At 42.2% G+C, this 144,179-nt stretch overlaps 1 protein-coding gene across 1 annotated transcript; it reads right to left on the reverse strand.

The window, feature by feature from the left end:
• Positions 1–37,663: 37,663 nt before the first annotated feature.
• NHLRC4 (NHL repeat containing 4) lies at positions 37,664–95,558 on the reverse strand. The gene is made up of 2 exons (XM_044090543.1): positions 95,491–95,558; positions 37,664–39,752 (listed from the first exon to the last, which is right to left on the reverse strand). The coding sequence occupies exon 2, from the start codon at positions 39,729–39,731 to the stop codon at positions 38,643–38,645; it is 1,089 nt and encodes a 362-aa protein (XP_043946478.1). The 5' UTR covers positions 39,732–39,752; positions 95,491–95,558; the 3' UTR covers positions 37,664–38,642.
• Positions 95,559–144,179: the final 48,621 nt, after the last annotated feature.

Raw genomic sequence — 144,179 nt, forward strand, 5'->3', positions numbered from 1 at the left:
CCCTGTAGTGCCTGATATATTTGCATATACATGTATAGTTCCCCATAACAGATATGGGTTAGTGTTGTGTCAGTCTGACTGTAGTGTGGACATTGTTTGGTGACATGCTTAACAGCTCAGTGTAGTTTCCCTAATGTGATGTTATGTTCAGATATTTGTCTAATGTACTGTTGCCTGGCCCCCATAAGTGTTGTGTATTTCTGACACATCAATGGGATGATGTGAAGATTTAAGTCACTAACTAGTGGGAAGTAATTGCGTTCTGGACTTGTGCTATTCCAGTCAATAAATGTTAGAACAAAGAGGAGGGTGTTACTACATCAACTGTGTCAGCTTATCTACTCCAGTATTTGAGATATGTCCCCATTTTCATGGCTTTACCCCCCCCCCCTTGTCAGGCTTGGTCCAGATTAGATGCACTAAGGGGTTCAGAGCATACCTCTCGACTGGTCAGATCGTTTCAGACTGTCCAGGTTTATGGCTGATATTTCTGGTCTATTCCACAGAATCATATTATTTTCATTTCTCTGGTAAATCTCTGCAATGATGTGAGGATTTCTGTCAGTAAATGATGACATACATTTCAGTTTCAGAACTCACATCCTTCTGCACATGTATGCTGACAGAAACCCTGTTACTGTAGCAACATTCTACATTTATAACTGCAGTACTTACATTATGTTCCTAGACTTGGCCCATTGTCCCCCCATTTTGACATCCTTTGTCCAGCATTCTTGCAGTAAGAGGTGAAGAGTTATGGTGCTGAGGTATGACTGCACTACATGTTATCAGCATACATCTATATCTATATCTCTCTCGCTATATATATATATATATATATATATATATATATATATATATATATATATATATATATATACACACAATTCCTTTTTATACATATACATCTATAGTTATATAAAAATATATTTGTATATATTCTATATGCATTAATTTCATATGCGTATCTCAATATATCTGATGTATATACTTTTTCATATTTATCTATCACCATATACATCTATATGTTTATATTTATATATACTAAACATGACTGATTCCACAGTTTTCTCCCTTCTATTCACTACCTGTACTGAATGATATATTTGAAAAAGCAACAGAGATTCATACAGCTCAGATGATATAGTGGTACATTGCTCTGACTGTGGTGTGCAGATTCCTTGGGTCGAGACTTGGCAAGGCTGTTTATTTTTTTGCTGGGCAGAACAGTGGCTGATGAGAATAGGGTGATTAAGGCAGTTTTAAGTGGGTTTGCATGGTTTTGCATGAAGCTAAGCGATGCCAACTCACAGTTATAGATAAAAATGCTTAATCTGTGTAGGCATCGCTTAGCATCATGCAGACTTGCTTACTGCTGCTTACCCCTGCTTACTACCATTTACTCCCACTTACCCCGTGCTCATTTCTTTAAAAGAAAAGAAAAAAGGAGTGATAGGAAAGTGGAGAAAAAAGGGGCATGCAGAGGGAAAAACAAAATGAAAGATAGCTAGGGATGTGCAGGACGGGAGTAGGGAAGGTCCATAGCTGTCCATTTCTTCTACAGCAACAGCTGTGCACTTTTACAAAATTTGGAGGTAAATTTGGACACTCAGACCCCTGAGGGAGGGGTGAGGACAACAATAATATGTTGTCAGGCCAATTGAACCAGATTACATGTGTCCAGTGGACACGTGTGCAAAATGGACTGTTATGTATGGGGTGTAATTTTTTGGGGAGAACAGATCACCCTTTTTTTTAAGGTGAGAGTGGGATGTTGGGGAAGGATAGTAGGTATAACTGGGGAGGTAAGTTGGGTAGGAATGCAGACAAGACAGACAAGACAGGGGCGGTATATGACACATGTGGGGGGTAAATGCCTTGGAAAGGGAGGGTGGTTGGGAATCAGATGCACATGAGCCCCCAAGTGGTTACAGTGGGACTGAGGTCCCCACCCATAGACAGTCACCACTGCACCTTCAAAACCCCAAGGGTGGCTGTTCTGGGGGCTGAGCAGGAGGGGCAGGCTGACCCTCAAGATGCGCCATGCGGCCCTCAAGCTGACATAGCTGATCTCCAAACTCCTATTGGAGCTCCCTATGCACCAGACCTCAGACCTGTGTATGAGTGACAGTGTCCTGTCTGCTCCCACTCCCAGTGGGGACGAGCCCCATCCCCTGAGAAGGTGGTGAAGGTCCAGCAGATGAGGAGGTCCCAGGGTGGGTCGCAGACATGCTGGGACCCGGTGCCATGGCCAGATGAGGTGGGACATGCGGATCCACAGGGATCTGCCTTCCCAGACATGCTATGGTGTTGAGGTTTTAGTAAATATTAGAATGGTTATAATATAAAAATATAATCTGATATATAAATATTTAATATGGTTAGTCATGAACCACACATTTTGTGATTAGTTATAACAGCATGCATGCGTGTTCCAGTTGACCCCATATAACAAGTTTGGAACAGTTGCATAGCAAACAGAACACATGCATATATGGAACCACAATGGATTATAACAACATGAAGGTTGCATTGATAGCAACAGGTTACCAATGATAATATTTCAACAGGGAACATACATTTCAAACATTTAAGAATTTTTTGAACAATAGGGAACATGTCCCAAAAGTAGGTTTGGTGAAAAAATACCCATTGATTTATGTGTATAGATTATTGGTGCAGATAGGGTGGGGCAGAGAGAGAAAAATGCCAATTAACAACTAAATAGGCTTCAATTGCTCACAACTGTAATAATCATTACTCTACAGGTATGACCTCACTTTACATCTATCTATGGCCTTGGAGTTGGGCAGTGGGTGTTTTACACAGTGTATAAGTACAACCTTCTTACAACACATATATACCTTTTCTTACCTGGTTCACCTGTGGAGGAAATTCTGTTAACAGTACCTGACTGTTTCTACCCATATTCACATAGTCACAGTTACATATGTGCATTCATACTGTGCTTCTTAGTCACCCTGGGTGTTGGCAGCAATGACCACTAGGCATGACACTTGAGGGACATATCTTGGAGGGGTCTACTTGGTGTATGCACTTTTCTTGCTGTCATTTGCAGCCTTGAGGTTGGATAGTGGGTATTATACACTATGTATAAGTACAGAGTACAGCCTTGTTACAGCTAATATATACCTTTTCTTACCTGTCAGACCTGTGGAAGAAGTTTCTGTTAACAATACTTGACTGTTTATACACATATTCACATATACCTGGTTGACATTATGCATACAGCTTGCTACCACTCCCGGGATTTGAACCGTGCTTGCTTGTGCAAAGAAATACAACATGTTTGTGTTTCATCACAATGAGCTGTTGAGGAACTGCTGTCTCTTGTTTGACTGTTTTCTGCCTACTGCTGTCTTGGTTGTACAACTTGACCTTGTAATTCTGACATTCATGTATTGCTGATAGGTTTTCTACTGGGTATTCATACTTTCTGACATATGACACTCTGGGAAACAATAGTTAACATGACATTACTATTCACAGATCAAATCTTGGTGCATGGAACATTTCATATAGTTAATCTCCTTTTTTAACACTCCACAATCTTTGTCAGGTGAGACACATTTATTTAATGCTTTCAGAGCCATAGTTGCTGTGCAGAAAATATACACATTTATAGATTAATAGCACCAAATAGCAAAGTAAACACAACCGTCTGGGATTTTCAGTTTTATTGATAACTACTGACACTTTTATTGATATATACCCTGTAGATCACTTGTAATATGCTAATTTGTCATTTATTCAGTACCAACAATGCACATTTTGAAATAATGACAGGTGACATTCTACTCCTTTCTATTTATTTGCCCAGAATACTGCAATCTAGATTTGTAGTCACCAGCCTCGCGACCCAGCCTTAACAACCTGCTGGCATGCGTGTCCACATTCATGGCCCTCTCATCTGCAGCTGTACATTTGCCCATAGTCACAGTTACATATGTGCACTCATACTCTGCCTTGTTTCTATCAGTTACCCTGGGTACTGGCAGCAATGACCACTAGACGTGACAGCATGACACTTGAGGGACATATCTTGGAGTGGACTATTTGGTGTATGTATGTCTCTTGTTGTCATTTGCAGCCTTGGGTTTGGATAGTGGATGTTATACACTGTGTATAAGTACAGCCTTGTTACAGCTAATATATACCTTTTCTTACCTGTCAGACCTGTGGAGGAAGTTTCTCTTAACAATACCTGACTGTTTATACACATATTCACATATTCCTGGTTGACATTATGCATACAGCTTACTACCACTCCCCGGATATGAACAGTGCCTGTTTGTGCAAAGAAATACAACATGTTTGTGTTTCATCACAATGAGCTGTTGAGGAACTTCTGTCTCTTGTTTGACTGTTTTCTGCCTACTGATCTCTTGGTTGTACAATTTGACCTTGTAATTCTGACATTCATGTATTGGTGATAGGTCTTATACTGGGTATTCATACTGTTTGACATATGACACTCTGGGAAACAATGGTTAGCATGACATAACTATTCACAGATCAAATCTTGGTGCATGGAACATTTCATATAATTAATCTCCTTTTTTAACACTCCACAATCTTTGTCAGATGAGCCACATGCCATAGTTGCTGTGCAGAAAATATACACAGTTTTAGATTGATAGCACCAAATAGCAAAGTAAACATGACAGTCTGGGGTTTTCAGTTTTACTGAGAACTACTGACACCTTTATTGATATATACCCTGTAGATCAGTTGTAATATGCTAATTTGTCATTTATTCAGTACCAACAATGCATAATTTGAAATAAAGACAGGTGACATTCTACTCCTTTCTATTTATTTGCCCAGAATACGGCAAGCTAGATTTATACTCACCAGCCTTGCAACCCAGCCTTAACAACCTGCTGGCATGCATGTCCACATTCATGGCCCTCTCATCTGCAGCTGTACAGGAGATAAACATTTATGCATACCTATCCATCACATACACAGGCTAGACATTTCATTAAACAGTACTAGATACTGATACTTACACACAGCTGGGACATTCTGTGTCCGAGCATCTTGGATCCACTGGTCCAAGAGATCCCTCTTCCTATTCTTAAGGTCAGCAAAATAGTGCCAAACTTGCTCACCAGTCCAAGGTATGCCAGTAGCACTGGTGAGCTCACGTATGAGATGGTCCCAGGCCTTCACTTTGTATTGGGAGCCCTGGTACTGGCCCTGCAGCAGTCTCACTTCATGGTCTTTTACAAGGTGTCTGACCATGACCCTGGAATCCTGAATGCCCCAGCGCTGTGCCCGAAAGTGTGATCCTTCACCTACTCCAGCCATGGTGCCTGCAGTGATGACCTACAATGGGTTATGGGCTGAATTCCCACTTACGGGGTTTAAGTAAGGCTGATTTCCCACCCTTTGTCGTCATTGGACCATTTTGAATATGCTGAGCTAAACTAAGTGCCACTCAACCCTGCTCAGCTAAGGTTGGCAGTGCTTACACGGTCAGAGCATTGCTTACCAATGGGCAAATCCACTTAGCTGGGCTACTAATTGCTTACCTTTCATATTTAAGTAATGCTTATACCAGGTAAGCATAGCTGTGCACTGATTAGCATTGCTCACATTTATTTTGTAGACTGTCAGCTTTATGGGATTGTTCATCATTACTGACATATTATAATTTTATGCTTACCTTGTCTGACATCCCTCTATGTGCTTTTGTTACATTTATTCTTGTGCTCCTATACTGCATGGGGGCACTTGTGTTTATATGGGGGTTTCACATCTTTTCTGGACCGACACCACATTTTTGGACCTGATACACTACCCTGGGTGATAAATATTATTTACTACCTCATTTATTAAAACATATCACTTTTACAACTGTTTTCACATGTAAAAATAAACAGACTTCATTGGGGTTTGAACCATGAATGCCTGCATACAAAGTGGAAGCTCTAACCACTACACTATTTTGGCTTACTCAGTTTGCTTATATATTTCCATTTAGCTCCTTCAGATATTTCAGCTATGCTAAGCACAGCTGCACGACGCGCACACCCGGTCAGCTACACTTAAACTTTACTTGGGTTAATAAAAAAAAAGAGAATTTAAATGGAATTTAACTTTTTCTCACTTTAGGAGTATGCATGTACCTCCAACCTCTTTCATCATGAAATCTGTATAAAGCCAGATTTATGGGGGAACAAGTGCACAAATCTAAGGACAAATGTAAGAGTGTTCAATCTCGCCATTTGTTCTTATACACGGGTTCGGAGCCGATCCTTGGCACCGAGTCGGCCGAATTACAAAGCTCTGAATCTCAGAGAAGCTCGAGACCACCCCATATCCCACAATCCTCCCTGCCATTACTCAGATCTAGTTTGCCGCTGCAACAGATCGGATCAAGGAGAGCTGGAATCAGATAGAAAATTGAGATTTGCTTACTATTTACAGATAAGATACTGATTTTTTTCCTGATATTACCTTATATTTCTTAGATTGTTATAGAAGTGCTGTGTGTGTGTTTTATATATATATATATATATATATATATATATATATATATAAATATATATATACCCTTTTTTTTCTTCAGGCACCCTTTTGTGGCCTAACCCTTCTTCTTTGCTTATGGTTTTTGTGAGTGTCTTCTTTTATATAGCCCTTTCTACATATATATATTCATATAGGATTAGCAGTTTTTCTATACTCATTAGTTATTGTTGTTATATTAGTATGTCAGAAAAAGCTAAATCTGGCTTTAAAAGATGTCAGTGTGGGCAGAAAATGTCTATTGCTGACAATCATGCTTCCTGCGTCTACTGTCTTGGCCCTCTCCATCTCCAAGAGGATTGCTCTATTTGCCATTCCTTTAGTGGGAGGGTCATGACAGACAGGCGCAGGAAGCTCATAGACAGAGGATTACTGAAGCCTGCCTTTCAAGAGGCTTTGGACAAGTCGGATCAGGCTTCTAAATCCTCGAAGGGGTCGAAGATGACGGAGCCCATGTCATCGGCTCCGAGTTTATCTTCTAAGGTTCATTCGCCGGTTCCACTGATCTCGGGGCCGAGCGTCGAACATTTATCTTTTCCTGAGCCCCAGATCTTGGAACCGGTGTCGGAACTGCCACCACCGTCCATTCTTTGGTCGGTGCCATCTTCGGCTCCTTCGACCCGTTCTTCCAGACCTTTATCTGAGACAGATGTGGATCGCTTCGTGCAGAAACTCATGGAAAACACGGCCCTTTCCAAGTTAATTGCAGTTTCCTCCCAGTTTGTGTCGAAACTAGAAGGCCCCCCCATATCTCCAATGGGTCCTCCTTCGAGACTCATCCAGATCTCGGAGCCGGGAGAGGATGACCTGATGATAGTGAAGCCCTCGGTGCCGTAACCGTCCATTGCATGATCGACACCATTGACTTCAACTCCTTCGGAACCGATAGGGGAGTTGCGGAGCCAACGGTCACTCCTCGGTTCCGGGACCGAGAGTCGTACCGACCTGTCGGTACTGACTCTCCTTCTCGGGGCCTCGGCACAGACTGGCTCGGCTCCGTCCTCGGGGTCGGAGCCCACTGCACCTGGGTCTGGGATGCTTCCATGTTCTTCGGAACCGGGGGAGCCCTCGGCCAGAGGTTCAGGGGCCTTTGACCTTATGAGGAAAGTATTGTCTGCACAGACAACCACATCATCAGGGGAATCTTCTCCTTCCCTATAAGGGCCACTTTCTGTTTCTGCTCCCACGATCCATCCCAAGCATAGAGCCCAATTGCCTCAGCCACCCCCAGAGGGTTCCCCCTGTTCCTTGGAGGCCTCACCAGAAGCCCCCTCTGATGAGGTCCCGAGGAAACGGTTGTGCAAGAGGAGGCACATAGATTCCCCACAGGAATCTCTAACGTCTGACACCGACTTGGATGAGGCAGATGGGTCCCCCAAATCACCCTCGGAGGATGTGTCATTTGCAGACATCCTGGAGATCTTGAAACAGAGGGGTGATTGGCAATCCCTAGCCCCCACTGAGGACGAGTCGGTGCTGCTGAAGGCTTTTGGGGCTTAACCTTCTACCTCCTGGGTGATTCCGACCTTCGATGAATTAATGGATTTGATTGCTCGAAGGGCGTGGAAGGCACCTGACAGAGTGGAACCAGTCCCTAGGAAACCAAACAAGTTCATCACTGCCCCCCAAGATAAATCTTATCTCACCAAGGGAGTTCCTGTCAATGCTATGGTGGTGGCGGCAGCCACGAAAAAGGAGATGTCTGAGTCTTCCTCATCTGTTCATCCTCCTAATAAGGATTCTAGGACTATGGACAGATATGGGAAGCGCATTTTTAGTTCAGCGACTTTTTCCATGCATTCGCTAAACTATTTGACTCACTTCACACGTTTGCAGAGGGATCTCATCAAGGAGCTGACAGATACCCTCCAGGGTAACACAGATGCTGCCGTTTCAGAAAAAGTAACCGCACAACTTAACACCCTCACCTCCATAGTAAACTCATCCATGAGGTTCATCTCGTATGCAGCCGAGGGATCGAGTAGAGCTGCAGCTTCAGCAATTGCTCTTCGAAGACAATCATGGATGCGGCTGTGCTCCTTTGCGGAAGCCTTCAAGTCTTCCTTTGCCAATGCCCCTTTTGATGGTGCCACACTTTTCGGGCCCAAGGTTAAGGAGACTCTCACTCGGTGCGAGCAAGAGGGAAAGACCCTGTTTGCTGTCGGGGTCCGTTTTTCCGCTCCTACTAGACCATACCTCAAAGGGCAATGAGGCGGAAAAATGTGGTTCCGTAAGAATCAGGGATCTTTCCAGACCACACAGAGTGATACTCCCTCCAGAGGCAGGGGAGGGGGTAGGAATGGAAGACGACGCCCCGGCAGCAGAGGGGGTCCGCATAACCAAGGCGACAGGGATTCCATCCCTGAGAAGCCTTTCCAGCACTCCTGAAGGGAGGCCCGGCTGTCCTGCTCTGGAGGCAGTCGGGGGTCACTTGGCTTTATACCCACTGGCCTGGCTAAACATTACTTTGGATTCTTGGGTAAAAAGCATTATAACCAGAGGATACAGAATCCCCTTCACTTCAACGCCACCTCTACAAAGAAAGTTTCCAGATGTGCCACCCCATCTGCGAAAGCTAGCAGCTGTAGAAATTTCAAAGCTGCTCAAAAACAGAGTCATCCAACCAGTCCCGGCGGACCAAAGAGAATTCGGAACTTACTCAAGGTTCTTTTTAGTTCCAAAAAGGACAGGGGACTGGAGACCGATCTTAGATCTCAGCCATCTCAACAACTTCGTGAAGAAGGAAAAGTTCCGGATGGTCACGCTTCAATCGAGCCTTCCATTCTTACAGAAGGACTATTGGATGTGCTCTATAGATCTCAAAGATGCGTACTACTACATCAAAATGGCTAGACCGTCCAGAGATCACCTGCGCTTCCGGCTGGGAGCCAGTCACTTTCAGTTTCAAGCTCTGCCCTTTGGACTCACCTCAGCCCCCAAGGTATTCACCAAATGCATGGCAGTAGTTGCGTCTCACTTGAGACGACAAGGATTCCAGGTGTTTCCCTATCTGGACGACTGGCTCCTCACCGCCACCACCGAGCGTTGTCTATTGCAAGCCAGAGACTACACAATCAGCCTTTGTTCCCACTTAGGGATTTCCATAAACTTCGAAAAGTCTTGCTTATCGCCCTCACAGTGTATTTCCTTCATCGGAGCAGACCTAAATACACGATCAACACTACTGAAGCTCCCTCCAATAAGAGCTTCAACCCTCAAACAGCAGGTTCTTCTTCTTCTGGTCAGCAAGAAAGCCCCAGCCGAGCTGGTGTTAAAAGTGTTGGGACTGATGGCAGCCGCACTAATTGCAGTTCTTATGGGAAGGTTACACATGAGGATCCTACAATGGCTGCTCTTCGCACAGTGGTCATTCCAATACCTACCCCTAGCACACGAGATCAGGATAACAGACTCTTGCAGACGGGACCTCTCATGGTGGGTGCGCGATCAGAACCTCACTGTTGGTTGTCCGTTCGTTCTACCCAGTCCAACAGCCACAATAACCACGGACGCTTCCCTGATAGGGTGAGGGGCCTTTTTCAGGGAAGAACAGTCCAAGGAGAATGGTCCAGCACGGAGTACACTCTACATATAAATATTCTGGAGTTGAGGGCGGTGTTCCTGGCGTTGCAACAGTTCCAAGCCCTCTTACCTCTAGGAACAGTAGCAGTTCAGACAGACAACATGTCTGTAGTCTGGTACATAAACAAGCAAGGGGGAACCAGGTCTTACCCGTTATGCACAGAGGCCATGAGAATTTGGCAATGGGCAGAGTCCACGGGTCGCTTTCTGATAGCATCGCACATCCCGGGGTCATCCAACGTCATTGCAGACAGGTTGAGCAGAGCCATCCTGTTACCTCACGAGTGGTCCATCAATTCACAGACGGCGGAAAAGATCTTCTGCAAATGGGGCCAGCCTTGCAGCGATCTGTTTGCTTCCCCGTTGAATGCAAAATGCAGAAGCTACTTTGCCCTTCTACCCCCTCCGGGGGATGACCCCAGAGATGCACTGATACACGATTGGCCCCCAGGTCTCCTATATGCATTTCCACTGACTGCCTAGATTCCCAGATTTCTACAGAAAGCCAGGAACCTGGAAGGGACTATAATACTCATAGCCCCATTCTGGCCTCGTCAAATATGGTTCCCCTTTCTTCGAGCCCATCAAATAGAGGAACCATGGATTCTGGACCCAGTACCAGATCTACTGACACATTCGTCGGGAGTTCCTCACCCATCTCTACAGCCCCTCAAACTAGCAGCTTGGCTGCTCCGCTTCCCTGCCTAGCCAGGTCTTATCTACTCCCCCCGGCAGTTCAACACATTCTGGTTGATTTTCATAAAGCTTCCACTACTAAACTCTATACGAGTAAGTGGAAACGCTTTGTATATTGGGCATCTAGCCAAAACTTAGACCCCTTGGTAGCTCCTCTACATAAAATTTTAGAATTCTTATCCATCCTTTTTCACGAAGGAGCTTCTACTTCCACGCTAAGAGTACAGTTGGCGGCCATATCAAGCTTCCATATTGGTGAGGAAGGTTCTCCCATTATGTCTCACAGACTTTGTAAGACCTTTATGAAAGGAACCTTCCGTCTTAGACCACCTGTCAGAAAACCTTTTTTTCCATGGAGCCTGAATTTGTTGCTGTCGCAACTCATGTTGCCACCTTTTGAACCTGCTTCGTCATGTCTCTTAAAGTTCTTATCGTGGAAGGCGCTGTTTCTCGTCGCCGTGACCTCAGCTCATAGAGTATCAGAGTTGCAGGCATTATCGGTCAGACCACCTTACTTGATATTCCATCCAGACAGGGTCTCTTTGCGTACAAATCCATCTTTCCTTCCAAAAGTATGCTCAGTTACGAATATTAACCAGTCTATAGAACTCCCTACCTTTTTCAAAAACCATACTAACAAACTGGAGTATATGTTGCACAAGTTGGATGTTCACAGGCAATTAAGATTTTATTTGGATAGGACCAAATCTTACAGGAAAACGGATCAGCTCTTTGTTGCATTTGCAGACAATAAAAAGAGCATGGCAATTACTAAACGTACACTATCTAAATGGCTTGCTGACTGTATAACATTTGTATACTCTAAATCAAAGCAATCCTTACCCACCAAATCTAAGGCCCATTCTACCAGATCTGTCTCCACTTCCTTAGCTCATGCAGCTCGTTTGCGTTTGGACACTATTTGTGCAGCAGCCACGTGGTCTAAACCACATACTTTCATCACTCATTATAGAGTGGACAAAGTCTCCAAGGATAGGACATCATTTGGTTCCACTGTGCTTAGGAACGTTCTTCCATGAGTCACTCGGGGTGACGGAGCTAGGGACGCTACCCGTGTGTAAGAACAAACGGTGAGATTGAACACTCTTACATAAAGAAGTTATGTCCTTACCATAACGTTCCATGTAGAGTGTTCATCTCGCCTTTGTTCTTACATTCCCTCTCTTTCCCCACCACGTGTTTGGAAGGACTGGTAGGATTAGAGTTTGATTGATGTGTCTTGACCCCTTCCGGGGTATATGGTCCTGTGTGTCATGGGATATATGCTTAGACCATTAGTTATTGCTATGGTAAGAGAGTGTCTCTGAATGGCTGAAGAGAGTGTATACTTCTAGCACCTGAGGTGTTGGATCTTTTGGTTTGGTTTGTTTGCAAACTAGATCTGAGTAATGGCAGGGAGGATTGTGGGTTATGGGCTGGTCTCGAGCTTCTCTGAGATTCAGAGCTTTGCAATTCGGCCGACTCAGAGCCGAGGATTGGCTCCGAACCCGTGTGTAAGAACAAAGGCGAGATGAACACTCTACATGGAACGTTATGGTAAGGACATAACTTCTTTTATTAGCACGTTAAAAGTGCGTAGGATAACGGGTTTTGGAATAGCATGTATTTTTTGAGGTGTATGAAGTCTCGAAACTCAAGCATGCCACTGATAACTTTATAAATTTATTTATTTATTTTTTTATTTAGTTAACATTTGTTGACTGGGAAAGTCCGACTAGGATGGAGCCTATTTTCAGCAGAGGCCTGGGCGAAATGCTCCAGCTGCATGTCTGTGGAATGCATTTTGCGGATATCTGCACAGTTGTGCAGTATATCTGCATATAACTCTTTTTATTTACTTTTAACAGTGCCATTATGGCACTTTCTGAGTGAAAGGGCATGTTACATGTATGGGCACTGCTGTAACACGCTCCCTGCACTCGTTCACATATCGTGTCCATGTAGGTGCTACAGCAGCATGCCTTCATAAATATGCAAGGCACACTGCTGTGCTGCATGGACACGATCCATTCCGTGTAAGAATAGTTTATTCTTACATGGAACTTTATTGAATCCCGGGGTAAAAATAGACCTGTCAGTAGCTGACAATAAGGTGTGTGTGAGATTGCTCATGGTACTGTGGAAGTTATATGACATACCCTTTGGTAATTTGTTCATATTTATTTATTTTATGATGTTAAGTTGTCAATCTCGCCTTCATTCTTGCTGGATGGGTTCGGAGCCGATCCTCGGCTCTGACTCGGCCTATACTAAAGCTCAAGAGCTAATTTTACCGACTCGAGGTAACCCTATATCCCATGATGCTAGGCGCTAACTACCCAGATCTCGTGTGCTGCTTTCGCTAGCGAGGTGCTTTTTTTACCGGCTCCACAGGTCAGTGAAAAATTAATATTTTTCTTCTCTTCTCTTAGGGATTTTTTCCCCTTTATTTTGTAATCAGATAGTATAGTACTTATACCTACCCCGTTGAGTCCCTTTTTTGGTCTTATCCCTAAATCCCAAAGTTTTATCCCTCCCCTGTTAAGGTTAGGCCTTAGGCCCTTCTGTTTTTTTCCTGTTCCCTTGTATTGGGACAGTTAGGTGTGCGTGGTTTTATTAACCTTTATTTTTACTTTGTGTGTGTGTGTGTGTGTGTGTTTTAGCTTCTAAGGAAGATTTTTTCTTCTTTAACAACCTTAATGTCTAAAGACATTAAAGTCTCAGGCTTCAAGAAGTGTGACTCGTGCTGTCAGAAAGTGTCACTGACAGCCGGTCACACTTCTTACGTTTATTGCCTGGGACCCCTGCACCTGCAGGACTCTTGTTCTGTTTGTCATGCGTTCAGTCCAAGAGTGCTGCAGGAGTGCAGGAATAAGTTAATTTTGAGGGGCTTATTAAAGCCCGAGGGTTCCCTGGCTAAGTCCTTGCCGGGTAAACCTTCAAAGCCATCCAAACTGTCGGCTCCGTGTTCCAAGCCTTCGGCTGGTGGCTCACCTACTGCGTCACGATCGGCTCCGGCTGGAGCCGATATGGCTATATCGCAGTCTTCTGCATCGGCTCCGGCGAGAGCCGATGCCTCAAAGACTCTGTCTCCTAAGTCGGCTCCGGTCGGAGCTGATGTGTCTTTGGCACCATTGGCACCACTAGTCTCAGTGCCATCTTCCACCCGCAAAAGATCTATGTCTCCGTCCCTGGAGACCATTCACTTGGCTCCGAGATCGCCTTTGCTCTCGGAGCGGAGCCATTGGAGCCATTCCTCTCGGTCTTCCAGGCTTTCTGACCATGACCTTGAGAGGGTGGTTAGTAGACTCCTAAAGTCTCAGGCAATGGCCCAAATGCTTCACAGCCCGTCTCAATAGACAGTGGCTTTACCCATACCATCTTCGATTCCCCCTCTGACTCTGCCCCTGAGTTCGGAGCCGGAGCTCCTTGGAGCCGTGACCGTCGTGACATCGGAGCCGATACTTCACCCTTCGGCTCCGTCGTCTGCTCCGATCTCTTCCATGGTCCAATCCATGGAGGGATCTGGGCGCTTAGACTCCCTCGTCGGCTCTGAGGGGGCGAGTGGCATCAGACCCTTGTCCGACCCCGTTCTCCCTCTCGGGGCTTCGGCGCTGGAGAGTTCGGCCCTGACATCGGCTTTGGAGCCGTCCCTCTCGGTGCCGGCTGGGGTTCCTATTTCTTCAGAACAGGAGCCCTCTGTCCTGCCTGATAGGGGAGCCTTCGAGGTCATGAGGAGCGTTCTGGCCCCTGTGCCTGCCCCATGGTCAGCTCCATCAGCTCCTCCCACTGTAGTGCCTGCTGCGGTCTCTACCCACTCTCTCATTCCTGACCATAGAGACCCAATGCCTCAGGTTTCCCCATTGGGAATATCCTCCTCTTCCGAGGCTTCCCCTGATCCATCAGGTGAACCCCCTTGAAAGAGGACATATAAGAGGAAGCACGTGGACTCCCCTGAGTCCATCACATCTGATACCGACTTGGATGAGTCGGAAGGGTCCCCACCGTCCCCCTCTGAGGATGTCTCCTTTTCTGACATCCTTGAAATCCTTAAGCAGAGGGGGAACTGGTCTACCCTCAATCCTTCCGAGGACGAGTCGGTTTACCTGGAGGCATTTGGTTCTTGCCCTTCCACCTCCTGGGTGTCTCCGCCTTTTGACCACCTCATGGAAGTGGTGGCACGGAAGGCGTGGATGGCCCCTGATACGACGGAACCCACCCCATGCAGGCCCTCCAAATTTATCACAGCCCCGTCAGATAAACATTTCTTAACTAAGGGTGTCCCAGTTGATGCCACGGTGGTGGCTGCAGCCACTAAGAAGGAACTGGCCGATCCTTCAGTGCCTAACCATCCTCCTAATAAGGAATCTAGGACTATGGATAGGTACAGCAAATGGATGTTCTCTTCAGCGACCTTTGCCATGCGGTCGCTGAATTACTTGTGCCATTTCACCCACCTTCAAAGAGACATTCTCAAAGAAATGGGTGATACTCTACAGGATCCAACAGCTGCGGGGTCTCAGGACAAAATTAACTCCCAGCTAGGAACCCTAAATTCCATTGTCAACTCCTCCATGCGGCTTATTTCCTATGCAGCCGATGGAGCGAGTAGAGCCACAGGCAAAGGCGTGGCTTTAAGGCGTCATGCCTGGATGCGGCTTTGCAACTTTGCATACCCCTTCAAGGCCTCCTTCACTAACTCCCCCTTTGATGGTTCGGCGTTGTTTGGACCTCAAGTGAAGGATACGTTGACCAGATGCGAACAAGATGGCAAGACTCTTTCTGCTGTAGGAGTCCGTTTTTCTACCCCATCCAGACCCTATCCTAAGGGTCAAAAGGGTGGGAAAATGTGGTTCCGCAAATCTCAGGGAGTCACGCCTGACGCAAGAGGTCAGTTTCCCCCGAGAGGCAGGGGGGGGACAACAACAGACGCCGCCCTAGAGGCAGAGGAGGTCCGTAGAATCAGGGTAACAGAGAGTCTCTCTCTGATAAACCCTTCCAGCATCCCTGAGAAGCTGCCCGACTGTCCACCTTCGGAGGCAGTCGGGGGAAGGTTATCGCTGTACCCAGAAGCCTGGCTTTCTCTCACACAAGATAAATGGGTACAGTCGATTATATCCGAGGGTTACAAAATTCCCTTTATCCACACCCCAACCCAGTCAAAAGGGCCCCTCCCAGATGTTCCACCCAGTCTAAGGGAACAAGCAGTACTAGAAGTTTCAAAACTGCTAACAAAAAGAGCCATCCAGACAGTCCCAGCAGACCAACTAGGATCCGGAATCTACTCCAAGTTCTTTTTGGTATCAAAAAAGACAGGGGACTGGAGGCCAATATTGGATCTCAGCAGACTAAACAAGTCTGTAAAAAGAATGAAGTTCCGGATGGTCACGCTACAGTCCATTCTACCCTTTCTGGGTCAGGACAATTGGATGTGCTCAGTGGACCTTCAGGATGCGTACTATCACATCAAGATGCACAAGGTTTCTCCGCTTCCGGCTGGGGGCCAGTCACTACCAGTTCAGGGCCCTGCCCTTTGGTCTCACTACAGCCCCCCGAGTGTTCACCAAATGCATGGCAGTGGTCATGGCTCATCTGAGACGTCAAGGATTCCAGGTGTTTCCGTATTTAGACGACTGGCTCCTTACTGCCACCACCAGGCATCAGCTTTATCTTGCCAGAGATTACACCATTCAAACTTGCAAAGGGCTAGGTATTTCCATAAATTTCGAAAAGTCTGCCTTGTCGCCTTGTCAGTCTATTACCTTCATAGGCGCCATCTTGGACACCATACAGCTCTCAGCAAAATTAACTGAGCAAAGAGTTTTAGATATTCGAAATCGTGTTCATATCCTACTTCAGAGCAAAAGAATCCAGGCCAGGTTTGTCCTAAAAGTGTTAGGTCTCATGGTGGCAGCCATCACGCTACTTTCCCTTGCTCATTTTCACATGCGGCTCCTTCAGTGGATGCTCTTCTCCCAGTGGTCCTTCCAACAGCTTCCTTTGACACACAAAATCATAATAACACTATCTTGCAAGAAACATCTGTTTTGGTGGATGGTCTCCCTTCAAGTTCTTCAGGGCAGACCATTCGATCCTTCCCCTCCGGTCGCCACTGTCACAACGGATGCCTCCCTGATCAGGTGGGGGGGGGCATTTTCAGGGCAGGACAGTCCAGGGCACATGGCAACCTTTCGAATGCCACCTGCACATAAATGTCCTGGAGATGAGAGCAGTGCTTTTGGCGTTGCAGGCCCTCCAAGACTCTCTTCCTTTAGGGACTATTGCAATTCAGATGGACAATATGTCTGTAGTGTGGTATATCAACAAGCAGGGTGGAACCAAGTCCTATCCCCTGTGTCGAGAGGCACTCAGACTTTGGCAATGGGCGATCTCTTCTCAGCGGTTTCTGATAGCAATGCATATCCCCGGGAAGTCCAACATCATAGCGGACAGGTTGAGCAGTGCTATTCTCATGCCACACGAGTGGTCTCTCAAGCAATTAGTAACGGAGGAGATTTTTCAGAAGTGGGGTCCTCCTTGCTGCGATCTTTTTGCAACACCTCAAAACAGCAAGTGCCTCGACTTCTTCACCCTCTTTCCCCTTCCAGGCCATCCCCCCAGAGATGCTCTAGTCCACGATTGGCCTCGGGGACTTCTATACGCTTTTCCCTCTTTTCCATTAATCACTCAGTTGATTCAGAAAGCTACCGCCTTGAGAGCCAGGATGATCCTCATTGCCCCTTATTGGCCTCGACAGATATGGTTCCCGTTCCTGCATCGTTACCTTTTAGAACAGCCTTGGCATCTGGACCCAGTGCCAGATCTTTTGGCCCACCAGTCAGGGCGGTTGCACCAATCCCTCCAATCTCTCAACCTCACAGCTTGGTTGCTCCACTTCCATCCTTAGCCAGGCTTCCCCTGATTTCCAATTCTGTCCGTGATATTATTGTAGCTTCCCTTAAGTCCTCTACCAGAAGGATTTATGCTAGTAAATGGAAGCGTTTTTCCTTCTGGGCAAAGGCTAGGAATATAGATCCCTTCACTGCTCATATACAGTCAGTCCCAGATTTCCTAGCGGAAATTTTTCATTCAGGCTCTTCATCCTCTACTGTAAAGGTTCAGTTAGTGGCCATTTCAAATTTTCACATAGGCCTATTGGATTCCAGCATCATGTCCCACAAGCTTTGTAAAGCCTTCCTTAAGGGTATCTTTTTGCTCAAACCCCCAATCAAAGACCCCCCACCACAGTGGGATTTAAATTTGATTTTAACATCCTTGATTCTTCCTCCCTTTGAACCTGTGGCTTCCTGTTCTTTAAAGTTGCTCTCTTGGAAAACTCTCTTCCTAGTTGCCATAACTTCGGCTAGGAGAGTATGAGAACTCCATGCCCTTTGCATTCGTCCTTCTTATCTAGTTTTCCACAAAGACAGGGTTTCTCTCAGAACTAACCAGTTTTTTTTGCCCAAGGTGGCTTCTCAGGCAAATTTAAATCAATCTATCGATCTTCCAGTTTTCTTTCCCAATTATTCTAACAGGGCAGAGCAAAAACTGCATTATCTCGATGTTCATCGTCAGCTCCGTTATTATCTGGACAGAACTAAACAAACTAGGAAATCTGAACAGCTTTTCCTGTCCTGTACGGAAGGTAAAAAGGGCCTTCCGGTATCCAAAGTAACCTTGTCTAGATGGCTGTCCTCTGTGATTACCTATATCTATCAACTCAGAGGTAAAGAATTACTTTCTAAGCCAAGAGCCCATTCAACCAGAGCTTTAGCTACATCAACAGCCTTTCAAGCTAGATTGCCAATGGATATTATTTGCTCAGCAGCCACATGGACCTCTCCTCATACCTTTATTACACACTACAAATTAGACATGGCCTCCAGAAACAGGGCAAATTTTGGTTCCACCGTTCTCAAGAGCCTGTTCCAATGAGCCACCCGGGATGAAGGTGCTAGGGACGCGGCCCCATCCAGCAAGAATGAAGGTGAGATTGACAACTTAACATTGAGAAGTTATGTACCTACCATAACATTCCATGTTAGTTGTCTTCTTCTCGCCTTCTTTCTTGCGTCCCACCCACCATCCCCCTAGCCTGGATAGACCGAAAGGATTTCCCTTTTTTATCAGGGTCTTCAACCTTCATAATTTGAAGCCTAAACTGGTTATCCTTGGGTAACTATACCTCCAGGTAGTGGCACATGGGAGTTTTCCCCCTTTCCTTCTCTCCCTTGGGTTGGGAGGCTAAAAATGCTATGTTCTCAGCTACCAAACGAGATCTGGGTAGTTAGCTCCTGGCATCATGGAATATAGGGTTACCTCGAGCCGGTAAAATTAGCTCTCGAGCTTTAGTATAGGCCGAGTCGGAGCCGAGGATTGGCTCTGAACCCATCCAGCAAGAAAGAAGGTGAGAAGAAGACAACTAACATGGAACGTTATGGTAGGTACATAACTTCTCAATTATAAACAAGATAGGTGGGCTGAGCTTAACACCCTTTTTCAGCCATGATCAAAGCTGTATTATACAATGACTGGCCATTAGTATTCAAAAGCATGCAAGCTGATTGGCCAACCCAACCAGCGTGGCCATTGTAAATCCCACAATATACCAATGGAAAAAGGTCCGGTCACCCAGACTTCTTTCTGTTCATATATTCCAAATTTTTTTTTTCAACAAAAGTTAAAAAAAAAAAAAAAAAAAACTATAGTCTGTACTCCGGACATACTTGAGAGGCAGCATGGAGGAAATACAAAGAAAATCAGGTATGTTATTTAAAACTAAAGACACGTATTGGATTTTCTTTGTATTTCCTCCATTCTGTCTCTCTCTCCTACCCCTAAAGTAGCCCAACCTTTTTTTTTTTTTAATAATAATAAAAAAAGAAAACAAAAACGGAGCAACAGAGACTTTCTTTTCTTCGTTGCTTCCTTTTCAAAGCATTGATGTACTGGGTATGCATGGGAATACAAGTCCCATACGCATGCACAGTACATCAAAACAACTCAGCAGTATACCACCACCCACGGAAGAACAGTAACGTGCCATTATACAAAGACATTATTTAAGAAAAGTAAGTATATTTTTCTTAAGTTATGTCATTGTGTAATAGCAATAACCGACTCCGTGGTTGTGGTATATTGACATTTACCCATGGTTGGCTTACCGCACCAACCGTGGGTAAATCTTCAATATACCACACCATGTCATCGGATATGTAGAACCTGGGTATTTGTAATAATCTGCTGACAGTTGCTGAGAAAATGAAGAAGCTTTTTCTCTGTAGCAAAGAATGTTCAACTTAAAGAGTAGAACCTCTTCTGAGAACCACCTGGACTTCCTTTATGCCTGATGGTATTTCTTTTTTGAGTTGTTGTGCTTTGTTCTCTATCAGGGTGTTGTTGTTGCTTTCTGTAAAGTTATCTTTTGTGTCTTGGAAAATTCCAAAGATATAGTATAAGGGACTGAAGTTAATATATTAAGGTTGCTCTTTTTGCAAACTGGAATTTAGATGACACGCTGTAGTGTAGTACAAGTACTACAGACACACACCACACCACCACACACAGGCACACAAAGGTGTAAGCATGCATGTGCACACACACACATGCACACATACAAACATGCATACACACATATATATACAGGAACATACAAGGGCACACATGCACACCCACAAACAGACGGACAGACACATACATGTGTGTGTGTATGTGTGTGTGTGTGTGTGTGTGTGTGTGTGTGTGTGTGTGTGTGTGTGTGTGTGTGTGTGTGTGTCTGTGTGTGTGCATTTATGTGTATGACTATATTCTAGGGTAAGGGTAGTACAGCTGCTGGTCACTATGTTCTTTTCTAGGTGTGGTGGGCCTTACCTGAGGGATTACTGATATTTGAGATAAATCACTGTGCATCTGCTGCAGCAGAGGCATTTAGTCTTAGTTGGGTAATCATAATTTATTTCACTGACTATTAAAGAAAGCAGAACAGTCTACTTCATTGAAGAGTGTGGTTCCTTTTTGCTGTGTGTAGAACTGGCTACAGAGAGGCTTTTTAGCTTGATACATCTAACACTTTTTGCTGCTGTTTCAGTGTGTACCTCATTCCTGGTGTGGACCTTATCAAAGCTGAACAATTCCTGATTTCTCAATTAAACTTCAGTTGTCAATAAAGTATTTACTGGTGTTGGCCAGAGATGTAGACTTTATTTTCTTTACTGAGGAAATAGCCACCATGGTCCTGAAATATATCTGTGGTTTATTAAAATGTTTTTCTAAGTTAGTCTTTTACAATAGACTGGAAAGGAGATTTCTCCTTTAGGTGTATCAAATATGATTGAAGAACTGAGGAAAAACCTTAAACCTGGTATCTAGTCATCTTTAATGATATCTGTCTGTCTGTCTGTCTGAGCACTTAGTTATTGTCTGTATACCCCTAGACAATGCTACAGATCTATGGTGATTATCAGGGAGGAGAAAGCAAGGAGATCACAGACTGAACCACATGGTACCAGAAAGGGTTCTGAAGTTCATGAAGAGGGTCAGGAAACCAATGTGATAACAACAATGACTAAAGAAAGTAATATGTGTGTATCCATTGTACAAAAATGTTTTTTTTTAAATTATATTTCATAAAGGTGTAGGTAGTATATTTTACATTAGGTTACTATAAACACCATGGTGCACTCCCACACACCAAATAAATAAATAAATAAATACGTTCAGTCCCAGTAATGCAGCACTGAGACATGAAATATATGCTTTAAAGCAGTTGTGGTTTTCTATTGTTTTCACCAGCTTATTTAGTACCACTTCAGTGGGCTGTCCAACCATGGCTTCCTTAGATGTGGGAATCATCTATTAACTTACCTTTGAGACCATCAGCAAAAAGCTGAATATGTCTTAATAGACCTTATAGACGCAGTCCAATCCATCAGAGGCAGATTCTGTTACATGAGCAATACTTTTATATATAGTGGATCATAGATTTATTAATGTCTTCTTAGTATCTGTTTCAGAAATATCATTAAGGTAACCTGGATTGGTTATAAAACTGATGTTTGGTAAGAGCCACGTCTGTAAGGTAATTTAAGGCACTTACAGTCTAGTACAATAAAGTGTACACTCTCTTTTCATCTCTGTTTGCAGTCCTGGGTCATTTCTCTAAGGCTTTGTGGATATGCCTTCAGTCTTTTCTTATTATTCTGTGAAGTGTAATGATAAAGTAGGCTATTGTCTGACATAGATAAATAAAATGTGTCCATTCGATTGAGCTGTATAAAATCAGTCAGCTCTCATTGGTATAGTTAGCCTACAGTTGAAACTCAGCAGCTACATTTTAGAAAAAAGTTCAGAGGAATCTAATGAAGGTGTCAGTGCCTAAGGTTGTGTTTCCCCAGTTTTAAGAAGCTTGGAATTTTCTTTTCTTTTTAGAGAAAGTACTTCCTACAACTCATAGGAGGTTACTAGGCTAATGACCCTAGGGCCCTTACAAGCCTAGCCAAGTTCAACCCTTGTTCCCTTCAGGGTCTAGAGATATGGTCTATGTTATAAGCAGATCTAAATCAGCACCGACTGCCCCTATCCAAGCGGGGCACAGGTGAAACCCCTGGGGTGAATTTGCAGTTTCCCATCCAATCGTCCAAGTTATGCTTAAAAAGGGTTAATGAGGGACTCTCTTTAACCTGTATTGGAAGTTTATTCTAGAGGAATAGCAACCTCTGGGAGACATATTTGTCACTCCTGCAAGTCCTGTTGATGACACATGCTAGGTTAAGGTCCCTAGAGTGAGTGAATCGTGTACCATTTGACTTATGAATGTCTAACATTTCCATTACGGCAGAATCAGAGATTGCTCTGTATGCAAGACACAGGTCACCTCTGAGCAGTCTATATGATACAGAGTAAAGTGACAGTGATTTCAGTCTGTCCATGTAGACATGTGCTAAAGAGCCTGAATTTTCTTTGTGAGGAACCTTTGAAGTCTCTCCAGTTGCTGCAGGTGCCATACCTATCAAAGGGATCATTGTACTCTATTATTGGCCTGATGAAGGAAGAGTACAGGGGGGTTATAACCTCTTTTGTTCTGGAAGCTATGCCCTTTCTTATGAGTTGAGCAATGTAGGTGGGTTACTTTACCACTGTGGAGACATGGTGATCAAAAGTAAAGTTGCTGTCAACCTGCGTACCCAAAATCTCTCACCAATGATTTAGAGCTTAGGATGTTATTAATATGTAATCTGCAGGGACGTCACCTTTGCCAAAGGGGATGATAATGCATTTTTTTGCATTGAGTTTAAGACCATGACTTTGGCATCAATCATTGGTTTGCATAAGTCCTTCTTATAGAATGTTGACATCATTTGGGGACTCATTGACTGCTCCCAGTTTGCAGTCATCAGCAAACTTTGTCAGCCACAGACCTTTTGTTTTTGCCTGTACTTCTGAGAAGTAGATCCCAAACAACAGGGGCCCCAGCACCGATCTCTGTGGACGACCACTGATAACGTGTCTAGTGGTGGAGGTGGAATCCCTTATTTTGACTGTATGTGTTCTGTTGGTGTGCCAGTTTGCAACCCACCTGACAGTATATGGATTGAGCCCCAACTGGGTGATTTTTTTTTAATGATGCTTGAGTGGGGGATTGTGTCAAAGGCCTTGGCCAAGTCTATGTAGGCTGTATGCACAAATTTGCCTTCGTCCATGGCTTTGGTGACCGTCTCAAAGATGTCCACCATGTTCCAGAAGCAGTATCTCCTTTTAATAAGACAAACTGGGTCGGGTCAAGTGTTTGAAGGTCTCCTATATCCTTGTTGATAAGGCCCATAATGATTTTCTCTATGGCCTTGCAGATAAGGCTGGTTAGTCTAATGGGTCTCTAGTTCCCAGGGTCGGTGGATGCACTTCTCTTGTGCAAGAGGATAACGGTAGCCATTTTCCATTCATCAGGGACAAAACCAGTGCTTAGGCTGTGGTTGAAAAGAGTACCCAATGGTGTTGCTAACTCCTGATGTGAAATTGTTCTATCTCGCCATTCATTCTTTACTGATGGGTTGCTCTGACTTGGCCAACTGCAAAAGCTCAAGGTCTTCAACCAGCTCAAGGCCAACTCCCTATCCCATGATGCACCATGATCTTCCCCCAGATCTCATTTGCTGCTGCAACTTGATCGGACATTCACCAGATCTGGCAGTGAATAACTTTATTTCTCTTTATATTCTCAATTTTATAGTTGTTAAAATAGCTTAGTAGCTTATTTAGTCTTTAAATAGTAATTATTTAGAGTGTTTAGTCTTTTCTAATATTACTTAGATAATAGAGCTAGATGTTAGGGCCATTTTGTTTAGGCCGTCCTTTCTCCCTATCTCATTTAGCTAAATTGCTGATAAATCAGTGGCCGTGTTTTTAGGTTACTTTTTTCTCTTATTTTCATATCACATAGCTAGTGTGTTTATCTTAGAGTATAGCCCTTCTTTTTTACAGGACATTTAGTGTGTTTATATTAGATTATAGCCCTTTTTTTCTCAGGGCATCTAGTTGTTTGTTCTAATATTATAATTAGATGTTAGTGGCCGTTTTTAAGGCTTTTAAGTCTTTTCTATAAATATTACTTGTGTGTGGTGTGTGTTTGTTGGTAATTACAGCCCTTCCTTTTTATATAGGGCAGATAAATATTTGGATTATTAGCTAAATTTATTACAGCCTTCTTTTCTTAAGGCCTACTAGTTCTTGTGTGTGCATTTTATTGTTAGAGCCCTCTTTTTTTACAAGGCGTTGTTGCTGTGCTTGACTATATTTAGTATTTGTTTTTGGAAATATGTCACAGCAAGAGAAAGAAAAAGCCAAGTCTGGCTTCAAAAAATGCCCAAGATGTGGGCAAAAGATGTCCATAACTGATGGACATACTGAATGTGTCTACTGCTTGGGTGAGGTATACCTGCAGGAAAGCTGTGCTATATGCCACCCCTTCAGCTCAAGAGTGTTGCATGAGAGAAAGAGAAAGCTAATGGATAAGGGTCTGCTGAGGATGGAACTAATGATCGTGGCAGCTTCGGGTCCGACACCTACTCTAGGTTTTTCAGCCCCGATTGCCCTGATGTCTTCGGCGCTGACAGAGGGATCTCGGGACCGACACTCACTGGTCAGGTCCGGGGAGGATAGTAGGACCGACTTGTCGGTGCCAACTTTACCTCTCAGGGCTTCGGCTCGAGTGAGTTCGGCCCCGACCTCTAACTCGGAGCCCTCCATGCAGACGCAGATGGTTTCCATCGAATCTTCGGATCTGAGGGATTCCTCTTGTCAGGACAGAGGGGCCTTCGAGGCTATGAGGAGAGCTTTTTCCACCCCAACAACCACTCCATCAGTTTAAGCAGCTCCCTCCCTGAAAGCACCGGTGTCTGCGTCTTCATCACACACTCCACTGAAGCATACGGACCCTGAACTTCAGGAAGCTCCATTTAGTGAGCCATGTTCTTCCGAGACCTCTCCAGAAGCCCCCACTGAAGAAGTGCCTAGGAAGAGACTCTGCAAGAAGAAGCATCTGGACTCTCCACAGGGGTCAGTCACTTCGGATACTGACTTGGATGAGTCAGAAGGATCCCCACGGTCCCCCTCAGAAGATATCTCTATTGCAGATATCTTAGAGATTCTTAAATAGAGGAGTGGCTGGAAATCCCTTAATTCTTCTGATGATGTGTCAGTCCTCCTGAAGGCTTTTGGGTCTCAACCCTCCACCTCTTGGGTGTCTCCACCCTTCGATGAGTTGCTTGAATTACTCACTTGAAGGGCATGGGAGTCCCCAGACACCATGGAGCCTGGCCCAGGAGGCCTAACAAATTTATAACTAGCCCCCAAGACAGACTTTACCTTACTAAAGGAGTACACGTTGATGCTATGGTGGTGGCAGCAACCACCAAGAAGGAATTATCAGAGACTTCTTCATCTGTTCATCCTCCTAATAGAGAATATAGGATTATGGATAGATACGAGAAGTGTATGTTTAGTTCAGCGTCCTTCGTCCTTCAATCACTGAACTACCTCACACATTTTACTAGGTTACAAAAGAATCTCCTGAAGGAGCTAGGAGACACCCTGTAGGGTTCAGTAGCTGCGGGAGTTCCAGACTCGGTAACTTCCCAGCTCTCCACTCTTTAATTCGCTAGTGAACTCTTCCATGCATCTGTTGTCATATGCAGCTGGTGGTACGAGCAGAGCAGCAGGTACAGGAATTGCTGTCAGGAGACATTCCTGGATGCGCTTATGATCCTGCACGGAACCCTTTAAGTCTTCCTTCATTAACACCCCCTTTGACGGTTCATCCCTAATCAGACCTAAGGTAAAGGAAACTCTTACCAGGAGTGAAAAAGACGGAAAGACCTTGTCTGCCATCGGAGTATGTTTTTCGACCCTGAATAGACCCTACCCCAAAGGGAAGGAGGGTGGAAAGATATGATTCCATAAATCTCAAGGATCTTTCCAGAACACTTGTGGTGAAACCCCCTCTAGAGGCAGAGGAGGGGGTAGTAATGGAAGATGTCACCCACACGGCAGATGGGAGTCCGCAGAACCAGGGTGACAGAGATCAGTTCTTTGGCAAGCCCTATCAGTGCTCCTGAGAGGAGGCCCGACTGTTCATCTCTAGAGGCAGTCTGGAGATGCCTATATTTGTACCAAGACACCTGGCTAAAAATAACAAAAGACAGCTGGGTACAAAGCATAATATTCAGAGGATACTTAATTCCCTTTGCCACTCCACCCCCTCTAGTAAAGAAAATCCCAGATGTTCCACCCAGTCACGGGGACCAAGCAGCCTTACAGGTGCAAAGGTTGCTGGACAAAAGAGTCATCCAGCCAGTCCCAGCAGACCAGAGAGGATCCAGAACTTACTCAAGGTTCTTTTTAGTTCCAATGAAAACAGGGGACTGGAGACCTATTCTGGACCTAAGCAGACTAAACAAGTCAATAAAAAAGACAAAGTTCCGGATGGTCAAGCTTCAGTCAATACTTCCCTTTCTGGGGAAAGACAATTGGATGTGCTCTATAGATCTTCAGGATGCGTACTACCACATAAAAATGGACAGACCATCCAGGGATCATTTATGCTTCTGGCTGGGGAGCCAGCCATTATCAATTTTGCTCTCTGCCCTTTGGTCTCACTACAGCCCCTAAAGTGTTCACCAAATGTATGGCAGTAGTCATCGCTCACCTGAGATGGTTGGGATTCCAGGTTTTTCCATATCTAGATGACTGGCTCCTCACTGCCACCACCAAGCATCAACTTATTCATATGAGGGACACAACCTTAAATCTCAGCAATCAATTGGGGATTGCCATCAACTCAGAAAAATCTGCCTTATCACCATCACAACAGACCGTCTTTATAGGACCAGAACTAAACACAGTTTCAGTAACATTAACTCTGTCTCCAGAAAGAATTTGTCTATTACGAAAATAAATATTATACCCGCTTCCAAGAAAAAAGCCCCAGTTTCAATTGTACTCAAATTGCTAGGATCGATGGCGGCAGCAATCATTGCCATCCCCCTCACTCGAATGCACATGCGAGTTCTACAATGGCTCCTTTTCTCTCAATGGTCTTTTCAGGAACTTCCAATGTCACACCAAATTATCATAATGAATACATGCAAGAAGGACCTTCAGTGGTGGCTGATGTCTCAACATGTATCTCGAGGACGTCCATTCGTTCTACCCAATCCCATAGCCACTGTGACCATGGACACTTCCTTGATTGGGTGGGTGGGGGGGGGGCATGATCAGGGAAGAACAGCCCAAGGCACGTGGAAGAAACACGAGGCTCATCTGCATATAAATGTTCTGGAGATGAGAGCAGTACTTCTAGTGTTGCAGTCCTTTCAAGACTCTACCTCTGGGAACAATTGTAATTCAGACAGACAACATGTCAGTGGTCTGGCACATCAACAAACAAGGAGGAACCAGATTTTAACCTCTGTATCGAGAGGCCATGAAAGTATGGCAGTGGGCAATCTCCTCCCAGCACTTTCTGATAGCAATGCACATCCTGGGGAAATCCAATGTGATAGCAGACAAGCTAAGCAGGGCAATTTTACTGCCTCATGAGTGGTCCCTAAAGCAACAAGTAGCGGAACGGATATTCCAGAGGTGGGGCCAGCCTTGCTGCGATCTCTTTGCAACCCCAACAAACACGAAATGCAGCAGCTACTTTGCCCTGATTCCTCTGCTGGGGGATGCCCCAAGGGATGCACTGGTGCTTAATTGGCCCCTGGGTCTCCTTTATGCATTTCTCCCTTCCTTCTGATTCTCAAAATATTGCAGAAAGCAAAAATTCGGGGAAGGACCATGACCCTAATAGTCCCTTACTGGCCTTGGCAAATTTGGTTCCGCTTCCAACAGCCTCATCTCTTGGAAGAGCCCTGGATCCTAGACCCAGTTCCAGATCTGTTGACCCATTCATCGGGGGCTGTTCATCCTTCTCTTCATTCCCTCAAACTGACAGCTTGGCTGCTCCAATTCCCACAATAGCTAGGATTTGCAACTTCTCAGCTGAGGCCCAACATATTATAACATCTTCTCATAAATCATCCACCAGAAAGTTATATCTTAGCAAATGGAAGAGATTTTCCTCATGGGCATCTCAGAATTATGTTGATTCTTATCTATCTCTGCTCCCATCTATATTGGAATTTCTAACTAAACTTTTCAGTGAAGAAGCTGTTACAGCTACCATCAGAGTTCAGTTAGCAGGAATCTCAAACTTTCATCTTGGCTTCCAAGGCTCCAATGTCATGTTGCATCAGCTCGCTAAAGCCTTTCTTAAAGGTGCCATTCATTTGAGGCCACCAATCAGAGCTCCAGTCATGCCATGGAATCTAAATTTTGTTCTCTCCAGAATCATATTACCTCCTTTCGAACCAGCCTTGACCTGTCCTTTGAAATTCCTTTCACAAAGACTATTTTTCTGATAGCCATTACTTCTGCTCGGAGGATTTCTGAGTCGTAGGCCTTGACCATCAAACTGCCTTATCTGATTTTCCATAATGACAGAGTTTCACTCAGAACTTATCTATCTTTTTTACCAAAAGTTTGTTCAGAGACAAATCTTAACCAATCCATTGAGTTGCCAGTTTTCTTTCCTCAATAGACAAATAGGATGGAACACATGCTGCACAAACTTGATGTTCATAGATAACTCCAATTTTATCGAGATAGAACAAAACAATTCAGATCAACGGATCAGCTCTTTGTTTCCTTTTCAGAGTCAAAAAAGGGTGCCCCAGTGACAAATGTAACCTTATCAAGATGGCTATCATATTGCATTTCCTTCATTTATAGTTCAGGGAATGCTCCCTTGCAACAAAAAATAAAGGCCCACTCTACTAGAGCTGTTTCAACCTCATTAGCCTTTTCTGCAAGGTTACCATTAGATTCTATTTGTGCAGCAGCTACCTGGTCAAGACCTCATACCTTTATCACTCATTACAAAGTAGACAAGGCCTCCAGGCACAGGACCTCCTTTGGTTCCACAGTTCTGAGGAATATTCTCCCGTGAGCCATCTGAGAAAGATGGTGCTTGGGATGCTACCCATCAGTAAAGAATGAATGGTGAGATAGAACAACTTCACATAAAGAAGTTATGTACTCACCATAATGTTCCATGTGAGTTGTTCATCTCGCCTTCATTCTTACATCCCACCCCGCAACCCCCATCCAGTCTACTTGAGGTCTGTCACTTTTCTTATATGGTGCATTGTCTCTTATCCAGCTCTCTGAGTGGCATATTCATACTACTAGGTAGTCAGGCAGCAGATAAGATCTGAGAGCAGATCAGGGTGCATCATGGGATAGGGAGTTGGCCTCGAGCTGGTTGAAGACCTTGAGCTTTTGCAGTTGGCTGAGTTGGAGGCGAGGATCGGCTCGTAACCCATCAGTAAAAAATGAAGGCGAGATGAATAGCTCACACGGAACATTATGGTGATTATATAACTTCTTTTTTTAAACCATTGAGAATGCGGTTCCCTATTACGCTGTCACAGACGCAGGTTGTCGAATGAGTCTTTGTTGAAAAGTAAAGCAGGAAAAGGCAAAATAGCGAAGTGGCGTTTCAGTGAATTCTTTCCCTGGGAAAGAATTTGTTTTGTCGCTTTCACTACTTTGCCTTTTCGGCACTGTAGTGCGATCTTGGAGTTGGTATATTTAAGTAGGGGGAGTGTGGGGCACACAGCACCCCACGTTAAGTAATGTTTTACTGGTTTTTTTTTTTCGGAACAGCGATTGTTTTTCATTGGAAAATAATCGCTGTTCTGAAGTTTCGACATTGTAAGCTTTCGCTTACATGGGGTCAATTATCTGTCATTCGTGCTTCTGAGCATGCGATATGGTAATATAGACCCAAGAATATAGCATGGGATGTTATCAGGTCCCATAGAAGCTGCGTTATTGGGCTTGGAGAGAGCAGTTAAGACCTGCTCTTTAGAGATATTAGGAGGAGAATAGGTAGTAGGAATGTTTTGGGGTATATGTGGCGCTGATGGGGGGAGTAGTTTTCACTGAACCTGTCTGCTAACAGGTTAGCTTTTTTCAGTGGTTCAGTATATGCGGTACCAATCACTACCAGTTCAGCGCAAATCTGAGCTTTTTTTTATGGTTTCAGATGCAGCTAAAGAATGGCTTATGATTACCCTTAGCTAGGGATGTTAATCTTGATTTGTAGTTAGCTTTAGAAGACTTTACAAAATGTCTTATTTGATTGTTCAAGCTGAGAAGGGTGTGCCTCCAATTGTGAGACCATTCCCTCTTGCTCTTACACAGCAATTTCTTCCTCTTGTCATATAACCTGTTTATGGCGAATGTGGGTTTGGTGTAATGGTTAAGGCCTTCACCTAATAAGCACAAGATGCAGGCTTTGATTCTAACCTTTGTTTATTGGCTGGACTTAAAATGTCTTTTCAGGTTAATTAGCCCAGTAGTCACCTCTGATTTGTTGGTGTTATATGACTCTGATGATTTGATTTGTCCATCAGGCAGGCTTGTTTTTTCTTGAAGATCTTCCTTTGGTCCTATCAGGAATGGCTGAGTCAGTACAATTGCATAGATGTTTATACAATGCATTGATGTATATCGCAGTATAGCTGTCCTTGCCATCAGTTGGGACAGGAGCTATGAAGCTATCAATGCCTTCTCATAAGAGGCTGTAGTTGGCTTTGGAGAAGTTTTTTCGTCTAATTTCTCCTGACGAGAGTCTGATGCTATCATTACTTTGAAAGAGACTGATTTATTATCAGACTTCACCAGGAAGGGCCCCACACTTGTGGTGCTGCACCATTCTACCATGTTGGTGAGTGCAAAGTCTAGAATGTTTGGGCCCCTTGTGGGGGTGCCAACTATGTGCTGCAAGACATTTGAGTTAACGAAGTCCAAGAACCTTTAGGTGAGTGTGTTTGTGCATGTACAATTTACCCAGTCTATGGATGGGTAGTTAAAGTCACCCATAACCAGGGTGTTTGGTTGTATTTTAAGCAACTCAAGTAGATTGAAGTAGGCAGTGTGGATGTCATGGTTTCTTGGAGGGGGAGCTACAGCTGGTTATAACTTGGAGAGGGGTCTTTCCGATAGTTATTTGCACATGGAGTAACTTTAGGGAATCATTCTGTTTAACCAATCTGGAGGTGTATTATCTTTGATGAATATTGATACTCCTCCTCCTTACTTTTCATGTGTTAATTTTGTGGTCTGAATGTGTGGAAGTCATTATATCCCAGTATGGCTGGGGTGCTCTCTGTGGCCTTGAACTAGGTGTCTGTGACTGTACAGATGTCTGCATCTTCCAAGGTGAGGAGTGCTTCCACTGAGTGCAGTTTCAGATTTAGACTCCTAGTGTTTCGCAGCATAACCTTAAGGCTGTTTTTTTGTTGAGGATATTTTTACATCAGGAATTGTGTTTTTGTGACATTGCCTAAAAAAGGCACTATAGGGGAGGCAAGAGCTTTAGCCAGTAGCCGAAAGCCCAGAGGTGACATGTGGAGACCATATCTGGCAAAGCATCGTGGTCTATCAATCATATCATCCCAGGCTGAGAGATCCCCTTCGAATGACAGCTGAAACTAAGTCAATTGTTGAAGTCAATCATTTTTTTGTCTGTATTGAGGTATCATCCTAGGTGAGGGTAGTATGCTGCTTAAGGCTAGGGACATACCCGCCTGGGACACATAATCAGAGACCTCAGTCATGTCTCTCTTTATATAGTTTAGTGAGGTACATCTCAAGTCATTCACACTAACATGGACTATGGCAGACTCATAACTGTTCCTGTTGTTGAGAGACTTGAGCGCATGTGTGATGTGGCAGATCCTGGCACTTGACAGAAAGCTGACCGCAACCTTTTCCTTATCCAACCTGGTGAGTGGGACATCTGTGTATCTCACAATGGAGTCACCTATGAGTAAGACATTTGATTATGTGTTTTGCATTAGGGGCATGTTTGGTGAGACACTGGTCTGTGCATTTGTATGTGTACTGTGATTTGCTGAGAATGTATTAAGTGAAGTGTGTTTATGTTTGGGAGGTCTCTGATCCTTAGCTAGGCTTCTAGTGAGAACCTCTGCATATGTAGGTTTAGGTGTTGTATGCATGGATGGTTCAGGAGGTGAAGTGTGTGAGCTGATAACCTGCTTAGTATCTGATATACTGATTTGTGAGCAAGAGAGCCTTGATTCTATATTATTAATGCAGATGCTTCTCTCACATATTTAATTTGTTGAATTAGGAGAAGTGGGTTGTCAATATACATGAGGCAATTGCTACATTGCCTCAGTATGCCCATGTCGATCAAGTTGGCTAGAGAAATGGTGGGAAATTGTCTATTCATGATGCTATGTGAAGTACTATGGTCAGTAACAGGGAGTGGACTAGAAGGCCCAGGTATGGCTAAGGGGCAGGAAAAAGTTCTAAACTGTGAGGGGCTTAATTGGTAAAACTTGTGGAGGAATCTCAGAGGTTCAGATGAGTGTCTAACTGGACAGTAAAGCATAACAGTGAGAAACCTCAGATGGAGCACAAGCAGTTGACTAAGGGAAAATTATCTATCTAAGAGTTTGTGTCTATAACCACCAATGGTATTCTCCACTGCATGGTAATGCATGGTTATGCAGTTGGTGTGCACCATGCAAACCCAAACTAATGTGGGCAACAAGTAGCAATGATCTCACTAGACTTGGCCCTGTCACCACTCAGATAGGTCCTTAGCTACACTCTACTCTCACTAGGGTGTAGGGGGATGCCCTCTTTTGTGGAGGAAAGCTGGATTAGTGCTCATAAACTGTAAAAATGGACTGGGTCCAGCAAATCTGAACCACATCTAGGCTAGGCTACAGGAAACAAGAAAACTACAGTAAACAAACAGTTCAAAAATAACAGCAGACAGTAAAATACAATGCAAAAAGTAGAGACCAAGTAAAAATTATACTTATTTTTCAGTAGCAGGCAGTGGATGCTTCAAATAACACAGGAGATTGATTGCTTGTTTGTAACCTCTAAATTAACCAAAGGGAAAGCCCAAGACTAAGACTTGTTCCAGCAATGCCAAACTCAGATGGGTTCTTGGCTGCACACTTCTGCCACAAGGGTGCAGGGGGGCCTTCTTAATGTAAGATGGCTTGTATTAGTGCTCAAATGATAACAGTATAGATTCAGCAAGTCTGAATCTAGCCTGTGCTATAAAATGCAGAAGTACTAGAAATTCAAAGTGCAGAAAATCACAGTCACAACAGCAAAGAACAGTTCAAATAAATTAGCAGTTCAGTAGAATACTCCCACAAGAGTGTTGACCACAAACATTCCTAATGTAAAATAACTTTTTTGGAACCCAAGTGCTTAAACCAGAACAAAAAAACGCTTAGAACAGCCACAATGAGCCTTCACCAGCTATTCCTCAGAAGGGTGTAAGCTATCCTCTCCCTCCAAAAGAGTGTAGCGCACAAACCTTCTTAATGTAAAATAACTGCCCTGAAGCCCAAGTGCTTAAACCAAAAATAAGTCTGCCGGATTGTTAGTGATAGTACTATGTTGGTTTGAGGAAGGGCAGGAGCACAAGTGCCCACTTTCCCTTCCCTTGATCTGCATGTTCATTTTTCTTAAATGACTGACCCTTTATTAGTCTTGCACTGCATCCTTTTAAACTAATTTCATTTGGAAAGCCGTTAAACAAAAGCCTTTACAAACTGCAAGTTTATTTTCCTCTCAGAAAGAAAAAAAAAATAGGGAAATTTTAATGTGTATCAACTTGAAATACTTAACAAATCATCATCATCATCAGCCTCCTTTTCCTATTTTCTACATGGGATATGGGTGTCATGTTAACTGTTGCCATCTCTCTCGATTCAGTGTCACACTCCTGCCTTCTTTGACACTCATGCCTAATTGTCTCAGATCTTCAATCGCACAATCCATCCACCTCTTTGCTGGATGTCCTCATTTCCTCTTACCTTCTTTCTGTATGTCCCAAATCCTCTTCACCAGATTGTCTTTTGCTGTTCTGCACATGCATCCGAATCACTGTAATCTGTTCTCTTTGACCCTTTCTGTAACTGAAGCTACTTTGGCTTCTACTCTTATGTCCTCATTTCTTTGTCTGTCCACAGTGTGCATCCTACCACCCTTCTCAGGCACGTCATTTCCATAACCTCTAGTTTCCTCATCTGCTCTGCCTTTACTGCTCAGGTTTCTGTACTATACAGTAGTACTGGTCTCATCACTGTCTTGTACACCATACTTTTCAACTTCTTTGGCATTCATCTGTCATAGACTGCACCTGAGAATCTAAGTCAGTTGGCCGCAGCTCCTCTGATTCTAGCTTCTTCTCATCTATCTGTCTCACTGCAAACATCAGATAAGTTGTACTGCATCCCGGTCTGAATCTGAACGTCTCCCATCTCCCATCTTACATTCTACTACTCTATGTATCTGTTTATCAATCACCCTCTCCAGAACTTGTATGCAGTGTGACAGGAGTTTGATGTCTCTGTAACACCCACAGTTACAGATGTCCGTTTTGGTCTTGTACACTGGCACAAGTATGCTTATTCTCCAATCATCTGGGAATACACCTTTCTCTCCACACTGCTATGAGTACCTTCGGGAACCATTTCTCCCCTATCTCACCCAGCATCTTTATCATATCTGCTGTGACCTCATCTGAGCCTGCTGCTTTCCCTGACTTCATTTTCCTTAGTGCTATTCTCACTTCTTCTGGGATGGACTCCTCTTCTTCACTTATCGTAGGTTGTTTCTGGGGCAGTGCAGGAGTTTTCTATTGAGAAGCTGCTGGAAATACTCCTTCTATCTGGCTTTGATGTACTGCGGACTGGTGAGCAGGCTGTTGCTGGCATCCCTTATGAAGGGTGTCTGACTATATTTTTATATTTCTGTCTTTGCCTTGCAACCTGATATAGTTTCTTTATGACACCTACTGAGTCACTTTCCAGAAGCTAGTAAAGTGCCTCTGATGGCCTGTTCTTTGCTATTGCAACTCCTTTCTTAGCTTCTTTGTTAGCCAACCAGTATTCCTTCCTAGCCTGGTCAGTCTTTTCTATCTCCCATTTTTTCCTGTGCTCCTTATTTCTTTTGATGACTTCCTGGACTTCTGCATTCCACCACCAGCTTTCCTTATGTACCTTATTCCATATAGAGGTTGGCCACATATCAGTTCTGTAGTCCTCACACATGCTGTTTTGAGGAGCTGCCATTCTTCTTCATCTTCACCTATTTCCTCTTCATTTTGTGGTGCTAGAGCCCTAAGTAATTCTTTGAACTGTTGCATTTTCTCACCAGTCAATGTTCAGGTCTTCAGCCTGGTCTCTCTTGACCTTAGAGCCTTCTCTGGCCACTGCTTCCACCTGATTGTGGAAACTAGTGGTTTATGCTGTGGGCCAACTGTTTCACTGGGGATGACTTTGCAATTATTGATTCTACCCCAGTGCCATTTCCTTACTAGGTGGAAATCTACCTGAATTGCATGTTGGACATTCTTGTATGTGATCTTGTGACTGTCCCTCTTTCTGAACCACGTGTTGGCTACTATCAAGCCTTTTGCCAGAATGGCTTCTCCTTCTTTATTCCTTTTGCCCCATCCATGTGGACCCAGGCAGTCCTCATATCCTGTTCTGTCTGTCCCGATATGTGCATTCAAGTCACCTATTATCAACACCCATTCATAAGTAGGTCCTGCATCTGTTGTCTGAATGCACTCTTTTCCTCATTATCACAAGCCTGCTGTGGGGCACAGGCTGAGATTATGAATACTGCCCTATAATTACACTGGAGTCTGATTGCCATGAGTCTGTCACTAATTCTGATGATATCCCTCACTGCCTTCTGAAGCCTCTCTTTCACCACAATTCCTACACCATTTCTAGCCTGTCCTCCTCCTGAGTAGGAGACTCTGGATCCCAAGTCAAGTGGCTTCATTGCACTGCCCTTCCACCTTGTCTGCTGGATGCATGAGATGTCCAGCCTCCTCTGTATCATCATGTCATCCACTTCCAATTTGCATCCTGTCAGTGAACCTACATTGTGTAGCAACTCTCAGTTCATGTTTGCCAGGTTGATTGATTTTACGTCCAGCTTTCACTCAACAGAACTATCCTAGGTAACACAGGTTGGGCGGCTAGACACAGGCCGGCGAGTAGCTTATTGACTCGGGGCTGCTGGGCTTTATGGTGGGCATACACTGGCCAGCAGGGGCACAAATAAGCACTCCCACTTACCAAACTAATTGGAGAAACTATTTGTGACAAACATATAGTCAAATGACCATTTCTGAAGTTGCAGTACGATCTGAACATAACACTTGGCAATACCTCCTTCCTCTGGGATTAACTCTTAACAAGTGTGGTGGAACTTCATGGTGAGAGAGACATATTGTGTATATATGGACATTCAACTATTACAAACTACTGTCTTGAAGCACAATAGTGTTGCTGAGTATTTTCTTTCTTTCTTTCTCTGTTTAACCAGGTTACTGGTGTGGTCCCAAGACCCTATTTAGCCGTGACCCATCCTGAAACATTAGCAAAAATAATACACCCAAAATGTGGTAATTAATGTCACAGCTAATTCTGAAACACTGTTTTTTAATATTACAAAGTGATGAGTTTCAATAGAAACTCATATGTTGTAAACATTGCTGCAGGAGTCCTGATAGAAGAAAGAGCACAGATTACATGTTAACTTTTTGCAACTGACATCTTCCTGTTGCAATGCTTTCTAATTTTTTTACTTGGCATTACAACTGACACCTTCCTGTTGCAACATCTTCTACCTTTATAATCTTCCCCATTCATGTTTGTCATAATTAATGACCAGTGACCACCTGGAATATGCCCATTCATGAATGTGTAACATTTTGTAACAACACCTTACCTTTACAATCTTCCCTATTCATGTTTGTCATATTTAATGACCAGTGACCACCGGGAATATGCCCATTCATGAATGTGAAACATTTTGTAACTCATCCAACTACTTCACTAAATGCACCAAGACAAATGTTAAAGATACTGCCAGCATATCCATTTACTTAGAAGCATCTTGCTAGCTTCTAATATATTTCTTCCACCCGGGAGATATGAAGTAGAGTGGTCGTGCTTTTCATGGTACATGGTCAGCAAGCATAATATGCCTAGTGTAGATCACAGGATAAAGAATCAAGAAGAGGTCAGATGCAAGAAGACAAAATATAAATCTAAGATCTCTTTCTAAAGTATAATCGTATTTTTTTATTTAACAAAATGAGGAGAGCCAGCCTGGACAGTCTTGATTACAAAATCTAATATGCTACAAGTTCAACTGATTTCTTTAATGTGCATGTCCAAAAATGTGTAATATGTGACACTTTTGATGTAATTTACCTGCCAGTGGCCGAAGAGATGTGCATCACTGCTGTTAACTACCTGAAGTAATACAAAAGTTCTGGGTATAAAAGTGGTTGAACACTAATCATATAGAAGATATAAAAGTCCAAGTAACCAATTATAGCAATACATTTTAATTGCATTTTTCTTGGTACTGTGAAACCCAAAGATAAAATGACTTTGATTAAATATAACTGTTCTACTTGGTCTCCTATATTTAACTTCTCCCAAGTATTTACATGTTTAATACCATGTCAGGAATTGACCCCATTCCTAAGTCAGAGCATAAATAAAGTTAACAAAATCAGTTTTATTTCAACTTTTGATCTTACATTATAGAGCCACCAATGCTGTTAAACATCTATTAAATCTGTAATCAATGCCAGTTGGTGATCATCAGCAGAGAGTGTCACTGTTCTCTGTTACTTTACAGTCACAGTATCACAAATAATTCTGGGTAGTATCACTATAGTACAGTAGGAATGGAAATTATTTCCAGAATATTGTCCTATCCATGTTTGAGAAGCATAGTTACCACTGTTTTGCTTTTTCTGTAATTTAAGAAACACTGAAATGATTATTGCATGGATCTTTTACCAGACTAGTGCTACTATAATTTTCTGCGGACATTAAGACGAAGATGATGATGATGATGTGCTTATGTTGTCATTCCTTTTATGGGAAGGAGTATGCTGCGTCTGTGTTCTATTATCTTGTAATTCTGTGGATTGTTTTACTGCTCCTCTCCTCTTTCTTTGAACTTGCATGTCTACTACACAGGTTTGTCCTTGATCTTTGTGAATGTTCTTATCATTATTTTCAAAAGATTTTTGGTTTAAAAACAATAAACAAATGCAGGATAAATAACATAACAACCTTGTCTTTGGAATGAAAACATTTAGAAGACTACTTTCAGTTACCATTTTTGCTGACACCAGTCATGGAAGTCCCTTTCAAATGATGGTAGTAAGGCATGACCTTGTATTTATAGACCTTAATACAGCATTCACCAGCATCTACTACCAGGAGCAGGCCATAGGGGGAGCATGCCACCCCAGTGGGTTTCTGAAGTCCCTTTGACACTAAACACACAGGAGACCCTTGTTTTGGAAAGAGGAACACCTGTTTGTTTTGTTCATCAGCCACAAGGATATTTCCATGCAAGTCAGCACATACCCCAGCTGGGTTTCCAAAATGATGCCTATATTTTGTAGTTAGAGAATATATCATGTTATTGTCCTTCCCAAATACTTTTACATCTGTGTATTCTTCACTTACAATTATATTTCCATCAGGATCTGTGCAGACATATCGGGGACCTGACAATCCTGAAATGGCATGGGAATGCAAAAGTTTCAAGGCACGATTCACTGCAAAAACATGGATTTTTCCTGGTACATAGTCTGCAACTAATAACTGTCCAAAAGGATTTACACCAATCCCCCTTGGTGAGACCATCTTTCCAATGTTGAGCCACTCTCCCATTGAAAATTTAGCATATGGGTTGAAAATACGTACAACCCCATTCACAAGGTCTGTGACTGCTACCAGGCCTGCTCCAGTCAAGGTGACATCTTCTGGAAAAAAGTACTGCTTAGCTTTTCCCCATTCAGTGCATAGTAAAGAACTGTGTATCTGTCCTGAAGAATTCAGGATTCTAACCCAAGGTGAAGAACTGCTTGTCGTGTAAATAGTGCCAGAAGGTGAGCAGTGAATACCAGTGATCCCTTCAGACTGGCACTCACCAAAGTTCTGGATGGTTTGGACAAGATTATTCTGTCGAAAGAAGAGAAGGTTCTCAATGTTGTCCAGGCTGTGGCACATATCAGCTATGGTCTGAGTCAACTGGTGAACATGTTGTTTTGTAACCATGCCTATGCCTCGTTGAAATCGCAGAAGTGGACGTGTTTTCTGAAGCATGTCTTCAGATTTTGCATGAAGGTTATAAATGCTTCTCAGGAGAATCTCTTTCTGTTTGGCGACCTCTAATGAGTAATCCATTATGAATTACAGCTGTGGCACCTGGAACAATCACATAAGCACAAAATAAGAAGGAGCAACACTAATGCAACTTAATTATCTAGGATTGTGAAGCAAGATATAAACATTTTTTTTCCTGACATAAATGTTTTTTTCTACCATTTGGAAAGACTGAAGGGAAACATTTCAGAGGGTGACTAATGCCGAAGTATCGGTCATGTAGGTACATGCTCATGGCATGAAAAACATCATATGTGGTTATCATTTAATGTCATCCAGTACACGTATAAGGCTGAATTTCTTTATGATATGTGCCAAAGTAATAGCTAAAAGTGATGTGTAATAAGTAGGTATATCTCATATAGGAGAATATTAGTAACACAGGTAAAAGTAGTAGCTGAAAACTCAGATGTTTAAAATGATAGATGTTCATCACATTGATCACTGCTGCAGTAGTTATATGGGTTGTATCCTGCCAAGGATATAATGGCTGGCTAGCTTCCAAAACTTCCAGGCACCTTCTATCCCCAAATGGTCAGTCAGCTCAGAATGAGGTGACTAAAAAGACAGGTTTTGGTGCCAACCCTTTCAGAGCTTCCCTGCCATTGAAGGGAGCTCTACTGTTTGGGTTTTTGAGGATCAACATTCAGCTTTTGCTGCTCCTTTCCTATGCAGATACGTTCCCTTTGGGGGAAAAACCTTCCACATTAAAAAAAAAATGTTGTTTTGTTGAACTTTCCTGTTTAGGAATATATTTTTAAGTTCAGAGTTGCACTTTTTTCCTGTCAGTTTAAGAGTTTAAATTAATTCAAAAACATTTTTTTGTGGAAAAAAATGTTTATTTTACTTTTGGGGGGTTGGCAATATTTTAAAGTGCTTTTTGTTGTGTTTTTATGTGAAAAAAGTGACTTTTAAAGACTTTAAATGTTACTGGCTTTTGCTGCTTATTTTCCCAGGAAAGTGGCACCATGTTTAGCTTTGCTATGGAATAAACTACCGATCCTATGGTCAATTTTCCAACCAGAAAAAGAAAAAGTTAAACAGCCTTTGCCACAACAGCAGGCTATCATTTGCCTCAGCCATAGGTAGGTGACTGCTGTGGCCATAGCTTGTGCCTCAGACCACTCATCTTTTACTCTGGATTCCTCTGGTGTAGCACCTACAGCCATTATGGACAGGGGGTTTAGTCACGTCTTTTGTGGCTGTTGGGGTCCCCTCTGTAGGAAAGGGAGAGACACTGTTTTCAGTCCTGGAAGAGGGAACAGGGAAGACTTCCCTGTTTGGTCAGAATGGTGTGTGCATCTCTGGGGAAGCAGATGCTGCCATTAATAACACTGCTGGCCCCATGTTCTTCTTAAAAAAGATACAGAAAATTAAACATGTATTTACTCCTCCTCATATTTTCTTAGGCAGGAGTAGTTTACTAGGTCTGGTTTAGGGTTTAATTCAGACTACTGAGCCTTCTTATACAGTGGTTTCTGGTAAAAGAAAGAGCTTTGAGAAATTCAAGATTCTGAATCTGGTCAGGTAGATAGAAGGGACAGATATAGAGTTTTCTCTCAGTTTTCTGATTTAGACACATAGGAGAGCTCAGTTTCTGATTCTCCCTGTAGGAGTTTCTCTTCATCTCAGACTCTTTCCAGAACGTGCCAGTGTTTTCTCTAGGAGAACACTACCATTTCTCACTCTCTCAGAAAATACTATGAGCCATTACAGAAGGAATTTCTGGAAGCTTCAAATATTACCTCAAGTTCTGTCTGTTCTGGAGGATGTGTGTGTCATTGCCTGCATTTTTCTAGAGAGCAAGCCTACTGTCCCTAAAAAGGCAGATAGAATGTATATAGTTCCTCAATCTTTTAAGTTTTTATACACTCATCCCAAACCTGACCCAGCAGCTGTAGTTTTCATTAATTCTACTGCTGCTAAACATTTGGTTAATTCCAATCCTACTCTTTCTGACAAGGATGATAAGATTATTGATAAGTATGGGAAAAAGTGTATACTTATCCAACTTTGATTTCAGAATTTTGAATTGTCAGGCTCTCATGTTAAAGCTTATTCTGACAAATTCTGAAAGTATAAGGAATGTTTTGTCTTCAGTTTCTTCTTGTGAGGAAAAACCTGCTTTAAATAATCCTACAAACCATCCTTTTTGTTTATGGCCAGCTTACCTTTTGGAAATGTTGGGGGGTAGCCATGGGCACCCCCTGTGCGAACACCTACTCTAACCTTGTCCTAGCAGACTCGGAAAGGGTCTGTGTATTTAGTTCTACCAACCCTTGGCACAGACGTGTGTTTTTTATGGCCTATTTGTGGATGACCTCTTTCTGCTATGGGATGGTGAAGAAGAACAATTCATTTCATTTCTTGATTATTTAAATGACACTACCACACTTTTGAGATTCACAGGACAATGGTCTTGTTCATCCATCAATTTCTTGGATGTTAATGTTACTTTGAGAACAGGAGGCCTGATAGATACAGCTCTACACAGGAAGGATACTTGGAGAAATCATTATCTCCATAAAAGTAGCATGCATCCTACACATATCACTAGGAACATTATGCGCAATGAAATAACACGAATCTTGAGGCAGTGTACTCAAGAAGCAGTTGTTAAGAAAGAAATACAGGACCTGCAGAGAAAATTGCATTTACGGGGCTATACTGAAAAAGATACTTGTTCTGCCTTGAATGATCTGACTGGGAGAAGAAGTCAGAATAACACCCCAGTTGATGCTGCTATGACCTGAGAAAGACACATTAATCATAATACCAATAAATTGAGACTGATGATTACATATAGCACTGATAATGTACAGGTTAAAGATGTCATAAAAAATATTGGCCCATCCTCACCCAGGATTCCAAATTACTGGAAATTGTGGGAGACTAACCCTGTTTTGGGTACAAGAATAGAAAGAACATCAAAAGACATGTTTGTACTAAAGATGGTTTTTCTAAGCCGCAGATGTCTGTGCCCAGGGGAACCTTCCGATGTGGGAATTGCCTGGCCTGTGATTCCATAGACAATAGTAATTCCTTTCAGCATCCTAATTCTGGCCATGAATACACTTTTAAACACAAAGCCACTTGTAGTACCTCAAATGCGGTTTACCTAGACACCTGCACCTTATGCTCTGCTTTTTATGTTGGTAAAACCAACCAAGTATTCAAGAATAGAATTATAAGGCATTTGAGAGATTTATGTGATGGGGACATACATAATGCCCTTGCTTTACATGTAAAGTCTTTCCCTACACACTCTTTTGTCTTCAAGGTTATTGAACGGATTTATGTGGGAATGAAGCAAGGAAATGCTTTTAACAAAACTGAGCTTAGTGAAGTTAAATGGATTATCAGTTTACGGGCGGACTGCCCTCCTGGTCTAAATGTGATAATTCCCTTGAAGCCTGTATTGCAGGCAAGGAGACCAATGACTGGTTAATTTGGGGGTGTGCCCCTTTACCAACCATATGATTGGTGCTTTTGTTATGAATGGAGAAAAGAGAGTTGTCTTTTTTCTGTGTTCCCATTGGTTGTTAGACTTTTATCAATGAAAGAGGGAGTCCCTGCCTAATTACAATCTGATGAAGTTCTGCCGAAAGCGTTTATTGTCTTACAGTCACAAAGGGACTTTGTTTCACTAAGTTTTTTCTGCTTTTTATTGTCTCCTAGAAAGTATTTTAATTTTATTTTTATGAAACATTGAATGGTGTCAGCTCCTTCATCAAGGGGAACAATACAGTTGAGCCGTGGTGGTGCTGCTTGACATTTTTTCCTTATTTATTCTTCTTTTGCTTGCAACACCATTAGCAGTGAGAGGTATTGATTTCTTTCATTGTTCATTTTTATATCGTACCACTCCACAGGGCTGAGGACACAGGAAAACAAAATGTTGGGAAAGGGCGTTTTACTATGGACTTCATGAGAACTAGTAAAGGAACCAAACTAACGGAAGGTAGTGTGAACCCCCGATTACAACTTCACTTTGACTTGGATGAAGTCTCGGAATTCAAAGATGTTACTAATGAAAACAACTTTGATAAAATTTTAAGCGAAGTTGAAACAGCAGCCTACCGCCTTAAAAGATTAACTTGGCAATGCTATCATTTGGCAGCTAGCATGCACAACCAGGTCATCCCTATAGGGATGAGAGTGAAGTGTATGCCTAGTTATAGGAATCAGTATCCAGATTTGTTAGCCAGATGGCAGGCTATAAACCTGGAGACTAGTTTTTGCTATATGAGATTGCTCATAGATTATTTTATACTGGAAGAGGAGAGCATTGCCAATCAGATTAAAGTGAAACAAGCGGAGTTGGAGAAGTTTGATTTGACCTCTTCCCAAGTCAGTAAATTGGAAATGCTGCAGTTTAATTTAAACGTCAATGATTCTAAATTAAAAGAACAAAAAATAAAGAAGTTAACCAGAGATCTGATGGACTTTAAGCAAGGGCGTATTTTTAAGTGGCCTAGGGAAGAAAGGAAGGTTGAATCATGCACATTCAATGGCCCTGCCAAGGAATGAGTTGCACAAAATAAAAAAGTCTCTAATCAGATAAATGTTCCTTCTGAGGTGGTGCAACCACGTTTAGAGGAGAATGCTTCTGGTGCTTTGGATTCTGTGGAAGTAGTGAATGTTACTGCACTTCTACTCCTTGAGGGAGCAAGCAGTTCTACCCACACAGGGACTGTACTGAAGAAAGGTGCTATAAATGTTCCATTTTCTCACAATCTACTGATTTTTTTGAAGCAAACCGAACACAGGAATCCACAAGCCCTAAGTCAGGACAGGAAAAGGAAAAAAATCACAATTTGATGAATTCATCACTAGTAGTGAATATTTCAGGCTACCAGTTAACACCTGCAGAGACAACAGTCTTAGAAAAAGGTCTTACATTCATTCCCACCGTAAAATTGGATTTAAGTGAATTTGTTATTAATTTAAAGTGCTTTGGATGGAATGTCACCCTGAAAAGTATTTATGGGAATAGTACAACTAACACAAGCTATTAAAAAAACTAGCACTTTTGTCCCCCTTAACCATCCGGCTGTTGAACTTTTTACATGAATGTGTGGTAATGAGGTCGAAAAGCTGAGGCAAGGAACATGCACCAAACACTGTCATAACATTGCCAGTGATGAAAGGTGGGCCATTTTTAACATGCAAGAGAACAATGATATTGTGCTCAAACCTGCAGATAAAGGAGGTGCCATCATTGTACTTCAAGCTAATTGGTATAGACAGAAAATGTAATAGATGCTAAGTGACAAGAAAACATATTCTGAGGTTACTCCGGTGACCCTTACAAATCTTATACAGAAGGTTAAAATTCAACTGAATGATATGCTAGTAGAAGGTTTAATTGATACAGAACAATTCAATTTTCTTGACATCCCACTGTTCCTTCCATAACTGGTCTCCCCAAAATTCACAAGGACCTCCAGAATCCTCCATTATATCCCATAGTCTCAGGACAAGGTTAGATTACAGAGACTATGTCTCTATTTTTCAATAAAGAACTCAAATCAGTGCTAGCCAAAACAGCCACTGTCTTACAGGACACAGATGACTTTTTAACTAAGCTACATATAGCCATGAACATAATCACGAAATCTTCTAACCTTTTGTTAAGTACTATGGATTTCAACAGCCTTTTTACATTGAAATTGAATGATTATGGGACTGAGACCATAAGGAAGGTTTTAACATGGGACACCATTGGACTGAATACCAACATGCTATGCATGTTATTGGAAATAATCCTGGAAACCAACCTTTTTGTTTATGGCCAGCTTATCTTTTGGCAACATTGGGGGGGGTAGCCATGGGCACCCCCTGTGTGAACAGCTACCCTAACCTTATCCTAGCAAAATGGGAAAGGGTCCATGTACTTAGTTCTACCAACCCTTGGCATAGACATGTGTTTTTTTATGGTCGATATGTGGGTGACCTCTTTCTGCTATGGGATGGTGAAGAAGAACATTTCATTTCTTGATTATTCAAATCATACTACTGCATTTTTGAGATTCACAGGACAATGGTCTCATTCATCCATCAAGTTCTTGGATGTTAATGTTACTTTGAGAGCAGGAGGTTTGATAGATACAGCTAAACACAGGAAGGATAGTGGCAGAAATCATAATCTCCATAAAAGTAGCATGCATCCTAGACATATTACTAGGAACATTATGTGCAATGAAATAACATGAATCCCGAGACGGTGTACTCAAGAAGAAGTTGTTAAGAAAGAAATACAGGGCCTGCAGAGAAGACTGCATTTACAGGGCTATACTGAAAAATATACTTGTCCTGTCTTGAATGATCTGACTGGGAGAAGAAGTCAGAATAACACCCCAGTTGATGCTGCCATGACCAGAGCGAGACACATTAATCATAACACTAATAAAACTGAGACTGATGATTACATATATCACTGATAATGTACAGGTTAAAGATGTCATACAAAAATATTGCCCCACCCTCACCCAGGATACCAAATTATGGGAAATTGTGGGAGACGAACCCTTTTTTGAGTACAAGAATAGAAAGAATATCAAAAGACTTTTATGTACTAAAGATGTTTTTTCTAAGCCGCAGATGTCTGGGCCCAGGGGAACCTTCCGATGTGGGAATTGCCTGGCCTGTGGTTTTATAGACAGTAGTAATTACTTTCAGCATCCTAATTCAGGCCATGAATACACTTTTAAGCACAAAGCCACTTGTAGTGCCTCAAATGTTGTTTACCTAGCCACCTGCACATTATGCTCTGCTTTTTATGTTGTTAAAACCAACCAAGTATTCAAGAATAGAATTCTAAGCATTTGAGAGATATACGTGATGGGGACATACATAATGCCCTTGCTTTACATGTAAAGTCTTTCCCTACACACTCTATTGTCTTCAAGGTTATAGCATGGATTTATGTGGGAATGAAGCAAGAAGATGTTTTTAACAGAACTGAACTTATTGAAGTTAAATGGATTATCAATTTATGGGCAGAGCGCCCTCCTGGTCTAAATGCGGTAATTCCCTTGAAGCCTGTATTGCAGGCAATCAAACCAACAACTGGTTAATTTGGGGGTGTGCCCCTTTACCAACCATATGATTGGTGCTTTTTTTATGAATGGAGAAAAGGGAGTTTTCTTTTTTCTATGTTCCCATTGGTTGTTAAACTTTTATCAATGAAAGAGGGAGTCCCTGGCTAATTATGATCTGATGAAGGACTACTGAAAGAGCTTATCATCTTATAGTCACAAAGGGACTTTGTTTCACTAAGTTTTTCTGCTTTTTATTGTCTCCTAGAGAGAGTTTTTTTATACAATTACGATTAAAGTATTTTAATTTTATTTTTATGAAACATTGAACAGCATCAGCTCCTTCATCAAGGGGAACAGTACGTTTGAGCCATGGTGGTGCTGCTTGACATTTTTTGCTCGTTTATTCTTCTTTTCCTTGCAACACCATTAGCAGTGAGCAGTACTGATATCTTTCATGCTTTAAATAATTTAGTTTTTTCCATTGTACAAATTACTAAAATTAAATTAGTAAAAGTAAATTAAATTGTACTCATTGTTTACAGTGTGTGTATGTTTTGATGAGGTTAGCCTGGTTGTATTCTTAGAACCTCCCAAATGATGTGAAAAATGAAATTTTAAATTCTCTTTTGGTTAGAAATTTAGAATTTAGTTTTTGGCCTGTTTCCAGCAGAGGTTATCAAAAGATGTGATGAGACATGCAAGCTGATATGGGAAAGACTTTTCAACCCTCCTTTTCCAAATGTTCTAAGGTATTATCTAACCCCTCATCCATTTCTGGCAAAAAGCAAAATAAATCATCTCAACAAAGTGTGGGTAAACAGATGTTTAAGAAGAAATGGCAAGGGCATTCCAAAAAGAATTCAGGAATACCAGAAAAAGAAGAATAGTCCAACAAGACAGAATGACTATATAAGGGATCTTGTCCCCCCACCCTGGCAGTCCCTTTTCCCTTCCAGAAAGTCTGAATCTCCACTTTTCTATTTGGCAACAGAAATGGGTTATGAAGATCATTCATCAAGGTTACAGATGGCAGTGACAGGAAATCCATCATCCACTAGACTTAGACTCTTTTATTTCCCTCTGTTTTTCAACAAATGTTGTTCCAGGGAGTGATAAAAACCTGCTTTAAAGATTGGGAAAGATTTTTATTCAATACTGTTTTTAGTGCCAAAGAAAGAAAAATGCTTGGAGACCAGCTCTTGATCTTTCTTTTCTAAACATGCTTGTGATGGTGTCCAAGTTGAAAATGATGTCATATGCTGGCCCTGGGATTCAATAAGCTTAAAACTCCATGCAAGAACAGTGTAGCTGCTCTTGCATGGAGTCTGTCCTCCGAGTGATTCAGTAAACCCTTAAACTGCTGTGCATGAGCCTGCCTACACTGTTCTTGCATGGAAACCCATGCAGAATGCTAATTACCTTATTAGCTTGTGAAAACCATGCAAATGAGGTGAATTAGCAATTCAGCAAGCAGTCAGGTATCCAAGCAAGAACAGTGTTAGTTGCAGAATGTATTCGGTTACTGACTGTGTACATTTCTGCAAAAATCAAAACGGAGCCATGACAGCTCAAATAAAAGCATGTATTATAATCTGTAGGCATGCCAATGGCCAAATATATGGCCATTGGCATGGAAACGTGTTTTCATTTTATTTTTTTGACTGATCTCAGCCGTTTAAGCATAGGGCAGTGGCGTGCAAATGGGAAGGTGCCAAAAATAAAAAAAAAAAAAAATGTGAAAAGTCAGTTTCAAGGGGAACCTGTATTTTGACATTACAGCGTATGGCATGCATAATCAAAACAATACCAGGGAACAGTGGTTGTCAAGGGGAAAAGCTCTGTGTTAGTTCAGTAACTATGGACTAAGGCAGTGGGGTATGCAAATGAGAGGAAATTTACTGAATCACAAAATATTCTAAGTCCACACACTGCACCTAACCGTGTAGGTGATAGAACACAATCGTGTAGGCAGGAGGAGCAGCTAACATGAAAAGGGTGTGTGTCACGCTTGGTGTAAGCACATTGGAGCTCTGCATGTTTACATTGCCTAAACAAGTGTGTGCGGCACGCACTGGATCTTAAACAAAAAAAAAAAAAAGAAAACAGGAAATGGCAGCACTATGTATATATTAGCAAGGGGGTGTGTCTGAGGCTGTATAGCCATGTTTACCTTGCCTAAAGGGGTGTGCGTGGTGCGCACTGGGATTAAAAAAATCCCCAGGAAATGGCAGCACTGTTTACATTTGGGCAATGTGTTTGCATGGCGCGCGTCAGGGCTTAAAATGGGAGGAAATGGCAAGTGGAATAAGATAAAAAAAAGGGAAATAGCAGAATACAGCCAGTTAAATGCAAGTAATATAGCTGGCAGGTGGAATGTATCATACTCAGCCAATCACACAGGCAGCATCTGCAGCACACCACTATAAACTGTGCAAACACCTTTCAGTCTGTTTTTTTCCACAAACTCTGCACCATAGGTGTACACATATGGGGAAATTTTAATTGACAAAACTAACAAAAAATGTTAGTGGCTGTTGTCGCTTTGATCTATCAGTATGTGGTAGAGGCTGAGGGTGGTGAGGAGGATAATGCTGAGTATTCAGATCCAGAGTAACCTACTTGGGGCTACATGATCTGGAGATAGAGTGCTACAGGGTGGACAGGGACATTCTTCAGCAAATCATTGAGCTGTGCCGGCCCTGCCTCAGACCCAGAGCCAACAGAGGGGAACCCATCCTAGTGGATACCAAGGTATGTGTAGCCCTAAGAATACTAGCTACAGGAACTTTCCAAAGACCAACTGGGGATATCATGGGGGTCTCACAGGCATCTGCATCCAGGATACTCCACCAGTTCCTGGATGCCATGCAATCACATGCTGCTGAGCACATTTATTCCCCTGCACCTGTGAGGAGAGGACTGGCAATATGCGTCTCTTCCACCATGTAGCAGACTACCCGGAGATACTGGGTGCCATAGACTGCATGCACAACCACATCAAAGCACCACCCAGTGACTGGGGTAGGGTCCACCTAAACCACAAGGAGTTCCACTCCATCAACTGGTAGGTCATGTATAATGTCCAGGGCATTATCATGAATGTGTGTGCTGGCATTCCTGGAAGCTGTCATGACTCCCACATCGGCATGCCTCACAGCTGTACCAGGCATTTGCCGGTGGGGACATCCCATATGGCCATCTGGTGGGGGATGCTGGATATACACTGGAGCAGTGGCTGATAACACCCATCAGAAATGCACACACACACACACAAAAACGCCGTAATGAGGCCCATGCACAAACAAGTATAATTATAGATGGTGTGTTTTGGATGCTCAAGTCACAGTTCCGATGCCTTGACATATCTGGCAGAGCCTTGCAGTACTCTCCAGCCACATGTGCACACATGTTCATAGTATGTGCCATGCTACACAATATGATCCTGTGGAAACAGCTGCAGCAGGAACAAAATGGGGAAGGGCCACACAGCCCCACACCATTGCCAAGGTCTCTACAGGCACAGAGGGATTTGGAGGAAGAATATCCTGAGCCTGCCCCTGTAGGCAGACAGAAGCATGCCCAGTATGCCCTGGCCTTGGCAAAGAGGCAACACATAGCACATACACTGACACTGTAGGGATCCAGGGGCTGATATCTCTCTCTGACTCACACACACAGTAAAATGGATGCCAAACATCACACCACCTATACCTTACCAAGTATAGGCAGTGTACTGCGTGCATCTGACATACTCAGCCCTCAAGCACCGTCCTCACAACTGCCTCAGGCACAAAGTAAGTCAGTCTTCTTAACAATAAATTAATGGAGTAGAATGTTCTGATAATATATCTATGGTATTAATGCAAGCATGCCAGGGAATGGGGTGACTTACTGGGATGGCAGCAGACAACTGACAGCTATGTGGGACAGAAGGACGTGTATGGCCAGTACTGGCTTACCCACACTATGCAGTACCACCCTAGTTAACAAATACTACTGCAGTATATGTGGTGAGCCAAATAACTTGGGGGTTCATAGATCACATGTATGGATGTCAAAGTGGGGGGTCCAGTACTCACCCCCAGATTCACCCAGCAGATCAGCTGTAGAAAACCATACAGAAATGTCTGGCAAAGGCCCCCAAATTGCGACATCCATGAGATTCCCACCTACAAACTTTACAAAGTGATATCACAGCAGATCTGGCAGTGGCAGTATGGCTCTGAAAGGTAAGAAGTCCAAAACTAAAAATGTTTATGCCAGAACAATCTGACCTGTGGTCAATATTGTTATGCCTGTAATCTCAAAGATAGGGCACACCACTATGCTAAACGGGACCAAAATGTTAAACAAATAGCAGCGCAGCCTGTACAAATGTGTATTGTGTACAGGTGTGCCCCCCACCCATAGTCCCATAGAAATACAGTAACATGGCCCTAGTGTTAAGCAGCATCCAGCTGTCACCCACAGTGATGGCTCAATATGAACAGAAAGCAATTGTCAGTAACACCCAGTCAACTTACTGGTGCCATCCCAGGGGTGTCCACTGCCTGGCAGCCTGGGAACATATGATCATTAAATGCACTGCCTTGCTTCAGATGGCCTACAGGCCTCTGGCAAAGGCCCATGCTTCACCCACAGTGCACTTTTAGGGAGTGTCATGGGGTCCATAACACCAACATAACACAGTCAACAAAATGCAAAGAAAGGCCATGCTGCTAACTGCTAGGAGCAAACCTGCTACCCTCAGAGAACCAGAAATCTGGACAAAGACATGAATAATGGGGTCATAAAGTTCCAAAGAAGATGACACCTTTGAAATACTGCTCTAGTAATGTTAGAAAGTTGATGGAATGATTGTATTAGCATGGAATGTCTGAAGGGTATGAAGTCTGAAACTGCAATGTCAACTGTCAGTAATATCTGACTTCAACTCTAAGTGAGTTGCAAAACACTTTTGCTTGAAAACCACACTTGTTTGGGTAACATACCAGATATACGACTCATGAATCTGGACATTCTGTGAAACTCTGTACAGTTGACAGGTATGGCTAGGAGTCTATACATGGGAATGCACTCATTGCAGGCAGTCCTAACCGTGGAAGATGGTGACATGTCTGCACCCACAGAAACCTGGCCCACTGCCATGGGGAGTAACACATCCTTCCCTGATCACTCATCCTATACAACACCCTGACCCCAAAATGTTGGTGGCCAAGCCAAATGAGGTGGGGCATATATATATTTGAGACACACACACACACACACCTCCAGGTTGGTCAGTCAGACACACACAAGACCCTCCAAGTGCCGTCAACCCATGAGAAGTCCCCTATGCAAAGTTTTGGTAGTTACAGGACAACATATCTGACCCTGGACACCCCCCTACATATCTTAACCCTTACAAATCTATCTGGAGTCTGCCTGTCACCCCAATCCTGCCTGAGTTATATTACCCAACCTTGGACTGGAAATCAAACCATGACAGAACAGAAATGGACAGAGATTCCCCCATTGTAATATATCACCAAGGCGCTAGACCATTTACACAGCCACAGCAGTCAATTGGTTGTAGGCACATCTCTCAACAGGCTGGATTGTGCAAGAATGCCTAGCATTTGGTCATAATATTGGTTTGTGCATCATCCATCCTGGATTACTCTGGTAAATCAATGTGATGCTCTGAGGAGGTATGTTACAAGATACTGAAACAATGCATTACAGTGTCACACATCATATATGTCAGATATCTGCTAAAACAAACCCTGTAACTCTACCAACTCATACATTACTAAAAGAAATAGTCACAATCACCCTATATATGGCCCATTGTCTCCCCATTTTGATAGGCTATCTCCAGATATCCTACACCATCAGGTTGAGAGGTATGACTGTAGCACAAAAAACACCAGACTGGAGTACAACAATCTCTGGAACGGAGTTCCACATTTACTATAGAAGGTCATACTGGGGATGCTCATACACTTAGAGAATTGTCAGCAGGATCTAGGAATTAACAGGCCTTTCCCACCCAGTGCACTTTCAATCGCCCTACTTTAGCAGTCCTGAAGATGTCTGTCACCCTAGAAGTATCTCTTGGTAGCCCTTAGCCGTATAAGCTCTGTGGTACATGCGATAACTGTGTAACACTATAGAATATGTAACTATTTAGGTAGGAGTTCTAGTCTCAGTTCTGGAAAATTTAAAGGGGTGTGTTTATAAGTCAAAGATTTTGGGTCCAGTCACACCCAGTGCACTTCCCATTGCCCTACTTTAGCAGTCCTGTAGATATCAGTCACCTTAGAAGTAAATTTCGTCAGCCCTCACCTGTATAAGCTCTGTGGTGTGTGCGATTACTGTGTAACACTATTGTATAGATAACTAGCTAGGTAGGAGTTCTACTCTTAGTCTTAGCAAATGTAGAAGTGTGTGTGTTTGTAAGTCAAAGATTTTGGGTCCAGTCACACCCACTACACTTTCCATTGCCCTACTTTAGCAGTCCTGCAGATATCAGTCCCTTTAGAAGTATCTTTCATCAGCCTCTAGCCCTATAAGCTCTGTGGTGCATGTGATAACTGTATAACACTATACTATAAGTAACTAGTGAGGTAGGAGTTCTAATCTCAGCCTTAGCAAATGTAACAGTGACTGTGTGTGTGTTCAAAAGTCAAAGATTTTTGGGTCCAGTCACACCCAGTACATTTCCCATTGTCCTACTTTAGCAGTCCTGCAGATATCAGTCACCTTAGAAGTACCTTTCATCAGCCTATTGCTCTATAAGCTCTGTGGTACATCTGATAACTACACGATCCCTCATAAAATCATCCAATGCCAGCTTTGAAAGAAAAATCACTAAAGACACTAAAGATAATCACAAAGCCTTCTTTAGCTATGTCAAGAATCTAGGTGGCAACTCTCAGATCTGCTCTGAGCTGGTGCAAAATGGCAAAAAATACACTGAACCCACTGACATTGCCAACATCCTGGCTGACAGGTTCAGTGCAAACTTTACACCCCCCTCACCCCCAAAAGGGCCAGTGTCCATCCCAGAAGAATGTAGACCACCAGACATCACAGACACACAGGTGAAAACAGCGCTTTCCAAGGCCAAAAAAACAGCATCAGTGGGACCGGATGGTATCCCAGGCTGCATCTTACATGAGCTCCAAAAAGAACTAAACCCTCACATAAATTCACTATTCAAACTCAGCCGTTCTACAGGATATGTACCCAAAGAATGGCGTACAGCAACAGTTATTCCGCTCCACAAAGGTGGTGCCACAATGGATCCCGGGAACTATTGTTTTTTTAAGCTTGACTAGACTGGTCTGCAAGGCTATGGAGAGCATCATCATGGATCTCATAAACAAAGACATTGGGAACCTCCAGACACTGGAACCTACCCAATTCAGCTTTGTTAAAGGCAGATCTTGCCTCTTAAACCTAGTAGGCTTCTTTGAAACAGTTACCAAGGCCATAGATGAGGGAAGGGTAGTCCACACAGCCTACCTAGACCTCGCAAAGGCCTTCAACACAATACCCCACTCTGGCATTATAGATAAGTTCACCAGCTTGAACATTAACCCCTATGTCATGAGATGGGTTGCAAACTGGCTCATGGATAGAACTCACATGGTCAGAGTTGCAGGTGCCATGTCCGACTCCAAACCGGTTACAAGTGGCATCCCACAGGACTCAGTCCTGGGACCCCTCTTGTTCGGTATATACTTTTCTGAGGTACAAGCAAGCACGGCAGGACTATGGCTGACCAAGTTCGCAGATGATTGCAAACTGGGAGCCATAATCAACTCTCCGGCTGACACAGACATCCTCCAGAAGGGTCTTACGGAGATGAATACCTGGTGTCAGAACCATGACCTCAAGCTAAATGCCAAAAAGTGCATAGTCATCCCCTTTGGGAAAAACAAAGTGCCCACGAACTACCACATAGGTGGCAAGCCACTAAGTACGGAAGATGTAATTAGGGATCTGAGGACCCAAGTAGACAACATCCTCTCCTCTGATAATCACATTGCCAAAGTGGTTAGAAAAACCTTCTATATAGCCCACCTAGTCACAAAAGGGTTCACATCTAGATCAAGAGAGGTCATTGTGCCCCTCTACTCCTCCCTCATCAGACCCATAATAGAGTACAATGCCCCATTTGGGATGTACCTTACCCGACACCTACAACAGCTGGAAAGACCCCAGAAGTACCTCACCAAGAGGATCATGAGCCTCAAACAGATGCCCTATGCAGCTCGACTAAAGAAACTCCAGCTCTACTCAGTTGCTTACCGCCTACTCAGAGGTGATCTCTGCCTGACGTACTAGGCCATGTCTAACCCAGAATTAATGGACATGCTCCACCTCAAGAAAACCAAATCCCTTAGAGCTACACATTCCAGGGATTTAAACCTCAGCCCAACAATAAATAGGACAAGCTGGAGGGATAGATTCATATTCCAGAGGCTTCCCTCACTCTGGAATAAAATCCCAATCCATGTTACTCAGAGCCCCTCACTGACCCTCTTCAAGAGAAATTTGATGAGTGGATGGGAAATCATTAATTTACTCTGAGAATCACTTCTATGGCCCTGCTGGACAGAGGCTCAGGAATCTAATCAAATCTAAATGGGAGGCGAAAGCCAACACATTCTGGCTAGGCTTATGAATGCCCTAGGGCAGATAGCCTAGTACCTACCTACCTATAATACTGTAGTATAAGTAACTAGTGAGGTAGGAGTTCTAATGTCAGTCCTGGCAAATGTTACAGTGTGTGTGTTTATAAGCCAAAGATTTTGGGTCCAGTCACACCCAGTACACTTCCCACTGGCCTACTTTAGCAGTCCTGCAGATATCAGTTACCTTAGAAGTATCTTTTGTTAGCCTTTAGCTCTATACGCTCTGTGGTACATGTGATAACTGCATAACACTATACTATAAGTAACTAGTGAGGTAGGAGTTCTAATCTCAGCCTTAGCAAATGTAACAGTGTGTGTGTGTTCAAAAGTCAAAGATTTTGAGTCCAGTCACACCCAGTACATTTCCCATTGTCCTACTTTAGCAGTCCTGCAGATATCAGTCACCTTAGAAGTATCTTTCATCGGCCTCTAGCTCTATAAGCTCTGTGGTACGTCTGATAACTACACGATCCCTCACAAAATCATCCAAGGCCAGCTTCAAAAGAAAAATCACTAAAGACTCTAAAGATAATCACAAAGCCTTCTTTAGCTATGTCAAGAATCTAGGTGGCAACTCTCAGATCTGCTCTGAGCTGGTGCAAAATGGCAAAAAATACACTGAACCCACTGACATTGCCAACATCCTGGCTGACAGGTTCAATGCAAACTTTACACCCCCATACCCCCAAAAGGGCCGGTGTCCAGCCCAGAAGAATGTAGACTGCCAGACATCACAGACACACAGGTGAAAACAGCCCTTTCCAAGGCCAAAAACACAGCCTCATTGGGACCGGATGGTATCCCAGGCTGCATCTTACACGAGCTCCAAAAAGAACTAAACCCTCACATAAATTCACTATTCAAACTCAGCCTTACTACAGGATATGTACCCAAAGAATGGCATACAGCAACAGTTATCCCACTCCACAAAGGTGGTGCCACAACGGATCCCAGGAACTATCGTCCTTTAAGCCTGACTAATCTGGTCTGCAAGGCTATGGAGAGTATCATCATGGATCTCATAAACAAAGACATTGAGAACCTCCAGACACTGGAACCTACCCAATTTGGCTTTGTTAAAGGCAGATCTTGCCTCTTAAACCTAGTAGGCTTTTTTGAAACAGTTACCAAGGCCATAGATGAGGGAAAGGTAGTCCACACAGCCTACCTAGACCTCGCAAAGGCCTTCAACACAATACCCCACTCTGGCATTATAGATAAGTTCACCAGCTTGAACATTAACCCATATGTCACGAGGTGGGTTGCAAACTGGCTCATGGATAGAACTCACATGGTCAGAGTTGCAGGTGCCATGTCCGACTCCAAACCGGTTACAAGTGGCATCCCACAGGGCTCAGTCCTGGGACCCCTCTTGTTCGGTATATACTTTTCTGAGGTACAGGCAAGCACGGTAGGACTATGGCTGATGAAGTTCGCAGATGATTGCAAACTGGGAGCCATAATCAACTCTCCGGCTGACACAGACATCCTCCAGAAGGGTCTTACGGAGATGAATACCTGGTGTCAGAACCATGGCCTCAAGCTAAATGCCAAAAAGTGCATAGTCATCCGAAAAACAAAGTGCCCACAAACTACCACATAGGTGGTAATCCACTAAGTACGGAAGATGTAATTAGGGATCTGGGGACCCAAGTAGACAGCAACCTCTCCTTTGATAATCACATTGCCAAAGTGGATAGAAAAACCTTCTATATAGCCCACCTAATCATGAAAGGGTTCACATCTAGATCAAGAGGTCATCGTGCCCCTCTACTCCTCCCTCATCAGGCCCATAATAGAGTACAATGCTCCATTTGGGATGTACCTTACCCGACACCTACAACAGCTGGAAAGACCCCAGAAGTACCTCACCAAGAGGATCGTGGGCATCAAACAGATGCCCTATGCAGCTGAACTAAAGAAACTCCAACTCTACTCAGTTGCTTACCGCCTACTCAGAGGTGATCTCTGCCTGACATACAAGGCCATGTCTAACCCAGAATTAATGGACATGCTCCACCTCAAGAAAACCAAATCCCTTAGAGCTACATGTTCCAGGGATTTAAACCTCAGCACAACAATAAATAGGACAAGCTGGAGGGATAGATTCATATCCCAGAGTCTTCCCTCGCTCTGGAATAAAATCCCAATCCATGTTAGGCAGAGCCCCTTACTGACCCTCTTCAAGAAAAATTTGACGAGTGGATGGGAAATCGTAAATTTACTCTGAGGATCACTTCTATGGCCCTGCTGGACAGAGGCTCAGGAATCTAATCAAATCTAAATGGGAGGTGAAAGCCAACACATTCTGGATAGGCTTATAAATGCCCTAGGGCAGATAGCCTAGTACCTACCTACCTATAATACTGTAGTATAAGTAACTAGTGAGGTAGGTGTTCTAATGTCAGTCCTGGCAAATGTTACAGTGTGTGTGTGTTTATAAGCCAAAGATTTTGGGTCCAGTCACACCCAGTACACTTCCCACTGGCCTACTTTAGCAATCCTGCAGATATCAGTTACATTAGAAGTATCTTTCATTAGCATTTAGCTCTATAAGCTCTGTTCTGTGTGCAATAACTGAGTAACACTTGGCAAATGATTCAGCGTGTGTGTATGTGTGTTTATAAGTCAAAGTTTTTGGGTCCAGTTACACCCAGTACACTTCCCATTGCCCTACTTTAGCAGTCTTGCAAATATCATTCACCTTAGAAGTATCTTTCATAAGTCCTTAGCTCTATAAGCCTTGTGGCACATGCAATAACTGTGTAACACTATAATGTAAATAACTTGTGTGGTAGGAGTTCTAATCTCAGTCCTGGCAAATGTAACTGTGTGTATTTTTATAAGCCAAAGATTTTGGGTCCAGTCACGCCCAGTACACTTCCCATTACCCTACTTTAGCAGTCCTGCAGCTATTAATCACCTTAGAAATATCTTTCATCAGCCCTCAGCTCTATAAGCTCTGTGGCACATGTGATAACTGTGTAACACTATAGTGTAAGTAACTAGTGAGGTAGGAGTTCTAATCTTAGTCCTGGCAAATGTAACCGTGTGTCTGTGTGTGTTTATAAACCAAAGATTTTGGGTCCAGTCACACCCAGTACACTTCCCATTGCCCTACTTTAGCAGTTCCACAGATATCAGTCACCTTAGAAGTATCTTTCATGAGCCCTCAGCTCTATAAGCACTGTGGCATGTGCGGTACACTATACTATAAGTAACTAGTTAGGTAGGAGTTCTAATATCAGTCTTGGCAAATATAAAAGTGTGTGTGTGTGTGTGTGTGTGTGTGTGTGTGTGTGTGTGTGTGTGTGTGTGTGTGTGTGTGTAAGAACAGTATCTTGTGGGGTTGTTGTGTTTGTGTGAGAACCATATGCACTGGGGGTGGGTTTTACTAATTTTTGCTGTTGTCCACCCAGTACATGTCCCAGTGTTCACATTACAAGGCCCATAGTTGTCATCCACTGTAGAGGGAGCTATAGGCACTCTGCAGCTCTATCAGCAGATGGAGCTGTAGGCCCTATCAGCATTGTGCCATGTGCAATAACTATGTGACAGTATGGAATAGATAACAAGATAGGCAGCCCATTTAATCCTTCAATACCACTCCCCACTCAGGAATCATACACAAACACACTCAGCTAGACATCAACCCCCATATCAGTAGGTGGTCTGCAAACCAGCTCACAGATAGAACCCATGGTGTTAATGAAGTGGACACCATGCCAGACTACTTACCAGTCACGCGTGGAGCACCACAGGGTATTGACTTAGTCCCCTCATGTTCAGGATCCACACCTCTGAAGACCAGCGCAATATGATGGCACCTTGGCTGACAATGTTTGCAGATAACTGCAAGGTGGGTGCTATAATTACACCCCCATGATGTTGACATCCTTCACAAAGGCCTCTTTGAGACCTATGACTGTTGTCAGAACCCTGGACATTACTCAATGCCAAATGATGTTCTGCCATCCCCTTTGGGTACAACATGATTCCCATAAAGTAATACATTGATGGTAGTCCACTGAACACTGACATTATAAGAGAACTGGGAACACAGGTTGACAGTGAGCTCTCTCTTGACCAATACAGTGCCACTGTCTTCAGAAAGCCCATCTACTTGTCACTTTTCCTGACAAAGGGTGTTGAGTCCAGGAAGTAAAAGGACAGTGTCTCTCTGTACTCTCCTCTCAGTAGGCCAATCAATGTGTACAATGGCCCATTTGCCATGTACCCCACTGGACACCTGCAACAACAGGAGAGGCTGCAAAAGTACCCCACAAAGAGGATCGTAGGTCTTACTCACTTGCCCTATATGGACAGACTCCAATAACTCCAACAAATATCTGTCTCATATTGGCTACTTAGGTGTGATCTCTGCCTGACTTACACAGCCATGTCTGACCACACTCTGTCAGGAATGCTACATCTGAAGAAACCAATCTGTCCACACCACATGCCTCAGAGACCTTAACCCCATCCTCACAATCAACAGGACATGCTGGAGGGACAATTTCACAACTCTGAGACTGGTCATGCTATGGAATAGATGTCACATACATGTCAAGCAGAGCACATCACTGGCCCTCTTCAAGATAAATCGGGAAGAGTGCATGGGGAATAGAATACCTACCCTGGGGATTACTCCAGTGACTATACTCAGTAGACACACTGGAGACCCTATGGATCTCAGTCCTGGCAAATGTGTGTGTGTGTGTGTGTGTGTGTGTGTGTGTGTGTGTGTGTGTGTGTGTGTGTGTGTGTGTGTGTGTGTGTGTGTGTGTGTGTGTGTGTGTGTGTGTGTGTGTGTGTGTGTGTGTGTGTGTGTGTGTGTGTGTGTGTGTGTGTGTGTGTGTGTGTGTGTGTGTGTGTGTGTGTGTGTGTGTGCACTAGTGTGTATAAAAGTGTTTGTGAGTGTGTAAACATAGTTTGAGGCCCATCTCACCCAGTCCAACTACCATTGCCATACCTTACAAGTATTGTTCATGTTATTCACTATATAGGTACCTTGGGACACTCTTCACCCTATACGTTCTGTGGTGCATGCAGTAACTGCATAATGCAATAATACCAATCACTACATAGGTAGGGGCTCTAATCTGAGTCCTGGCAATTGTGTGTGTGTGTATTTTTGTGTGTAAGTGTGTATATGTGTAGGTTACAGTATTTTGTGGCCTCTCTCACCCAGTACATCACCCATTGCCATACTTTGCAAGGCATGGCAAGGTCCCTTACCTTAGAAGTACCTTTGGACAAGTGTTACCTCATAAGCTCTGTGGCACATGCAATAAATGCGTAACAGTGTAATGCCAATACATAGATAGGTAGGAGTTCTAAACTTGAGTCCTGGAAAATGTGTGTGTGTGAACTGATTCCTCTGTTTGAGTGAGAACTATATCCATTGGGTGGGCGAATTTTACAATTTTAGACCATGGTACTCTGAGTACACGTCCCAAGGTCCACTTTACAAGGCCCGCTGTCTTCATCCACTGTACAGTAAGGCCAATAAGGCCCATGCCGCATGCAGGAACAATGTGACAATATGGACTGACTAACAAGATAGGCAGGCCTGCTAATCTTAGTCCTGCCAAATGTGTGTATGACTGTAATTCTATGAGTGTGTATACTGCAGGGTAAGGTATATTGAGTACATTATCACCCAGTACATCTCCCATTGCCATACTTTGGAAGGCCTGGTGATGTTGCTCACCTTACATGTAGCTTGGGACACTTTTCACCTTGTAAGCTTTGTGGCGCGTGTGATAAACGCATACCACTATAGTAGCAATGCGTAGGTAGGGGTTCTAATCTCAGTCCTGGCAAGTGTGTGTGTGTGTGTGAAAGAAGAGTATCTTGTCTTTGTGTGAGAACTATATCCATTGGATGGGCATGGTTTAATATTTTATGCCATGGTACTCCCAGTACACATTCCTAGGTCCACTGTATGAGGTCTACTGTTCACATCAACCTTAGAGGTATCTGTAGACACTGTTCAGCCCTGTAAGCCACATGCAACAGTTTCGGACAGTATGGTATGAATAACAAGATAGGTAGGGATGCTAATGTCAGTACTGGCAAGTGTGTGTGTGTGTGTGTGTGTGTGTGTGTGTGTGTGTGTGTGTGTGTGTGTGTGTGTGTGTGTGTGTGTGCATTGGTGTGTATAGCAGTGGTTGTGAGTGTGTAGACTTGTATGTGATGCTATTGTTTTGTACTCTCACACCCAGTACACCCACCATTGCCATACCTCACAAGGCCATGTGATGTTATTCATCTTGCAGGTACCTTGTAACATGCATCACACTAGTAGTCCTGTCCCACCTGCAATACACACTTGATGGGTAGGGATTCCAAACACAACACTGGCAACTGTGATCCTGTGTGTTCATGCATGTGTGTGTGTGTGTGTGTGTGTGTGTGTGTGTGTGTGTGTGTGTGTGTGTGTAGGTGACTTGTCTGATGGCAGGATTTTGTGATATATCCCATGAAACCTCAGAAATCAGGTCATAACATTTCCCTCATTTCATATGACATACAGCCTGTGCAATCCAACTGAAGAACATACACATCAGCTGTGGGTAACATATGGTAAATGAAATAGGTACAATAGGCTGGTTGCATGAGTGTGCACACCCTTAAAGTAATACTCTGTTAAAGCACCTTTTGATTTAATCACATCATTCAGTCCTCTTGAGAAGGTGTCTATCAGCATGGTACATCTTGATTTGCCAATGTTTGCACACTCTCCCTTGCAAAACACTTTCAACTATGTCAGATTGCAAGGGCATTTCCTGTGCACTGGCCTCTTTAAGTCACCCTGCATATTTTCTATTGGATGTAGGTGTGGGCTCTGGCTGGACCAGTGCAGAACATTGCATGTGTTCTGGTGAAGTCATCCTTTTGTTGATTGGGATGTATGGTTTGGGCCATTGTTGTGTGGAAAGGTGGAATTCCTCTCCAGCCACTGCTATGTGGCAGACACCAGAAGGATTGAGAGCCACAAGCAGCCAGCAGTGTTTGGAACTATTCATAATCCCCTCCAACGTGGCTTCAGCCCCAGTTCCAGCTTGTGAACAGCAACCCCAAAGCAGGACACTGCCATCACCATGCTTCACCATGGGGGTGTTGTTGTTGTGGTGATGTGCAGTGGTGTTATTGCACCATATAAACCTGTCAGAATTGTGGCCAAAGAGTTCAACCTTGGTCCCATATGACCATAACACATTTTCCCACTTGCTTTTTGGAGACCTGATGTATTGTTTTCGGACTTTCTCTAGGCTTGGATATTATTTGGTGTAAGGAACACCATCTTCCAACCCTACCCTATAGGCAAGACATATGGAGACCATGGAAGATTGTTGTCACATGTAGTACACACCCAGTACGTGCTGGAGATTCCTGCTACTCCTTCACTGTTGCTTTAGGGCTCCTGGCAGCCTCCCTGGCCAGTTTTGGTCTTGTATTCTCATAGAATTTGGAGGGATGTCCACTCCTTTGCAATGTCACTGTAGCCCCATATTTTCACCACCCTTTGATGACTGTCTGCACTGTGTTCCATGGTATATGCAATGCTGTGGAAATGTTTTGGTACCCTTCTCCAGGCTGATATATCTCAAAAATGTGGTCTCTTAGCAGCTTCATCAGCTGTATGTGAACCATGGCTGTTGCTGTATCAGGCAACTGGTTATATGTTAGGATAATCCTGGTAGGACAGCTGACCACTATTTGCTGTTAACCAAAGAGTCTCTGTAATTGATGGCAGGTGTAATTGTTCCCATAACAGATTTGTTTGTTTTACAATTGAATTGTACAGGTTATAGGTCACATGACAGGTTGGCAGGATTTTGAAATTGTCTATTGTGGTCTCATTTTTGTATATCATAAATTACTGGCATTCTAACAGGTGTGTACACCATATATATGCACTGTATAACACCAATTTATACAATATGATCCTAGTTTTTAGCCTTTGTCCCCCCATTTTGTCAGTCTTTGTCCAGATGTCGTGCAATGACAGGTTGTGAGGTATGCAACAGATATGTGACATCTCCTGCAAATAGGCCCCTGCGATGACCACTGTGATGCAATGCAGTAAACACCACCACAAGTGAACATGCAGATATTGCCCAATGGCTGAGTGTAACAGTTGTGTGCATGGCCACATGCATGACCTTAACATGCCTGGGATACTGGTGAGCCACAACAGGAAAACCCCATACTTACTGGCTTCAGCCTGCTGTCCCATGTGCAGACCAGAGGGACCTATGTAGTTGTGGGAGGGAGGTATTGTCACCAGATTCACATATGGCATTGGTACAAGGTTAATGCTATGTTTCTGCACAGGTACAGTACACGCTATGATGTTACACAATTTGCTGTCCTTCACCATAGATGTGCACTTATGTGCATTATTAAACCCCACCCACTAATCTATTTTGCACTAATATATGCATCTAGAGACTCTATAGAAGACAGTTTCACTGCTACCTCATTACATTGATGTGCACTTTGACTTTACCTGAATGCTCCTTGCTTGTTACCTGGGTGCCACCCACCTCCACAACTGGTGTTTCATGTGTTTGATGTTGTGTGGGGGCTACCCCAAGGCTGGCAAGGAGCTCCTCTGTTGCTGTAAGTGGGGCCTGTGTGGTTGGACCCCCACTGGTAGCAGTACAGTCTCTCGCTACAGCAGCAGCCCTTTGCTGGGCATGAAGTATTAGGTCAGTTGCTGTATGCCTGACCTGATCGTATGTTCGTCCATGGTGGCCCAGGATGTTCACTCTGTTGACAAAGTCATCCCACAGGGCAGTCCGCTCCTGCAGATGTTGCCATCTAAGGCCAAAAAGAACAGCTTAGCATGTTATAACATCTCCCATGATGGCTGCTGTCTCTACAGCAGTGTATGCGGGTTGCCTCTGCATGGCACCTGGAAGACATAAGCAGGGAAACACATCACAGGACTTCAGACATTGCCCAGAGTTCTTTAGAGAGCCAGCACTTGAATATTGCCTATCATTAGCCACCACTTACAACCACATCATACCCCTGTACCTAGCAGCACTGTATGGACATGCATTGTACTCCTTGTCCTGATGTGTCATGTTCCCCCCAATGAGGGCCAGTACATTGCATAAACCACCATTCATCATTGACATTTTTGTAGAGGAATGACAGTGGCCATGTTCCTTGCAGGTGGGATGTCAATGGTGTTCAGGCTTTGCTTGCATACAGTGTGTAATGGAGCTGGAAGCGTATGCCTGGGTTCACGTAGAATGCATACAGGAATGTTATCAGTCCCCAAGGGGACTTGCTTTTAACTTTGATTAGGCAGTTTGCATCTGATCCATGATGATGAGGGGAGGGGTGCGTGTGCTGTGCATAACCACCTATACTGATGGTGAGCCGGGGGGGGTGTTTGCCCTAAACCTGTCTGCAGCGGGTTGGCTGTAGCTATGGTGTGTGTGTATGTGGTGCGATTGACCACCATTACAGGGTGGGTTGGGTTGTTGCCTCTGAGACTGCAGACATATGTGAAGATAACCTTGTGATTGCCCTTAGTGGATGTGCCCAATTTGTACTCATAGTTAGCCTTACAATAATCCACCTGTGACCTAATATGCTCATTCTGACTAAGGTTGATATGCTGGCCAGTTGGTGCATGATCCTTTTTTGCCCTGTACAGCCAATATAGCATCCCATTTTGTGTTTTGTGCATTGCTGCTGTCCAGCAAAGGGGATTACTCTACTTTGGTGGAGGCAGGTTTTACAAATAAGGTATTTCTGAGGCCATACAGCTATGTGGGTGGTCATATATCTGTTTGTAGTAGGCATGGACAGAAGGTCATAACACAGTTGGACAGCTCTCCAGTTTCAACGTGATACTCATACTTATTCTAGTACCCATGTCTGTGTCAGGGCAATGCAACAACTATTAGCTGTAGAAGTGTAACTCTGTTGGATGCACAGAAACTAAGGTTACACACGTGTACAACATGTACAGCTTATTTACCTGACATTTTGCATCCCATGTCAGTTGTTATGAGGCAGCCAGGTACACCTACACATACATACATATGCACAGGTAATACCTGCTGTACATTTCTGTTCTATGTCAGTATAGCACACTGTAATTACACTCTTGCTGCTCAGTCATTCATGCCAACCTGTTAGGGCAGGATATCTGGAGGACACCGCACTTACATGGTGGGCAACGAGCCAAAATTAGTGACACTTTCTTCATATTGCTGTAACATACGTATGCCATTTGATAGTATAGTAGCCTTTGCATACACAGACATACCCTGGAGGATGTCTGATGCTCATATGGCAGGCAGCGTGGAAAAGGCTAGGAGTGTGATAGTGAAGGTAGGAACTGTTAATGTTGTGAGTATGACCTGTATGGGGACAGAGCTAGCTGATATGATGGACAGAGGAAAGGTGGATATATTGTATCTGTCAGAGACCAGATGGAAGGGGTGTATGGCTGTGTGTATCGGAGTCGGGTACAAATAGTTCTATCATGGTGTGTATCGGAGGGGAACTGGTGTACAGGTTAATTTGAAGGAGCATTGTGCCAAGAGTGCTTGTGGAGGTGATAAGAGTGTCAGGTAGAGTGATGTTTAGAAGGTTGGGAATTGATGGTGTAATGATGACAATTGTTAGTGCATGTGCTCTGCTAATTGTGTGTGTGATGGATGAGACAGACGTACTTTGGAGTGGTTGGATGAAGTGGTGATGGGTGTACCCAAGGGTGAGAGAATGGTGATTGGAGCAGATTTCAATGGGCATGTTGGTGAAGGGGACAGAGGGGATGCAGAAGTGATGGGGTAGGTATGGTGTTAAGCAAAGGAATGCAGAAGGTGAGATGGTGGTGGAGTTTGCAAAAGAGGTTGGGCATGGCTGTGGTGAATACGTAGTTTTACAAGACCGAGGGGCATAGGGTGACATACAAAAGTGGAGGAAGATGCACACAGGTGGATTATCTCCTATGCAGGTGGGCCTGTTTGAAGGGAATTGGAAACTTTAAAGTGGTGACAGGGGAAAGTGTAGTTAGGCACATGGAATGTTGGACTGTGGGATGATGTTGGTGATCAAGAAGAGGGGTAGGAGTGTGAGGGCAGCACCACAGATCAAATGGCGGATACTGAGAAAAGGTGATTGTGAGGTTGAGTTCAGGGAAGAGTTAAGACAGGCAGTGGAGAGTTAGCAAATATCTGGGGTAACTACATCTGAGCTAGTAAGGGAGATGAGTAGAATGGGGCTTGGTATGGCATCTGCACAGAGGAAGGAGGACAAGTAGACCTGGTGGTGGAATGAGGAAGTACAGAGGAGTATACAGAGAAAGAGGTTGCCTAAGGAGAAGTGGGATTGTCAGACAGATGAAGAAAGTAGACAGGAGTATAAGGAGATGCGGTGCATGGCAAACAGAGTGGTAGCAAAAGCTAAGGATGGGGCATCTGAAGGGTTGTATGTAAGGTTGGACAGAAAGGATGGAGAACAGAACATGACCAATTGGCTAGACAGAGGCACATAGCTAGGAAGGATATGCAGCAAATATGACTGATAAAGGATAATGGTGGAAATGTACAGCCAAGCAAGGAGAGTGTGTAGAGCAGATGGAAACAGTACTTTGATGAGCTGCTGAATGAAGAGAATGAGAGAGAGAGAGAGAGAGAGAGAGAGAGAGCAAAAGAAGGTTGGATGATGTGGGTATAGTGAATCAGGAAGTGCAACAGATTATCAAGGAGGAAGTAAGGATATCTATGAAGAGGTTTAATAATGGAAAGGTTATTGGTCCAGATGACATACCTGTGGAGCTATGGAGGTGTTTAGGAGAAATAGCAGTGGTCTTTTTAACTGAATTGTTTACTGTAATCTTGGAAAGTGAGAGGATGCATGAGTAGAGAAAATGTGTTTGGGTACTGATTATGAAAATAAGGGTGGTGTGCAGAGCTGTAGTAACTACAGAGGGATAACACTGATCAGTCACAGCATGAGGTAATGGTAAAGGGTGGTGGAAGCTAGGTTAAGAAGGGAGGTGAGGATTACTGATCAGCAGTATTGTTTCATGTCAGGAAAGAGCAGTAAAGATGTGATGTGTGCTCTGAGAGTGTTGATGGAGACGTACAGAGAAGGTCTGAAGTAACTGTGTGGTGTCTTTGTGGACTTGGAGACAGCATACGACAGGATGCCAAGAGAGGAGTTATGGTATTGTATGAGGAGGTCAGGAGTGGCGAAGGAAGTCATAAGAATGCTGCAGAATATGTACAAGGCTAGTGTGACAGGGGTGAGTTCTGTGTTGGGAGTGACAGGTGTGTTTAAGGTGGAGGTGGAGTACATCAGGGATCAGCTATGAGCCCTATCTTATTTGCAGTGGTGATGGACAGGTTGACAGACATGATCAGACAGGAGTCCCCGTAGACTGTGCTGTTTGTAGATGACATTGTGGTCTGTAGTGAGAGTAGGGAACAGTTTGAGGAGACCCTGGAGAGGTGGAGGTATGGTCTAGAGAGGGGAGGAATGATGGTCAATAGGACTAAGAAAATATGTGTGTGAATGGGAGGGAGTATAGAGGAATGGTGAGGTTGCAGGCAGTACAGTTTGCAAAGGTGGATAGGTTTAAATACTTGGGAACAACAGTTCAGAGTAATGGCGATTGTGGGGGAGAGGTGAAGAAGAGAGTTCAGGCAGGATGCGGGTGGTGGAGAAGAGTGTCGGAGTGATTTGTGACAGATGAGTACCATTAAGAGTGATAGGGAAAGTCTACAAGAGGGTAGTGAGACCAGCTATGTTATATGGGTTGGAGACATTGGCATTGAAAAAAAAAGGTACAAGTCAGAGCTGGATGTAGGAGAGCTAATGATGTTAAGATTTGCACTAGGTGTGACGAGGGTAGGCAGGATTATTTGTTGAACTTCCTATTTTCCACGATTACATACCCCCTACTACATTCCATTACATGCTTAATTGTTTGACATACCTATTTCTTTTTTCGGTTCAGTTGGTGTATTCCTTCACTTTCAGTGTGTGTGTGTGTGTGTGTGTGTGTGTGTGTGTGTGTGTGTGTTTGTGTGTGTGCGCGCGTGTGTCTGTCTGTTTGTTTGTGTGTCTCTCTCTCTTTCTCTGAGACAGATATAGTGTATACATCTGTTCTGCATAGGCAGCAGCTTGCCTTTTGTAGGTAATGCTCATGAGCAGCTGATGGTCTGTGCACCAGTTGGAGTCCCCCACTTGCTAATTGCATGTAAAACAGCTGTGGTATCATTCCTATACCCAATAGCATGGAAACACATTTCTATAACTGAATACTTTATGTGGGCATTGCCCTTTTTCCTGGCTTGTGAGGAGGACTTCATGGAGGTGTGTAACAAACAGCAGCACAGAGGGTAGTTGGAAATGCCTCTTACAACAAACACTGTGGAGACAGCCCAACAAACTGGGAGAGAATATTCCAGACATAGAGACAGAATGTAAGTATTGCTGTTATACAGTTGAAGTAATGCTAGTTTGACAGGGTTTGTGTGGATATGGCTGCTCTGCGTGATTTTAAGTCCGATAATGTTATGTGGTTGACATAACTCTCAACTGTAGGGCTATCTGCAGACTGGCCAGAGTTTGGAATCTTATATTTGGTGTGTTACTCACACATTTTTTGCCCTTGGAAATTCAGTAGCATACTCTGAGGATTACAGTCAGTAAATGATAACAACCGTGTGTGTTTCTGATTTCATATCCCTCAGAACAGTTATGTTACAAGAAACCCTGTTACACCAGCAACTTTCTCAGTTTATAACAGCAATATGTCAATAATGCCCCTGTGTTTGGGCCTCTGCCCCCCCCCCCCCCCCACAAGTAGACCAGGCTTTGTCCAGATGTCATGCAGTAAGAGGTGGATAGGTATGGTATACCATCATATAGTTACTTCATTCCTGATATAATCCTAGTGACGTATCAGACTGCCAGACATGTTATGTGTAAGAGGCCTTATATATGAGGACAAAGCCTGGACATTCTGTGGGACTTTGTACAGTTGAGAGGTCTCTGTATTTCTGATGATTGTTGAGAGACTGTCAGGATTGTGTAGCAGTGTATTGTGAATGAGTTATTTGGCCTGTGTAGGGAGGGGGGGTAGATGTAAGTGTTATGAGTCCTTTTCTATCTGACTTTGCATGCTGCTCCAGTTTCTGGTGCTCTATCAGCTGTATATGTTTGTAGGGGCAGACTGAGACATGTCCCATACCACAGTCAGGCGTCAAACTGTGAAGTGGGCCAGTATATGTAGGGTTAGTGTTTGAGTGGAAAACATGATGATGATTTTGTTCACACAGTCCATATACTCTACTGTTCATTTGGCTTATCAGTATGTCACTGTGAATGTGGTGAGATTGGTTATGGGTATGCACTTTCACACTGGTGTCTATTTGTCAGTGCTGTTACATCCCTGCAGTGCCTGATATATTTGCAATTACATGTGTATTCCCCCATAGCAAAATTGGGTTAGTGTTTTGTCAGTCTGCTTGTAGTTTAGACAATGCTTGGTGACATGCCTAGCAGCTCAGAGTAGTTTCCCCTGCTGTGATGTTATGTCCAGATATTTGTTAGATGTACTGTTGCCTGGCCCCCATAAGTGTTGTGTATTTCTGACACATCGGTGGGATGATGTGAAGATTTATGTCACTAACTAGTGGGAAGTAATTGGGTTTTGGACTTGGACTATTCCAGTCAATATATGTTAGAACAGACATGAGTCTGTTACTGCATCAATTGTATCATCATATCCACTCCAGTATTTGAGATATGTCCCAAGTTTCATGACTTTACCCCCCCCCCCTTGTCAGGCTTGGTCCAGACTAAGGGGTTCTGAGCATACTTCTCCAATGGCCAGATTGTTTCAGACTGTCCAGGTTTATTGCTCATATTTCTGGTCTGTTCCACAGAATCATTATTTTCATTTCTGTGGTAAATCACTGTGATGATGTGAGGATTTCTTTCAGTAAATGATGACATACATTTCAGTTTTAGAACTCGCATCCTTCAGAACATGTATGCCGACACAAACCCTGTTACTGTAGTAACATTCTACATTTATAACTGCAGTACTTACATTATGTCTCTAGTCTTGGCCCATTGTCCCCTCATTTTGACAGCCTTTGTCCAGAATTCTTGCATTAAGAGGTGGAGAGGTATGGTGTTGATGTATGACTCCACTACATGTTATGAGCATATATCTATTTTTATATAATATATATATATATATATATATATATATATATATAAAACATTTCTTTTTGTATATCTATATATATAGATATATAAAAATATATATGTATATATTCTATATGTATTTGTTTTATATGTATATCTCGATACATCTGATGTATATACTTTTTCATATTTATCTATCACCATACACATCTATATGTGTGTGTTTATATATACTAAACATGACTGATTCCACAGTGTTTGTTCCCTACTATTCTATACCTGTACTGAATGATATATTTGAAAAAACAGCATTCATTGCTACAGCTCAGATGGCATAGTCGTGCATTGCACTGACTATGGTATACAGGGTCCTAGGTTTGAGACTTAGCAGCGCTGATTATTTTGCTGCTGGGCAGAAGAGTGGCTGATTGATACAGAGTGATTAAGGCAGTTGTAAGTGGGTTTGGGCAGGTTTGCCTGACACTAAGCGATGCCAGCACATGGTTAACCATATAGGTGCTTAATCTGTGTAGGCATTGCTTAGCGTCTCGCAAACCCTCTTACTGCTGCTTACTCCCACTTACCCCTGTGCTAATTTCTTTAAAAGAAAAGAAAAAGGGGTGATAAGAAAGTGGTGAAAAAAGGGGCATGCAGAGGGAAAAACAATATGAAAGATAGCTAGGGATGTGCAGGACTGGTGTAGGGAAGGTCCATAGCTGTCCAGTTCTTCAACAGCAACAGCTGTGAATGTCTGCAGAGTTTGGAGGTGAATTTGGACACTCAAACCCCTGAGAGAGAGGTGAGGGCAACAGTAATGTGTTGTCAAGCCAATTGGACCTGATTACATGTGTCCAGTGGAAATGTGTGTGAAATGGACAGCTATGTATGGGGTGTAATTTTTTTTTTTTTTTGGGAACAGATGCCCATTTTTTTTAAGGTGAGAGTGGTATGTTGAGAAAGGATAGTAGGTATATTTGGGGAGGTACGTTGGGTAGGAAGATGGATAAGACAGAGAAGACAGCAGACAGGGCCGGTATATGACATGTGGAAGGTAAACACCTTGGACGGGGAGGGTGGTTGGGAATCAGACACCCATGAGCCCAAATGGATACAGTGGGACTGAGGTCCCCACTCATGGGCAGTCACCACTGCACTTTCACGGCCCAAAAGGTGGCTGTGCTGGCGGCTGGACAGGAGAGGCAGGCTGACCATCAGGATGTGCTAAGCGGCCCTCAAGCTGGCATAGCTGATCTCCAAACTCCTTTCTGAACTCGCTGCGCAACAAACCCTGGACCTGACTATGGGTGATGGTTTCCTATCCATGCCCGCTCCTGGAGTGGGCGGGCCCCATTCCCTGAGTTGGTTCTACCCAAAGGTGGTGCAGGAACAGTGGGCAAGGAGGTCCCTGGTTGGGTCCCAGATGTGCTGGGGCCCGGTGCCACGGCCAGATGAGGTGGGGCAGGTGGATCTGCTGCAATCGGCCTTCCCAGACATGCTATGGTATTGAGGTTTTACAACATATGTTGGTTAGTCAAGAACAACACATTCCAAGATTAGTTATAACAGCATGCATGGGTGTTCCAGTTGATCCCATAAAACAGATTTGAAACAGTTGCATAGCAAACAGAACACATGCATATATGGAACCACAGTGGCCATATATCGGCATGCAAGTTACATTGATAGCAACAGGCCACCAATGATAGTATTTTCATAGATAGATTAGATTAGTACTAGGCCAACTGCCCTTGTGAGACATTTTAAGCCTAGCCAATTATCCCCTGTGAGATTAAAACCCTGTACCTTGTGTTTGTAAGGCAAACACCTTAACCATTACGCCACCCTCCCAACCAATCAAACAATTAAATATTTGAACAAGGTACATTAATAATCAAACAATTAAATATCTGTAGAACAATAGGACACATGTCCCAACAGTAGGTTTGGAGAAAAACATACCCATTGATTTATGTGTATAAATTATTGGTGCAGATAGGGGTGGGGAAGAGAGAGAAATGTCAATTAACAACTGTATAGGCTTTAGTTGTGCACAACTGCACTGATCATTACTCTACTCATTACTTTCCAGGTATGACCTCACTTTACATCTACCTATGGCTTGGGGTTGGGCAGTGGCATGTTTGTACACTTTGTATTACTAATGCCTTTCTAAGGCTAATATAAATATTTCCTTACCTGGCAGAACTGTGGAGGAAATTTCTGTTAACAGCACCTGACTGTTTCTACCCATGTTCACATATTAAGGGTTACATATGTGATATTGACAGGGGTGCCCTGCACTCATGCTGTGGATGTGTGTGCTACTGCCTTACTCCACCTTGATTTCTATCTGTCACCCTGGGTGTTGGCAGCACTGATCAGTAGCCATGACAGCATGACACTTGAGAGACATTTATTGGAGGAGACTACTTGGTGTATGTACTTCTCTTGCAGTCATTTGGAGCCTTGGGGTTGGAAGGTGGGTGTTGTACACAGTGTATAAGTACAGCGTTCTTACAGCTAGTATAAACATTTCCTTACCTGGCAGACCTGTGGAGAAAATATCTGTTAACATTACCTGAGTGTTTCTACACATATGCTTTGATGAAATTATACATACAGCTTACTACTACTTTGGGAATTTGAACCGTGCCTGTTTGTGCAAAAAAGGCACAACAATGTTGTGTTTCATCATAATGGGCTATTGAGGAACTGCTGTTTCTTGCTTGGCTGTTTTATGCCTAATACACTCTTGTTTGGACAATCTGACCTTGTAATTCTGACATTCATGCATGGCAGATAGTTCTTGTACTGTGTATTACAACTTTGACATATTACAATCTGGAAACAATGGTTAACACAACATTACTATTCAGGGATCAGATCTTGGTGCATGGAACATTTCATATAGTTAATCTCCTGTTGTACAACTCCGCAATCTTTGTCAGATGAGCCTCAATTGATTAATGCCATCAGAGCCATAGTTGCTGTGCAGAACTTGTGAGTCATACCACCACATAGCAAAGTAGTTTTTAATTTTATTGAAGGGTACTGACACTTTTATTGATATATAACATGTGGTTAGTATTACTCTGCTAATGTCTCATTTATTCATTACAGACAATGCACATTTTAACCTACTGACAGTTGACATTATACTAATTTCTATTTATTTGCCCTCACAACTGCAAGCTAGATTTGTACTCACCAGCCTTGCGATGCAGCCTTAATAACCTGCTGGCATGGGCATCCACACTCGCAGCCCTCTCATCTCCAGCTGTACAGGAGATAGAGAAACATTTATGCATACCTATCCATCACATACACAGGCTGGACTTTTGTAAACACTAATTGATACTGATACTTACACACGTCTGGGACATTCCATGCCTGTGCATTTTGGACCCGCTGGACCAAGAGCTTTTTCTTCCTACACTTGAGCTCACCAGTCTGAGGGATGCCAGTGGCACTGGTGAGATCATGTGCGAGATGGTCCCAGGCCTCGGGTTTGTATTGGGAGCCCTGGTACTGGCCCTGCAGCAGTCTTCCCTCATGGTCTTTCACTAGGAGTTCAACCATGACCCTGGACTCCTGAATGTCCCAGCGCTGCACTCAAAAGCGTGATCCCTCACCAACTCCAGCCATAGTGCCTGCAGTGATGAGCTGCAACTGGTTATGGGCTGTATTCCCACCTGCGAGATTTAAATAGGGCTGATTTTCAGCCCTTTGCCATCATTGGACCATTTTTGAATATGCTCAGCTAAGCTAAGCAATGGGCAAACCTGCTTAGCTAAGGTTGGTAGTGCTTAAAGGGTCAGATGTTGAGCACTGCTTACCAATGCGCAAATCCGCTTATCTAGGCTGCACATTGCTTAGCATTTATATTTAAGCAATGCTTACACCAGCTAAGCAGAGCTGAGTGCTAGTTAGAATTGCTTAAATTTCATTTTATAGACTATCAGGTGTATGGGATTCATTCAGCATTACTGACATATTATAATTTTATGTTTACCTTCCATAACTCTCCCCATGTGCTTTCATTTACATGTATTCTTGTATGACTATACTGCACGGGGCACTTGTATTTATATGAGGGGTTTCACATCTTTTCTAGATTGACACCTCAGTTTTGGACCTGCTACACTACCCTGGTTTATAAATATTATTTACTGCCTCATTTAATAAAACATGAGAATTTTAATACTGCTTTACATGTAAAGGTGAACAGCTTTCATTGGGGCTTGAACCGTGAATGTCTACATGCAAAGCAGAAGCTCTAACCATTATGCTATCGCACTTTGATAATTTTACCTGTATATTTCTGTTTAGCTCCTTGGGATATTTAAGCTATGCTAAGAACAGCTGCGCGACAAGCACACTCGCTCAGCTATGCTTAAACTTTACTTGGAATGATAAAAAAAAAATTAACATGGATTTTAACTTTTTCTCACTTTAAGAGTATGCACATACCTCCAACCTCTTTGAACAAGAAATCTGGACAAAGCCATAAGTAATTGGGGGGCAAAGGAACAAAAATAGGGACGATTTTAAAATTTTCTCTTACACACCTTTAAAGTTGATAGAATAACAGGTTTTGCATTAGCATGAATTTTCTGAAGTGTCTGAAGTTTGTAACTCAAATGTCTGTCATTATATATTATTTTAGCCTTCATTGGCCAGATATTGAGGTAAAACTCTGGACATTCTGTGAATATCTGTACAGTTGTGCGGTCTGTCTGTGAATACTGTTGTTTACATTTTAAAGTGCCATAACGGCACTTTCTGAGTACAGGGTGCATGTTACATGTGTAGGCACAGCTGTAACATGCCCTCTTCACTCATTCATGGCTTGTGTCCATGTAGGTTATACAGCAGCACACCTTCATGAATATGCAAGGTGCGCTGATGTGCTGCACGGACATGATCCACTTTGTGCAAGAATAGTCTTATTTTTGCACGGAGGTTTATTGAATCCCGGGGTGGACCTTTCTTTCCTAAATTTGTTTGTGATAGTGCATAAGTTCCAAATGATGTCATTTCACAACCTGTTACCTGTTTTTCCTTGTTAAGTTTCCTGGTAACAGTAGACTTAAAAAGATGCTTATCATCACATTACTTTTCATCTAGACTTCAGGCAGTTCTTAAGATTTTATGTGTCTGGATCACATTATCAGTTCTCTGCCTTACTGTTTAGACTATCCGCTGCACCAAGAGTGTTCATAAAGTGTCTAGCTCCAATTATAGCTAATTGCAAGATTCAGGATATCCACATTTTTCCATATTTAGATGATTTTTTTATTTTTGGGTGGCCACGGTAGTGCAGCAGTTAGCGTTCCCGCCTCACAGCAAGAGGTTCTCCAGTTCAATCCTCAGCCGGGGTGCCTTCTGTGCAGAGTCTGCATGTCCTCACCATGGTCGTGTGGGTTTCCTCTGGGTGCTCCAGTTTCCTCCCACATACCAAAGACATGCTGTAGGTGGATTGGACACTCTAAATTGGCCCTAGGTGTGTGTGCCTTCTGTAGAAGGTTGGGCACCGGGCTGGCAACTCAACACTGTAAAACTCCACTGAAAGTCATGAGTGGACAGGTGATCTGCTGTGGCGAACCCTAACTGGGAAAAGCCGAAAGAAGATGATTTGTTTATACTTGTAGAATCTTTTTTCAAAGTGTTAGGAATCTCTCAGTTAGATGAGAGATCTCCTACACAAGCTGGGATTCCAAGAAAACAAATTTCTTTTTTGACTCCTTCACACAGGATTGTGTTTCTGGACTGTCAACTAGACACTTTATTTCAGAGATTTTTTCTTCCACAGGAAAAAAATAGTTCCAGTCAGACTTCAGTCAATACAAGGGAATACATCAGGATTTTGGAACTCATGGTTTGTATGATTCTTATGATTCCCCTGACAAGACTCCACACAAGAAAGATACAGTGGTATCTGAAGTCTCTTTGGTCCCAGCATCAACATCCTTTGTCTTTTCAAATCCCAATGTTGGGGGTTGTCAGGAGAGAAATCATTTGGTGGAGACAGCAAATTTCTTTAACCCCAGCTCTCCTTTTCTTTTTCCCTGCTTCAAGGCAGTCAGTCACCACAGACATCTCAGTATTTGCTTTGGGAGCAGTTTCAGCAGAGATAAAAGTGCAAGGTGTGTGGGACACCAAGGACAGATGCAAGCAATTAAATATAAAAGAAATGGTTTCCTGATCAAGGCCCATGACTCTCTGAATCATCTTTCATCCCCTAGACCTCTTTCCAGTTGTTAAACAGAGTGCCACAGTTATGTGGTACATCAACAAGCAAATGTGAACTGGATCATACCCCCTCTGAATACTAGCCATGTTATCTTGGTTTATAGCTTCACAGCACATTCTCAATCTACAAGCATCCTACATTCCATCAGAGCAAAGTTTTGTGGTAGACAAGCTGAGCAGGACAAGAGCAGACCCTCATGAGTGGAATCTAGATTGGGGTTCTTTCTAGATTTGATCCATCTGTGGGGAGTTCCTCAGGTAGACCTATTTGCCTCCTATCTGAACAATCAGTTGGGAAGATTCTGCTCCAGGATTCCACTGCAAGATGGCCTGGACGACAGATGCCTTTTCAAATGTTTTCCTTTGACAGGAATGTTCCTGTATGCTTTTCCACCCTTTCTACTCATATCCAGGGTACATCTAAAGATTCAGAAGGAATCCCCCAAGATCACTGTGGTTATTCCCTTCTGGCCCAGGTAACTGGTTCTCCCTTCTTTTGGAAATTGCCAGAGGGAGTTACCAGAAGTGTCCTCACAGAATGGCTCTACTCACCCTATATCAGGTGTGTTTGATACCCCCCAACTCCAATCATCTTCAACTGACTGCCTGGATGATAGGGTATTAATACTTTTAGGCACCTGTTTTCTGAGAGCATGCAGTAGGAACTAATGGAGAAAGAAAGCCTGCTAACAGAAAACCATATATTAAGAAGTGGAAAAGGTTTTCTAGTTGGTGCCAACAACAAAATTAGCACCCATTCAGGGCTAGTTGTCCTCTGGTTTTACAACATCTGTGTGAGTTATTATCCTACGGCCTTTCTTGCTCCTCCATCACGGTTCATTTATCATCCATTTCAGCATGTCTGCCCATGAATCCTCCTCTTTCAATGCATTCTTATGTCAAAATGTTTTTGAATTGGGGTTTGCATAAGAGGTCTCCAAGTAAACTGGTGGTCAGTCCTTGGGATCTCAATTTTGTGTTGCAGTAGCTAAACTTGTACCATTTGAGCCAGCTAATATGAATAACTTGAGGTTCTTAACATGAAAAACTGTTTTACTGATTGCTTTGACCTCTGCAAGAAGAGTATCTGAGTTGCAAGTTCTTACTGTGAGTTAGCCCTATCTTATATTCCACAGAGACTGGGTTTGTTTGAGAGTTAAGTGGCATATAAGTTTAATTTAAACCAACTTTTCAATCTCTCCATTTTCTTTCCTGAAATTGAAAAAGAGAGAAGGGATACTTCATACTTTGGATGTCCACAGGCAGCTTGGGAACTACCTTGACAGAACTAAATCTTTCATATTTTTAGATGAGTTGTTCATTTCTTTTGTAGGTAAGAAGAGACAACCTGTATCAAAACAGACAATTTCCAAATGGTTGTCTCATGCCATTTTTTACACCACAACAAAACTATTCCAGGCAGGGTCAAGGACCACTTTACCAGGGCCTTGGCTTCATCTATTTTTTTTTCCTTTTTGGAAAAGGCTGAATTCTAAACATATTTTAGAAGCAGCAGTTGTTTTGCTGTATGTGTTTACTAGGCATTACAAGCTTGATTCCTTGTATAGGTTTAGATCAGGCTTTGCTTGGACCATTCTTCAGGGGCTTGTGGACCTTTCCCCTTCTTCCTCCCAAATGCAGTAAGCTAGGTTAATCTACCCATACAGTTAAGACTACTGCAACAGTGATCAGTTATGATGAAATTAGTACAATTGTGTAAGTAAACTCACCATAATAGTAGATGTTCGAATGATCACTGCTGTAGTAACTGCTTCCTACCTCCCTTCCTCACTCCCTGCACCCCCTTTGTTTTGTTTTTTTTATTTTTGTGTGTTAATTATGCCAGGGTGTGAATAATTTATTTTTTGTTGTTTCTAGTGTTGTCATTTCAGGGCTCAACTTCTTTCCCTCTCTCTCTCTCTCTCTCTCTCTCTCTCTGTTGGCATGAAAGCTCTGAAGGCCTTGACACCCAAACCTGCCTGTTTAGTTAGCTCAGCTCGAGCTGACCAACGGTTTTGGCACATAGAAAGTGCCCTGAAGCTTTGGAAGTTGGCCAGGTGTTATATCCTTGGCAGGATATAACCCTTATAACTAAGGCTATGCAGCACTGATCATTTGAACCTCTACTGTTATGATAAGTTTAACTTACACAGCTGTGCTATTTAGTATAAGTACAGTAGCCACTGATAGCACCACTAAATACGACTCAGCAGGTATCTACAATGCTACGCAGATGACATGATGTTATATAAGTTATATAATCTAAAGAAATTGCCATTTTTAATGTGATGATCCACAGCATATCTCACATTTCAGTAAATTATTGGCTACATATCCTAGGACAAGAAATCGCTCTCACAATAATGAACAGCTATGGTATTTAATATAATAGTAAAGGAACTTGTATAATAAATAGCTATGGTACTCAGTATAATATTAAAGAAACTCACATAACAGCTAAGGTGTTTAGTATAGTATTAAGGGAACTTAAACAGCTATGCCATTCAGTATAATATTAAAGGAACTTATATAGTAAACAGCTATTGCATTCAGCATAGAAACAGCTATGGCATTCAGTATCATATTAAAGGAACTTGTATAAACAGCTATTGTATTCAGCATTATATTAAAGGAACTTATGTAATTAACAGCTATTGTACTGAGTATAATATTAAAGAAACATATAATAAAAGAACACAAGTCATCATTGAAGTTGATAACACAACACAAGCCACATAACACAAGCACTCAGGTCACTCCAAGGCAAGTACAAATATGACTCAGTCATTGTCCATGCTGGTGTGAATGACCTGAGACGTACCTCCCTGGACTACATGAAAAGAGACATAGAGGAGCTCTCTGAGCATGTAGCCCAGGCCGGTATGGCCCTGATCTTGAGTAGCATCTTACCCTCACCAAGAATGATGCCACAATATGAAGACAAGATGATCAATTTCAACAATTGGCTTAAGTATTGGTGTCATTCAAAGGGGATCCAATGCCTGTCTGCCTGGGATGACATGCTCGACAAGCCACAATGCTTCGCTAGGGACGGCTTGCACCTGTCACCCCTGGGCTTTCGGATATTGGCAAAGGCTCTTGCCACCCCCATAGTGCCTTTTTTAGGCAAGGCTCAAAAGACAAACCCACCTCCATAGGTATCACAAGGGATAAGAAACTAAGAGTAATGCTACTCAACGCCAGAAGTCTAAACCTCAAGATGCACGCACTCGAAACTCTCCTAAGCATGGAGAACATTGATATCTGTGCAGTAACAGAAACCTGGTCCCCAGCACTACCAGGTTAATACCTCATACCATGTTTTTCGGCCCCAAAACTTGGACCGAACCACAAAAGGAGGGGGAGTATCAATATTCATCAAAGATACCCACACCTCCAGGTTGGTGGCACAGCACGAAGCAGCAGAGACTATCCATGTGCAACTAACAGTGGGTAAAACTGCCTTCCAGTTTATAGCCTGCTACAGACCACCCTCCCAAACCCAGGAACCCCACTCGGCCTTCCTGAGAACACTGGAAAATATGAAGGTCTCTCCAAACACCATTATATTGGGCAACTTCAACTACCCTAACATAGACTGGGAGCATTACTCTAGCTCCAACACCCTAGCCCGAAGGTTCCTAGAATTTATAAACTCAAATGCTATGGAACAAGTTGTTGCCACTCCCACAAGAGAGGAAAACATACTGGACCTGATCATCACCAACATGGGGACTCTATGCTCCAGACCAGAAGTGTATCCCTCACTGGTAAGATCAGACCATAAACTAATCTCACTAGATATTCACATCCCGACCCCAGCCCCTGCCCAGAAAACCACAGTGAAAAACTTCTCTAAAGCAAATTTCACACTCCTCAAAACCGAGGTGGAATCCTTCAAAGCCCCCAGGCCTGTGGAAAATATGGCCCCAGACCACAGAATCCTTTATAAACGCATTCTATGAACATCTTCAGGAATGCATGGATCATGCAATCCCAAATAAAACCAAGACCCAATCCTCCAAAGTTAGGCGTCCTGTCTGGTGGACCCCAGCCATAAACAAACTATACAATAGAAGGAGGAAGCTACTACATGATAGAGCAAAATCCCAAAAAGGGAAGGCATCTCTGATCAGTATTAGCAAAAAAACTACGGGCACTCATAAAATTGTCTAAGGCCAGCTTCGAGAGAAAAATTGCACAGGACACTAAGGATAATCACAAGGCTTTCTTTACTTATGTTAGGAACCTGGGTGGGAATTCCCAGATATGCTCAGAATTAGTCCAGAATGACAAAAAATATACCGAACCCACAGACATTGCCAACATCCTAGCTGACAGGTTCAGCGCAAACCCCCCCCCCCTTCCCCACCAAAAGGGCAAATATCTATCCCAGCAGGGTGCTGTCCCCCTGACATCTCAGATGCTCAGGTAAGAGCCGCCCTCTCCAAAGCAAAAAACACAACATCAATGGGACCAGACGGTGTCCCGGGCTGCGTCCTTCATGAACTCCAAGAAGAACTAAACCCAAACATAAAACTACTGTTCAATCTCAGCCTTACTACAGGATATGTACCCAAAGAGTGGCGTACAGCAACAGTGGTCCCTCTCCACAAAGGTGGTGCCTCAACGGATCCTGGAAACTATCGCCCCATAAGCCTGACTAGCTTGGTCTGCAAAGCTATGGAAAGGATCATCATGGACCTCATAAATAAAGATATTGGGGACCTACAGACACTGGATCCTACCCAGTTCGGCTTTGTTAATGGCAGATCCTGCCTCTTAAACCTGGTTGAGTTCTTTGAAACAGTCACCAAGGCCATTGACGTGGGGAAGGTGGTCCACACAGCCTACCTGGACCTTGCAAAAGCCTTCCATACAATACCCCACTCGGGCATTATAGATAAGCTCACCAGCTTAAATATAAACCCCTATGTCACTAGATGGGTTGCAAACTGGCTCAAGGACAGAACCCACATGGTTAGAATTGCTGGAGCCATGTCAGACTCCAAACCAGTTACAAGTGGCATCCCACAAGGCTCAGTCCTGGGACCTCTCTTATTCAGTATATATTTCTCGGAGGTACAGGCTAACATGGAAGGACTGTGGCTGAACAAGTTCGCATATGACTGCAAACTGGGCGCCATAATCGACTCTCCAGCCGACACAAACATCCTCCAAAAGGACCTCATAGAAACAGACAACTGGTGCCAGAGCCATGGCCTCAAGCTAAACGCCAAAAAGTGTATAGTCATCCCCTTTGGCAAAAACAAAGTGCCCACAAATTACCACATAGATGGTAATCCATTAAGTATGGAAGACGTAATTAGGGACCTGGGGACCCAAGTTGATAGCAATCTCTCATTTGACAACCACGTGGCCAAAGTAGTTAGAAAAACATTTTATATAGCCCACCTAATCATGAAGGGATTCACATCTAGATCAGGGGAGGTCATCGTGCCTCTTTACACATCCCTCATCAGGCCCATAATTGAGTACAATGCCCCTTTTGGGATGTACCTTACCAGACACCTGCAGCAACTGGAAAGACCCCAAAAGTACCTCACCAAGAGGATCAAAGGGCTCAAACAGATGCCATATGGTGCCCAGTTAAAGAAACTCCAGCTCTACTCAGTGGCATACTGCCTGCTCAGAGGTGATCTGTGCCTGACGTATAAATCCATGTCCAACCCGGAATTAATGGACATGCTGCACCTCAGAAAATCCAAATCCCATCGAGCTATGCGCTCGAGAGACTTGAACCTCAGCACTGAAATAAATAGGACATGCTGGAGGGACAGATTCATAACCCAGAGGCCCCCTTCACTATGGAATAAAATCCCAGTCCAGGTTAGGCAGAGTCCCTCATTGACTCTCTTCAAGAGGAATCTTGATGAGTGGATGGGAGATCATAGGTTTACCCGGGTATCACTTCTGTGTCACTGTTAGACAGAGGCACAGTATACTATCCTCGAAAAAGGGCATAGAGAAATTCATTTAAAATGGGTGGCAAAAGCCAAACACACTCTGGCTTGGCTTATAAATGCCCTAGGGCAGATAGCCTAGTATGAACCTATGAACAGCTATGGTATTCAGTATAATATTAAAGAAACTTATATAAACAGCTATGGTATTCAATATAATATTAAAGGAACTTACAGAATAAACAGCTATGGTAGTCAGTATAATATTAAAGGAACTTATATTAGAACTTCAGTATAGTATTAAAGGAACTTAAGCAGCTATGGAATTCAATATAATATTAAAAGAGCTTACATAATGAACAGCTATGGCATTGAGTATAATATTGAAGGAACTTATATAATAAACAACTATGGTATTCAGCAGAATATTAAAATTGCTTATATAATAAACAGCTATGTTATTCAGTATAATAATAAAGGAACTTATTCTATATTTTCCAAGCCCCTTAACAAACGTGAGTTTACTGAATAACCTCCAGGATGTGAGCATTAGGGAAAATATAATCTCAGTATAGGATTTTGGCAACCTCGATGTTGACTAGATGAACTACTCACCATCAAATAAACATCAAATAAATGCTTCAAAACAGTAATTACTATGTTAATCAAAACAATTTGGAACAAGTAATATAGAACCAAATGGGACAGTATGTTGGATATCATACTGACAAATATGGGATCTTTCTGATCCTCACTTGTGGTTATACTCTCTGTAATTAAAACAGATATGGTATTATCTTTTTTACTCACTTAGTCTGAGTTTGCCCACAGCTTTACCCATGAATGATGTACTTATGAAAACAGACTGGGGTAATGACTTAACCAAAATAAATCTGCTCAGGATACTATAAACATGTTCTGTACTTCATTCAAGAATATACAATAGTAAGGCATAAGTACACACATAAATTAAAAATAATAATAAAAAACACTTTGATAGAATCATACAGTAAAAAAAAAATGATAGAATCATACAATCAATATAACATGTTAACAGAAAAAATATACTGCTTTCAGAAATTGCCTTAGTCTTAAAATGCAAATCTATAAAATACAGAAACTACCTGTTTATCTTATTGTACCTTCCAGAGGTAACTACAAACTCAACTTGATCTCAAAGGCTGAAAACAATAATAAGGCATTCTTTATACCAGAAAATTCATAAGAAAAAAATGTGAATGTAGCATATTGCCTCTAAATGGTGAGGTTATTATCTATCTGTGAGACATACTAAATGTGATTACAGAAAATATATATGCACACTATGTTATAGACACAAAGGAAACATCTCTTACATAAAATGGCTAATATGACAATTGTTGCCACAAATAAAACTTAAGTCCCATGGGACCAGACAACAGACCTGATGGTTTCTGATAACTATTTATTGGTTTCTTATACAGAACCAATAAATAGTTAGATGAACTACTACTAGTCATGTTAAACAAAATGTTAGTATGTGGACATGTTTTTTTGTCTCTTATTTAAATGTTATCTCTTTCATGTTTAATGTAAACTACACAATGTCATCCTGTTGTGTACCACAGTTTGGGTCATAACCCTCCATTCTCTCAATTCAGCTTCTTGATGGCTGAAAAGACCAGACACGCATCCCCATGGAGGAGTCTATACAAAAGTGAGTAAAGAAAAAGGGCTACCAGTTTGTCTTGATAACTAATTTTTTTTAAAGCCACTGATCTTTTTAGGAGGAATCTATGAGCTCTTTCAAGTTGAGTGATATGTTTAGACAAATACATGATAAAAAGGACATTATATTCAGTAATGGGTCAGATGAGCTAGGAGATGACTTTGGAAATTACACAAGGCAGATAGAAGGCTTTCCAAATGACTGTACTGAAATGAAGGTCAAATGATAAAGAATTATCAATAACAGCACCTATATTGCTAATAACACAGTTTGGTTGGAGGGGTCGGATGCATATTTTATCAAATTTGAGAACATTTTCCTTGCACCAATTGTTAATTTGGTATAATCAAAGCTGGAGCAATTGTAGGTTGGTGGAAGAATGAATAACAACTCCTGATTTACAGTAGTCTGCAAACTTAGATAACCGTATTCATAGGTTCATAGGTGTGTACTAGGCTAATGGCCCTGGAGCCTTTACAAGCCTAGCCCATAGTGAGGTTGAGGTCTCTGGAGCATGTGGTGTGGAGGGATTAGGATTTCTTTAGATGTAGTATTTCTAACAGAGCTGGGTTAGACATGGCTTTGTAAGTCAAGCAGAGATCACCTCTAAGTAGGCGATATGAGACAGAGAATAGTTGGAGTTTTTTTAGTCTGTCCATATAGGTCAAGTGTTTAAGGCCTAGGATCCTGTTTGTGAGGTACTTTTGCAGCCTCTCCAGTTGTTGCAGGTGTCTAGTGATGTACATGCCAAATGGGGCATTGTACTCGATGATTGGCCTAATGAGGGAAGAGTAGAGGCAGACAATGACCTCTTTCTTCCTGGATGGAAAACCCTTAGTAATGAGATGTGCCTCACAGAAGGACTTTCTGACCACAGTGGCAATGTGGTGGTGAAAAGAGATGTTGCTGTCAACCTGTGTTCCCAGATCTCTTATAACGCCTTATGTGTTCAGTGGACTACCATTGGTGTGGTAATTCATGGAAACTGGGTTTTTTCCAAATGGGATGACGACACATTTTTTGACATTGAGCTTAAGGCCATGGTTCTGACACCAGTCATTGGTCTCAATGAGGCCTTTCTGTAGGATGTCAACATCAATTGGGGAGTTAATAATGGCTCCCAACTTGCAATCATCTGTGAACTTTGTCAGCCAGAGTCCCTTCGTGTTGGTCTGGACTTCTGAGAAGTAGATACCAAACAGGAGAGGACCCAGGACCGATCCCTGTGGGACTCCACTCACGACTGGTCGTCAGTCTGATTTGGAGTCAGCTACTTTCACACTGTGGGTTTTATCTATGAGCCAGTTTGCAACCCACCTAGTGATATAGGGGTTGATGCCTAGCTTAGTGAGTTTTTCTGTGATTCCTGAGTGGGGAATGGTATCAAAGGCCTTGGACAGATCAAGGTAGGCTGTATGAACCACCTTGCCTTCATCCACAGCTCTGGTGACTGACTCAAAGAAGTCGACCAGTTTGAGTAGGCATGATCTACCCATCACAAAACCAAACTGTGTGGGATCCAGAGTTTGGAGATTCCCTATATCCTTGTTTATTAAGTCCATGATGATGTGTTCCATAGCTTTGCATACCAGACTTGTCAGGCTAGTGGGACGATAGTTCCCAGGGTCTGTAGTCACTCCTCCTTTGTGGGGAGGGATGACTGTAGCAGTGCACCATTCAGTAGGGACAAAACCTGAGGTGTAGCTGTGATTGAAGAGGACACACAGGTGAGGTGTCAGTTCACTCTGTAGTTTATGTAGAGCACAGCCAGGGATATTGTCAGGTCCCATAGAAGCTGTATTCTTGGCCTTGGACAGTACTGTTTTAACCTGTGCAGCACTAATACTGGGTGCCTGGCAATCTACTGGTATTGTGATGGTCCTTTGTGGGGGGGAGGGGTAAAGTTGGCACTGAATCTGTTGGCCAGTATATTGGCAATATCTGTTGGCTCGGTATAGCATGTACCATAGTGCAGTAGCTCAGAGCAAATCTGGGTATTGCCGTGGAGATTCTTTACATAACTATAAAAAGCCTTGTGGTTGTCTTTACTATCTGCTGCAATTCTGTTTTCATAGCTAGCTTTAGAGGATTTGATGAGCGATCTCAACTTTTTGTTGAGGCTGATAAGGGAGTTTTTCCAGTCTTGGGACTTCACCTTATTCCGTATCAGTTTCCTCCTTCTGTTGTAGAGTTTGTTTATGGCAGGGGACCACCAGATTGGCTTCCTTTTTTTGGAGAAGAGCATCTTGGTTCTATTGGGTATTGCGTGATCCATGCATATGTGTATGTGTTTGTACAGTGCATTGGTGTATGATTCGGCGGTCATGCAACTATTCTGCATTTACACGGGTGCCATGAAATTAGCCACTTCTGTTTTTAGGAGCCCAAAATTAGCTTTTGAGAAGTTTTTCATGGTGGTTATCTTTATGGGGGGATGGGAGGGATGTAGATTTTCAAGGTGATTAGTTTGTAGTCGGATCTAACCAGGGAGAAGTTGACTATTGGTGTAGAGCAACAGTCGCCCATGTTAGTAATGACCAGTTCAAGGATGTTGCTACCTCTAGTGGGGGTAAGAACTAGCTGGTCCAGGGCATTGGAATTAATGAATTCCAGGAAATGGGCAAGTGTATTGGTACATTAATGGAGGGGTTGTTGAAGTCACCTAGTATGAGAGCATTAGGTTGGACCCTAATATTCTCCAGGGTGCTTAGGAACGTGGAGTGTGAGTCTCGGGACATGGTTAGGGACCTATAACAGGCTACGACCTGAACCGCTGTCTTACCCAATGTTATCTGCACCTGAATTATCTCTGATGTGTTATGTTGGGCTGCCAGTCTGGAGGTGTGCACATCCTTTATGAATATGGAAACACCACTGCCTTTGGAGCTTCAGTCCAAGTTCTGGGGCCGAAAGGTGTGGAATGAGTTATAGCCTCGTAATGCAGGGATGCTTTCTGCTGCATTGAACCAGGTCTCTGTTACAGCACAAATGTCGATGTTCTCCATTTTAAGGAGTGCTTCGAGTGAGTGTATTTTGAGAATTAGACTTCTAGAATTGAGCAGTATGACCCTCAGATTGCATTTGATTGTAGCTGTTACAGTGGTAATTTGGTCTTTGAAACACCGCCTAAAAAGGCACTATAGGGGTGGCAAGAGCCTTGGCCAGTATCCAGAAACCCAGGGGTGACAGATGCAGGTCATCTCTGGCAAAGCATCGAGGTCTGTCAGTCATGTCATACCAGGCAGACAGATACTGAATCCCCTTAGAATGACACCAGAAACTTAGCCAATTGTTGAAATCAGTCATTTTCTGCTTGTACTGTGGTATCATTCTGGGTGATGGTAGGATGCTTTCAGGCTAGGGTCATACCCGCGTGGGCTACATAATCCGAGAGCTCCTCCATGTCTCTTTTCATGTAGTCCAGGGAGGTACATCTCAGGTCATTCACACCCACATGTACAATGACAGAGTCATATTTGTACCTGTTGTTGAGGGACCTGAGTGCATGTGTTATGTGGTGGATCCTGGCACCTGACAGGCAGCTGAATGTTACTTTCTCCTTATTCAACCTAGTGAGTGGGACATTAGTGTGCCTCACTATTGAGTTACCTATGACTAGTGTGCTGGGCATGCTGTTTTACCTTAGGGACTTTGGTTGAGTGGCACACTGTTTAGGAGAGTTATGTGTTTCATGATTAGTGTTGTGTTGTGGTGGTCGAGTGGGTTTCTGCCTTGGAGGTCTCTGCTGTTTGGGTAGATTTTTATTGAGAGCCTCTGTGAAGGTGGGTGTGTGGTTTGTGTTTTTATGTGAAGGCAGTGCTGGTGTGTATTATGGATGGCTTTGTGTTCCATGTGGTGTGGTGCAAGTGTTGACCTTCTCCTCTTGACCAGCTATTCCGGTCTTGGCTGGACAGTGCGTGGCTTCCAATTTGGATATATAAGTGCATCTCTCACAAGTTTGAGTGAGGCAGTTGTTACATTGCCTCAGGATGCCCAAGTTCACCAGGTTAATGGGAGAAAGCACAGTGAACTGACTTTTAGACATGCCTGGAGGGGTTGACATTAATAATAAGTACTGCAGCTGTTTCCTTGTAGAACATTTAGTTCTGGTAGCACTTTTGTGTGCTACAATAATTGCTACAAGAAGTCTGGTAAAGTGCTAGCCTAATAAGCTAGTAAAAGTGCAGGAGAGGAGAGAACTAGCAGATCTAAGGGAAAATTGAAGAGCAGACTTTGGCACCTGTCAGAAGCTTACAAACAGTCCTGGATACAGCAAATTTGTATCTGGACTAGACTAGTTACAGGAAAGGTGGGAAACAAGCCCCAAAGTGGGCTTTTAAACCAAAAGTTGAAAGAGATGGAAAAACTGCCCAAACGGCCAATAAACTACACATTCTGGGCCAGAAACCACTCCTCTTGTGGTAGATAGGCTACCTAGTGCTTACCACTCCCACTGATAAGCTAGAAGGCTTCCCTCCAACACAAAAAGGGTTGGGGGGCTCAGAAGCTTACATACAGTCCTGGTTACAGCAAATCTGTATCTGGACTAGACTAGTTACAGAAAAGGCCGGAAAAGCGCAAACGCAGGCTTTTAGACCAGAAAGTTGAAGGAGATAAAAAAAATGCCCAAATGGCCAATAAACTACAATTTCTGGGTCAGAAACCACTTCTCTTGTGGTAGATAGGCTATCTAGTGCTTACCACTCCCACTGATAAGCTAGAAGGCTTCCCTCCAACACAGAAAGGCTTGGGGGGCTCAGAAGCGTACATACAGTCCTGGATACAGCAAATCCAGGAATATTGACCTAAAAGTCTGAGAAATAGATGCTAAAATAGAAGAGCGCCCAACACTGAACCATGTGGTTTATCACTGGTATTTTTTTTTTTTTTTTTGGTTTCAGAAGTGGCACCTGCCACTCCATCCCCATGGGTTGTGTCAGACAACCAATTCACTATCCACTTCACAACATAAGGATTTATATTTAAATTTACATGTTTGTTAATAGTGCCTGCATCGTGCCAAAAAAGGCCTTGGCCAGGTCAGGATATGCTATATGAACTGGGTAACCATTATTCACTGCTTCAGTTACTTTTTCAAAGAAATGAATGAGGTTAAAAAAGCAGGACCTTTCTTTGACAAAACTGAATTACTCCTAACACTTGCACAGTTCAATATTTTTTTTAGAATCCCACCCACTATTTCCACTTATCGTTCACAAACAGGAAAATAAATTGTAAATGGTAAGGACCACATTTATGGCATGAGCTGTACAGCAATTATTACACAATTACACCAAATAACAACTGGTAATATCTATAAATTATGTTCTGGTGTTAGAAACAGAGCTATACATAGAATAAAAAAGGCAGCCTGCCACATGAGACTATGACAATACCTGCACAGTAATGGTACATTAATTATATAGAAGATTATGATTGCATCTATGTTCTTAACCAGGCTGTTACATGTTCGAGAAATGGATGTTAAGAAATTTCTCACCTTAACAAATAAAATTCTTGACAACTGTTTTGTGAACACTGAACAACAACTTGTGATCAACGCCCAGCATATCTCAACCTCTTAGTGCAAAAAAATTGGACAAAGCCGACCAAAAAAAAAAAGAGACATATTTTAATTATTGCTCTTACAAACTGAGAAAGTTGCTAAAAAACATATTTCATTTGCATTTATTTTGCAAAGGATATAAAGTCTGAAACTCAAATGCCTGTCATTATTAGCTCAGTCCTCCATGGTTTGGTGAAAATACACAAATTTTATATGGAACAGACCAACAATATGAGGTAAAAATCTGGACATTCTGGGAAAATCTGGACAGCTGAGAGTACAAACAGCAGTCATAATCTTTGTAATGCGTGCAGAATTTTAGCTATCCCTGAGTAATACTGCCATTTAGAAAAGAGTTTGTGTAGCAGTACAAGATGTGTGACAGCATTTAAAGTTGCTAGTTGATTAGAGTAGAGGTGCACTTCCTTTCTGACACCTATTTGAATGGCAATGAGAAATGTGTTACCAGCCTTTAAAGCTTTCTTGGTTTCTGATATTGTTCCTGTGTGGCTGCAGTCAGTGTATCAGCAGAACATGTTTTAATAGCTATTGAAGGTGCTGTTTTCTGATGTAGCTTCAGTGTGATGACCATCCACACTGGTGAAGGGGGTGGCTGCCCTGAGTGCACACTGTTATGTGATCAGATCAGTAGGTGCCACTGGTGTGGGAGTGCAATACCAGCGTTCACTTACAAAGCCATATTTTATGAAGTCATGGCCTCATAAATGAATGATAATACTGGATTTGTAGCTGTGGGTGAAACACCAGACCACTCCATATGATGGTGGTGATATAAGTGTCGTAAGTTGCTTGTTACATTTGCAACAAGAACAAGAAGCTTGTTATAGTTTCAATGCAGACAAACTTTTTTTTCTTCAATTTCATTTGGAGGCATCACCGGATCTTGGACTTGCACAGGGTGAAAGATACTCTCGCTACAGTTCTGCTGCTATCTATGTCGCTCTGGCAGTGATAGGTTCACTTTGTTTTATAGCAATGTCACTCATACTTAACAACCTGGCTATAACAAAGCTATTTTCATTAATTTACTAAGCACACATAGACCTTTACATGTATTACATAAATCTTAGTGATATCTGAGAACTCAGCACTCTCCAAGAGATTGCATCAGCCAGTGCAGTTGATTAGACACAAAGATACATATATACATATGATTACATCATAAAACGTCTGAATCATAATACATGTAGGCTTGGCTTTCACAATTACACTTACAATAAGTCATGGAAGAATGTTTAAAAACTAAAGACAACTACACAGGATTATATCCGAGACCACTATCTCATCCAGTGAATAGCAAACTGGCTCACACACAGGACCCAAGAAGTTAAAATAGGAGAGTCTACCTCCAGAAAAAGGCCAGTCACTAGCAAAGTGTCTCAAGTCTCAGTGCTGGGGCTGCTTGTATATGGCATCTACTTCTCTGGAGTAAAGACTGATGCCAAAGGCCACTGGCTGATCAAGTAAACATAAGATTGCAAATTAAGTATACTCACTGAATACCCCCAAGACACAAAAACCCTTCACAAAAGCCTGGCGTAGACTAATAACTGGTGCTGGAGTCATGGTCTTAAACACAATGCCAAGTGCATAATGGTATCTTCCACAAATTATTACATTGATACTATACCCCTTAGCGTAGACCCAGTCATCAGGGATCTGAGAACACATGTAGACAGTGACTTAGCCTTTGAACATGTATCCATAGTAGTAAGGAAATGGTTCTGAGCTGTACAACTTATAAGCATGGGTGTAGCATTTAAGTCCAAAGATGTCATTGTTCTATTGTACTCTACCTCACTAGACCAGTCATTGAGTACAGTGCTCCCTTTGGCATGTATCTGACCAGACACATGCAACAAATGGAGCAGCCGCAGAGATTCCTGACAAAAGGAATACATAGTTTAGAAAACAAGTCCTATGCAGACTCCCTCAAAGCCTTGTTCTTATACTTGGTCTCCTACAGGCTGCTGAGAGGCAACCTGTTCCTGGCCTACAAATCATCCTCTGAGCCAGTTTTAATGGACCTGTTACACCTTGACAAAAGAAATAGTATCAGAAATATCTGATCCAGGGACCTAAACCTTGCCTGTAACATAAGTAGGTTATGCTGGAGGGACAGCTTCCCTGGAACAGGCTTCCCATCTATGTGAAGCAAATTTCTTCCCTGCACTTATTCAAAGCGAAACTTGGATCAGTGGATGGAGGATCATAAATTTACCCTGGGTCTGGCACCTACCTCCGTATTGGAGCAAAGAAGTGTCAAAGTTTATGTACCTCCACAAAGCCTAAGGGACCAATACCTTTCTAATAAACATGGCTAGGCTTAAAAAGACCCTTTAGGATCATTAATCTAGTATTCTCCTATGATCCTATAAAATATATCCACTTAGAGTTTGTTTATGCCATGCTTTACAAGAAAGTGTTCTCACATGATGTGGGAGTCTTCCTCAGTAGACGAGTACAGAAAAGATGTAAAATGTTTAATAAAGGTCAGTATTAATTGTCAGAAACATATAGATCTCCAAAGTTCAAGACAGATAGATCTTACTGTGCAGGGACTGGTTTTAAGCTGTATAACTAAGCTATGAGTTGGGATGAGCGACTGGCTGGTGTGCTGCAAATTACAAGGTACACACCCATAAGGCTATGGCCATATAACTTTATCATATACTACTTTGTGATGAAAGTAAGACTGCACTATCTGGGAGAACAAAGCAGCATATCCTGCAATGCATAATACTCTGCTCCCTTATTATATTTGAGGCTACACATTCAGTACACAATAAACTTAATACCAATATGTATATTTATTACTCTGAATACTCAGCACCTTTTCTGGGACATCACTTGACAAATAAATGCTGTGATGTTTTTATTTTTTTATTTTTTAAGTTTCTTTAAAGCAGTGATTTTGCAGTTGTTATATAAAACGACCTTAACAGACAAGAACAAATAATTTCATGAGCTTTATGAAATATGCAGTAATAAACCATCCGAACACTGGACCCAACCCAATGTGGTTTTATCAAGGGCAGGTCATGCTGACTCAACCTTGTGAACTTCTTTGAGTAGGTCACCAATACAATGGATGAGGGCAAAATGGTTCTCAATGCCTGTCTTCACCTTCACCTGGCCAAGGCAGTTGACACAGCACACCACTCATCATCACTGATAAACTCAGGGGGTAAGGTATACAACCTTATATCACCCAGTGGATAGCCAGCTAGCTCACAGACAGGACCCAGAAAGTTAGAATTGGGACGTCCACTCCTTTTGGCATTTACTTCTCTGACGTCAAGGCCAATGTCAAGGGCCTCTGACTGGCCAAATATGTAAATGAATGGAAATTAGGAGTAGTTATAGAATCCCCCACTGGTACTAATGTTTTCCAGGAAGGCCTGATGCAGGCAAATAGCTTCTGTCAGAGCCATGGACTAAAACTAAATGGCAAGAAATGCATAACAGTATTCTTTGGGAAGTCATCCACCTGTGGTAGCTATCATATTAACAATACACCCCTAATAGTCGACCCAGTAACCAGGGATTTGGAGACACACACAGAGAGTAATCTAGCCTTTCACCATCATGTATCTACAGTAGTGAGGAAATCATTCTGTGTTGTATAACGTATAAACAGAGGAATGGCATCAAGGTCCAAGGAGCTCATTGTTCCACTGTATTCAGCATTCATCATAACTATCATTGAGTACAGTCCCCTTTGGTATGTACCTAACCAAGCATATCCAACAACTGGAACTTCCACAGAGGTTACTCACTAAAATAATACAGGGCATAAGTAACATGTCATATGCAGATGGCCTCAAAGCTTTATCCCTTTATTCTGTCTTCTAGTAGCTGTTGAGATGAGATCTATGCCTGGCATACAAGACATTGTCAGACCGCACCCTGATCGGCATCTTGCATATCCGCAAAACAAATAGCATCAGAATTACCAATTCCAAAGACTTAAACCTTTAGTGTGATATAAAAATGATCCAATGGAAAGAAAGGTATGTATCACAGATACTAACCCTTTTCTAGAACAAGGTCCCCATCTATGTGAAGCAGAGTTCCTCCCTAACCCAATTAAACTGTAACTTAGACAATAGGATATGGAACAGGAAATGTATCCCTGGTTTGGTACCTATATCACTAATGGACACAGACAACCTGTAAATGCTGCAATTCCCAGGTCCCTGCTTGTAAGTGTTTCATCTCTCAAGTCCCTGCTTAAACTTATCAAGGGTACCAGCACTTGTCAGAGATTTGTGATGCATAGATAGGCTTAAAAAGGCCCTAGTGGTCATTAGCCTAGTACACCTATGAACTTATAAAAAGAAAATGCTAAAGATGTTGAATAATGTACTCATACAGATCACTGTAAGTAGCATGTATTCAATTTGGGGAATAGTCTTTTAACTTTCCTATTTTTTGCATTTTGATCTATGTCATATGATTCAGACATTTATTCAGTCTGCTCAGAAATGAGACAGAGCTCTGAAAGGCAAACACTAGTAACTTGTATGGCATCTCACTACCTGAATTCCTTGTGCACCAGGGCTAGAGCTGAAAGTGTTGCCAACCTTTTTAAAGGAATTATGCACTGGACAGAAAACATGGTTTAACACATCAGAGAAAAAGTCTTGGGCTTGAAGTTAGCTTTAAGTATGTAGCTGTGCAGAGTTAAGTATCTGGAACCCCAGGATTTCTATATATGCTTATCTTTAGAGCACTTTAATACTTCTCATTAGACTGGCCACTATGCATAAATGCAAGTGGAAAGGTGATAAGACATTTGGTGTAAGAAAGTGAAATGTGTCTTTGGAGTTGTGCATTGTATGGGAAAGATGTGATAAATTGTAAAAATCTGAAGGAAAATTCCTATAAAATTGCAAAGCTACGAGTACCGTGAAGTCTATAGATGTATCTGTCCACCTGAGGTAGCTTATTATTCAAAGTTTTTAAATCCTGTTTTTTTCTGCTGTCCTATACCTACATAGTGTCTCATATAGGTTAAAGCAGTTGTGTCTGCTTCTGGGTAAAAATTAGTTTTGTACACTTAATGGTAATGTTACTGATGCCAAGGAAAACCATCACTGATGATAGCTTTTAAAATTCTGTACTCTTTTTCCATTTGTTAAATATATTCAAGTGCTCTCTTGAAAATCTGATATACAAAATAACGAAACTGAATTTGTATCCAGTCTGCAAACATCATAAAAGACACACACACACACATGCACAGCAATGCAAGCTTCCTGAAAGGTGCGTTCAACAAAATGCAATAAAGATGGAACACTATAGTCTCTAATAGACTCATTAAAGTCACTAAAATGTCTATGATATGGTTGAAAAAACTGTATTTAGATATTTACCTCAGACCTGTTGTACTCTCCTTTAGTTCAAAAGTAAAAAGCAGGTATTACTGAAGGTTCTCTCTTTGAATCTGTAGTCTTTTTTCTGCTTGCTGTCAGCTGTTTCTGTTGTTAGAGACAAGAGTTCAGTCTTTCACAATCAGTAGAGACCTGCCTAAGTACATAAAGTGTACTGTATGTACACAATAAATCATAGTCACTTGCAGTCCTACCAGAAATCAGAACATGTTTACACTGTTATAAGAAAGTAGTCGCCAAGCAAAGGCTAGAAACTGATGATGCCACATTGCTTCCCATCATTAACTCTCTTAAAAATGAGAATATAATGATTTATAGTGGTACCCCATGAATATATTCTATTAACTCTGGTCTAACAAAATAAGAAATGGTCTTATCCTTTCTGATTATAATACACACCCAGCTCCCAGCTAGTTAGTGAAACCTTGCATTACTCTGTTTAAAATTTTATGTTTATAGCTGTGGTAACATGTTTGTGCACCGGAGGCCTGATTCAGCTCATAAGCATCAAAGTATTGTTTCAGACTTCAGTTAAGATGTCTGACTTCAGTTAAGATGTCTGAATAGACAATTTTAGACATGTTACAATGGTCAACTGTGTCTTATTTTCCATCTGAAAACTTTTGAGAGTGCAGAATAATTAGTACACTGAAACATGCCCAGCTGATCTCTACAGAAATATAAACTCAACCAAAGAGAAAAGCATCACAAGTTTTTGAAGACTTATCTTTTTCTTTATTTTTTCTTTTGCAAATTTTTGTTTGACATTTAATCTCTCATTGAATATCTACTTGGTTCTTGTAATCCTCTTTCCTACCATGCATCCTTAACTCCAGGCAAGGGAGCCCACAGGATCTCTTACAGGGGGTGCAAACCCAGAGCTCTGCCCACTCCCTCCCACGCAGCCCTCCCCCCACACAGTCCCCCATCACCCATGCAGCCATTTCAGTATCCATTACTTGGCTATTTCTCCCCAGTTGAGGTACACACTGTTCAAAACTATATGTACATACCATTTTATGCTTTACTTCTACGATATTACAGATATTTCAATTTAATTTACAAATTTTATAGCACAAACACTGATAGACATTTGCTAAATTAAGTAATAGTCTTACAATGAAAACAGTCTTGGCATTAAAACTTTACCTTTGAAAGTTACATTAACTGAAACAGCATTGAAACCCACATTCAAAGAAAATGCATCTGGCCATTGGCAGGTTAAGTTTACCTTTGGGCTGTTTTCAAATCATTGGCCCCTTGCACACATTTTAGGACCATGCAAAAGTTCTTTAATATAATCAGGAAGGTGAATCAATTCTAATATATTATAATTGAATTATATCCCTTGTATAATACAGCACCACTTGATAGAATGTATTTTAGTTTTGAACATTTTCCCAGTAAGCAATGAAATAAAACATATGAACTAATAATGACAAACTGCCCATTTTCATTTCAACCATAAAAGGCCACTCAAACATCTGTCATTACAATCCACCAATATCAGTCAATATGCACAATTTCTGCAGAAGTAAAAGTCATCTGAATAATTCCACATTAAAGAGATCTGAAACTAATGAAGAGGTTGTTGTTAGAAAATAACTTTTATTCCACTGTTTCATCTACAACTTCAGCACCTTCTGTTCTTGAAGAATAAATTGCCTATGTTACATTAAAAAAGGTAAGCTGGTATATTGCAATAGAGAATGGGTGGCAAGCTGAAAAACAATTTCATAGTTACTAAGCATGTCATTCAAAGGAGGACATACTCAGGTCTGCAGCACCGCACCCCATTAAAATACAAATCTGCATGCTGTGGGAGCAGAAACTATAGCCCTCTGCATCAAGCTGCAACTATGCGACCTGCTGGGCTACTAAAGCTGCTGTAAAAGTCTATACGACAACAGTGATACCATTTGCTGAACAAAACAGTTGTACATTTTAAGCAGACTTAGCATGAGCAGCAGTAAACTTCTCTTCCCTTGAAGCTCAGTTCCTTGAAAATGCACTTGAAAATGAATTCCACCTGCATAACTCTAACTGTGGTGTTTCACTCTCCTACACACACACACACACACACACACACACACACACACACACACACACACACACACACACACACACACACACACACACACATCTCAACATCTCAGTGCAAGAAATCTGGACAAAGCTTAAAATAAATAGGGACAGATTATAAATATTTATGTCATGAACTTAGAAAATTGCTAGAACAACAGGATTTGTGTTAGTATGCAGTTTTCTAAAGGATATGATGTCTAAAACTCAAATGTCTGTCTTTATTTAGCAATTTCAATCCTTTTTAGGAGGAATATGGGGCAAAAATCTGGACAGCTGAGGGGTATGCTACCTCCCTCTTTTACATACATACACACTCACAAAGGCCCCAAACTGGGGACACATTTAGAAAGTAGCTAGAACAGAATTTGTGTTAGAAGTCATTTTCTGAAGGATATTAAGTCTGAAACTCCAATGCATGTTATTATTTAATAACTTTAATCCTTAGCTCATCTCAGTGATTTGTCAAAAACAGAATTTTTATGAGGAACAGACCAAAAATATAAGGCAAAAATCAAGACATTCTATGAAAATCTGTACAGTTGACAGGTATGAGTCACACACATACACTCCCTACCTCCTTAGAAAGTGGCTAGAACAAGTGTTTCATTAGTATGCAGTTTCTGAAATATTTTGTTTGACTTTTCGGCTTTTCCCAGTTAGGGGTCGCTACAGCAGAACTCTGGTCCGCTAGTGATTGGCAGTAGATTTTTATGGTGCTGAGTTGCCAGCCCGACACCCAACCTTCAGTGAAGGCACACCCATTCATGCATGTCTTTCAGAGGCCACTCGACCACAGGGAGGACATGCAGACTCCACACAGAAGGCACTCCAGCTGAGAATCGAACAGGAGAACCTCATGCTGTGAGGCAACAACACTACCGCTGTACCACTGCGGCTTTACAGTTTCTGAAATATATGAAGTCTATATTGCAAAATCATTTCTTATTGTCCATAACTCCCCATACCATTTCTTCTAGCCCCCCAGGTACAACGCTGTTAAACTTTGACATTTCAGTGACAGACTCTGGGATTTGTCTAAAAGCATTTGAAGCCAAAGGCACTGAGAAACCTCACTGCATGAGACATGAGCAAGCTGAGCAGCTACATTACACCATCACACCTACCAAGAAGAAATGAGAATCTCATACAACCAAAAGTTAACACCATAGACTGTACATAAATTAAATAAATTCACTAATTTAACCTAGTTTGTTTATGGGCTTTACATTAAAGGAATATAAATTGTTTGTCACAAAAACAGCTAAATTATGAACCGTTACCAAATACTGGCCACAGCCATTACACTCAAGACCAACCAAGTTTTGGCTGTGCCTGATTTTGGCTTTTTTTTACTTTTAGAAAATGAGATATGTATTGCACTGAACTTTTCCTCAGTATATTTTAAGTAAAGAGGGGAAATTAAACTACTCAGTTGCCTCAAATGTGCCACTTTAACATTGTGGCGCCAAGCTTGAAGCTTAGCTGACATATTCATGCTTTCTTTGTATATAAATAAAAAATACCAGTAGGAGCTTATTTCTTATGACAGAATGTACCTTAAGTGCTGCACACATGACAAATCTGTTAGTCTTTTCTGAGGCAAAAGCTCTTTCTGGTCACAAAAACAAATCTCGTTGTTCACTCTGACTTTGCCACTGGCAATCTGGATAACTCTTGGCTATGTCAACTGTCAATGGTTGGAAAGGTGGGAGATCCAGTTTGAGGAGGAATTGAGGCTTGCTAATATGACCGCAACCGCCAATAGCATATCAGCATCTCTTCTGAACCTCCGAATGATGCAGGTTTAATGGAAAAAAAAAAGTTGAAAATCGAAAAATGTGCAGTTTTGCCAGTACATTTTTTGATTTCAACATGAACATTCTTTAGATAAATTAAGAAAATCAGTACCCCCTTGCACCTGCCTGCAGGCACCCTTGACTCCAGGTTATCCTGACTTGCCTAAATCAAACTTAAAACTCCAGATGATTACCCCTTTAGAAGACCATTGGCTGTAAAAAGAAGGGAGCAACTTTAGATCTGAGTTAGCAGGGTATTACTGTCCTAGAAGAAATATTGTGTTTTGATGCATTCACATTTGCACACAGCCCACAAACACACACACACACACACACACACACACACACACACACACACACACACACACACACACACACACACACACACACACACACACACACTTTGCTTGTGCCATGCCAGCAGTACAACCTCCAGCAGAGTTCACCTCAACCCTACTCCACCCACAAACACAACTGTTCAAATTACACAAGGTTCCGGCCCTCCATCTAAGCTGGCCAGATTGACAATATGACCTTCTCCTGATGATTTTGTACACTTGTATTAGCTCCTGCATCAGCAGTATCAACATTGCAAATGCATAATTTGGTTCTACTGATCAGTTCCAAACTTACAGTATGTGACTTAGTTAGCATGGGCCTGCTCTCCAGTCTTGGTGTCACTATTACAAATATGTGGCTTGGTATATTCCCAAATCCTTTTTGTCAGTACTGCAGGTATATGGCTTATACTATGCAGACATATTTAAACAATGAGTGTTAAGATTTTTTTAATCAGCAAGTAGGAAGTACAAAAATAATTGTTCTTTATGTTTAACAAAGAAATGTTAATAATTTTAAAGGATAGCAAAGTACTATAACTATCATTATCTTAACAGTTGTCATTGACAAAATGAGTGTGATGAATGATGTTTATCAGGTAGGTGTAAGTAGTTGCATTTACCTACGTGACATGTTCTCTTGTAAAGGTGTAATAAGTCCATGTATCCCATTTCAGGATATACCCATTTTCATTTGTCAACATCATGTGCTGTTAAAAACATTTATCCACATATTATGATTGCCATAACTTTACAACCAAACTAAACTACCTTGACTGAATGCCTAGACAAGTAACCTGTTATTTGCAATGTAAAATGAGTAAAAATGAAATAAAAAATCGAATTGCTACCAATCAACCAACCAAGCAACCAAAAAATAGAATGACAGGCACAATAAACCTGATCCTGTGTAGCTAGACAAATATGACTGAATGAAGTAAAACCATCAATTGCATACCCTACGAAATTTGAGCATAACCCCTACTGTATTACTAAACTAATAACAAAACATTTCCTGATAGCTTGAAAATAGGTTAAAATCTATCTTAATAGTATAGCAGAAAAAACACCCATTAGGCAGTCTCTTCATATGATCCTTTGGAAACCACATGGAGCCCCATTCAATAAAGAGCTTAAGAAAAACTCCAGAAATGTGTAGTTTTATCATATCTTGAAATGCTGCATTATTTTAATGTATTAGAATCACTGTAACTGTTTTATATTATGTTTTAATTTCCCCCAAATTAACAATCATAGGCACCGCCATATTGAACTGATTTTGTCCCCTGATGCAGTCCTGTACCATGTATATGACTCATCTTAAACATAAAGAAGTGTTCTTTATTTAAATATACAGTAATTACAATTCTGTGACTCAGTGATGTCAATGCTTTTAGAAGTTATGACAGCTTTTTCACTAAGTGACCCTAATATATGCTATACACGATTTATACATGTAAATCCTCTTCAAAGTTGTCTGGAGTACTCAAACCTGTGAAACTTTAACAATTGGTTCACCTTTCCACACACTCTTCATAAGGTGTTAGACTTTCAGTTTGGTGAAATAACTCAACTATTTATTTATGGCACAAAGTTGTCAGTTCAAATATATAATATTTATTCTATTTTATTTTCAGACTGTTCTTAAATTATGCATAAAAGTAATACTTCAGCAGCCAAATATAAGGATGCTTATCATTTTGTTTATGTGATGTTGCAGCATGGCAAGCTCATCCTTGTTCATCACATAAATATTTATTCAAAACTACCTCTTTGAAAAACAGTTTGTATTTTGCTTTTAATGTCTGCACTTGGCTATCCTCATCAAAACAATCAAAATCTGTAAAATTGTAGGTTGGATTATACCAAGGACTACAGAGAACAGTTATGTCTTGCCTAGGTCCTGCAAATAGAAACAGGTTATTTTCTAAAAGAATGTGGGATGATTTGAACAGACAAAAACTGGTAAGACTGTTATGAGCTGCTACATGGAAATGGAAGCAAAATAAATTAAAAGGCACTGAACAGTTTATGAGCACTCAAAATCTAGGTGATATTATTAGGATAAAAAAATAACTCAAAGATCATGTTAACTATAGTGGGGGTGGGATTTTTCTAATTGCTGCAGTGTATTTAAATTAACAAGAAACAGTAATTCATATTAAAACAAGCATTTGTCTATGCTGAATGCTGGCTTGCACTGGAAGTATGCATAGCCTTACTGGATAATATGTGTAAACAGAAATGATCATGAGGTAGGAAGATACAACATTTTGATTTTTATAAAAAATTACATTACTTTCACTAGAGCTATCAGAAGTGCTAGCAGACAATTGAAATTCTATATATGCTTTGATGAAAATAATGATTACAGTGAGGCAATATAAAGCATTTTGTTCATAACAAAAAGGCAGATGCATTGCTTTCACAAGCACTGGCTGAAGTCCTTGCAAATGAATAAAACTGACTTCACTTGAACCAAACTGAACCCTTCTTGCTATGCTGTTTATGGTCACTGGAAAGCAAATAAAAACAATAATAAATGAATTAAGGGAAGCAAAATAAGGCATTTTGCTGTTGATTTAAAAAGTGCCAGTGGTTCAGCAGATCACGGGGAAGCAGTACACATGTTACCCTTGATAAAATCTCAGATGTTAAGTTGTCTATCTCGCCTTCATTCTTGCTGGATGGGTTCGGAGCCGACCTCGGCTCCGACTCGGCCACTCTAAAAGCTCGAGAGTTGGTTCCACCGGCTCGAGGCTCCCCTTATATCCCACAATGCTAGGCGTGAGTTACCTCAGATCTCGTTTGCCGCTACAGCGATCGAGGTGTTGGTTTTCTACCGGCTTCTTGGTGAGTAAACTTTCAGTAAAGTTAGTATACTTAAACCCCTTTATTTTTAATTTTAACTCTTGTTAACCTTAGTTTAGTGGAATTCTCTCCCTTTTTTCTCTAAAATCCCGTTTCTTCCCCACAAGAACTTATAAGTTCTTCCCTCGGGCCTTCAGGCCTTCTTCTTCCATTCCCTAGTGGTGTGTGTGTGTTGTTTCTCTTAAATTAAAACCTTTGATAGTTGTTTTATTTTTTGAGTTTAAAAATAAGATAGGGTGTAATCAGTGTGTTTGACTGGGTGTGTGTGATTACACTTTTTTTTCTAAGATGTCTAAAGACACAAAGGTCTCAGGCTTCAAGAAGTGTGATGCGTGCTGTCAGAAAATGTCTCTGACAGACGGTCACACTTCTTGTGTCTACTGCCTGGGGCCTTTGCACCTGCAGGACTCCTGTGCTGTATGCCACGGCTTCAGTCCCAGGGTCCTGCAGGAAAGAAAGAACAAATTGATCCTAAGAGGTTTACTCAAGCCTGAGGATTCCCTTTCTGTCTCTGGGAAGCCCTCCAAGGCTTCTAGGTCCTCGGCTCCAGCTACTGAGCCGAGACCTAAGGCTACTAAACCTCCGTCTACATCGGCTCCAGCTGGAGCCGATGAGTCTCAGTCTACAGTTTCTGTGGTTCCCTCGGCTCCGGCTGGAGCCGAGGTATTAAATTCCTTGTCGGCTCCGACCAGACCTTCGGAGCCGACATCTAGGAAGAGATCTAGGTCACCATCCCTTGGCTCCGTTCATTCGGCTCCAGCATCTCCTCTGCTGTCTGAACGGAGCCATAAATCTCACTCCTCTAGGTCATCGAGGCTGTCGGATCATGACCTTCAGAGGGTAGTGAGTCGACTTCTTAAGTCCGAGGCACTGGCCCAAATGCTTCAGAGCCCGACTCATCAGTCGATGCCTGCCCCTGTCCATCAATATGTTCCTCCTCCGACTCCGTTGAGCTCGGAGCCGGGTCGTTTCAGAACCGAGACTGTGGTAGCGTCGGAGCCGACACAATTATCTTTGGCTCCATCGTCGGCTCCGATTTCTTCCTTGGAAGAATCTCGGCGCCGGACTTCCATCGTCGGCTCCGAGGGGGTGAGTGGCATCGGACCCTTGTCCGACCCCGCTCTCCCTCTCGGGGCTTCGGCGCTGGTAAGTTCGGCTCCGACATCGGCCTCGGAGCCATCACTGTCGGTGCCGAGGGAGGTTTTAGCTTTCGGAGCGGGGACCTCTGGCTCTGCCTGACAGGGGTGCTCGAGGTCATGCGGAGTGTGTTAGAACCTGGTTCTACCCCACAGTCGGCTCCGCCCCCCTCTTCGGTGCCTCAGGTCAAGTCGACTCACTCCCTCATCCCGGACCGCAGAGAGCCAGCTCCTCAGGAATCCCCGTGGGGATCTCATCCTCTTCCGAGGCCTCTCCTGTTTTGGCAGAAGAGCCCCCTCGGAAGAGAAAGTGTAAGAGGAAACACATAGACTCACCTGAGTCCGTCACCTCTGACACAGATTTAGAGGATTCCGAGGGTTCCCCCCGTTCCCCTTCTGAAGATGTCTCCTTTGCAGACATTCTGGAAATCCTTAAGCAGAGGGGAAATTGGCCAGCCCTCAACCCTTCGGAGGATGAATCTGTGTACCTTGAGGCGTTTGGCTCTCGTCCTTCCACTTCCTGGGTGTCTCCCCCCTTTGACCCCCTCATGCAGGTGGTAGCAAAAAAGGCATGGACGGCTCCTGATTCGGTGGACCCCACTCCCAGGAGACCCTCAAAATTCATAACGGCACCAGCAGATAAACAGTTTTTGACAAAAGGAGTTTCTGTGGATGCTATGGTGGTTGCTGCTGCCACTAAGAAGGAACTAGCTGATCCTTCAGTACCTGTCCATCCACCTAACAAGGAATCTAGGTCCATGGACAGGTACGGGAAGTGGATGTTCTCGTCAGCGACATTTGCAATGCGTTCGCTGAACTACCTATGCCATTTTACTCGTCTTCAAAGGGACTTGATCAAAGAAGCGAGTGACATGTTGAAGGATCCTACAGCTGCGGGTTTTCAAGATAAGATGAACACTCAGCTGGCTACCCTGAACTCCATAGCCAACTCCTCCATGCCTCCTTTCTTATGCGGCTGATGGAGCGAGCAGGGCCGCAGGGACAGGTGTGGCCTTACGTAGGCATGCCTGGATGCGGCTATGCAATTTTGCGGACCCCTTTAAAACGCGTCTTTCACTAATTCCCCATTCAGTGGATCATCTCTCTTTGGTCCTCAAGTGAAAGAAACCTTGACTAGGTGCGAGACTGATGGCAAGACTCTTTCTGCCGCCGGAGTCCGCTTTTCTACTCCTTCTAGGCCTTACCCCAAAGGCCAGAAAAGTGGGAAAATGTGGTTCCGTAAACAATCTCAAGGGACTTCGCCTGACGACAGAGTCGGTTCCCCGCCAGAGGCAGAGGGGAACAACAATGGTAGAGGTCGCCCTAGAGGCAGGGGGGGTCCGCAGAACCAGGGCAATCAAGAAACTTTCTCCGATAAGCCCTTTCAGCATCCCTGAGGTGTTGCCCGACTGTCCACCTTCAGAGGCAGTCGGGAAAGATTGTCACTGTACCCAGAAGCCTGGCTATCCCTAACTCAAGACAAGTGGGTACAGTCCATCATTTCCGAAGGCTATTCCATTCCCTTCGTTCGCATTCCAAACCGATCAAAAAAATCCCTTCCAGATGTTCCACCCGCTCAAAGGGATCTTGCAGCATTGGAAATTTCAAAGCTGCTTGCAAAAAGAGCAATTCAGCCAGTTCCAGCAGACCAGCAAGGATCCGGAATCTACTCCAGGTTCTTTTTAGTTCCAAAGAAAACAGGGGACTGGAGACCAATTTTGGATCTCAGTATCTTGAACAAGTCGGTCAAGAAAACAAGATTTCGGATGGTCACGCTACAGTCCATCCTTCCCCTTTTGGTAAAAGGAAACTGGATGTGCTCTATAGACCTTCAGGATGCGTACTATCACATAAAAATGAACAGACGCTCCAGAAGATTCCTCCGCTTCAGGCTGGGAACCAGTCATTTTCAATTCAGGGCCCTGCCCTTTGGTCTCACCACTGCCCCCCGGGTGTTTACCAAATGCATGGCAGTGGTAGCTTCTCACCTGAGACGACAAGGATTCCAGGTGTTTCCATATTTGGACGACTGGCTTCTCACAGCTCCCACCAAGCATCTTCTTCTAATGGCCAGGGATTACACCTTTCGCATTTGTCAAAAGTTAGGCATTTCAATAAATTGCGAAAAGTCTGTTTTGTCGCCTTGTCGTACTATTACCTTTATAGGCGCAAATCTAGACACAGTCAACATGTCTGCGAGACTAACAGATCAGAGAATAACAGACATACACAAACTGGTCTCACTCCTCTTCAGCAACAACAGAATCAAAGCCAGGTTAGTTCTGAAAGTGTTGGGAATTATGGCGGCTGCCATACCTCTGCTTCCATTAGCCAGATTCCACATGAGAATCCTTCAATGGATGCTCTTTGCACAATGGTCATACCAGCAACTTCCGATGTCCCACACCATTATGATTACGCAGGCATGCAGAAATCATCTTCTGTGGTGGATGTCTTCCCCTCAGCTCTTATTGGGAAGACCCTTTGTTCCTTCCTCCGGTTGCTACTCTGACAACGGACGCCTCCCTGATCGGGTGGGGGGGGCATTATCAGGGCAGGACTGTCCAGGGCACATGGCAACCAGACGAATGCCACTTGCACATAAATGTTCTGGAGATGAGAGCAGTGCTTTTAGCGTTGCAAGCCCTTCAAGACTCTCTTCCCTTGGGAACGATTGCAATCCAGACAGACAACATGTCTGTAGTGTGGTATATCAACAAACAAGGCGGAACCAGGTCCTACCCCTGTGTCGAGAAGCACTCAGACTGTGGCAATGGGCGATTTCTTCTCAGCGGTTTCTGATAGCAACGCACATCCCCGGAAGTCCAATCAAATCGCGGACAAGTTGAGCAGAGCTATCCTCATGCCTCACGAGTGGTCTCTGAAAGACTCTGTTGTGAGAGAAATTTTTCTCAAGTGGGGTCAGCCTTGCTGCGACCTTTTTGCTACTCCCCAAAACAGCAAGTGCAGAGATTATTTCACACTATTCCCTTTACCAGGCCAGCCCAGCAGAGACGCTCTAGTCCAAGTTTGGCCCCGGGGACTTCTGTATGCATTTCCTCCCTTCCCGCTAATCTCTCAAGTGATACAGAAAGCTATCGCTCAGAAGGCCTCGTTGATCCTCATTGCTCCTTACTGGCCTCGACAGGTGTGGTTCCCCTTTCTACATCATTTTCTATTGGAGTGACCTTGGCATCTAGACCTAGTTCCAGATCTTTTGATCCATCAGTCGGGTCAGTTTCATCGCTCCCTTCCCTCTCTGAACCTCACTGCTTGGTTCCTCCAGTTCCAACCTTAGCCAGGCTTCCTCAATTATCTCACTCTGTTCGAGATATTTTGATAGCTTCCCATAAATCTTCCACTCGAAAGACTTATTTGAGTAAGTAGAAACGCTTCACATATTGGGCTCAAGGAAGGGACATAGATCCTTTCACTGCTTCCATCCAAATGGTCCTTGATTTTCTAGCTGAACTCTTCCATGCAGGTTCATCTCCTTCTACTCTTAAAGTTCAATTGGCAGCTATTTCTAACTTTCATGTGGATATTTCAGAGTCTGCCATAATGTCCCACAAGCTTTGTAAAGCCTTTTTGAGAGGAGTTTTTCTACTCAGACCTCCTATAAGAAATCCTCCTCCTCCTTGGGACCTAAATTTAGTTCTTACTTCTTTGATTCTTTCCCCTTTTGAACCTGCAGCCTCCTGTTCTTTAAAATTGCTATCATGGAAGACTCTCTTTCTGGTAGCTATTACTTCAGCTAGAAGAATTTCGGAACTTCATGCACTCAGCTGTCGACCTCCTTATCTGTTGTTCCATAAGGACAGGGTATCCTTACGAACCAACCCGTCCTTTTTGCCCAAGGTAGCCTCGACGTCTAACCTAAATCAAAGCATTGACCTCCCTGTGTTTTTTCCAGAATATTCCAATAGGTCTGAACAAAAATTACACTGGCTAGATGTTCATCGTCAGTTAAGGTACTATTTGGATAGAACAAAACAATTCAGAAAATCTGACCAGCTGTTTGTCTCCTATGCAGAAGGCAGAAAGGGACTTTCAGTTTCAAAGGTATCATTATCTAGATGGCTAACATCTCTGATTTCCCTTGTTTATGAAATTAGACACCAAAAGCTGCCTAATAAACCTAAGGCCCATTCCACCAGAGCTTTGGCTACTTCTATAGCCTTCCAAGACAGACTGCCTATTGACACCATTTGTGCAGCGGCTACTTGGGCTACTCCTCACACTTTCATTTCTCATTATAAGTTGGATTTAGCTTCTAGACATAGAGCTAACTTTGGTTCCACTGTTCTCAGGAGTCTGTTCCATTAGGCCACCCGGGAAAAGGTGCTAGGGACGCGGTCCCATCCAGCAAGAATGAAGGCGAGATAGACAACTTAACATATAGAAGTTATGTTCTTACCATAACGATCCATGTTAGTTGTCTTCTTCTCGCCTTCTTCTTGCGTCCCACCCTCCTTCCCCCTGGCCTGGACAGACCTAGAGGAGTTGTGATTGTGACCTCTCTTTCTACCACCTCTTTTCTTAGGCATATGCTGTTGTGCATATTTCCTGGATCAGGATGTAGGTCACCCTTCTTTCTCCCTGGTTTTTAGAGGTGGACTTTGTTTATAGTTATTCTGATACTATTATAAGCTGGGGTTAGCTTACAAACGAGATCTTAGGTAACTCACGCCTAGCATTGTGGGATATAAGGGGAGCCTCGAGCCGGTGGAACCAACTCTCGAGCTTTTAGAGTGGCCGAGTCGGAGCCGAGGTCGGCTCCGAACCCATCCAGCAAGAAGAAGGCGAGAAGAAGACAACTAACATGGAACGTTATGGTAAGAACATAACTTCTATTTACCGCTGAAATTGATTTAATATGAGCTGACCTGAAACCTTGATTTTCAGTTTTTAACTGTGGGGAAACAAGGTCATGTCCTCAATCTCCACTAGCAAAGGATCAAGATCATGCCTCTCTTCCATCTTGATGAAGAATGTTGGTCCCATGAGAAGTGCACCCCAGCTGCTATTTTCCCATGCTCCTAGACAAATGGTTGGGGCAGTTTTAGAACTGGCCTTATTCTTTGGGGCAGCCCCTTATCATGTCACCAGGGATGAGACTGACCAGCAGCACCCTTAGACTGAGGACTCCGCTCCTGGGCCTACTGCCTAAAGGCATTATGGAGACAGAGGCAGGTTCACTGGAACTTCTCATATTAGAGCTCACACATGAAGCCTTTGATGTAATACATTTTTAAAGTTTGGTGATATCTGTCCACTCACATGTGAGAGTACAACCTTAGGTGACTTGGCCTGATGCCAACACAAGTTCATGTGCAGGCCTGTCCCTCCCTATGTTGTTGTCAGCAAATACACCTTTATGCACAGGTGCCTGGTTGTCTGATACCCAGTGCACGCCCATTGTATAGTTTGGTCCCAAACATGCTAGCGTTGAATGAGGATACTAATCTGGACATGAAGGAACTGGGATTCTCCTTTCCTGGCCTAGAACTTGTAAAACCTCAGAGGATCTGAATACCCTTGTCTCTTAGATGTAGACAGATAAGAACAGTGAGAAGCTTCACCCCCATTGCTCTCTTCCAGATGACCATTCTTTTGGTGAAAATCTCAGGCTGATGTGGTTTAATACTGGACTGACCATTCTTTCCCCATTAATTCCCACCAGGAATTACTGTATGAATATCTGCTAAAATAAGGTGTACATTTGGGACACCTTTATATAGATACTATACAAAATGATGCTATATATAGAACCTGGAAGCACACAGATAATGTTGCATTGGCCAGCAAAAAGGCTGATACCCTCTGTAAACCCCAATGAGCAAAACATTATTTTATCCAGGTAACTTGGAGCAGAATCCAATATGATTTCTTTGGGACAGCATAGACCACAGAGATTACAATAATTTACTATCTTGCTGTTTGACATGTTATTTCAGAGCTTTAAACAGGGTGGGCAAGAGGGTGTTCTGCCATATTTTTTGCACATCTTTTTATTCCCCATAGCTGACCATTAGCTACTCCCAGGTTCTCTCCTCATCTACTCCCAGGTTTTCTCCTCATGCACTCCCAGGTTCTCTCCTCATGCTCAAAGGTTTACTGGATCTATGAGGAGATCAAGGAACCTGGGGCAGCATCACTCTGCTGCCAGGGAGGTTCAATAACAAAGCATTGCAGCTCCATGCAGTGCATCCCTAAATGTCAAAAAACAAAAGCAATATTAATGTTACAAGAGCACCAGTGCCAGAAAGAAAAATGAAATAAGCAATTTTTGCTGGTAGAACAAGATACCTGTAACCCCTCAAGACTGGATTCATCTTCCCAGACCCATATTTTGTAAATATACTAGCTCCATGATCAAACAGCTGTGGACTAAAGGCAGACACCACAGGAACAAATCATTGCTCCTGCTCACCATCTGCAGAATTCCCCTACAAAAATTCAAGTAGTCAAACTGCACTACAGGCAGATGTCACTTAATTACTAACAGCCCCAAATGCCATTTTTTTTCTTCTGGACCAAAAGTGGTTACCATGGTAGCAACCACCAAGGTTGAAAGCTTGCAGGAAAAATAATTTCATGTGCTCCCTCACCTGGATGAATAGCTCATGATGCCCCACTGAGAAACTTACTAGCTATCACTAATCTTGCAGAGCGAGATAATTTGTTTTATAATACGATATAAAACTGAAATGTAAAGCAGACTAGTAACTACTGTGTATGTAACACATATTATTGAGCAGAGCACATTTATCAGAGATGCACAAAAACCTGCTCGAAGAACAAAACATTGTTTAGGTAATACAAGAGTTATCAATGACAGATGAAAAAGTAAAAGAATATCACATGTATACTGACAAAGACTTAGAAATGTAGTTATAAAAAGACATTACATTGAAATAACGGTATGAGCAAACACCATAAATAGAGAAACTGAGGTGAATTTTGCTTTCAAGGAGTAAATACATTTACCTTCAAAATACCTGAGTGACTAGCTGGAGTAATGAGAGAACCCTCCATGGATCTGTCTCCAGATGACTTGGGGAATGCCATAGTGGTGTCCCCACATAATGTAGGGTCACCAGTATATTCAATAATGATTGGCTAGTTAGCCCAATATTTGTGGTAGGACAGATAATGGAAAAGATCCAGATAAAGGTTGACTACTTTTAGGGAGGATAGCAGCCTTCAAGACCTCTGAATATGAAGGGTTTATGGCAAATAATCTTACCAGATTAATCTGACCAATTCTACAAAAAGATGGCAAAGAATATGAACCAGGCAGATTGGTAACTGTAGTCTCCCTTGACTCTGGGAAGGCTTTTATTACATCTCACATAGGAAGTTGCTAATGAAGGTAAGAGATGTGGAGTTTATGGAATATTCAGAAAATGGGCAGTGAAATGCCTGGAGGCACCATGCAGAAAATGGTGATCAGGAGGAAAATGTCCAAGAAAAAGTGAACAGCTAGTGGTACGACATGATGGCTGGTGCTAGGGCCTGTTCTCTTCAATCAGTATGCTGGATATCATTTTATATGTGGAGGATGTAAAAAATATTTGTTGATGACAAGTCTGGAGTGTAAACAGTTTAGGGATATGAGGGTCGCATCTTTGTTGTTTGTTGGTGGTGCTGTCCTGTTAGTCTCAAATGATTGGGGTCTTCTCCAGTGTGCACTGGAATGATTCTCTGTAGAGAGTGAGTAGAATGAATATTGACACCTCAAAATCACAAGCAATAAAAAATAGTGTATTTCTCTTTAGATGTGAGGGGAGCAGCTACATTAGTTGGAGGAGTTTTAAATATCTCAGGGTCTTGCTCACAAGAGAGCGTAGAGGGGGTCTGCAGATTGACTATCAGGTGGGTGCAGCAGGAGTACTGCAGCCATTACTGCTGACTATGGTAGTGAAGTGAGAGCTGAGACATCTAATAAGACTGTCTGATTACCAGTCAGTCTGTATTGCCATACTCACTGATGGCCGTGAACTATTGGTAGTGACCAACAGGGAAAGACTATGAATTCAAACTCAGAAATGAGGATCCTTTGCAGGGTAGCTGAGATTAGTCTTCATGAAAAAATATGGATCTTGACATGTCAGGAGGGTTTTGGAGTACAGCCACTGTTTTCCATGTTAAGAGGAGTCAGTTGAGGTGGTTTAGGTACCATCTGAGGATTCTTCTTGATGCTTCTGCTAGTAGGTATTCCAGGAAAAAAACAATTGGGTGAGGCCTTAAAATAATCTAAGGACATGCTGGAGAGATTGTATCACTTAGCTTGTATGGCAATGCTTGTGAATCACACAGGATGAGTTGGAAAGTGTTTGTTGAGGATAGGGATAACTACTCTACTGGTCTACTCTGCTGAGCATGCTACAATTGCAACTGTCACCATGATATATGGTTAAACAATAGATGGATGAGCAGGGGAAGATGGAAGAGGCAGTCTGAAAAGGGACCACTTGTAGAGGCTAGCAATATGGTGCCGTGAATTCAGGGGAGGAATAGTAGTAAAATGGAAAGGCAGTCCATGAAGGCCATTAGTGAGTCTTGAGAGGATATCAGATTAATAGATTAACCCTGAGAGTGAAGAAGGGGAATAATGTTACTAGGAGGGTAGCTTTTATCTGACCATGAGCATGTAATTCTTCACTGACTTGGATGAGGATGGGTCGGAAAACTTCCTGAGTAGGTAATACAAGAATAGTGCAAAGACAGGGCCAACTGCAGGGTGCTAAGGGTAGCAACCATGTAGGGTAGCTAGACCACTGATCTTTATTATTTTAATACTTTTGGCTTCCATTTCACATCCTCCCAGCAAACACCAAGCTATACCGCTACTAATCAATTTATTCCTTTTGAACCCTGCCATCCTAGGACATTGTGGGAGGGATGTACTGAGTATCATGACTGTTATTTTTGCATTTTTCTAATAAGTTCTATCTTGGACAGAAAGCAGTGTGCAATCACTTGTACAGTGCAATTTCTCTGATCCACAATTTCAGCTAAGGTGCACATGTATTCTTTGATGGCCTAGTAATCCTAAGTAACAAAAGCTGCAATCCCATGCCTTCTCCATGTAGAGATCTTTTAATAGGATTGTGTCCACCCCCACTTGGATTGGTGAGCCAGCATCAAATGCTCATTCCCATACCTCCCCAAACATATCCTCCAGTGCCAAAGCTTCCTGTTGATAGTAGAGTCTGGGCCACCTGCAGCATAGCCGGGACAAAAAAGGCTCCCTAAAGAAAGTCTGACAGATGTCATTAATTTACAAAATATCGATCACAGTCTGTTGGTGCCACAGAACTACAATCCACAGTATGAATATGGATTCCCCGGGTCTACTGTGTTTGGTTGAAGTTTCAGTACTTAGAACTTCACTTGTACGAAGCCACTTGTTCGAAGTACTGAAACTTTGAAAACTGACTACGGAGATCGCAATACAGTGCGGAATGGAAATATTCCCTTTTCCTCGCTGTAGTGCGATCTTAGGGTTAGTATATTTAAGTAAGGGGGGTGTGTGGGGGCACAGCCCCTCACATTGGGGGTGCAAGGGGGCTTGCCTCCCTGCAACAGCATGTTTTTGGTATATATTTTTTTTATTTGTGAGGTGATCGGGCACCTAGACTTCAGTGAAAGTGTACTTTTGTTGAAGTGCACTTTCGCTGTAGTGGGGTTCTACTTTTCATTTTTGGTTAAGTGAAATTTTGTTGTAAAGTAGTAGATCCGGATTCCCCACATCCCTGGTACTTGTAGATACTAAAGAAAAGAAAACAGAAAACCCTGAGACAATGTAGTGTTAGTCTTCCTAGCATTAATTTTCCACATCAGAACTAGACATTTATAGTGTAAATCTTTATTGCAGCAACTTTACACCTGGTGATGGTCAACTTTAATTCTATAGAGCTATTTACCACTAGTCATATTTTTCCATTGGTGGATATGTAGATATGTATACATGTATATTTATTTATTTTGTTTGTTAACTGGGTAGTTTCTGGCTGGGCAAAAAGCCCGTTTTCAGTGGAGACCTGGGAGAAAACCTCCAAGGTAGTTTACAAATAGCATTTACAGATGACATATACAAGTTACAATAATTATAGGACATAAAGGAATACAAATACTGTGGTGTTAAAATCAGGAGAAAAAAGTTAGACATATTAAAGATATTTAGAAAATTATAAGCAATTGTCAGACATTTCATACAAAATCAGTTTCCCCTACATCATTCTTTTCAACCATTCTTTTGGAAGAAATTATTCAAAAAAGCCAGGAGATACTGAGAAAGGAAGGGAGAAGGAGGCTGTAGACATTTGCAGGTAGAGGTGTTTAGCCTGGGCTTGTACAGGAGCAGACCCTATGTTTAGAGAAGTATTCTTTTAGGGTTTGTTTAAATGCTAGTGTGTTATTGATGGTGACAATATGCTGGGGAAGAGAGTTCCAGTGTTTGGCTATGGCATGGGAGAATAGGGAGATGCCATAGGTGTTTTGGGTTTACTAACTTTTAACAATATTTTGTCAGCAGATCTAAGGGATATTAGGTTACTATAGAGTTGGACTAGATCTGATAGAGCTGAGCAGTTATCAGGTTTATGTATGACTGTGTGGGCGGTCACTAACTGAGTCAGGATAAGGAGATGAGGGAGCTCTAGCCAGTTTAGCTGCATTAATGCAGTACAGTGGTAAGATCTTTGAGGTTGATTTGTAGCAAATTTGGCAATTTTGTTATAGCAGGATTCAAGGCTATTTAGGTCAGGTTTGTGAAGGTTGGTAAATATTTGAGCGCAATATAAAAGGGACGATAATAGATGGGTTTGAGTAGTTGTGAGTCTGGCTTGGTCAGTGAGAAATGGTTTTGCTCTGTAGAGTGAACCTAGTTTGGCATGCACCTTTTTAATGGTTAGAGCAAGGTGTTTATCAAACCTTAGTCCGCTATCGATTGTAATACCAATAAGTTTTGTATGTTCTACTGGCTCTATTATAGTGCCATTGGAAGAGGAAATAGAGATGGGGGGTACATTCTTAGATGTTGGGTTTTGGTGGAAGACCGTAAGCTTGTTTTTTGGGGGGTTAAGTATACGTTGATGGAGAGTTAGATAATTTTCTATACTCTGGAGGGCTTTTTGATTTTTTTCTTGAAGTTCTTTAATGGTGGGGGCAGAACAGATCAGGGAAGCGTCATCAGCATACTGTACAATTGAGGCTGGGTTAGCTGCAGTATGAAGGTCATTAGTAAAGATAGTGAACAGGAGTGGACCAAGGATTGAGCTTTGGGGGACCCCACACTTACAGGGAGCTGAGAGGAGAGTTTATTTTCCCATAGAGAGGCTTGTTTTCTGTCAGTCAGGTAACTATGAAGCCATTTTAGGGTTTCAGAGCTGGAGTGGTAGTTGGCTAGTTTGTTTAGAAGTATTTGATGTGATACAGTGTCAAATGCTTTTGACATGTCTAGGAATGTAGCAGATACTAGTTGTTTTTTGTTTTTAAGCTGGTATATAGTGTCAGTTAAGCTGATGAGAGCTGTACTATTATTATGCTTGGGCTGGAAGCCATGTTGTGTTTTTGATAGTAGATTATTGGTCAGGAAATGGTCTAATATCTATTTATGTATACATTTTTCTAAGATTTTTGGTAAGTGGGGACAGAATGGCTATGGGTCTGTAGTTGAATATGTCAGTTGAGTGGCCGCCTTTATGTAAGGGTATAACATGGGATATTTTCCAGAGGGATGATACATATTGTTCAGAAATAGAGTGGTTGATTAGAATAGATATAGGGTAAGCTATGGAAGAAGCAGCTAGCTGAAGAAAGTCACCAGGTAACTGGTCAGCGGCTAGTGTTCCTGGCTTTAATTTGCCAATAAAAGTTTTAATGTAGTTGGTTTGAATTGGTTTGAGTTGGAGGAAGCTAGTATTTTTGTCAGAAGTCTGAGGTATGGTAGGTGGTATACTGGGGGTATTGCTGAGTAGGGAGGTAATTGTGTGGTATATGTGTGTCTGTGTGTGTGTATACATATATATATATATATATATATATTTATTTATTTATATACATACCTTAAGCCTCCTGTAATAGAGGCCCATGTGATATATGTAAATGACCACTTAAGCACCTCAAGTGTTTCAGCAATATGGCTTATGAATGACAATGACTTTTTACTTTTTCTTTTTAAGTCCTTGTGGATATATTCAGGCCAATAAAGCCAAACCCCGATAGCTCTAGACATGCATGTTACAGCCTTTTTATGACCTCGTCATCAGAGCATAAGTGGAATGTTTGGCTATACTTTAGAAACACATGGTCTATAACACAGTTGATTTCCATAACCATTAAGGTGTCTGAAAAATATCTAAACTAACCCCCAAACAAGAGGAAAAAGGTCACGCAGACAAACCAATTAGTAAAAACTACAAGAAAAACACAGCAAAACTTGCACTGCTGACTTGGTCAGAAGAAGGTCCCAGGACATACCTCTCACCTTCTAAGCGCAATATATCTAGACAAAGCTAAAAATACTGGGGGGGGGACAAAGGCCCAAATATAGGAACAATTTTTAACTATTGCTCTTATAAACTTATAAAGTTGATAGGACAATTGTTTTTGCATTAACATGCATTTTCTGAAGGGTTATGAATTCTGAAACTCAGATGTTTATCATTATTTATTGACTATGCTCTTCAATGATTTGCCATAAAAACACAGCTTTTAAGAAGAACAAATTAAAAATATGAGGCAAATATCTGGATATTCTGTGAAAATTTGGACAGCTGAGAGGTATGCCTCAGGAGTAGGGGTCCCACTATTAACTGGGAGTCCTATACAACACCAAACATACTGGCACAGAAGTTTTTGAATTTTTTGAACACAAACTCCCTGGACCAGATTCTGAATACACCAGCCAGGGATGCAACCTTTCTGGATATGGTCCTTACTAATATGTGAGAGAGTGCTGCACACTCCTTAGTGTAATGTCTTCCCTGGTAAGGGTCAGACCACAGAATGGTCTCCTTTGAAGTAAAAATAAAACCTGGACCTCTCCCAGCTACCCTGGAATATTCAGGAACTATTCTAAGGCTAGCTTCCTGCTATTAAGTGATAACATGGATAAATTTCAAGGCCAAATAAACCCTGAGAACAGTGCTGCCTATGCAGAACTGCTCACAGAAACCCTATACATGCATCTTAATGGGTGTGTAGAGGCAGCTGTATACTCTAGGAAGAAGTACAGAACTAATTAAAAAAATAAGTCGCCCTGGTGGAATCACAAAATCAATAGGCTGTATAACGGAATGAAGAAAATCATGGCAAAATTAGGGGGTGCAGCATCCAACAGGATTAAAGTACTTTCATCAAACTAAACAAATAACTCAGAGGACAAATAAAGTCAACAAATACAAATTTGATGCCTCCTAGGCCAAGGGCAACCACAAGGCATTCTTTAACTATGTCTGCAACCTCAAAGGCAATACACGCTTGTATGTAGAACTCATTGTAAATGGAGCCACCTGTATTGAGCCAGAAAATATAGAAAACCTACTGGTGGACAAATTCAACTCCAACTTTACCCCTCTCTCCCCCTCAATCTTTCCTCAGGAAATGCTGTCAAGTATAACTCCCATGCTATGGCAAGGAACATGTCCTTAATGCTCTCTCTAAGGCTAAGAACATTGCATCAATGGGTCCACACAATATCCCAGGATGCCTTCTAAATAGCATGAATCATGACCTATGAGGCCCTCTGGAATTGATATTTAACTGTAGCTTCAAAACAGGCTTCATGCCTCATGAATGAAGAACAGAAACAGTCATCCCTCTGCACAAAGGTGGGCCAAGCCATGGAGAGAATTATCATGGAAGTGATCAGTAGTGATACAGTAAACCTCTAGACACTGGGCACAACTCAGTTTGGTTTCGTCAAGGGCAGGTCATGCCCACTCAACCTGGTGGACTCATTTGAGAAGGTCACCATAGCAATAGATAAGGGCAAATAGGTCACACTGTCTACCTTGACCTGGCCAAGGCATTTGACATAATACCCCACTCGGGCATCGTTGACAAACTCAAGAGGCTAGGTACAAATCCATATATCATCCAGTGGCTAGCTAACTGGCTCACAGACAGGGCCCAAGAAGTTAGAATTGGGGAGTCGACCTCTGGAAATAGGCCAGTCAGAAGTGGGTCCCTCAGGGATAAGTCCTTGAACTGCTCCTTTTTGGCATTTACTTTTCTGAAGTCAAGGCCAATATTGATGGTCTCTGGCTGACTAAATTTGCAGATGATTGGAAATTAGGAGCTGTCATTGAATCTCACACCAACACAAATTTTCTCCAGGATGGGTTGACACAGACAGATGACTAGTGTCAGAGTCATGGACTAAAACTAGATGCCAAGAAATGCATAACAGTATCCTTCAGAAAGTCATCCACCCCTGGTAACTATCATATTGACAATACACTCCTTAGAGTTGACCCAGTTGTCAGGGACTTGGGGTACACATAGACAGTAATCTATCATTTGACCATCATATGTCTACAATAGTGAGGAAATCATTCTATGTTGCACAACTTATAAACAAAGATATGGCATCTAGGTTCAAGGAAGTCATTGTTCCACTGTATTTGGCATTCATCAGACCTATCATTGAATACAACGTCCTCTTTGGTATGTATCTAACCAGGCATATCCCACGAATGGAATGTCCACAGGGGATCCTCACTAAAAGAATACAGGGCATAATTAAAATGTCCTATGCAGATTACCTCATGGCTCTATCCCTGTATTCTGTCTGTTGGGGGGAGATCTATGCCTGGCTTCAAGGGCATTATCAGATCCCACTCTGATGGACCTCCTGCATATCCACAAAACAAATAGTACCAGAATGACACAGTCAAAAGACTTAAACCTTGCCTGTGATATAAATAGGACCTTCTGGAGAGACAGGTATGTATCCTGGATGCTGCCCTGTCTCTGGAACAGGCTCCCATCCATGTGAAGCAGAGGTCCTCCCTAACCCAATTCAAGTGTAACGTGGATAATTGGACGAGGAACAGGAAATTCATCCCTGGCTTTGCAACTATGTCTCTAATGGACACAGGGAACGTGTAAATGGTTCAGCTCCCAGGCCCCTGCCTGAAAATGTTTCATCTCCCAAGCCTCTGCTTACTTCTGTCAAGAGTACCAGAACTTGTCAGAGATTTGGGATGCATGGCTTAGGTTCATAGGTTCATAGATTAGTACTAGGCTAACTGCCCTTGCGAGTCATTTTAAGCCTAGCCAATTATCCCCATGTGAGATTCAAACCTGTACTTTGTGTTTGTAAGGCAAACACCTTAACCATTAGGCCACCCTCCCAACCGCAAGGTTTAAAAAGGCCCTTGTGGTCATTAGCCAAGTAATCACCTATGAACCTATAAATCTATTGAGAGGTATGACTGGACTTTTAATTGTACAGATAAAACTTGTATGGCCCAAGTGATACCATCAACATTTCTGTTCACTATGTTCAGGAAATGCTGCTAAAGTTGATTCCAATGTCCTTATAAGCATTGCATAGTACTACCATATTGATGTTTTTTTAACAAAATATTTACACGTCCACAATGCTTTTATTATTCTATTGTATAATTCCCTAATATTTGGTGTGAAACTGAATTTTTAGACTAGTACCTGTGTTATGTCTAAAAATGGATCAGTTCTTCACCTGGTTAACCAAATATAAATAAAATAAATAAAAATGAACTAATTTCACTTCTCTGTTTAGTCCTGATAGAAAGTGTTGCAAGGAGGTTGTTTAGTTTAATTAGAAAGGACCAGCAGGTGGCAGCAGTGTTCCAGGATTGTAAGGACTTCTCAAGCTGTCTTCATTTTTAAACAGTTAAAGGTTTAAGGTTTAAGAGTTTGAACAGTAAAATAAGTTTCAAGATAAATGAAATGGGAATAAGATAGGCTCTGACTTGGGAAATACAACTGACAGTGAGAGGTCCTATGACAGTATAAGAAATATGGTAACTTAGCTGGGCTATGCTTATATGACAGGATTTTTTATGAATACAAACAAGTGGTGTAGGCGTAGATAATTTGAACTACAAAGAGCATATGAAAACAAACATAGTAATAGTAATGGGCATGGGATGGTTGCTAGGCTGAGAGTCCATGTATTTACAAATCAGAATTGAGCTATTGTTTCACTCCAAAAGGTTAACGGTACAGGATGAGTACATTTATTTATCTTAGAAACACTTTTCTAAGCTAGCTCAGAATCTGTGTTGCACTGAAGAAAGTGTGATCAGTATTACTTCTTAGGCATCTGTAGCATGTAGTTAACCAAACACACACAAGAGGACCTATTGACTAAGCAACCAAAACATTTAGTGCAACGGCAACAACTGCCTAAGTGTCATGTGATATCCCGACTGCTTCAATAAGTGTCATGTGATACCCCACACACACACACACACACACACACACACACACACACACACACACACACACACACAATAGCTTTATGGGAATATTAAAGACACACTGCACTATGTACTACACCCAACTCTTTAAGCTTAATGCTTATATTAACACCATGTGCATATCACATGCTAAGCTATACTATAGACATCACATGGTATATTTTTTTTTTTGAGGAAGAAATTTTACAAAACATATGTAACAGCATTGTGATTCATTCCTTGCTATCATATCATGTGACGTAATGATTCCATCAAGCAGATTTTTTAATGTGTACTTTCAATGGTGGATTATAATAGGAATATTTTATTCGCCTGGGGCGCAATGCGTAGGTACCCGTGGCCATGACAGGAGTAGGTATTAATATACCTTTTCTTTGTAAAACAAAAACTGGTGGGAAAAATGTATCTTCAGCATGAACAGGTATATTAATAATAATAAGGAAGATATATATTTCATTACAAGATATGCTCAGTTTATTGAAGTCATTTCCCACATTATTAGAAAACAACATCGGTACATTCTTGTGAGTGATAAAGTTTTGACGATTATTTTGTAAACCTTTCACAAAATAACATATCAGAAGTCTGCCTCTTTGATGGACCAGTTGGTTCATTCAGACATCTTTCTGTTTTACTCTAATGGATGTTTGGTTTCTTCCCACTGGGACTTCTCTTGAGCTATACATTAATGACAGTAATGTGGTGGTTTCTAAGATTTTAAATTGTTTTCATGTAGGAACAGTCTATGGTATTAGATGCCCTGTGGTAAGTTATTATAGGTCTATATTAAATTGTCAAAGTTTTACAACTTTGAATCACTAGACATCGAACACTAGTGATCAAAGTTGCAAAACATTGAACAATTAAAAAAAAAAAAAAAAAAAAACAGAAGGAAAGAAGAGTAAAAAGGGTTTAAGCAGGGGGACAAGCCCCCCTGCACCCCTCACCCCCCCCCGCTACTTATACCAACTCCGAGACCGCGCTACAGCGTAGCAAAGGGAAATCTTCCCTTTCCGCGCCATACTCCGTTAAAGTGCGATCTCGGAGTTGGTATATTTAAGTAACGGGGGGGTGTGGGGAGGTGCAGGGGGGCTTGCCCCCTGCTTAAAGCAGTTACTTTTGTTTATTTTCTTTTTTCTTATCAGATATTCAATGATCTGAAGTAGTTAACTTAATTTTATCTGCAACCTGTGGGTATTCGGATCCATATTGGATCTGAGCCGGCAACTTATTTTCTAGCATCTGCTCCGAGCTCCTCCCCCTACCCATAATACACCACCATCTCCTATCTTCCCTCAGATCTCATTTGCCGCGCCATAGTGAGCCTTGTGGTCTCCTTTGCTCTGAGCTTCAGGAATTGTAAGTGTGTTTATTTCTATATTCTGTATGAAAGTGGTCGTTAGTTTTCCCTCCCTCCCCCTTTTAGTGTACGCTGTTTGTCGGTTCTAGCCTAAAAAAAAAAAAAAAAAAAAAAAAAAAGTTTTCTTATTAAGAGTAGTTTCTAGGCCCACTTCCCTTCAGTGTGTGTTAGTGTGTTGTGTTTCCTCTTTAGGGAGTGGCAGTTAGTTTTAGTCTATGGCTGATCAGCCTAAGTCAGTTTTCAAAAAATGCACAGAGTGTGGCCATAAGTTCTCACCGGCTGATTGTCACACTCTGTGTGTAATCTGTTTGGGAGTGCCCCATTTATCCATCTGATGTACAATTTGTGCAGGCTTCGACCCGAGGGCCCCCAGGGATAGGAACGCCAAATTGGTTTCCATGGGTCTTCTCCCTGCCTCCATGCTGGATTCTGCTATGGCCTCGGTCTCTGGTATTCCCGCCCAACCATCCACTCAGACAGGGACTCAAACTCCCACTCGTGCTGGTGTGGGGGTGGAAAAAGAAAAAGCAAAAGAGAGAGAAAAAGAAAAGGACAGAGAAAGGTGCAAGGAAGACAAAGAGAGGAAGAGGGATAGTCCTCGCAAGAGATCGCCAGATAGGGAATCCTTCCCTAGTCCACCATCCAAGACTTTGAGGCCAGCTTCTCCTAGGCCCGCTCACCCCGTTTCTCACTGGAGCCAATGGGATCTTCTGATCTGAGGCCTTCCTCACCCTTGCTTCGCAGACCAGCCAGATCTGAGTCGGTCACCTCTTCGTGATCGACTCGGAGCCTATCGGACTTGGACATGGACAGGATGATGCGGAGATTCATTCAGACCCAAATACAGATGGGAGTCTTGCCAGGCCCCTCTTCCTCCATAGGGGGGACCTTCATGCCATTCTTCCATCCCATTTCTCCTTCCTGATCTGTGCAGCTGCTTCAGGGTTTTTGGATCCAAGACTCTTTGGAGCTGGTAGCTCGACTCCGACGGTTCCTCCAACCTCGACTCTGGATGTTAGCTTGAGTTCCTCGAATTTGGCTAGTTTGGATCCGAGTGACTCTCAGAGCCATGGACAGGGAGTCGGACCCGAGGGAATGGATCCATCTTCGGCTCTGACCTTTTCGGATCCTAACCATTCCCTTGGAGCTCAGTCTACCCTCGCGTCAGCTCCGATCCCTGCTTCGGACCCGGGGAGAGCTTCTTCCTTGCTAGGTGCCAAGGAGGTGTGCTCTCCTTTGGCATTTGAAGTGGTGGAGAGGGTTCTCTCCCAGGGATTGATACCTCAGCCCATCCCCTCAGATTCCACCCAGACTCCACTGGATTTGATGATGACTCCCTTCATCCTGTCTCAGGGATGGCCCGTGCCAGAGGAGCCCCAGGTTATTCCCCTTGAGGAATCCCCCGCGGCTCACAAGTCCTCCTCAGAGAGTCTCACTGAAGAGATCCCCCATAAGTGCAAGTGCAAAAGGAAGCAATTGGACTCCCCTGAGTCCCTCATTATGGACACGGACTTAGATGAAGGAGAAGATTCCCCCAGGTCACCTCCTGAAGATGTCTCCTTCGGAGACGTCATGGAGATTCTCCGCCAGAGGGGAGGTTGGTCAATCCCAAAACCTTCTACGGATGAGTCTGTGTTCCTGGAAGCTTTTGGCACAGGCCTATCTACATCCTGGGTGTTCCCACCAGTGGACCCCTTGGTGGACCTTATCACCACATGGGCATGGAAGGAGCCTGACACTGTAGAGCCCATCCCCAAACACCCTGACAAGATTCTTTCTCCTCCTACTGACAGACAACCTTGGTCTAAAGGAGCCCCCTTTGATGCTATGCTGGTCACAGCAGCCACCAAGAAGGAACTGGCGCAAGAGAGTTCCTCCGTCTACCATCTGGACAAGGAGTCCAGGTCAGTGGATAGGTTTGGGAAGCGAGTTTATTCATCAGCGACCTTTTTCATCTGTGCGTTGAACTATTTGGTACATATTATACGGCTGCAGCGAGACCTTGTCTCGGAATTCACTGAGTCTCCCCCAGAGTCTTTATCGCAGCAGGACAAATAACTCTTCTCTGCGAAAATGTTGACTGTGAAGTTGGTATCAAGCACGTCCATGCGCCTCCTTTCCCACGCCATGGAAGGAGCAGCTAGGGTGGCTGGGACAGGCATAGCCATGAGGCAAAACACCTGGCTCAGGTTGTGTCAGTTTGTGGACCCTTTCAAGGCGTCATTTACTAATGCTCCCTACGATGGTTCCTCCCTTTTCAGGAAGACAGTATGTGACACTCTTGTCCAGAGCGAAAAAGATGGGAAGACTTTGTCTGCCATCTGGATACGCTTCTCTAACCCTCAGTGGTCTTTTTCTAGGAACCAAAGAGGACAAAAGAAGATGTGGTTCCAGAATTCTCTGTTTTCCTGGGAGTTTCAGGACAACTCTTCCCCCAGAGGCAGAGGGGGACAGGATTAACGCCAACCCAGAGGTAGAGGGGGTCCCAGGAATTTCGGGTCTATGGGAATCTTTTATTGACAGGCCCATGCAGCAGCCCTGAGGGGTTGCCTGACTGTCCTACTTTGAAGGCAGTTGGGGGGAGATTGTCCTTGCACCCAGCAGTATGGGAGTCCATAACTGCAGATCATTGGGTGCTACAAATAATATCCAGAGGTTACACTATCCCATTTGTTGCCCCGCCAAGTGCTACAAGATGCCTCCCAGATGTCCCACCCACTCACAGGGAGGCCACAGCTCTAGAGGTTTCAAAGCTGCTTCAAAAACGAGCCATTGAACCGGTCCCCCTCGACCAGTCTGGATTAAGCATTTACTCCAGGTTCTTTTTAGAGCCAAAAAAGACGGGGGACCTCAGACCCATCTTGGACCTGTCAACCATGAACCTGTCTGTTGGCAAACAAAAGTTCCGGATGGTCACCCTACAGTCCATTCTACCTTATCTCCCAGAGTGTGACTGGATGTGCTCGTTAGACCTCCAGGATGCTTACTACCATATCAAGATTCACAGAAGCTCCAGGAGATTTCTTCACTTCTGGCTGGGAGCCAGTCACTTCCAGTTCAGAGCTCTGCCCTTTGGTCTCACCACAGCCCCTAGGGTGTTTACCAAGGTAATGTCAGTAGTAGCAGCTCACCTGAGGCTTCAGGGAAATCAGGTATTTCCTTACCTGGACGACTGGCTCTTCGCTGCATCCACCAAGCATCTTCTTTGTCTGGCCCGAGACTACTTTCTTCTCTTGGCAGATGGGCTGGGGATTACAGTCAGTGTTTACAAATCCCTTTTGCAACCAGTACAAGTTCTAGATTTTATCGGGACATGGCTAGACACTTTGCAGCAAAAAGTCTTCTTAACACCAGACAGGATCTTACATCTCAGGTACCACATCGCTCTAATCATAGACCTCAAATTTCCAAAGGCGAGCAATGTTCTCAGGGCCCTGGGCTCCATGGCTGCCACAATCTCTATTCTCCCTTGTGCACTCCTTCACATGTGGGTCCCTCAATAGAATCTAGCTGTCCAATAGTCTTGGCTAGACCTGCCCATGGAATTTCCGATAAGGATCAGTCACACCTGCAGGATGTCTCTTTTTTGGTGGCTCCACTCATTGGATGTTGCAACGAGACACCTTTTCGTGTCATCTCCAGCACAGGCCACAGTGACCACAGACACCTCCCAACTTGGGTGGGGGGGGACACTGTTTGGGAAGGACTGTCCAAGGCATGTGGTCCCAGATAGAGACCAAGTTGCACATAAATGTTCTGGAGATGAGGGCAGTGCTTTTAGTGTTGAAAGCCTTCCACACTGTCCTTCCTCTGGGTAGGATTGCAATTCAGTCAGACAACATGTCGGTTGTCTGGTATATCAACAAGCAGGGGGGAACCAAATCTTATCCCCTGTGTCGCGAGGCCATGAGAGTGTGGGAGTGGGCGATTTCCACCGGTCAGTTTCTGATCACAACGCACATCCCGGGATGCTCCAACATTTTAGCGGACAGACTGAGTTGGGCTATTCTGATGCCGTACAAGTGGTCTCTGAAACAGTCAATAGCGGAGGAGATATTCCTTGCATGGGGACAACCTTGCTGCGATCTCTTCGCATCTCCTTCCAAAGTGAAGTGCAGTGACTTCTTTGCTCTGATTCCCTCACCGGGGGATGCCCCCAGAGATGCTCTAGTCCATGTTTGGCCCCCCGGGCTACTGTAAGCTTACCCACCATTACCACTCATTCCGAAGTTTCTTCAGAAAGCTTGCCGACCGGGGTCCAAAGTGATCCTCATTGTCCCATTCTGGCCTCGTCAAGTTTGGTTCCCCTTCCTTTGGTCTCATCTTCTAGTGCCTCCATGGATTCTGGATCCCTGCTCAGATTTAATCTCTCATCCTTCGGGTGCCTACCCTCCCAATTTGGACAGTCTCAAGCTGACAGCTTGGCTGCTCCAGGTCCCTTGATTGCCAGGACTCCTGGTCTTTCATCCCCTGTAAAATCTATACTAGTAGCTTCTCTTAAAGACTCCACTAGGAAAGTCTGTCACAGTAAATGGAGACTTTTCTCTATGTGGGCCTCTCAGAGAAATCTGGATCCTTTTACAGCCCCTGTTCCAGCGGTGTTGGATTTCTAGACTAGTATTTTTCAGCAAGGAGCTAGTTCCTCCATGGTAAAAGTACAGCTGGCAGACATTTCTAATTTTCATGCCGGTGAAAATAAGATTGCCCTGGCCTCTTCTAGGCTATGTAAAGCCTTTCTAAAAGGCACTTTTCTTCTGCGTCCTCCCATCAAGGATTCTGTTCCTCCTTGGGACCTCACTTTGGTTCTCCAGTCATTAGTAACTCCTCCTTTTGAGCCTGCTGCATCAGTGGATTTAAAGTTTTTATCTTGGAAGACAGCCTTCCTAGTGACTATTACGATGGCTAGGAGGGTCTCGGAGCTGCAGGCTTTGTCTGCCGTGCCTCCTTATTTGGTCTTCCATAAAGACAGGGTCTCTCTCCATACAAATCCTTCATTTTTACCCAAAGTGGCATCTCAGTCAAACATAAACCAAACAATTAATCTACCTGTTTTCTTTCCAAATTTTCAGAACAAAGGTGAATACAAACTTCATTTGTTAGATGGTCATAGACAACTTTGTTTCTACCTTCATAGAACACAATCCTTCCGTAAGGCCGATCAATTATTTGTCTCATTTTCTAAACCTCATTTGGGAAAGGCCATTTCCAAGGTTTCTTTAGCCAGATGGATCACTCTTTGTATTCTACATATTTACAAAGCCAAGGGTTTATCTCCTCCTGGTCTGATTAAGGCTCACTCTATCAGGTCCATGGTGACTTCCGCTGCTTTTTGGTCTAAGGTTCCTTTGGATGACATTTGTGCAGCAGCAACTTGGGCAAATTCACATACTTTCATCTCCCATTACAAATTAGATCCTATTTTCAGAGGGAGAGCATCCTTTGGCTCTGCTGTGCTCAGGAATATCCTTCCATGAGGGCCTCCCAGGATTTGTTGAGTAGCTAGGGACTCTGTCCCACAGATTGCAGATAAAATGAAGTTAACTACTTCAGATAAGGAAGTTATGTACTCACCATAACGTTCCATCTGAGTAGTTATACTTCATTTTTCTGCAGCCTTCCCACCCTCCGTCCCCCTGACCTTTTCATGTGAATAAACATGTTAGGTTTATTTAGTTGAGTTGCTAAAGTGTATAGTTGCAGCAAACTCGATCTGAGGGAAGATAGGAGATGGTGGTGTATTATAGGTAGGGGGAGGAGCTTGGAGCTCGGAGCAGATGCTAGAAAATAAGTTGCCGGCTCGGATCCGATATGGATCCGAATACCCACAGGTTGCAGAAAAATAAAGTATAACTACTCAGATGGAACGTTATGGTGAGTACATAACTTCTTTTTTCAGTACTTTGATCATATGGGGTCGACCATATGATGTCTGAAGTTCTGAAACTTCGATTTTCTGATATAGACCCATTATTATACAGGTCAGACACCCAGGGCTGTTAGGAAAATAATTTAAGAACCTCTTAAGGATAATTAGAATGCTTCTGTAACAACTGCAGTATCAACGCATTTTCTTAGAGTATAATAACTTTGATTCATCTGCCTTAAAGTTTTTCTTTTTATATACTTATCTGAAAACTAATATGTTTTTTGCATAAAACCACATTTTTGTTGCAAATAGAAGCTAAATATATTTTTATGTTTAATACTTTCAACCTTCTGGCCAAATCAGGAATTGCAGTATAATTATCTAATTTAATTTCTCACCCCTGTGATGAGCATGTACAGGACCAGGATTGGTTAAAATGTTGTTTAATCAGTGGTTTAAAACTACTGAGTTTGTTGGAGAGTTTTATTTGTGTGGGGATACTATTCCAGGGTTTAGCAATGTATTGGGAGTAGAGCGAGTTTCCTGCAATATTATTTGACTTATTTGTAAGTAATAAAAATGTGTTACTAGAACAGAAGTCCCTTGCTGGATAGTAGGGTAGTAATATGTTTTGTAGTGCAGGGCATTTTTCTGCATGATGAATGAGTTTGTGTACTGTAGTTAGTTGTGACTATGTTAGACAGTTGTGCAGTTTAAGCCAGTTTAATTGCTTTAAGCTAAAACAGTGTTGGGCCCTATGAGGGAGACTGGTAGCAAATTTAGCTATTTTATTGTAGCAGGAGGCAATTTTTTTTCTTTCCTTGATTATTGTTTAAGTTCGTTAGGATAGGAGGGGCATATAAGAGTGTTAGCAGTAAGAAGGTGGTGGCTGGAGTTTTTCTTGCAGTACCTGTAAGGAATCCATTGAGCCTATAAAGGGAGCCTAGTTTCTGGTGTGTAGATTTAATGGTGTGCAGTATATGATGGTCATATTTGAGATTGTTATTTATTATAATGCCTAGTAGTTTACTGTGAGTTACAGTTTCAATGGCAGCATTATTTTCTGCCTTTATGGTAGAAGATTGATTTTGATTTTGGTAACTTTTTAAGGTGAAAAGCATTAAATTACTTTTATTGGGGTTGAGTAGGAGGTTTGGTTCTTTGAGCCAGGTTTCTACAGAGGAGAAAGATTTCTGAGCAATATCTTGCATCTTAATTATTGTTGAGGCCACACATAATCTTGAGTCATCTGCATACTGAACTAAACTAGCATGGTGAGTGGAAGTGTGGAGGTCAGTAATAAATATATTAAATAGTAGAAGATCCAGGATAGAGCTCTGAAGGGCACCTGTAGTAAATGGTTGAAAGCATGAATGGGTTTGTTGCCATTTGACAGCTTGTTGCCTTCAAGATAGGTAACTAAGGAACCACAACAAGGAGTACTATGAAAGTCCTATTGAGGAGAGTCAAATGAGCAGTTGCTGGTGCAAGGCAGTATCAAATGCCTTTGACAAGTCTAAGAACATGGTAGATACAAGCAGACCATCATTTCTATGTCGGTTTATTATATTGGCCTAAAGCCATGTTGTGTTTCTGAGAGTAGGTTATTTAAGGTTACATATCACATCAGCTGCATATGAATGCATTTCTGTATTATTTTGGAGAGGGGGAGAGAATCGTTATCAGTCTGTAGTTATTAAACTCTGTAGAAGTGCCACCTTTGTGCAGTGGTATGATGTAGGATTTTTTCCGCAGTGATGGGACGTATCTTTCTGCTATGGACCTATTAATTAGTATGGATACAGGGAAGGCTATGACTTATGCAGCCATTTTAGGTAGTCTAATGGTAGTTGATGTACAGCTACCGAAGTAGTTTTTAGTTTAAGGATCACCTTCCTTACAAGTGAGATAGGTACGAGACTAAAACTGAAGAGCTGTAGATTGTTTTGATTCGGACAGGGGTAGAGTGAGGGGGACAGATGTGTTAGTGTATAAGAGAGATAATATTGATTGTATAAAGTAGGAATTAAATTGTGTGGGAATAGAGTCAGTAGTATAGCAATAAAAAAATAAATACATAAAAGAAAACAATTTTACAGACAGCCCATTCTCTAAGTGCAATAATACCATACAGGATGTGTATTGCTGTGTAAATAACACCCTTCCAGGGGTGTAGAGGTCCTCTGTCTGCATCGTCAGGCCTCAGAACACCCTGTGCATTATTTACATAGTAACACACACACACACACACACACACACACACACACACACACACACACACACACACACACACACACACACACACACACACACTCTGTTATTGCTTGCCTAAAAACCTCTGTATGGTCCTCATCACAGTTCATCATGTCTACCCCCTTGGATGCCAACAGAAATTAAGGAACTGACTTTAATCAGGGACAAAACTTGCAAACACTGGAAAAGCTCTCAAAAACAATCTAGACAAAATTATAGCACACTTAGATATCAGGTTAAATACATTATTGGGAAAATCAAGTAAATGTTCTTTAACCTGCAAGTACTCACCATCAAAATAATACCAAATAATATTGGGCAAACATTAACAAAATTCTTAAACAAGGGCAAAAAAAAATAATCAGACCTTTCAACGGTGAAACTAATATTAACATTGTATCCACTCTCAAAGAGTATTAGCTACCTCCTCTGCACAAAATAGTAACATGACTTGCCTGGTACTCTGAACTTTCAACGTGTCACTCAAATAAAAAGCCACTACAAAAGCTACAGCTTACCTCACTAGCTCCTGACTTTCTGCTATCTGAACATCTTCAAACTGACATCAGTACAACAGTCTACCCCAATGTAACACTTATAACTATATCCATAACCAAAGTTTATGTTCCAATCCTATGGATGCAATCTTCATAAAGGAGGAACAAAAAATTCTCTTAGTAAATTTAGGCCTATTGTTATACTATCCCCTATATATATACATTACTTGAAAATGTATACAAAAGCAGCTGTTACATCATCTTATAAATAATAACCTTCTCAACATTTGGATTCAGCACTCAAATTGCTTTTATCGTTCTTAAATACTATTATTTATAACAAAACAAGGGTTTTTCCACCACTACAGTTCTCTTAGACCTATCTAAAGCTTTTGATTCTATCTGCCACACACTCCTTTTATAAAGGCTGGCTAATATGGATCTGGCACACAACAGATTAGAATAGATCGAGTGTTACTAATAACAAGCAGTAAAATGGTCCGAAGCAGTTTCTACATTCCTGCTCAGTAATATAGATTCCACAAGGCTCAATACTTGGACCATTCCTGTTCAGTATCTTTGTAAATTGCATGCATGCCAAGATTCCTGATGCCACATTAGCACAGTACACTGACTCCATTGTTATCTGTATTTCTCCCTCAGATAGTGGCAACATTCCATACAGGTTAACCTTCAAAGCCTATAGCATTGGTTTAAAGGCTCAAATCTTTTATTAAATGCCAATAAAACTGGACTACTACTATTTGGCTCCAGTGAAATCCCAATTACTTCTAAAAGTAACATCAGTTGTACATGTTGCCTATGCCAAACATTTAGGCATATTCATAGATCATAAATTATTCTTTAAGATACATCTTGACTAAGTAACCTCCAAAACCTATACCAAACATAAACAGCACAACTGAATACACCCCAACTACTCTTACTACCCACATTAATTTATGTCTCCTATCTCTATTAATATTCTAAAACCTCAGCTATATAATAATCATCATCATCATCAACTTCCCTTTTCTTTCTCATTTTCTACATGGGTTGGGGTGTCGTGTCAGTTGTTAGCATCTCTCTCCCTCTAGTCTAGTGCCACTCTCCTACCTTTTTCCATACTCATGCCTGATCTTATTTTTCAGCTTCTTTGGCATTCTTTTGTCATACACTACCCCTGACACTCTGTGCCAGTTGAGCAGTCCCACTGATTCTAGACTTGACCTCTTTATTTAGATTTTCATTCTCCTCAACCACCCCTCCCAGATATTTAAAGCTGTTAACCTGTTCCACTATTTTCGCTTCTCAATTCCCCATTTGCTGCTATTACAGGTTGTCTTATCTGTAGTCAGTTTCCTCCAATATGCTTTCAGTTTTGCATTCCATTCCCTGATCTTTTGCTGAAGGTCTTGCTCAAAGTCTGTCTGTCTATTTGTCTGTAATATCACATCGACTGCATACAGAAACTTTGCTGACCTTTCCCCTTCAACCTGTTTGCTAATGTAGTCTACCACCAGTATGAACAGCAGTGGGCTCAGAGTTGAACCCTGATGCATTCCCCTCTCTAAGACCGAATGCTGTTCATGCTTGAGTCATTGGGATCTTGTACGTACCCTGCATTCATTTTGCCAGTGTTACTGGGGCTTTGAACCACTGCAGGACTGCCCAAATCAGCTTTCTTGGGACCTTGTCAAGTGCTTTTTTCAGGTCTATGACTGTCCAGTTGGACTCTTTTTCCTCATTTCTAGCTTCTTCGCAACAATCAGTCTCACTGCAAACATCAGGTCAATTGTGCTGCATCCAGATTTGAATCTGAGCTGCTCATCTCCCATTTTACTTTCTACTTCTCTGCATATTCATTGGTCAAATCACCCTGTCAACTTTTATACAGTGTGATAGGAGTTTGATATCTCTGTACTTCCCAAAGTTGTGAATATCCTCTTCATTCTTGTATACTGGCACTAGAATCCTTATTCTGTAGTCATCTGGGATACGCCTTTCTTTCCTCACAGCTCTGAGTATTCTCAGGAGCCATTTCTCTCCTATCATACCCAGCATCCTTATGATATTTGCTGTGACCCTATCTGAGCCTGTTGCTTTCCCTAACTTCATTTTCCTTAGTGGTGTTCTTACTTCATCTAGGATGGGCTTCTCCTCTTCTTTGATCGTAGGTTGTGTCTAGGGCATTACAGCTTCTGCGGGGTTTTCTTCATTTAGAAGCTGCTGGAAGTACTTGTTCAATCTGCCTTTGATGTCCTGGAACTAGTGAGCAGGTTGTTGCTGGCACCTCTTATGAAGGGTGTCTTCATTATCTTTCTGTCTTTGCCTTCCAACCTGATAGAGTTTCTTTGTGCCACTTACTGAGTCACTTTCCAGAAGCTGGTGCAGTGCCTCTATTGCCTTGTTCTTTGGTATTGCAAATACTCTCTTAGCTTCTTTGTTATCCAAACAGTACTCCTTCCTAGCCTGTTCCATCTTTTCTGAATCTCACTTTTTCCTGACTCCTTCATTCTTTTGATGACTTCCTGGACTTTTGCATTCCACCACCAGCATTCTTTATGCACCTTATTTCCATAACTGGTTCAGCGACATACCTGCTCTGTAGTCTTCACACATGCTGTTTTGAAGCACTGCCTTTCTTGTTCAATTCCACATATTTCCTCTTCTTTTTGAGGAACTAAAGTACAGAGTAATGCCTTGAACTGTTGTGCTTTCTCTTCAGTCAGCTTCCAAGTCTTCAGCCTGATCTCCGTTGACCTTAGAGACTTCTCTGACCACTGCTTGCAGCTAATTGTGGCAGCCAGTAGTTTTTGTTGTGAGCCATCTGTTTCACTGCGGGTTACTTTGCAATCACTGATTCTACCCCAGTGCCCTTTCCTTACTAGGAGAAACTGTACCCGAGTTGCATGTTGGCCACTCTTGCATGTGATCTTGTGACTCTCTGTCTTACTAAACCATTTGTTGATCACCATCAAGTCATTTGTCAGACAGGAGTCTAGAATGGCCTCTTCTTCTTTATTCATGTTACCCCAAGGCAGTCCTCATATCTTGTTCATTCTGCCCTGATGCATGCATTTAGGTAACCCATTATCAAGACATGTTCTACTTCTCTAGTAGGTCCTGCAACTGCTGTCTGAATGCACTCTTTTCCTCACTGTCACAACCCTGTTATGAGGCATAGGTTGAGATTATGAAATTGCCCTATCAAACACTGGAGTGTGATTGCCATGAGTCTGTTACTACAAGCCTCAATGTCTTCTGAAATCTCTCCCTCATTACAATTCCCACACCATTTCTAGTCTGTCCTCCTCTTGAATAGTAGACTCTGGATCCCAAGCCAAGTGACTTTGCTACACTGCCTTTCTACCTTGTCTCTGGATGCATAAGATGTCCAGCCTTCTCCTTATCATCAGGGTTATCCACTTCCAAGCTGTATCCTGTCAGTGAAACTACACTGAGTGTAGCAATTCTTAGTTCACATTTGTCAGGTTGATCCAGCTTTCACTCAGCAGTGCTATCCTGGACACTGGTCAGGCAGTAGCTTGTTGACCCAGGAGTGCTGCACATGGCCAATGACACATACATCCCTCCCACTGTTAGCATATGTCCCTGGCATAGGTAGGAGTAGGCTGGGTCGTCAACCCACTTATCACCGGCAAATATCCGTGCCTATTGGTGACATTAACCAACATGATTAAATCACATAGAGCCATATTTTACATCGTCAAGTGGCTAGCCCTGCCATTGTGCACAGTGTATGATCTGTGTTCTCCTGTCTTGACAATACTTCACACCGTAGATGCTCTAATTACTCTGCACCACAGTAGATGCTCAAAGTGATTAGTTTATATAACTTATATCTTCCCCCTGTAGGGCACCATCTAGAATCTGTGCTACTGCCCACATCTCCATTCTTGGGTGAGTTTGAGATTGAAACACTCTGCATGTTTTTGGGAGGTGGGAGGAACCCCACAAAGGCAAACTCCATACAGGCTTTGGCCGGTGGTTTGTATTGAACCTTGTACCTGAGAGGTAAAGACCTTAACCATTATGCCAACTGGTCTCTAACTTAAACAAGTTAGGGCAAATATACAATAACTTTTCAGATTCCCAGCAAAATGCATCATCATAAAGCACTTCATAACATGAACTGTAACAATTAAGACACCTTTTACCATTTAATCAGTTTAAAAAACAAACAAAGATGGATATAAACTTAGCAAATGCACTCCCATCTCTGATTTACTTACAAAATATATGCCTGGTAGGAACCTAAGATCTCAGCCTCAAAACCTCCAATAGTTTGCCAAATCAAAAATTCACTTTGGTTATTCTCTATATTCTATTCATGTAGCTAAGCTTTTGAATTACATTCCCCCTGAACTAAGACATGATAGTGAACTCAGTTTCTATAATCTAAAAATCTACATAGCTTTCACATGAACCAGTCCTTGTACCTGAATTTCTTCTCCGCCCATCCATCTCCTATCTCACTTAGTTTCTCCATCTCTTCCTCTACTTCCTTTAACTTCTATACTAGCTACACTTAAACCTTAAATTCACCTATTGGCATATACTGTTGTATTTAATTCTAACCGTCTTTACTGCTGAGCTCTACTCACATGCACGTGTTTTATGTATTTGTTTTGTATTGGTGTTCAGAAATGTCTGTCTACATTTAATTTTTCTACGTATGTGCCATAACTGTGGAGCTTTTCAACATGGGCTTTTGCTGCAAATGGACTTTTAGCTCAGCCAGATTATTCCTGGTCAACAAATGGAAATCAAGCAATCAATCAATCAGTCAGTCAGTGAATCTACCAATCAGTCTCCACTGTGAGACTCTGAGCAAACCCCTCAACTAGACAAAAGTGCAAGGTCACACCTAAACACAGGCATTTTTTTCTCTACTCTCCATTGTCTATCAGTGACTCTAAAAACCTTTGTATGGTCCTCATCACATTTCAACAAGCTTATCAATATTTATAGCCCACAGTGATCCCCCTGAATTGTACTGGGTTGCATTTTATGCTTGTCAATAAAGTTTGCAAGCTATTAAAATTAATCCTATTGGTGTTTCTCAACTTTTAGTATCAAAAGTTAAAAAAAAAAATTCTTTATAGCACTTTATACACACACACACACACACACACACACACACACACACACACACACACACACACACACACACACACACACACACACACACACACACACATATTGTTTTGTTCTTTTTTGTTTTGTAGATTAGTTTTATGAAAACATCTTTATTTTATCATGAGTTGCTTGAATGTGCTATCTACATACTTTTTCTAAGATATAGGCAGATTTTTATGGTTGTCACTTTTATACTTTCAGGATAAGAAAATATCTTCACTGCAAAGTACTGTTTTAGTCCTCTGCTAGTCATTTCATGCTCTTTATGTACAATACATGAATGCTGTTTGTTCCACATTGTTTATGTAGGCATAGGCCAACTAGGTGTAGCAGGGGTGCTTTTCCAGTAATCTGGATGGTTTAGGTAGACCAGGATGGGGGCAAAGGGTGGTGTTGGGGGGTACGGTGGAGACCATTTGCCTAGGGCACCAGTTGACTAAAGGCCGGTCCTGTATGTAGGCATATTTACTGATATTGAGTAATTTAGCCAGTCAATGTCTGAATTTGCATTGATTGCATTTGTTTACTTTGTGGAATTTATTCAAGAAATTCTCATAGTCTGTGGTCTGTGGGAAGCATAGATGATGTAGGTACTTTTAATATATTCAGTACTACTGATATGTATTATTTTGTACCCAGATTTCTAGTTCTCATTCTTTTTACAAATATTAAGACACTGTTACCTGTCTGAAGCTATGACTTCATAAAAATAATCATTCATATAGATTGTTTAACTAGTGAAATGGTAGCCAGCACTTGTCTTGACTGACTCTTATAGGTTCATAGGTAAGTACTAGGCTAGCTGACCTTGCAGACTATTTTAAGCCTAGCCATATTCTCTTTTTATGCTCTAAATAACCTCTCCCATTTGGTTATAGACTGGCCTTACCCATCCCATGGTTCATAGTTATATGTTACCCCTAATAAGAATAACTGGGATCATACCATAGATAGTATGAGGGGATCCATGCATGGGATACAAAATTTAGGAGCTGCTTCTGTCCATTAGTTGTACAGGAGGGCAGTCCTGGATCCAGGTTCTGCATCCCATTTATAGATCCAGTTTCCTCTTGAATATGGATGGAGCTGAACTTTGTTTTATGTGAATGGGAATTCTGTTCCAGAGCAGTGGTATCCTCTGTGACATATACCTGTCCCTCCAAACCTTTATGTTGATGTTGCAGAAGAGGTTTAGATCTCTAGACCAAGTATGTCTGATGCCAATTTACTTGCTGATGTACAGTGTATCCATCAATAATGGGCCAAGGATTCCTTGTACGCCAGATACAGGTCACCTCTCAGCAGTCTGCAGGATACCAAGTATAGTGACAGGGTTTTAAGTCGTTCCAGGCAGGGCATGTTGTTTAGGCTTTGTATTCTTTTAGTAAGGTATCTGTCTTGTTGTTCCAGTTGTTGCATGTGTCTGACAGATATATTCCAAAGGGGGGAATTATATTCAATGATTGGCCTTATGAGGCCTTAGTAAAGGAGGACAATGACATCCTTTGATCTAGACACAGTCCCTTTGTTTATAAGCTGTGCAGTATAGAAGGACTTTCTTACAACAATAGAAACATGTTGGTCAAAAGTTAGGTTACTGTCTACATAAGTTCCCAATTCCTGAACTGCTCGGTCAACTCTTAGGGGCATATTGTCAATCTTTCATGCTTTTGTTTGATAAAATGCAATGTAATTCATCTTCACTAATCATATTTACACCTTCACTTTCATTCTTCATGGACAGGTATACTGATTTCAATTTGTCTGGGAAAAATACCAGTAAATCCTAAATTTGGCCTGTCAGTGTATTAAAAATGAAATGTTCACAGAGTCTGGCATTTTGGGATAAAGAAGTCATTGACTACAATCTTTATTTTCCTCCAGCTGTATTACTTATAATACTGTCAGTTTGCATTAGTGACTGTTCTGTACATGATATCTGGATACATTTCAAATATATAGATGCAGCAGGAAATTATAATGTAATCATGGTAAGAACAGGACATTACACTTAAAATCATGGGTACAATTTAATTTCATAAAAGTGGATTTTTTTTTGAGAATTGTTAAGTCAGTGTCCCTGTGAAAAGACTGCAATCTAAACAATTTTTGTACACCTTAATTGCATGCTATTGAATCTCTCAGATTCCACACATTCATAATTTATTCTATGCTTCTCTCTTTTTCTGTTGGTGGATACTAAACTTAGTATTGTTATAAACTGTAGTTACTGTGATTTAACTAAGAATACAGAATGATGAGGTATTGGATCTTTATGAAACAAAACTGAATTTTACTTCTCATATGACTCCAAACAGCATTTGTACAATGAAGTGAATAACCAGCTAAATCATATAGATAAAGTACTTGCAGAAACATTTCATAGTAAACAAATGCATATATCATAATATTAATGATACAAGGAGTGACACCCCTTATAAAGCTACATATATGATAACTGCAGTCACAAATGAATCTAACAACTCAAGTTCCATGGGACCAGATAACATAATTGCTGGCTTCTTATACAGAGTCAATAAAGACCTAACCAGATCCCTGTCAATCACGCTAAAAAAGGCTAGCATGTGCAAATGTTCTCTGCTTTTATGACAAGATGTAATGGTACCCCTCACAAAAGGAGGAGTGTCACTTCAGGTCCAAGCAATTTTTAGACCCATTAATTTGGCGTGTATTGTAAGAAAAATCAACGAGAGAGCCATAATAACATAGACAACCTCCTAATGGAAGCATATTAATTTGTTTACAGGACAGACTGTCATTTGTAACTTGTGTTGTTCTTTTGTAGAGATCACAGTTGCACTTAATGAAAAGGACTGATAGTGCATGCTGCCTATCTTGCAAACTGAACAATATAAGTACTTCACTGAAAGATGCTGAAGTTTGGCAAAGATATCAAACACAAAATCCATACCTGCCACAGTGGTAATGACCTTGTTGTTATTGTCAATAAATGTAAAACTGTGGTAGTTGGTAAAAAGAATGTAAAGTATTGTTATAAAATAAATAGTCAACTTTAAAAAAAAGATTGCCAGTTGTATTCAAAAACCCTGCAGACAGTAGTGTATTTCTAAACTACTCAATATTTGAAACAGAATAACACCAAAGTCAGACCACATACAAATGGCCTTACGCCACAGTTATATAATTACTGTGAACGTACTGTCTTGTCACTTTTTCTGGATGGAAGTATGATGGCTGACATGTGCCACTAGATTCAGTTGTGACTGCAGATTTCAGCTGTGGAGTTTCTTAGGGGGCAGAGAAGACCACCTGTGCATGTTATTGAGAGCTGCGAGTGGTAAACAATGCATATTTCCATGGTGGTAGTTACACATATCTGTTCTGAGCTGTGTTGCAGCATCAGAGCCACCCACAGTTTGCACAGTCATCAGTCATACAGATATCCCATTACCATCAACTCTCAAGACAACCAGTGCTATGATAGCGTCTGACATATCCATATCATACCTGCCATGGAACTGGTCCTGAGTACAGTTCATAGCACTATGCAGCAGGTGAAGGCACAAGTGCACTACACCTTAACCATTCACTCTGGTATGCCTAGTTTTTCAGGTGCATAGCATACCATGTAGTTTGGTAACAATGGATCCAGCTACCCACAGTACTGCCATGAAGTTTGAAATGGTGACTGTATGGTGTGGGTACAAGAGTGCCATCATGGAAGACATGTAGATTGGTGTGATGAGAAGGCTGGACAATGGGACTGATACAGAAGAGTACTGTGCATTTTTTATTATAAACAGTAACAACTGCAGCTGCATAGTGACTACATTTGGGATTATGCTCTTATGGACAGAACGTGCTAGTTGCTCCATTTTCAGAAGATATCAACATGCACACTTCACTCTGCATTCATGGGAGATGGTGGTATAACATGCTTACAGAATTCTCTGCAGTTATGGCATGGAGCAGCTTTTAAATATTTTAGATTATATTGCCATGACTTCTGAGAAGGGGATGTTTACATGTCATGTAAATGAAGGATTCCAGCTGGCAATGTATGCCTTTGGTCAGTTATATGTACATAGTGTCAGTGAGGAGGTGGTGTTACAGAGAATGGTTGTGGTAGTGGTTGTGATGCTGAGTACATCAGCCTCTACCTATGAACTTGTACTTATGTAACTGTATGCACACATTTAGGTGCTTTGGTCGATGTTGCTAGTCAGTCATTGTCTACCGAGTACAATATCTGTGAGTGTGTTTGTAGTTTCTCTTTTCTGTATGGGTAGTCCACACTTCTACATCTTTAACTGCCACTCTGTATTCAAGAGCATATTCTCTTATTTGCATGATTATGAATAGCAGACCATACTGAGGATACTGACTGGCATGTCTACTGTATACCTGCACTAATCCAGGTATGCAGCTGTATACATAGATACTAAGAAAAGACCTGGAAATTCTATTTTTTGTGTGGTGCATGCATCGGCCCTGTCTTATTGTGGACAATTTTTATGAATTCCAGCTACTATCATTAAAGATCTAGGGTTAGTAATAGACAACAATTCAAACTCTGACTAGTGTGTATCTACCAAAGTCAAGAAAACATATCTTGTAACCTATGTAATTCTAAAGGGCAAGTCTGTTCAAGGCAAAATGTTTGTTGTAGTACTTTATAGGTTTATAGATAAGTACTAGGCTAGTTGCCCTTGTGGGCCATTTTTAATCTAGCCAAGTTCCCTTTTGGTATTTGAATTAACCTATCCCATTTGGTGTTAGATTGGCCCTACCCATCCCATGGTCAATAATTATTTATTACCTACTGAGAATTAATGGGATTATACCATAGATAAATGAGTGACCACATGTATGGGATAAACCATTTAGTAGCTGCCTCTGTCCATTAGTAGTATAGAGGTCAGTCCTTGGGTAAATTTTGTTTCCCATACATAGATCCAAGTTGTACTTCAATATCAACAGGGCTGAGTTTTGTTTTATGTGGATGGGCAGTCTGTTCCAGTGCAGCAGTATCCTCTATGAGATAAACCTTTACCCACCAAACCATTCTGTTGATGTTGTAGAAGAGGTTTAGATCCCTAAACTGTGTATTTCTGAAACCATTTGACTTGCTGATGTGCAGGAAACCATTAGTATTGGGCCAGATGATGCCTTGTATGACACAGGTCACCTCTTAGTAGTCTGTAGAATACCGAGTATAGTGACAGGGCTTTGAATTGATCCATATAGGACATATTGCTTAGACCTTGTGTATTTTTAGTAGGGTATCTCTATAAGCATTCCAGTTGTTGCATGAGTCTGCAGAGGTACATGCCAAAGGGGGCATTATACTCAGTGACTGGCATAATGAGGGCTGTGTAAAGGGGAACAGTGACATCCCTAGAACTAAACACAATCCCTTGTTAATAAGCTGTGCAATATGGAAGGACTTTTTTATGACAATGGACACTTGTAGGTTGAAAGTTAGGGCACTGTCCACATAAGTTCCCAAACCCTGGAGAACTGTGTAAATGATGAGGGTTGTATTTTCAATGTGATGGTTTCCTGGGAAGGATGACTTCCCAAATGATGCAATAATGCATTTTTTAGCATTAAGTTTCAGTCTATGATTCTGACACCAATTAGTTATTTGGGATAAACCTTCCTGCAGGATGGCTAAGTTTTTTGGGGATTCACTGACTGCTCCTAGCTTGCAGTTATCTGCAAACTTAGTCAGACACAACACTTTGGTATTGGCTTTTACTTCAGAGAAATAGATACCGGACAGGAGAGGTCTCAGCACAGAACCCTAGGGAACTCTACTAGTCACAGCTATCTTCCTCTATTGTGATTTTCTGCATCCCATCTGTGAGTCAGCTGGCAATCCATCATGTGACACAGGGGTTTATTCTCAGTTTATTTAACTTTTCTACAATGCCTGAGTTGAGGACTCTGTCAGAAGCTTCACCCAAGTTGAGGTATGCAGTGTGCACCATTTTAACCATTGCTTTGGTGAGCTTTTCAGAAAAATCCACCAGGTTGAGTAAGCATGACTTGCCTTTGACAAATCCAAACTGAGATAGGTCTAGTGTTTGGAAGTTCCCTATATCCGTATTGATTAGTTCCATGATAAGTCTTTCTATGTCTTTGCATATCAGGCTGGTCAGACTTATAGGTCTGTAATTGCCTGGGTCTGTGGAAGGTCCTCCCTTATGCAAGGAAATGAGTGTGGCTATTCTCTATTTGTTTGGCACAAAACCTATATAGAGACTGGGGTTGAACAGTGTTGTTAGAGGGGTGGCTAAATTGTGCTTTATGCTATTTAAGATGCATCCAGAGATATTGTCAGAACCCATTGATGCAGTGTGTTTTAGCTTTTGATAGCAGTTTTAGGACTTGGTCTTATGTGACATTGGGAGGTGAGCCAATTTCAGGTATATCTTGAGGGACACATGGAGGGGAGAGAGGGGCAAAGTTAGACTTGAATGTGTCAGCCAGGAGGTTGGCCATATCTTCAGCCTCAATGTAGGTAACATTGTTCACAAAGAGATGAGCACATTACTGGATTGTACCTTTGAAATTATGAACATAACTAAAAAGGCCCTTTGATTGTCTCTGACTTGGGTAGATATTTTAGCCTCAAACTTGGCTTTGGTGGATTTTATTAAACTCCTGAGTTGTTTGTTTATTTCAGTGATGACAGCAGTAATATTCTGGGAACTGATCTTCCTACTTTTGGTTAAAATTCTCTTTCTTTTGTTGTAAAGCTTGCTGATATTACAGTTCTACCTTTTGGGCTTGTTTATGGGTTTGCCCTGCACTTATTCTCGCAAGAATACATCTTGATGTATGCAACTGTTTACATGCTAGTAAATATGGTGGTGTATGTTTCTGTGCATTTATTGGAGTAAAATGGGTTTGGTGCAAATCTGAAGCTTGCCAATATATCACTTGAGAGTAGGCAGTTTGTCTTATAGAAATTTCTGAAGGCACCTTGGGTGGAAGGGATGTCTGGTTTCAATTTTGTTTCAAAGGAGACTGCTTTATGGTCAGAGCTAACAAGTGATGGATACAAAACGAAGGTGCAAGATGGTCTGATATGCCAAGATCCAAGATGTTACTCCCCTTAGTGGTTACTGTGACTAATAATTCCAGGGCATTTGTAGTGACAAAGTTCAGGAATCTCTGTGCTTGTGCACTAGTGGTGGTGTAGGTTTCTCAGTCTGTAGTTGGATAGTTTAGTTCACCTAGGAAAATGGTATTGGTGTTTTAATACTGAGCAATTCTAGCTCTTGTAGATAGGTATTGTGGCTTTCCTGTGTCACAGATGGAGGTGTATAGCTAGTTAATATATGGTATGAGACCTTTCTGATAGTTATTTAGACATGAAGAAACTCTAATGCATCATGCTGCTTTACCAGCCTTGATGGGAGTCTCTCCTGAAGACTGAGACACCTCCTCCTTTTTCTTTCCCTCCTGCACAGTGGCAGGCCTAAACATGTGATGGACATAGTAGCCCTTCACAGCTGGAGTGGTCTACACTGATTTAAACCATGTCTCATTCACTAAACAGATGCCAATGTTCTCCAGGGTTGAAAGGCTTGCAGGGAGTGGAGTTTCTTGTTTAGGCACCTAGCATTGATCAGTAAGACCTTTACACATTAATAATCCATTATTACATGCAGTGCTCCATTCCATGGCCTTCAAACAAGCCACTTGAAGAAAGGTGCAGTACCTTACACAAAAGTCACAGGGTTACAAAGCTTAACTATTATGAAAAGGCCAATTATGAAATTTCTGCCTCATACATATAAAACCATATTTAACTCAGTTCTTCTTGAAAGTCTGTGCCTGAAATTCCCCATTGGGGAAGATAATACTATATCTAGGATCTTAATATTAAAAATACATATTACTAATTAAAGAAAGATTACAGATGCATTATTCAACACCTTGTAAACATATGGAAGAACCTTACACTTTTGATAATCCCACAACTCGAATACAACCTCTCTATCAGCAGCCAGTGCTAAAAACTCAACCACTATTTAAAAACTAGAAAACAAATGATGTAGATTTGTTACACACTCATCAAGAAATTAACACCACTGTGTAACACTAAAAAAGGCAAACTGGATCACAGTTAACCAAAGGGCAGGCCTGCTACTAGGATTTGAAGTGTTCAAAATCCTGCATAAACATATTGTCCTTCCTTTAACTTCAAAACTAATAAGACACACGCCCACATAAAACCAAAAAAACTTGAACTACACAAGCCCTAAAACACAAATCCCATAATCGAACCTATATATCTCTGACTATGCACTCTCAGTTCTCAGGCCCAAACCTTGGGAGTACCTTCCACTTTAAATTAAAGACTCATTCTCTTAGTCCAAGCCCCTTTTTCTACTAAATTAGTTAAACAAGCAGAATGTGCCTGTTACCTCCAGGTCAAATCACTTTGTCTAGTTTAACTCTTCTGTACTCTAACTTGACCAGTAAGATCCTTTGCTCCTTTTCACATCTAATTTATTCTACACTAATTTCTCAAATGGTTTGAAACTTTTGAACATATTAGAAATTAATTCATTAGATTTATCCTAAGCATTACTCTATGAAAGTGCTGTTTTACTGTCACTTATGTGTTAATATACTCTTGCCTGTTTTGTATGTCTGGTTAGTTTTTAACCCCTGGATTGAGTCTGAAATTGGTCAGAATTGATTCATAGGTTCATAGGTAGGTACAAGGCTATTGGCCCTAGGGCCTATATAAGCCTAGCCAAAAATGTACCCTAGCTTTTGTTACCCAAGAAAATTATTTTCCTGTGCCCCTGTCGGGCAGAGCC

The sequence above is a fragment of the Protopterus annectens genome, chromosome 12.part0 (assembly GCF_019279795.1).
Source record: "Protopterus annectens isolate FY-2018-M chromosome 12.part0, PAN1.0, whole genome shotgun sequence".
Lineage (NCBI taxonomy): Eukaryota > Metazoa > Chordata > Ceratodontiformes > Protopteridae > Protopterus > Protopterus annectens.

Bases quoted from the DNA above. Each gene is read 5' to 3' on its own strand.
- NHLRC4 (XM_044090543.1), bottom strand. From the start codon at position 39,731: ATGGATTACTCATTAGAGGTCGCCAAACAGAAAGAGATTCTCCTGAGA.